Source organism: Athene noctua, chromosome 1 (genome assembly GCF_965140245.1).
Source record: "Athene noctua chromosome 1, bAthNoc1.hap1.1, whole genome shotgun sequence".
Taxonomy (NCBI): domain Eukaryota; kingdom Metazoa; phylum Chordata; class Aves; order Strigiformes; family Strigidae; genus Athene; species Athene noctua.
The window spans coordinates 217,423,451-217,545,346 of record NC_134037.1 but is presented as its reverse complement, the minus strand read 5'-3'; the positions used below and the strand labels follow the sequence as shown (position 1 = coordinate 217,545,346).

Below are 121,896 nucleotides of genomic sequence, written 5' to 3'. Positions count from 1 at the left end.
CTAGTCAAGGAATAGTAACTGTCTTCAGACTGTGGTTTAGAACAGAAACCTATTTTAGGTGCCTGAAGCTATACAAATACTTTTCAATGGGTGCTTTTTCCCTTTAAGAAATATACCTGTATAGACTTAGTTGTAAAGTAAGTCCTGTACCTCTGTGATTCACTAACAAATAACTTGTATTTGTTCTATGGGTTTTCTGATTTGGAATAAGTGGGAATTAAGAGAAAAAAAATACAAATAGCACTGTCTGTAAGTAATGCTTCAAAGAGATATTCTTGTTACTTTACCATTTTGTAGACAAACTGTAAAACGGCCTGAATTACTCCCATTAGTTTGTTTTTTTTTTTTCGTTCAACCAAATGTGGTTTACTAACAATATTGTCACTGAACTACATGCCTGATCACATCTTATCCAAGGCCTTTAGCATCTAGCTGGAAAAGAAAATACTTTTTAAATGTTTACCTTTATTTCCACAGATATTATGAAAAGCTGTCTGGGGAAAACTCAGGTAACCCCACTTTAGGTGTTTCAGACTAGGAAAAATCGATGTGCAGAACTGTTAAAAGAAACAATGATTTAGCTAATCAAACCGGAGACATACTTCGGAATGCATTCAGAAGGATAAACTAAGTGAAGAAGGGAATGAAAGTCAGCGCATAGCTAGACAAGAAATACAAGGACAGAGCAGCCAAAAAGAAATCAAATCAAGAGCCATTTGATAATGATCCAATTATGTACAGAATCCATTTAGACTGCAACCAGGCCACCATTCTCTTACAATGAATGGCATATAATCACAGATTAGTTGTCATTAGCTTGTGTTGATTGACTGCAGTGAAAAGGCAGGTTTGAGCACCAGACAAATCATGCCACACATCCACCTTAAGGCAGCATGCACAATCCGTTCCTATACCTGTTCTGTACGACAACACATAAAAAACTTCTATCTGCTGGACTGTGAGTCTGGCACCTTTCAGACGTACTAAAATATTAAAACAGAAAACTAGAAAAGCTTGTATTTAATTCAGTAAATTAGAATAGCTCATTCAGAGCACTGGATATAAAGGTTCTTAAAATATTTTATTTTGACTAAAATTCAGTGTAAAAGGGAATCAATTTCCCAAATACAATTCCTTATGGCAAGATTTAGAACCTACTGTAACAAGCATGGCAGTCAATTGTGAAATTTCAATGTGAAACTAATACTCTACAAAAATTTCAAGTGCTTATTTTTGCAATAAGATATGCATACACAGAGGGGCATATGAAAAAACCCCAACAAAACCCCCTCAAATAGCTGAAAAGCACAGAACACAAATTCTACAGCCAGAGCTCTTCTCTCTAGGCTACTATAACTTCTACTTTCCTCCATTCCTATTTTGGAAATAAAAAAAAAGGCAGAGACACAATTGATAGCAGTTCTCCCCAGCCTTCCTCTCGAAAAGACAAAAACACAGACTGAAGTACTTGAAAGTACTATCCCCTGCATGTGTTTGATAAATGATAGTGCTGCACTCACTAATGAGCTGATGGGGAGAGAAAAAAAAACGCAAACACACACACAAAAACCCCCTCCACAACTCTAATACTTAACAAATGGATTTTCTTTTGAAAACAGACCAGAAGAATGCCATTAAATCCACTAAATGGAAATAAAACCAAGTATTTCTGGTGATAGAGGTCCTTTACTGCAAAGGACTAGGCAGTTCCCCTTCCTAAGGAGGGGGGAAACTTCAGACCTCACATAACAGAATGCCTCGTTAGAGCCAATGAAGTATTTCTGTGAAGTATACTAACATTTCATGTCTGTATATTTTTAAATTATGAATATACACTGTAGTGTGAACTTAGTATCTGCTGCGTGTTACTTCTGAAATGGAAAAATGTAATCACAGAAACACAGGAATAAAAAAGATGCATTAGTGTATGCAGTACAATTTTTTAGAATAATACCTACCAAATATTCCACAACTGCTATTTTTCTAAAATACATTTCAGTACTGCATGTATTTTTGTAGGAACAAATTTTCTTCTACAGTTCCACAGTGCAGGGATACAGAATAAATTCCTTATTGTTGGAATATTAGTCCATTCACTGTTTGACTTAAATCAGTATAAAATTCAGAAGACACCCAAAAGCTTTTATGCAACAGAGTACACCTGTGTGTTAATGTAAACAAATCATCATTATGTTGAGATTTTTTTAATATTCAATAGTATTCTAGTATAAGTGATAGTGATTAGAGCTCCTTTTGTGAATATGGGGGTGGGGGTTGCCATCTGGAATGGTCTTTTTCCTTTTCTTTTTTTTTTTTTTCTTTTTTTCTTTTTTTTTTTTTTCCATTATGAAGGACCATTGCCTTAGCTTTTTTGGTTATTGCTTTTTTTTCTTTCTTTTTTTTTTTTTTTTTTTAAGACCATTCCATCTCTTTATTTTTTAACATCTTAAAGTCATAAGGACTTATATGCAAAGCAGTCATACACTTTATCATTAAAACCCATAGGTAAAATACGTACACAAATCCAACAAAAGGCTAGTACATAGTAAAGCCTAAGCATACTACTATGCAATATTATGAATACATAACTTTAGAGACTTCGGTTTAGTACTGTTATCTATTCATTTCTGAAAACATTCACAAAGATTTTAAATGCAAATTTTCATTCCGTATCTGGAATAGAACAAAAATTATCTATGTTATAACAACTTTTGGTCATTCGTGTTTGACCAGTTCGGTAAATTACAAAGAACCCAAAGAATTCTGTAACTTTCTGTAGAACTATGTAATAAAAACATTGCATATGTTCCTAGTATGATGTCTTTAGCAATCATTTACTGAAATGTAACTCAAACATCAATCTCTCAAAATGTATAACTGACCAGCTGCTTTTTAGTCTATATCCGAATTCAACTTCATCACAAAACCCCTTTTAATACAAAGATGAAGAAGTACATTAGGTAATACTAATGCAACACAGGTGCAGTTCTAGCATTGTCACTGATCAGCTGAATCATCTTCTCCATGAACGAGATTCATTATCCTCCTCCTCTTCATCATCATCTTGAAGCAGTGAGTCATCCACCAAAGATTCTTCCTGAAACTTCAAGAGAAAAATGTGATACTCTTATGTCAGAAAATGTTAAAAGATCAAAAAGCAAAATACAAATCTCTGATATTTGCAATTTAATAAAAAACATTTTTTTGTAGGTAAACATTGATGCTTTCAAAAAAGTATACTGTATGTATATGTATTATGTACATATATTAATAAAAGGCAAATGACACATTTTTCTTTTTAATTGACTTCAAAATGACCAGGACATATATATCTCAAATTTGAATAGGTCTTCTGATTCTTTAGCATATCATTCATGCCTAAGCTGCAATGTTCCCGTGAAACTTAAGATGCTATTCTGAAAACTAATGTTTTTGCACATTCTCAATAACTATGCCTGTTTTCATCCAAGAGCTTAATGTGCCTGTGTCAGACCATCAAAAAGGTTGAATTTGAGACATTTTGATTTTGACAGTTTAAACAAACTTAAAACCAATATAAAGATTTAAAAGACTGGGGCAGGGAGACAGGTATTTACAGAAATTTAAACAAAATATATTAATGTATTTTCAATTCCTTTCAGTAACAACATCGTAACTTGGTGAGACTCTGCAAAACCCTGAACATTTCAGGTTGACAGTTACAGACAGGCTTCAGAGAGGCAAAGTTAAAAAAAAGAAAGATAAACAGTGAGTCAATTATTATCTAAATATAGACACAGGGATGTATATACAAACTACGCTGTCTCAGAATTTTTTTATGATTGCACCTATCACAGCAATTTCTGTGATAGCTAAAGAAAGGACTGAAACACAAGGACGTCTTTACCTAGCAAGATCTCCCAGCTACTAGGTAACAGTTATGGTCTTCCTTGCTTATTTTTCTTCTCCCAGGAACTGTAGTTTTTTTGTTACAAAATTTCCAAATTCATGTGTGAAGGCTGATTTGTGAAGTCTCTGGAGAGGCGTGAGGCTCTAGGCTGAAGAAAGCCTAGAGCTAAGCCTTCTCTCTTTTCAGCAGGCTCTTTTACAAGAGGGAGAAACTACTATCTTTATTACTTTTGCCTACAGGTAGTGCATTTTAAAAAGCGGCTCTGTCAACATCTGACCTGTCTGTCAATGTTATGCCTGGGTACTCTAAGCCAGACTAAAACACTGAAGCTTCCCAAAGACTTCGCCTCTTCCCCTGGTGTCTAGATGTCCAGCAGACTAAAATACAACAGTGCTGTCAAAATGGAGTAGTCCTGGGCAGCACACAACACAGAACACTAAGGTGTGCAAGGCTGAGTGGCAGTAGCGATGATCAAAAAGCCTGGAACAATTTCCGTATAGGGAACAACTATAGGGACTTGGATTCTCTGGTTTGGGGAGAAAGTAACTGAGGGGAAGTATGACAGGAGTCCATATATCTTAAGTGTCTCAGAGAAAGTGGTCATCTTTTTGATCCAAGAGCAGAAAAACATCAAAATTAAATGTACAGGTGGCAGGTCTAATATAATAGTACTTTTTCTGGGTAGATGCAGTCGAACAGTAGCATTCCCTGTTGCAGGACATTATAGATGCTATTCAAAGAAACCACAGAAATTCATAACATAAACACCTATCAAGGGCTTTCAACTACAAAGACCCCACATCTCTGACTCAACAGGTCCCTGAACTGCAAACCACTGATGGTTAAAAACATATCTCCACTTACACATTTTACACTCTTCCTAGGCATCTGTTGTTGACACAGAGTCAAATCTTTTGTTAGGCATCCAGTTGTAGAACATAAGGCATCTAGGAAGATTAGGTGCTTTCATAATTAAGTGGCTACTCACCAGGGATTTTCTAAAGCATCCAAGTCCAAAACATCTATCTCATGTTTTCATAAATGGACTAGGAGCCCTGTTCATTATTAAGAATGCCACTCTGCTGAATTATCTAGCTATCTAGCTCCTTTGTTTTCTTTTTTGTTTCCTCAACCAAAGCATTTAGTTTCACACAAGTTTTAAGCCTGCTATGACTTTTTAGCATAGTGTAACTTAGTTGAACTAACATGGTAGTTTAGACATGGGAAAATAAAGGAAATCCTTTATATGTGTTTACAACAGATACCATAAAATGAAGTTAAATAAGTAGCATGATGAATTGCAGGCATGCAGAAACTCAAGACATTTTACATGTATAAAGAATGTATGACTGAAACTGTCTATACTGACTATAAGGACACATCCCATCCCCAATCTAATCCTGCATAAGGACCAAACTTTAAACAATAAAACAATGTAAAATTTCTTTTATACAATTGGTTGAACTTCAGTACATGAACAAGAAGTTCTTGAACTCATCCATCCGGGACCTGGGGATCATAACATTATACTGCACATACTAACTTAACCAAATGCTAGGAGCAATACGAAGTTCACAGAAAGAAAGAATGTCACTTAAATGCAAAATTTCCAAAGGATTATTGAACAGAAATCCCTTGTGTAAAGAAATCTGGTGAAGGTTAGGAGGACTAATTCAGTTGTACAAAATTCAAATAAAACCCAATCTCATTACAGAAAGAAGAGAGGAGAGTTACATATATTGTCTTGTTCTGAAAATGGAAAGGGTCAGAACTAAGTACATCAATCATGTTAAAAAAACCCTGTAAATACTGGGCCAGGTAAGAATCCAGCAACACTACTAACAAAAATATAGGTAAACTAGTATTTTTTTATTTCACATTTGCTACTGCAAAGATGTCAGCAAGCATACAAAAGCAATGAACACTAGGGGTTTTGATCCAAGATCAACTCCTATACATTTTCATAAGAATAATTAGCCAATGAATGACTACAGAAACAGTCCAGAGACAAATGAAACCAGTTAAATTAAAGAACAAATTCAGATCTCAAAGTGTTAGAAAAATAAATGGTTGGGAAAAAAAAATCCACAATAAACATGCCAGTAATGAAATTATTTCTTGAAATGTTACTTCCCCTTTTACTTAAATTTTGAAAATCTGGACAGATATCAATTTATGAATTACAGAAAACAGTCCCATGCAATCTTTTCCCTGAGTTTTCTTTCCATACCTGATGACTCCTTTTAAGAACAACCATCACCTAAAACAGATGTATCGCACTACCACAAATATTTCTTAGCTGACGAGTTGTCATCATGCATACAGGCCTGAGGTCTTTCCCTTCTGTCCTTTCCCTTCGCCAGGGCAGCCAGCACTTCTCACTTGTTACTATATTCATTCCCTTTACCCCACTACCTCTATTCTAGAGGTTCCCTCCTACACTCAGTGTCTTCAGGTGGGCTTAAAAATTAATTTCTCTATAGTTCACCTACCAGTGAATCTGTACTTTCCTTCCTTTACACTGCTGAAGCATTTGCATATCCCTGCATGCCCTTCCTTCATTATGCCAAATGGAGACCTCTCAATGAAGTAGTTACTCAGTGAGAACTCTCAATAAGGTAGACTCCTTGCAGCAAAAAAACCCCACTGCTGTTGATTTTCACAGACAATACATCCCTGAAGAAGTGACAAATTATCCAAGATGCTCTGAAGATTCCCCAATGTAGCCTCTCATGCACTCACAGCTCATTACTATCTGAGAATGCAGATAGTTTGCATCTGAGGTTTGCATCTACAAGGAAAGTAGTATTTATTAAGTCGGAATGCACAAATGCCTAATACGAATAGACAGTAGCGGAGGTAGTCTACTTTACCTGTCTTCAGCTGATGTGCTAAAAAGGAATTAGCATTTCTGGAGACAGAAAGCAAACAAACTGGCTTTCTTCAGGAAAAAAACAGGAAGTGAACACTACAAAATGTAAAACACCTAACTGAATTTGGTTAGTGAACTTGATTCTATGGTAGGTCTGCAAAAATGTCAGAGTAAAAAGATACAGACAAGATACTATCACCAAGTAAGTCAAAGTGTTCTACTTCAGCTATTCTACAGCAATTAAGGATAATTAACAATTATGTTAATTGACAGTAAATTAATTAGAAAAAAGATTGCTTGACTTCTTCCCCAAGTGGCATTTATTTTTCAGAATTTCCAAACATCTGTATTTTGAGTGTAATGAGTTAAACGCATCAAGAAATGCAGTGCCACTATTCCTACATTAACCAATTCAGGTTATCTGGACAAGGTTTTAGTATCTTTCACATACCATGATGAAGACCAACACTCAATAGGAGTACTTTAGATGTCTAAATGAAGTTAGTAAATGCTCTAAATTATTCCTTCACCTGTATCCTCCAAGCCAAATCTCTCTATAAAGGAAAATTAGATTCTGCAATTTGATTATCTAAGAAACTAGTGCCTAAAGTAAATGGTACAAAACCATGTTTCAGACAAAATCATCAACCTCTCTCACACAAGTTCAAACCTACTCCTTCCATTTTGTAGATATATCCTCTAGATTTTTTTGCTGTGTAAGAAATGAAACATGTCTGCAAGAAAAAGTAAAGTATCTGGCCTTTCAACAGCTTAGAGAACAAGAAATGTCTTTATAGATAAATCCACTTTCTGATATCAAAACATGAGTTAGATTAAAAAATACAAGTGTGAATCAACATTTTCTTTTGAAAAATCTACATTATTTCATCTAAAAAGAAAAAAAAAAAAGAAAAACCAAGCTTACTTCTTCTTCATCAGGTTCAGCTTCTTCTGTTTCAACAGCTGACATACTAGCAACAGGCTTGTTCCATGCCAACTTTAACTCTTGTCCTTTAAAACGAGATCCATGAATTGCAGCCTAAAACAAGTTTAAACATTTTAGTTATATATGTCTTTGTCAGGGGAAAAATTAACTTCAGTAATACTTAAATGCCAGAAATAAACCAAGAGTCTGCTTTTTCCAAAGAAAATCCAAGTTGCAATATGTTCATACTGAATTAATGTTAATAGGCTAAATCAAAGCAACTTCATGCACTGCACGTGGATTTCACATATCCTTTCAGGAAAATGATCAAAATATATTCAGAAGAAAATAATCTGGAAAACCGTAAATCATTTGGTGATGTGGATAATATATTGAACCAACACCTTCCTGTTTTTTTTCATATTATCTTGATGGGTTCTTCACCTTTCAAAGATGGACACAAAACTGTTAAAAGTACAGCTTACTGGAAGAAGGAAGACATCCAAGAAATAAAAATGATTTAATATTTAAAAAAACCAAACCCAAACAACTAAAAAAAGCCCCTTTGTGATTACAACTTAATCTACTGGAAAATGTTCCACTTCCTGTAAAGCCCTTGTAATTGAAATGTAAAAATTTTTAACTTATGGGATATTCATGCCTTTCTAAGTACCAGCTGCATTAAGTGGCTGCTTTGGAAATAGTATGTTCAAATTAAAGTAACATGAATGAGCATAAATCAGCGTTAGCAACATTCCGAAATAACCGTCATGGTCACAAAAGATTTATAGTACAATCTGAAAGCACAGCATAATGTGAAATGTAGAAACAATTACATGTTCAATGACATCTGAACATGAATTGTGTGATATTAAAGTCCCCAGGTATAAATTTTAAATCTGTACATATAAATTTATGATAAATTTAAAAGATTCTATGCTTATTAAAATGCAGCTCAGGAGCTTTTTGTCCATAGTCTCATCACAAAGTCACACACCTAGAATTTTTAAAAGTACTCATACGTGACATTTAGATCCAGAAACAACTTGTAATCTTTGGAAGAAATTACTACTACATAAAAATGCAACATTTTACAACAGGGAATCCTCCCCTTCCTGCCAGGCTAGAACATATATGGTCACAAATCCTAGGCCTATTTTCATTTAAGAAGGTAAAATACTAGATGCATTTAGTTCACAATTGGCCTCAACAGGGGTTTTTAATGATTACCTTCTGCAACTTCTCCGATTGCCAGTCTTAAAGTGTGCTTTAGTAGTAAATACAGAAATTCCAGTGGAAATATATTTAATATCTAAGAATATCTCAAGGAAAATACAGATTTTACTATATTTGATCAAACACAGTTTTCATCAAATTTTAATTTAAAAATGAGGTTGCAATTAGACACAAAGTATTTGACAACTAAAAGCTTTAAGACTAACTAGAATGTGGATGTCTCAAACATCGATCATTAATTCTGACCCAGATAAAATAATCAGACTTTCCAGAGCATATTCTGAACTTCACCCTGAACACAGCTTGAAAACTCCACCTATTCTATTTGTGAGTGATTAAGGAAAAACATACTGCTTTTTAAATGCAGTGAAATGCATCATAAAAATATAAATATATAAAAGCAGTAAACATATGAAAGTAAAAATATATAAAAGCAATATATAACGTTGACTTTAACCTTTCCACCAAACATATCTCCCTTCTCCTCCTGCACACATCTCTCTCTGTTCTCTGAAACACCTTCTTTTTCAGATGCTTCCTATCTCTACACTTCTATGTTTCCTTACATAAATACTACCATTCCCGGCTTTACGGTACAGAAACTTAGCTAAGCCTAAGATGATTTTCCATGCCAATTTTTAGGCAAAACAAGTTATAACAGTAAAACCTGTATTTTGTGTGTAGTAAGACACTGTCAAGATTCTTGTCGTGAATCATACTCCACCTGGGAGAAGTAAAGACATTATTTGAATAGTTCAATTGTTGTTCTAGGTGACCCATTTTTCTTTTCAGGGAAGCAAAGTTCCTCTCAACACCAACGTCAAAGAATATGAAGTTGCAAAACAAAGTACCCAATGTCAAGAAACACCAAAACTAGAATGCCAACCTTAATTCAAGCCACTTGTGAGCATAGTAATTATGAGAGCTTTTATTTGCAAGCAGGTATTTCTTATTCTCCACAGAACTTTTATTCACTCTTGAACTGTGTTGCTTCAATACAGTTGTCTGGTACTAGTTTTCCTCCATCAGTCATTAATTACACTTCCTTTTTTACAGAGTAATTACAATCTCTGTACTGTTAGTGCTCATCATCACTGTATCTAAGAGTTTCAAAACCAAAACCTGTACTTTCATAAAAACTTTCATGCCATTTCTGGCACATGCATCAAATAGTTTCTCAAAATATGTAATAATGATACTGTTAGTGTTCAAAACTATTGTCCCCATTGGCTTAATCTGCACTGCAAATACCAGCATTTCTGTCAGTCAGGTCACTGGTGTCTCAAGATAAAGTATACAAGAAGAGTCTTATCAGGTGTGAAAAGGTTCAAGTAAACTCCACAAGATGAACTCTGTGCAAAAGTAGAAACTGCATGAAATATAAACATAAAATGAAATATTTCCATACAACCATATTGTAAATATTAATTCATTCTTTCTGGAGTCCCTACTATTTTCAGGATACTCTTTCTCAACAGTGATGCAAGGATTTTAAAGAAAACATCATTTGCAGAACAACTATGTTTGTTATTTTGCACAGGTTCACATACTGCCTACACCATGGACTGACTAAGGCAGGAGTCCCACTGAGCCAGATGTATGAAGTCCTTATCATCCATGTGTAAGGATGCTAAATCAACATACATCAACTCTGGATTTTAGACTCTAAAAGTTACTTCTATAATTCTATAATACTGTAATTCCCTAAATTTCTAAAAAACTATGTTAAAGAAAAAAAAATAAAATCCCATCACATCAAATCACATTGACACTATCACAGGTTTTCAGGCAAAGGTAAATCCAGCTGATCACAAACAAAACATACAGGCTCACTGCAGGATGTCAATGAGACTTCACAAAGACTGTAAAGGTACCAAGTCTTCAGGTGAAAAAACCTGGCAATTAAATAAACGAAGACACCCAGCTATCAGTTCCCAAGTGTTTCTCTTAATCTTTCTCTTATATCCTGTACCTGAGTTTGCTATAAAATCCCCATTTCCTAAGTTTTTCAGCAATAGGCTGTTCTGACGATATGTTTAATCTAGATTTAAACTTTTGTGTCAGATTTCTTTTAAAAGGTTTTTAAAAAATCAGCAGTATTACATTTTTAAAATATAGAAGTATAAGGGAACTAGAAAGTAGTCGAATGTTGCAGAGTACTTTCATCAAAGATTATACTCACAGCTTCAGCTTCTGCTCTTGTTTTAAAGGTAATCACCGCATGGAGAGAGGAGTCATCTATTTGGCAATCTTCAATTTCACCATATTGCTTTTAATAAATAAAAAAAAAAAGTTTAGTGAAATAGTAGTCCACCTCTAAAAACGTTCTCCTAAATCAAATGCCCTCAAAAATACTTCAATTAAAACAGCATACTTTTCACAGCCGTAATACCTATCAGAGTACTTGTCTTTACAAGGAATATAGTTACTTTTACTTGCATTTCTAAATCACAAAATTCAATCAGAAAGAGTGGTCTTGAGATGATTCCATTAGTCTATTACAAAACTCTTCCACAAAAAGATTTATTAGATGCAGGGACTGTAGAAAAAGTTTCAAAACTTAACTTGATTTCAGCATTTTAAGAACCTGACCCATCTATTCCTGTAATGGTCTCTACGGTATTGCTACCTTTAATGCTGTCATCACTGTAAGCTGCAATGTCCAACATATCTGTACAGGTGGAGTGCACTGCTAATGTGCAGTTATGATACCATATGACAGAAACAGAGATACAGCTCAGTGCATTTCCATGGAATTTGGACCAAGTTTAAACCAGCAAATGCTGTTTTAATGAAATATGCAAAATGAAATAATTAACATTTTTCTTACTGTTATACTGCTAATACTGTGAATAAAGTTGTATTTGTTGATGTTACCAAGGTTTTTTTGGTTAATATATTTGCTTGTTAAAGACAGTAAGTATAATATTCCCTGCAGTAAAACCAGAGTATAAGAAAATGCTAAGTCCTGAGCAAATTTATGACTATAAACTGAGACCACACAGCAATGCTTTGACTTTGGTAGATTGTCTTCATTTTTATATTCTTTGCAGTAAAGAAGTACATAATAAAATGAAAAATATGAAAGGTGACCAGCAAAATTTACTTTAGCAGTATTCATAAGGCAGACTAAATCACAATATAATGCTGTGGAGTAAAAGTAAGTTTTTTCTTATAGTCATCATTGAAACTGTACTCAGAAATGTCCTATGGTTGAAGTGGATTGCATCACTTCATCTTAAAGTTACATGTTCTTATTTTGACACCAAAAATTTGTAAAGTAATTGCTCAAATGTTCAGTCCATCATACATCTCTACAGAAAGTACTTCCACTCTCCTTAAACACACACACATACATATAGATATGTATAAACGTTTGGTCTGTCATTCCTGTCTATAGAAAATAACATTGTTCCTCTTATGGGTATGATAGTTCCTTTTTTGTTCCCCTACAGAGCTAATGAAGTACCATATTTAAGGGGAACAAAATATGTATACACATTTATGTATTATAATATATATTGTGTGCCCAGGCGGCCAAGAAGGCCAATGGCATCCTGGCTTGTGTCAGACCCCTGTCCTCGGCACTGGTGAGGCCGCACCTTGATTCCTGTGTTCAGTTTTGGGCCCCTCACTACAAAAAGGACATTGAATGACTCGAGCATGTCCAGAGAAGGGCAACGAAGCTGGTGCAGGGTCTGGAGCACAGGTCGTACGAGGAGCGGCTGAGGGAACTGGGGGTGTTTAGTCTGGAGAAGAGGAGGCTGAGGGGAGACCTCATCGCCCTCTACAGCTGCCTGAAAGGAGGTTGCAGAGAGCTGGGGATGAGCCTCTTTAACCAAGTAATAAGCGATAGGACAAGAGGTAATGGCCTCAAGTTGCACCAGGGAATGTTTAGACTAGATATTAGGAAGCATTTCTTTACAGAACAGATTGTTAGGTGTTGGAATGGGCTGCCCAGGGAGGTGGTGGAGTCCCCATCCCTGGAGGTGTTTAAGAGTCGGGTTGACATAGCGCTGAGGGATATGGTGTAGTTGGGAACTGTCAGTGTTAGGTTAAGGGTTGGACTGGATGATCTTCAAGGTCTTTTTCAACCTAGATGATTCTGTGATATATAGTGTTCCTGAAAACACTAAAAAACCCCAGCATAATAGTGGCAGATTTTTTTTGTTGTGGCTTTTTGCGTATTTGCTTTCTTTTTGTTGTTGTTTGGGGTTTTAGAGGGGTTTTTTTGGTTTGGTTTTGTTTGGTTGTTTTTTTGGTTTTTTTTTTTTAATTTTAAAAAGGAGAGACAGGTGCTTGGCTCATTCTTTTGTAAAGCTGCTTGCATAGCCACCAGACAGAAAATATAAGTACACTGACTGGAGTAGAATTTACTGGACTTACTGGCTGTTAAGACTTCTACCTTCAAAGAGGACTACTGCTATTAAATATTGGAAAAAAAAACCCCTCAACAAAACCACAAACCAAAGGGGACATACATAGACACAAAGACTCTCACAATTTATGCCACTAGATATTCTTAGCATTCATTCCACAGAATAAACAATTTTCCTTCTATTATAAACTTTTTTAATGTTGATTTTTCACTATATTATATTTGCAAATAAAAATTTGCTAAAGATTATGTATGTCAGTTTTTAATTTTTTTAGACTAAAACCAGAAAAAAAAAAAGTAGAAAAAGCTCTGACTTCTTAAGTTTATAGATATGAACAGAGAGAAACCTTTGGCTGCCCTGCCAAGATATGCACATAATTGCACAATTCTCATCTTGATTCTTAAATTTATAAATTTAGGCAAAAGCTCTTAGTTTTCAGTGAAAATTTTCCTTAAGCACTTGTTAAGATATTTCAATAACGATAAACAGACTTCAGGTATTGAAAGTTTGGCACAGAATCAGTCTGACCATCCCCTCAGTTATTTTATCTTTCTATACCTAAAAAATCTGTAACAATTTGATATATAACCTGAACAAATAAATACTGTAATTCATTATTTTATATTCCCAAGTTATTTTCTTTTTAAGAAAAAAAAACGCAAGCCCTGCAAATACTATGTGGTTACTGTTATAACTAGTTGAACTGGTGGTGTAATTTCTCTTTGTTTCACCTTTTTCTGATGCATCCCCTTTTTCCATGAACATATGTATAACATTAAAGATTCACTGCTAAATAATATTTCCAGATTAATTGAATCAAGAGAAAACAAGGCAAGAATGTCGTTCAAAGAACGGAAAAAATAAAATTGCCACATACCGCAAAATGAGGAAGTAGATCTTCTCTATCGCTTTCTGTAAATGCAGAGATTTCTAATGCCCTAGGTCGATGATCCACAACTGCATGCACAGGAACTCCTCTGCCTCTACCCCGGCCTCGTATTCCTCTACCTCTGCTACGTGATGCACCCCGACCTCTTGCATGAACCCCTCTACCACGAACTGAAGAAAGAATCCCTCGTTTGGCAGCCTAAGATGTTTATACATAACATATTGATGTATTAAAATGCATAATCTAAATATTTAGACAAAATTAACATGTTTCCTAAAAACACATCCCCAAACAAACCTCAGAGCGAGCAGCTTACAAGTCTCAGAATAACAAAAGGTGAACATGTTAATAACATTTAAAAGCTAATACTGTTAATTACTAACAAATCAAAAATAGGACGGAAATAGGAAAAGAAAACCAGGTATTAAAAACAGGTATCAAAAGAGCTCTTATCTGTGAGGTTAACTCCTCATAGTACTGAAGTTCCTTTCTCCTAAGTTTGAAATTTCATTAATAAATTTGCTTGATGTTGCAACTAACTACTTAATTTGTCTCCTTCTCCTTGTCTCAATTTGTCTCTGAAAGTCCAGCCAAGGCTGACCAGAATTAATGCAGCATAATAGCTTTTGTCCACAGAACTGTAAGGTATGAACAGAGGCTCTAATGAGCACCTCCAAGAATAAAGTATTTGCTAAAAATCTACATGCTCACTAATTTCCATTCCCAGAATACCTGCATATGCCTTCTAAAGAACTGGCATGCATTCTCCAAGAAAAGTCAAAAGGCCAATGACAGCATCTCTAACAGGCATTTAAAAAATAATCTGCAAAAGTTATCGTAAATTTCAAAATAGCACTTTCAAGGATATAATTCCAATATTTTAACAAGAAAAAAAAATTTCAAACCCAAACAGATCTGATGTGGGAATCAAATGTTAAATGAAATCACCATAACAATGTTTTTAACATATCCTACAGTATTTACAACTTAAGCACTGATAGGCACTATTTTAATGCACAGCAGTGATATCATCCATGACAGGACCAATCTGTTATGGCTTTATTCATGAAATTATTCAGATAATTTTATAGTGGTACATAGTTTACTTTTTATATTTTCTAAAGAGAGTCCTGTGGATTTTGCTTTTCATGGTGCTTTTTATTTTTAAACATTTTTAAATGGTTAAATGAATAATCCAGAAAATTAAAGATTATTCTGACTCAACTATCAAGTTGTACACTGTTTGGATTTTCTCAAAGTAAAATTGGGGCCACCTGGAACAGAACAGCAGCTTATGGGCCACAGAAGAACACATGAATGTTGTGGGAGTTCAACTAACAAAGACAATGTGTGAATAAAAGTTTTTCTGAAGAATCTCTAAGAACACTGAACAATCAAACCAACATCAAGGTGAAAAAAACCTATAACCCTCTTGTAAATTATACAAGGGATACATTTCATGGTGTTCCTTGAAACATACTGGTGTGTTTTATTAATAACCCTGTTTTTCTCGATCTACTTTGATCAGTACTTGCTAAAAGCTTCAGAATATTAATTTTACTAGCAAAACTTATTTTCCTGAAAGAGCTACAATTTTTTTTCCAACTCAAAATACAAACTCCATAAGAGATGGAGTAGGATTAGCACGCTCAACTACAGTGTAACTTGATCTCGAACAAGCATCTACTTCTCTGCTGCTATTTTACATAACATTCAATTCACATTTTCTAAAATGTGCAATAAGCTTTCAGTATGAAATATTATTCACCATCAGAATATATATTGTTAACATCAGCTTTTATGTCATGTCTATTCAATTGGCTTGGCTTATTAACAAACCTGCTTTCACAATTACCAAAGCTGCATAACCACTTGGTTTTAAAGAAGGACTTTAATGCAATTTAGCCATACGTATGTGCACTGTATTCATATGCAGTTATACTTAAGACATGACCAAACTTCATTAAGATAAGAGGGATTTAAGTGACACAGCAGCCTGCTTAACAGTAAAAATAGGTAAGATTATCATGCAATTAAGTATTACACAGTCATACAGGCAAGACAGTGCAATATAACACAGAGTAACACCCAGAACATTCAAAATTTCTCAAAATAAGACACAGATATGAAGATTTTTGCACAGCCTTCTGAATTTTTTATAAGCACATACTTAAAGAAAAAGTGTGTTTCTATACATTGAACACTTCCTCAAACAGTGTTTGCTTTCGCTAAGTCCTCCTCTTGAAATCAATGCTGTAGTTAAACCAAAAAGGCTGAAGTGGTACATCTCATTAAGAGGATACCAATGCTTGTGAATAAAAGGTCAAGCATTGTTTTTTAACTTTTCTGTATCAAACACAACACTATAAAACAATATAAAAGGCAACAATATAAAAACTCTCCATGTTCTCGAGAAAGTATTACTACCACAAATCTATAAGATACATCTTCTAAACAGTTACAGAATATTTAAATAGATGAGCAATCAAAATTGAAGACAAACTATTTCTCTACCTTAGTGGAATTCAGAAACTGATTTTTAAAAATATTATTATTGTTAAATGCCTCAATCTATTGCCCTCTGGAAAAAAACAGTTTATTATACAATGCACAAGCTAATAAACATTTATGCAAATATTTGCTTAAAAGTTAGTTGCTACAAAAGTAGAGACAAACATACTTCCAGCTGTAGCTCTGTATATTTTCGTCTTAATTCAGTAACTTCCTCCCCAGCTTGCATCTTCTTGTATAAATCCAGTTCAGTATCTAGTAACTCTTTCTGCATCTAAGAAATTGTTAAGGTAAATTATTAGTTCCACAGTTCACATTCTCTACCAAGGAAACGATTTTGCGATAAAACCCAAGGATCTATTGCTGCACTACTATCAGCAAACTATTTCAGAAATAAACAGCCATTTAAAGATTGGTCATCACTAGCCTCCAGGTAAGGTATAAGTCTGCCACCGTATCTCTATCTGGAAAACAGATTCCTAGAAACTCTAAGGAAAGGGAATTTGAAAACTAAAAGCTGTAGTGGAATTTTAAACTTAACCAAGTTGTAGCTTTTAATTCAGATCACATGGGTAACTTTGGAGGTATACTGCTTACTCCACTACGTTTCTACCTTCAAAAAGCAAATCAAGGACAAGTTTAGGAGTCTTCTTGGCAAGATAAAACTTCAATGTGTAGTAGTATGTTTCTGAGCTTGGTGATGAATACTTTTAAGACTACCACAAAAAGCCAAAGCACATGGAATTTTTTCTAAACTAGAGATACACAAAATAGAAAATGAAAAATTATATGGTGGTGATGATGAGATAAAGAGAGATTCTACAAAAAAAAATGCAGTACAATTATGAATGAACACGAAACCTATAATCAGTATTGAGAAAAAGCATCTTAAATTTATCCCAATTTCATAATGTAAAAAAGCCCAAATGGTATTTCTGGTCAGACCACAGTAGAAAAAACAAGATCTCTGATTAACAAAATGTTGGTCTCTGATGCACCCAAAGTTGTCTTCCAGCAAACAGTACCTTAATAAAATGATTAGAAAGTTTAAAAATATATATGAAACTGAAAGTTGTCTCTGAACCCAAATTTAGACATGCTCATTGCAACCACTGAGGTACAGATGCTGGTACAGGTGCAGGAAAGGGCTTTATACAACCATTAAAATTTTATGTGAAGTTCTGTTCCAAATGGAAAGCTGGCTTTTTTTTTTTTTTTCCCTTAAAATGGAAAAAGTAGCAGCCAAATGTTCCAGTGACATCACAAATGAAGGATAAAATTATAGATGATTGTGAAAGTTTTACATTTACACCCGTTGATTCAAAACCACAGCATGTAACATATTCAAAGGCTGGTTGTCAAGAGATGAAGGTTTCTCAGTTGTGACAGCTGGAAACCAAGTATCACCACTGAATGTTAAAGAAGGGAGTTTTTTGTTTCTTTGTTTTTCCTGGAAGCTTTAAAAGAAAAAAAGCTGGATTATTCAACTGGCAACTTCAACCTGAACCCCTTTCAGCCCCATTTTCTGATTATCTACAGCAACCACAGGAAAAATCTATTATCTCCTGTATAATGGTTTTCAAAGTTTACAAAATTGAAACAGTGTTTCTCTCAAATCCCACTGTGTTGCAGCACATCAATAACATGGCAAAACAACCATTTCTGGAGTTTAATAATGACCAGCAGTTAGAACTCACAAAGCAGACAGTGACACCGGGGTCAAAGACTTTTGAGGTTTATTTCTAGTGCTCTTAATGAAGACTTCTCTTTTATAGAGCTGTGCCAGGTCTCAAGAAGAAAATACCTTCTTCAAGACACACCGAGAGGCAGCAAAGGTTTCTACACTCGGGGGGGGAGATTACTTTGTAATCTGCATCAACTAGAACAAGACAAAAATAGGTAAAGATAATGGCACAATCCCATTGGCCTCATCTTCAAGTTTGCAGGGTCTTCTGAGCTGTCCAGGTTTTAAATGCTAACAAAATGCAAGAGAGCCTTGAGTAAAGTCTTTTAGAAAATTGTCAAAGTTGTAAATTTTAACAGAAGGCTCTGTTAATTCCTCACTTTCACAAAAAAGTCAGATGGAACTGATTGTCTTCTCTCTTTCAAATGTTAACAAAACAATGCTCACAGATAATGCACAATCTCCCTGAGAGGAAAGCTATCAATAAAATCCACTTTTTGACAGCTTGGATATTTTGTCCAGTATGAAATTGGTTTGGTTAAAATGTCTCTTCATCTTCCGTATTACAAAGGGAATGGAAAACCAGCTCAAGAACTTAATTAAAACTGTAATTCAAATTAGCATATAACCTCACTTTACTAGTAAAAACAACAATCACACAAGGAAGTGGTGGACCAAGTTGCCAAGCAAAGGGTGATGTGGGCAGAAGAGATCTCAAGATGAACAAAATCAGGTTGACAGGGGACAACCTCAAGCATACACATACCAATCCATATAAATAAAGGATAGCCTACAGAACAGCATCAAGGGAGGAAGATCTTATTTCTTTTCTGGGAAATCAGTGGTCTCTGAAGAGCCTGTACACTAATACACACACATGAAACAAAGAGCAGGTATTAAATGTCTGTGTGCAGCTACAGGGCTGCAATGTCACTGGGTCTACAGAAACATCGTAGGAAAACTCACAGAACTGGAGTGGTATAGACTATGGATACAGTCTCTTAAGGAAAGACAAGCCAGGACAGCAGGGAGCAGGACTTGCCCTTCATGTGAGAGCCCAGTATAAACACAGAGAGCCAGTCAAAGCTTGTGAGTCAGGATTAGGGTGGTAGCAGACCCATGCGGGTGATGTTGCTGTCAGTGTGTACTACACACTGCCTGATCAGGTAAAGGAAGTAGATGAGGTCTTCCTCATCCAACTGGAAGAAGCCTCCTGTTCAAAGACCCTGGGTCTGGGTATCTGCTGGATAGGCAGGATGATTTTTAAAAGTCCCATTCTCCAAGTTCCAGAGAGTGCAGGAAATAAAGCAAACATGACAGGACATCTGTCTGGATGAACAAGGAGATCCTAACAAAACTTTAATCCAAAACCAAGGTGTACAACAGGTGGAAGCAGGATCAGATCACAGAAGGAATACAGAGAACTGTCTGAGCATGCAGGCTGGTTTGGAAAGTCAAAGCTCACCCACCTAGAATTAAATCTGGTAAAGGGGTGAGAAACAAGAAGAAAAGCTTCTGCATATCCATCCAGCAGCAAGAGGAACACTATGCTGTGAAAAACGTGGGATGACTGCTGAATGTGAAAGGGGACCTGGCAACAAAGGACACAGAACAGTCAAGGTACTCGATACCCCCTACTACTCAGTCTTTACTGGAAAGACTTGCCTTCGGCAATCCCAGATGCTTAGACTAGTGGAAAAGCCTGGAGCAAGACTTACCTTTGTTGGAAGAAAATCAAGTTTGGAAACACTTAAACTGGACACACACACAAAACCTGGGACCCACAGGATGCAACCATTATGTACTGAAGGAGCTCGCTGATGTCATTGCAAAGCCAATCTCAATTACCTTTGAAAGGTCATGGTATATGGGGGAGGTTCCTTGGGATTGAGAAAATGCAACTATCACTCCAATCTTCAAGGTCAAGGAGATCTGGGTAACTACGTGCTGGTCAGCCTCACCCCTCACCACAATCCCTGGGAGGATGAAGAACCAAATCATGCTGCAAACCATTTCCAAGCATATTAAGAACAAGAAGGTGATTGGGCAAAAACAAGGAGAAAACATGCTTGACCTTAACATATGTCTACAACGAGATGGACTGGCTTGGTGGACTTGGTGGACATGAGCATAGTGAAGTTGTTTATCTTGACTTCAGTACAGCTTTCAGTACTGTTGCCCACAGCCAAAAGGATGAAGTGCTGACTAGATAGGTAGATAGTGAGATGAACTGAAAACTGGCTGAACTGCTGGGTTCAAAGGGTTCTGATCAGTGGCAGAAAGTCCAGCTGGAGACCAGTGACTGGTGGTGTACCCCAGCAGTCGCTGTTTAACAACTTCATTAGTGACCTGGATGGTAAGACAGAGTGTTCCCTCAGCAAGTTTTTGGACCATACAAAACCCGAAGGAGTGGTTGGTACACCAGCTGGCTGTGTTTCTGTTCAGAAGGATCTTGACATGTTGGAGAAATAAGGCAGGAGGAACTTCCTTAATTTCAACAAAGGAAAATGCCAAGTTGTGCAACTAGGGAGGAATAACCCCAGCCATCAGTACAGGTTGGGGGCTGCCCAGATGAAGAAGACCTGAGGGGTCCTGGCAGCAGAAGAGAAGATGAACATGAGACAGCAATGTGTCCTTGTGGCAAATGTGGCCGACAGCCTCCTGGGCTGCATTAGTAAGAGCACCACTGTCAGGTCAAGGGAAGTGATCCTTCTCCTGTACTCTGCAGTGGTGAGGCCACATATGGAGTGCTGTGTTGAGTTCCAGGCTCCCCAGTACAAGAGGGACATAATGGAAAGAAAGGTGAAAGGCCACAAAGATGATTAAGGGACTGGAGCATCTACTACATAAGCAGAGGCTGACAAAGCTGGGATTGTTTAATTTCAGGAAGAGATGGCGGCAGGTGGGGTGGATCTAATCCATGTGTATAAATACTCAGTATGGATGAGTAAAGAAGACATCCAGACTCTTCTTAGTGATACCTGGTGATGGAACAAGGCAAACCCCAGAGATCCCTTCCAATCTCAACCATTTTGAGCAATTTTGTATTATCAGGCTAATTTTTTTGTCCACTCCATGAATTTACTGGACCACTCTCAGGGTACAATTACTGTCATGTGTTAAAATGCTGCATTTAAGTTTCCTAGTCAAGAATTTAGCAAGCTTTCATGATGCAACTTGCTCCCTCATTTCCATGGGTCTGGATTCATTTCCTTGCATGTGACAAAATACACAACCAACTGGTATTCTTGGATCAAAACTGATATAAACTACATTTTCCTGTTCAAATTTAGGAAGCACTACACCACACCAGCAGAAGAGTATTTCTCAAAACCATGAGGCTTTAACAATCAAATGCAGCTTTAAAAATAGTGCCAATTTCTAGGACTTTTATAGTTTAAATTCACTCTTCAGGCAGGTAACTTCCTTCAGACCTCTCAAAAACATTCTCTCACTGGAAAATGTCCACTCTCTCTCAAAAACATAAAAATGTCAAAAAAATTATCTTATCTCCAAAAAAAAGGAGAGTTTAATATTATTCTAGTAGTGCCTGAATTCTGAGATTATTATACTTAGATCTCCCTCTAAAACACAGTAGAGTATTCCACTGCAACTGAAGTTGTTTTAAGAGGTAAAAACTGAGTTCCAGAAATTATAATATACACCCATTTTCAGGATAAAAATAAGCTGCTTCAACTTTTTCCTGACTGACAAATGATGTAAGAAACTCCAGTCAATACATACAAGTCATTTCAGTATTTCTTTTTGATTATTTCTGTTCAAAACTGTACATCACTGTAATTTACACTGCAGTTACTTTTAATGCCTATATTTCTATGCAAAATAAAGCAGTAGAAATGCTGCTTCAAACTGAAAACTAATGATACATTTAAATTAAATCTGGTAATGTTATACCAGCTTTTTAAAACAGAATCCCAAACATTAGAAGAGAAGACTAAGCATTCTGAAGATTTAAGAACTAAATGAAAACAGCAATAATAAAAGATCGAGGCTTTTTGTCTTTACTGGAAAATACACTGCACAAAAATCCGCTCTTTTACTAGTGTGCACTTCCTCACTTGATAAAGAAAGAAAAGCTTGTAATATATTTAATGCTTACTGATTTCTTAAAATGTTATTTCTCGAAAGTCTCCCTCAATCACCTTGTGATCTGTTTAAGAACATATACATAAAAAAAACCCAAAATACTGCATTTCAGAAAGGTAATTTAATTAGATCTTTAAGCAGTTGGGAAACTGCTTGTAACCATGTAATAGCAGAGGAGAGAAATTCCTCTCACAGGTACAAGCCAAACACAGGTAGCTGTCTAAGTGGGACATTACACTAGGTCAAAGGAAAACTGACCAGTATGATCTTCAATCTAAGACTCTTAGCATACCGAAATATTTCAGTGACATACACAGTCCCAGAAAATTATGTACCAGTACAAGTCAACTAGTTACGTGAAACACTTTATTTTGTGTATCAAACCTGACCAGAAGTTATCTGTGTTGCATAATGGTAATCCTTTTGCTTAAGAAACCGTATTTTCATGATTACTCAAAATTTAAGACAGCTATAGACTACACCAGAAGATCAGATAAGGAGAAAGAAATAATCATAAGATTTTTGTTTTGTTTTTTTGATTTTCCAGATGCGTAACAGTGGGGAAACATTTCAGATGACAGTGTGGTTTTAAAATTAGCTATGCTCCTTTAAAAAGGAGGCAAAACCAATCTCACTTCAAAGATGACTTCAAAATTAAACTAGTATGGCTCTAAACACTGCTGATGTGGCTGCACATTTTTATTCTGCTCACAGAAGCATGTGAATTCATCTTATTAAAAAGTTGACCAAAACTTGAGTACCTGAGTCTTAGTTTTCATGCTTTTTAAAGGAGTTCCTCCTCCTGGTGATACACCTTTTAATTCATCCTTTAACTTGGTAATGCTATTAGTCAAAATTTCCAGTGTTTTCATGATTTCTGCTTTGTCTTCTGACTTCATGGCTTTATTTTTCTCCAGCTTTGAAATCAGCATCTGCCCAATTTAAAAAAAAGAATAAAATCTTTTTACTTAGCAACCAACTACTGTTACAGGTCTGTCTTCCAGTACTCATTACAACTAATGGAAAAACAGAATATTACATTTATTTTGCTTTGATATTCAAACTCTGCATGTAAGGTTTTTAACAGCTTATATTAACTAAATTATTTGTCTGAATCTCTGATTAATTTGCTAACAAACATATTATTATCTCCATTTCATTTGGCCAGATTTGCTCAACATACTTAAGTTATTCCAAATTTTATTCAACTTAAATGATATTTTGGCCTTTCTCTGCTCCTAAGCCTAAGTGTAGTCATGCATACATCAGTCCTCCTGGTCTTGTCAAGTAGAACTCTCAGGATTTCACTTCTCCCAAGAAACATGCATGTGGCACCCAAATTCAGCAATTTCAATTGAAATTGCACATAAATTACATAAGCTTGCAGTTTAACTGAACTAACAAGACAAGTTAGATTAAAACTCTAAACTTAAAATAATGTGATAATACAATTCTAAGAGAATGCTTATTTCATAGGCCAGTTTTGTAGCCCATGCTTACAAATTCTGAAATATTTTACAGTGAACTGAGACTTTATAACTGAATTGCTGCCTTTCTTTAATGCTAACATTTACCTTTTGTGTTTCGATGTGCTTCTCTAAGATTTCTTGCTTCTTTTTTCTCACATCTTGTTGAAGTCGTAACGCTTCCTAGAAGCATAAAAAAAATTACAGAAAGTTTCTAGATTTTGAAAAATAATGCCAGAAGAATAATATACTCTGCCTGACAACTATACAGTAGTAACTTACAATAACAGGGAAAAAACTAGTAACAGAAACCCAAGGTACTAATGGACATTTCAATTTCTGTTTTGGAAAACAATGCATCATCAAATTAGTGAAGGATCTAATAATCTTTCCTAGTTAGATCTGTGTTAAGAACACTTTATTATTACTTACGTACAAAGTAGCCCCTTACACAATTCCACTGAAAGCTGAAAGGCATCATAATACACTACCGCAAGAGGTACAACATACAAGAGCTTAAATGTGCAAGGACAGTATCTTGAAAGCAACTATAAATCAAGTCCATCAATTAAAACACATTCTCTAGTACAGTTACAAGCAAAAAGAAAATACCTTCTATTTTCTAAAATTAAAGTGTTACCCAAAGAAAACCATCTCTTTCGCATCATTCTGCTTTAACTTGGAAGTGACAAATACTACAAAACTCAATCTGCTAAAACCAAAATGTTGACACTGCAATGGGCAAATCAAAATGAGCTGAAACTGATAAATTCGTCACATAGAGCACTCAGAAGAAGCAGGAGGAGATGCCACAACTCCTGTGCTCAACTTCTACTAGTGCTGCTTGAAAGAAAGCAATTGCTTCTTGTTCTCAGATACAGAATGCAGAAGTCTTAGATGGATACTTGTGGAAAACAATTAAGAGCTTTAACATCAACATATTTAATGGGATAAAAGAGGAGAGGCAGACAATTTTGCTGTTCTAGACCACCCATCAACTGGGATCAGACTGCAAGTGAATTATCATATACAAAGAGTGTAAATGCACAACAGCCGTAAAAAAATAATATTAATAAGGTTTCTGTATGTCTTCCCAAATACTGACAAATTCTGTTGCATAAAATGTTAGTTTTCCAATACAGTGTGCCATCATTTTTTTGAAGGGAAAGGGAAGATAAGACAAGGGGATGAATGCTTAGAAAAACTAGGGAGACAGGAAGAAAGAAGGGAGTGAGTCCCACAAAATCATGTTTTTCCACAAGTACTAGTACTTTGTAATCGAAATCTCTGAAGAGAAGAAGGAGAAGAGCACATGAAAAAGGAGCCAATCACTTAGCAAATCTTCAGTGTCTTCTCTCAGAAAAAACCCTACAGCTGTTATGATGAGTCAATAATTTTATTACAAGCTTTTTGCCATTTCACAGGCACTTAGCATCTTAAATGCTCCGATTCAGGAAAACATGTTTTAGGGGACAAATATGAAACGAAATCCCAAAATTAGAAGTGATTTCTTTGAAATCTGGACCAATGCCACAACTGACATGCAGCTACAAACTGCTATTTCAAATTATATTAGACAATAGTTACAGAAGTTTACCAATAAGTTAAATATCTTTAACAGTTGTATGTCTTTCAACACTTATGTCTGAATCTAACTTACAACTGAACTCTTAATTTGAGGTTTGAAACCAGTAAGATAAACATTGTCCTCATATTTAGTTTTTCTAAATTTTAAGAATAAAAATAAGAAAAAGAATAAAAGTGAAGAATAAAAGGAGCTTTACTGAGCTCTTTTGAAAATTCTAAGCAAGCTACACTATAAATGAGTCACCTATTCATGGTCAAATGTATTTTTGTTGCACTTTCTCTCTAACAAAAAAAAAAAGAAAAAAAAAGAAAAAAAAGAAAAAGTGAAAACCTAATAGTATGCAAAAAACCCAAAAATGGATGCAGGAGAACTATAGTTTGGAAACTATAAATAAAATGCAGAGTCATACAGTTGTCAATTGTTTCAATGATATAATTCTGGACACAAGTACAAAAATACACTGAGAATAAAGCCCAATTTGATGATAATAAGAGCCAGCTCCAGGAAGGCTTAAGAAAGAAGAACAGTGCCTATACTATACTCCCTTCTCACTCACAATAGACAATTCATGCCTCAACATGATGATTCTGCCTCCAGGAAAAAGTGTTTCATTCTAGAAGTTTGAACTTCTAGAGAGTTTAAAATCTGCTTACACTGCCTGAACATAGACTGAAAAAAGTAACAAAACAATGCTGAATTCTCTTGTCCTTTGAAAAGAAACAATTATAGTGAATTTAATCTTATAACTAGTTTCATCTATGCTCTTGAGATGAATATACATAGTGCACTATCTCTAGTGGTCACAAGTTCCCAATCTAGGTCCATTTTACAAAGAAGCATGTTTAATTTACCTGTTTTTTCTTCTGTGCTTCATTAGAGTCTAGCACGGAAGTGGAAACAACAGGCAAAGATTTCTGTGCTGCCTTCAAAGCAGCAGGGTTGTACACAGTTTTTGTCAAGCCAGTAGAAGTGGATAAAACCTATAGGAGGAAATCATTTTATTCTTTTGCCAGTGAATTTCAATTTTTTTTCAAAAAAACCCCATGAGTGCTTAAAAAAATATATAAGCGTCTTTTCTTTTGTCTGTTTTGATGATATGGAATATAAAAATTTGGTGTAACAATTATATTTGGAGTTGCTGAAGCTGAACCATTTTTAAAGAGGCAGCACCACATCAGATATGTAAAAATTATAAACATCAGATTATAAAATCCTTTCCATTGAGATTTCACGTGTACTTCCAAGTTTCAAATATATAAAATATTATGTATTTGAGCAGCATAATTAAGGAAATAGAAGAATGAGGTTTTCCCAAGTATAACTGAAGTTTTTGGGGTTTTTTTAAGTTTAAAATACAATTTTTCATGGCTGCATGAATTTTCCAAGCAAAAATTAAATTTGGACTAAGATCCAAAGTAGGTACTTTAGATACGCAGTTTGTGGAAAGTTAAGCTTGCATAATCAGCAAGAAGTAACAAGTAAAGTGAAGTCTTCAACATCATACAGCAAAGGAAGAGACTCCTATGTCTGTCTGTTCTCTTTCCTACATTTGTAATGAGGTATGAAATTTCTCCATGACTTACTAAGAACACAGTTGTCTGCTTTACAAACTCTCTAAAGTATGTATCCAAAATACATGAAGATTTGGACTATTCTGTTTTTTTATCATGTTAAAGGACATTTTGGCCATGTTAGTATTAAAAATCCCATGGCTAAGTGCTGGAGATAACATAGGCATGATTTTGCCTGCCTTGTTGGCAAACCACAGCAATTAGGCAACTGATATAATTTCCAGGAGTTTAAAAATACTTTATATGTATGTGGAAAACTAAAAGATGCATGCAGGGGCTGTTGGTTACCATGCACTCCATAAAATAGACACAATGCCCATCAACAGAAGAAAAAAAAAAAGACAGCCAAGAAACATTAGAAAGACAGAAAAGATCAAGAGATCAGAAGAATTTACAACAGAAATGCTTCATATAAAAGATTTTCACTTTGTTGTGCTCTTTATACAATTTTTTCTCACAGTAGAGTATTTTCCAGAGTAGGTAGTGCAGAGAAGAGGGGAAAAAAAAAATAATAATCAAAGCATGTTATGGGCTATTATAAAAGGTGATATAAAACGCTCTAAGCAGGCCGTTAAAAAGGAGATAAAGGATTTTTTTTTAAACTTAATGCACATTAATGTATGCATATTCTGAACATATAGTTCCTATTACAAAGTAGCTTTAGGATAGGCTACACGACAAACAGACGGGACCAAGTAAAGACAAAAATATTGACACACTCCTTTTGCCCTCAACTGTCTTCATAGCAGAGTGAACCATGCTTCCTCATCTCTTTTAATAAAAGGAGAGATGCCACAGGAGATGTACCTGCATCATCTAATACAGAAGAGCAAGAAGCAACACATTAATGTCTTCTAAATCTCTTACTGCTATGCAAGAGAAGGAACAATGTCAATCTCTTCACAAGTTCATAAATTGCAAGTCCCTATACAAATCTCAGAAGGCCTCATGATGACTGATCCATCTCCTTTTCCTCCAGCTCTCTGCGAAGCATAGCTACCTATTTTCTTACTGGAAAATTCTTGTCATACCCTGTACTCAGTCAGAAGCAAAAAACCACCTAGGATGTGACATCTATGTTTTTTGATAGCTGTCAATCATTTAATTTCTAATGGTTATAGAGCATTATCACTGCAAACTAAGCAAGATATTTCCTTGTAAAGGTAGTAGGTAAAACCAGGTCAAACCAAGTTTCAGAACCCTATCAAAAATGCCAAAGGAATCTGCTACATATGCTTCATGACCACCCCACTGAACAGCCCAGCAGTTAATCAAAATCAGTCCGTACTATAAGACAACACAGTGGAAAAGCATTTTAGCATGACTTTACTTTTTGTAGAGAAGTGTTTCAGAATAACTCAGCTCTTAGAGAATGAGGAAAAAAAAGTATTTCCACTTAAACTGAAGCACACTTCCTATTTCTAAAGTAAGTATATAGTAAGTATATAAAATGTAGTTCATGAATACAGAGTAAGATATTTATCTGCAACTGATTTAGGGCAACTAATCAAACCCAACAACAAAATGTAAGCAAGAAGCCACAATCAGTGCATTTAGGTGAACTGCTCAGCTTGCAATGAGTCAAAGACATACTCTACAATTACTTGTATTTGTATATGTAACTAGTATTGTTACCTTTGCATGCTAAGCACAGCATAGTGTCTTTGGAGTGAATTTGACTGAGATTCCACTAAATGCATTAACTGCCATACTGTAAGGGGGTGGGAGTGGGTGAAATGCAGTGGATGCTTCATTCATGTCAGTCAAGTCAATTTCCAATAGAAAAAATATATACCTAGGCAGAGGAATCTTGTTACTGGGGAAAGCTTGCTGTCTCTCTAACAAAAGCCTTCTCAAATGGATGTTATAAACACTGGGGAAGCTTGTCTACTAAGGGGCTAAGACCTGGAAACATGCATCTCAAACTTTGCTACTAAAGTAAACACAAGACCATATTCTGAAAATCACAACCACTGGACAAAATACATAACTCATAACCACAATTCAGATACAAATTTCCCATCCTACCTCTCTTTGTCTTTTCTATACTGATTAATTTCCACTTATCTTTTCACAAGTACTGAAAATTTTAAGACCAAATAAGGTAAATGTTTACAGCATCACCTTTTAAAGGACACAAAAGCCCAAACACGTTTTTATAGAAAGGCTTTCTACAGATTCATATGTAGTGTCAAAATTTATTTATTTCTGTATTCTTCTCACAACTCAGAATCCTGGAACGTAACTAGGTATTTTCATGACTGAATAAATATAGATCCTACTATATTAAAACAAAAGCCACAGAACAGCATCTTCTGTCCTACCATGTTTTATTCTTCATATAACCTTTTAGCCATCTGCTAAGCCAAGTTCTGATATATTGTATTTCATAAACCTAAACTTTAACAAATAACTTGATTCATAGTTATGAAAGAAACATAATATTTTATTTATAATAATATTAGTTCCACTAAAGTTAAACATAAGAGGAAGAGAATGAGAGACATTCTCTTACCTTTTCAGTTGTTGGAGTAACTGGCTTTGACACAAAACCCAGTCTATCCTTCACAGATAATTTAGTCACATTCTAAGAAAACAAAACAAAATTATAGTTCAAATATACTTTATGAATATTTAACTGTTTCCTGTGTAATTCCAAATGTTAGGAATTTAAAAAATATATATTTAACTAATGAAACCATAGACTTCTGAGCAACAATACAAGAAAAATAATATTAAAGCAGTTGATAAAATGAAGTTTAGATATTTGATCATACAATTATTATACATCTATAAGTAGACTGGATAAGACAAGGATAAAAGCCAAATTTGGAATTCAAAATTATACTATTTTTTCAAGAAGTCCATGACATGCCAGCTGGCAAAGGTCCTTTTAAATACACTTCAGTTTTTGTGTTTTATAATCTGCTATTCACAGACATCAGCTGAAGAAAGTTGATTGAATTTTAACTACAAATATTTTCTGAAGTGTGGTGGTCTTCCTTTTCAGAAGTAAAACTGAAGTAGTGGCACAATGTTAATAATGAAATACTTCCAATGTAATAAAAATGTAAAGGCTATTTCTAATGGGAGTAACATGCCAGATTCTGTCATTATTGATAGTGGTACTGCGGTTACATTCTTCCTCGTATTAAGGGTGATGCACAAATACTGAAAACACTTTTAGATTGCTTTTAGTTGTTTAACAGATGCAATATTAAAAAAAGGATAGCTTTTAGTTCTTTAGATAGAAACCAACTTTATTTTGAAATCATAAAATTGTTGTTTAACACATTACTGAAATATTTTCAGAGTGCTTTTTTTTAAAACTAAGTTAAAAGCTACAATACTAAAAATTAAGCACTATGCTTGGGTAATAAAGCCAAGTATCATAGCACTGAGGAAAACATATTAGGTGCACTTATAAGTAGTAAATGTGTAATTGTACTATATGAGTAACTAACGGATACATTCATACTCTGTGGAACCTATTACAGAAAGAAAAACATGCAACTGATTTTTTGATTACATACATACCTGAGTGACTTCTGTATTGGCACTCTGTGCTTCTGCAGGTTCAATATTACTCACAGGTACCGGACCTAATCGCTCCTTGACCGACTGTTTCACTACCGGTAAACTAGGTTGCTGAACTAAGGGTTGTATTACCTGTAACACCACCCCACCCCCAAAAAAAGACATCATAATATTAATAACAAAAGGCTGATAGATATGTAGTTCAATAAACGCACAATGAAACTGCTGCAATGGCATTTAGATTTATACTTCTATCATCCAGCTTTATCACTTTGTGGCAAAAAATAAACACTTCATGAGATTTAGGATGTTATACTGGCTATTTGTATAGTGCATACAGCAGTAACCTCTGTTTTGCACTTGCAGCTCACAAAATTGATCAAACAACTCTGGTCTATTTCTATTAAGCATGTCTACTTAAGACTACCCTAATTTTCACCTGTTAGAACTGAATAAAAAGTAATATGCAGTCTTCTCATTCCCTTCACAATTCTTTCATCATCAACCATTTAGTTAGGAAAAGGTAGAATACAAACTTCTATCATAAGGACTCTCACTTTTTACAGTGGTATGTTACTCTTCATCTGCTATTTGTTTAACTTGGACAAAATAGAGAAAGAAAGGATACAGAAACATGCAGTCATGGGACTGAGGAAAGAGAAATAGAGCAGCTAATCTTTGAATCTACGATGAATATGCCCTGACAGTGAACACCTTGCCTTATTGTCTTTGACAAAAACATTAAACACTTAAGACCAAAAAAATATGCTTCCAAGCAAGCTTCCTGTCATATTTATGACCCTCAGGAGGTCACGTAATCCATTCCTCCACTTCAGGGCAAAGTCAGCTATACCCAAGCCATTACTGACAGTATCTATCTATATAGTTCTTGCAGATTTCCAGTGAAAAACATCACTTCTCTAAGCAGAAAAGTTTCAGTATCCTTTAGCATTAGAAAATGTTTTTTAATATCTAACCTACATCTCCTATGCTGCCTTTTAAGCCCAGTACTTCTTGTTTTATCTACCACAGATGTGGAGAGCACATTATTTCCTAGCAGAAGTCTTTTATTTAATGATTTACTACAATTGACTCATACCAACTTTATGAAGTACTTCCATTCTTTTCAGAATTTTCACAGTGAGAATTTTCCAAAGTAATCCTGCTGAGGAAACAGCAATGCTCAAGAAACTGTAGAGGACTACTGAAGGGACAACTTAAAAGCCAACTGATTTTACATTGAAAAAAATTCAAAAGCCTGTCTTTAGTGCCTGACAGAAAAAATCTGGCCAGAAACCATTATAAATACAGTCTTGACAAAAATTCAAGCAGAGTATGTGAAAATACTATAAGAAAAGAGTTTCCATACTATTTGTAGATATGATACCAAATATTAATTTCAGTGAAAAAGGAAGTAAATATTCATGGCTCCTGAAAGGCTTATGAATTAAAAACACCTGTTTATAGACTCAACAATTTGGTAATTGTTATATTTTGGGGTAGGAGATAAAAACATTGCACTTAAAATTTTAATTTCCTGTTTAAATTTTTCTTGTCACTGTACACCCTCTTTCACCCATAACAGACTTCAAATTGTAGTCTCCTGACATGTGCTGAAAGGCTGTTCTTTGTGAAGTGAGAAACCTTAATAATGTCACCCGGTACCAAGGGGAATTCATTCTCAAATCATCAAGGCTAACTTGCCAAAGGTGGTATGCTGGAAAGCTAGTAACATCATTAAAAACTGTAAGGCTATTTAAAATTGATGTTTTGCAAAATAACAAATACACCGATCAAATACTTCTTTGGAAATACATGGTTAATACTCCCAGCTGGATAGCATAATCAGCAAAGGAACTGATGGCAATAATTATTCAAGCTATCCTTCTCAAAAGAGGTAATGTTTGTATGAATGCAAAGGACATACTCCACTGCCCTCTCCTGGTGGAGATGTAAATCAAGCTTCAAAAGTAAACATCATTCTGAGTAGCAGTAGTTCAAATCAAGCATGAAGAATATTTATAAATTTGATTCCGAACTCAAATTTAAATGATGATAACTGGGAAGACAGTGAGATAGGTGTCATTAAAACTGCACTTTTGTAGCTAAAAAGCAGGGCATTTGTTACAAAAGGAGAAAAAGGAAACTGTTAAAATGACCTACAGCAGGATTGCTATGGAAAACTGGGTCCTTGACTCTGAATGATGACATACACCATCCAGAGAAAGAAGGAATTCAAATCTTAAGAATCCTCTAACAACTCGTTTGTATATTATATCAGTGTATATAAATAAATGTTTCTTCTACAGATCCTGCCTCATATTTTCTAACTGTAGAAATCCAATAAAGCAGGGTACACATATATTTAGAAAGACTTGCTACACTGGGACCTAACTGACATGACTCTATCCAATATCCTACACAGCCTGGGAGAATTCAAGCTTCCTCTTATGTCTGAGTGGAACCACTATGCCTGCTAACAAATCTGATTTGGCTTACCACAGGTTACAAATCTCAGCTCCACAACAGTGACTGCTGTTTCATATTCTTAAAAAGCTGACAATGCTGCTATGCACATGACAACTACCAATAGGGGCTCCACTGTGCAATTCAATCCAAAAATGTTGAATAAAATAGTTCAGTTGGAAGGGATCTACAATGATCATCTAAGTAATAAAATAGTTCAGTTGGAAGGGATCTACAATGATCATCTAAGTGCAACTGCCAGATCACTTTAGGGCTAACCAGAAGTCAAAGCTTATTACTAAGGGTATTATCCAAATGTCTCTTTAAACACTGACAGGCCTGGGGCACTGGCAACCTCTCTACAAAGCCTGTTCCAGTGTCTGACCACCCTTGTCTGTGAAGAAATGCTTCCTGATATCAAGTTTAAACCTCCCCTTACGTCATTCCCACACAACCTGTCACTGAATAGCAGGGAGATCAGCACCTCCCTCTCCAATTAAAACTAAAATGTCCCTGATCCATTCCCACAGAAATAGTCTCTCTAATGCAGCTGTCCTCTTACACTGCTGTTTGCAGATCCCCTGTCTCTATGTATATATTTGTGTGTATCTGTATATATATACAGGTACCTTTGCGTAAAACAAATCATACTGCTACTGTCTGTAACAGTATGCATGCTCAACAGGAAAGGAAAAATGAAAAACAGTGGAAACAGCATGTTTTGGAAGAAAATGGAAATTATCTTCCAAGAAAAGCAATATAACTCTGTTATCTTTCCTATGATCACCAGAAAAAAAAAAAAAAAAAGCCTATACTAATTAAAGCAAAATAGATGTTATTCATCAGACAGAAGCATCAAATCTTGCTTCACATAAGATGACAACAGAGTGGAAAACTCCTTAAATCACAGAAGGGCCTTCTTTAAATACCTTCATCTTATCTTGCTAATCAACTCCTGAATCTTGTATCTGGTCAAAGAATCTACAATTAAAGAATAACTTTTGGAAAATAAATAGATGAATTATTATTTCAGAAGTACTTAGTTTACTTTTTATGAATGTTTTTTAAAATGTTTTAAAGATTATATTTTACGTAACATTCTAGACAGAATAGACTTAGATCCTGTACCTTCTGTGTGGTAGTTTGGATTTGCGGTGCACTGCCTTCTCGATGCCAATAAACTTTAATAAAACGATTATTTAATACTGCTTCTGTACTCGATATAGCTTTCTTTGCTTCCTCATGTGTGGCAAACTGAATAAGGGCACCTTCTGGATCACCTTGATATGCAACCTAAGATTTAAAACAGAAGAAAATCTTACTGCATTGTAGGTTTTTTCATTTGTGTCTTGATTATCTTAAGATCACTAGTTTCAAGGGTCATCAGAAGCTTACAATTTAAACCCAATATGGGTCATTAAATAAATACTTCCAACTCATTATTCCATCTCAAAAGCTTGGTGTCAAGGAGCAACCTTGAGATTAAGCTAATGAACTTCAAGAACAGTTAAAAAACCCCGAAGCAAACTGAAGTAAAATACGTAAGCAATTAAACGGTATTTCTAATTGGAAATATGAGTAGTTGCTTGAAAGACAAGCCGAATTATCACTGAAGAAAATTGCTACAAAAAATACAGGGGTCAGTTAATAAATGTCCTATCTAGTACCACAGATAGACAACAAAATTAATTTTGGTTTTCCTCCTTTGAACAGTAACATTTTAGACACCTTCAAAGGGCAGAATTATACCTTTTGGAAGAGCATAGCTTGCAGTATCTATCTCAGTATCTGTCTGTCTCTATACGCATCCACACACAATTTTACCTGCCTTATTGAATCATATTGTCTGCTAATACACCCATATTCTTAGGTAAACTATGGAAAGGCTTAAGAAATGCTTAAGAGCAATTAAGAGAGATTTAACTCCCTCAGTGTTCAGACAGACACAGGAGGTTTATTCTGTACTCTGTCAGTATGTACTAAAATATTCTATTACACCTCTTCAATCAGCCTCTCAATGCAAACAAGAAAGTGTATGTAAAAAAAAAAAAGCTAGCCTCTTAAACTTTTTAATAATGAAGCATGATGAAAGATCAGACTGAGTAGTTTAGAACTGGATATGAAATACTGACATTACACATGCAGCCTGCAATATATAACATCCAACCTAAGTTAGGCCCTCATTCTTTGCATCTCTTTCTTATCTTTCTCTGTTTGCTTATTTCTGTTTCTAAATGTGGGTTACTCAGATACACCAAGGAGTAATTATAAGGGAGAAACCACCACTATTATGGTACTAGAAAGCAATTATGTCACAGGGACTGCTTTCTGGATGAGAAATACAGGTGTTCTGTATTTAAAATTTATCTCAAAAAATAGAGGGTTTATGGTATCAGATCCAAACTTCAGAAAGGGGGTGAAGAAAGACACTTGTGATCAATTTTCAGTGTTTTAAACAATGTATCTTAAAAGTCTTATCTGCGAGGAAAACATTTGTTTAAAATCTAAAGATGACTAGAACATTTCATTTCTGCTTCTTCAATGACAATTTCATTAAAAACAATGAGATCATGTTTAAGAAACAGGTTAGGAAAGTAATGAGGACAGATTCAGGAAACCACTTAAAAAACAACGGCATTCTCATTTTAGCAACATCTCTATCGTTAACTCAAAGCACACTGCCTTCTCTTTCTTGACTCTTACCTGCAAGTTGACTAAGTTTCCAAACTTACTGAAGTGCTCGTTAAGTTTGCTGATATTGTTAAGTTCTGGGGGAACTTTTCTCAATTCAAGTTTTGTATTTTCATTTCCAAACTGCACCTTCTTCTGGAAACCTGGACTATTTGTTCTGTTAAAATTTTGCCTGCAACAAATTAAAATCAAGCCAGAAATCCATAGCAAGCTAGAAAACACAACGTTAAATTGTATATGCTTACGTAGGAGCATGTGTGTATGAGACACAGAGAAAAAGATCTTCAGACTTAAAAGAGAATACGATTTTAGAAAGTGTGGAATAGTACAGCACACAGGTCCATACACCTGCAGTTTTCCCCACCGATAACCTCAGCATATCTCGGTGCATAAATCTGCAAGACAATTCACAGTAACTTGTTTGTGTCAGTAAACCCTGTCTTCCACACTGTTTCTCTCCAAAAACTATTTCTCAGCTATTGCACAGAGTCTCCACACTAATGTTTCAAATAACAACTACTTCAAGGCTCTCCACAGTCCCAGTAATACCTTAAAATCCCTTCCAACCTTTTGTCATCCCAGATGTATCTGGACACTAAGGACTTCACCCTATATCTTCTGTCAGTAACATACCTGGCAACTCAAACCAAAATAGCAATAATAAAATTCATGTTTCAAAACTAAATTCAGTCATCTCTAACAACCACCACACTGCAGCTTCTCTTGTTTCTTAGATCATTCCAGCTTTCAGGGAGTAGATCTTGGTATCGTCCAAAGCAACTTCAGCTATCTCTACACTGCCTTTGAGAGAAGACAGTCAAATACAAATTACTCTACAGTGTGATTTTAGTACAGTCAGCTTATTCACAGATCATCTTGCTTACAATTTATGTAGATTTATAGTATGGTTCAGACTACAGAAAAGAGCTCCATTGAATTCCAGCTATTAAGTCAACCTTGTGTTAATGATCACTCACTTGTCAAACCAAGTCTTCTTTGTAGGAACTCCACCATCCCCTGCACCAATTGTTCTTTTCCTGGATTCAGCATCTACCACTATTCTCATACTACTTTTATTAGGAGGTTTTTCTGTAAACAGATGAAAAGATTTTACAATATTGTTTGTATTTTCAGTATATTTGATTGTAAAAAGGTGTTCTGCTCACAGTGAATTTGCATTGAAAAGTGCAATTGTTTGTTTTGAAATTACTATGATCCTTGTTCATACTGAATCAAATCTTGGTCACAGACTATTCTTCTTAACTATCAACAGATGCTGTGACAAATTAAAATAGCTAATAGTCATTTTGTCATAGTAACATCACACATAAGGAAAACAAAAGAGGTGTGTCAGAAAGCATCTGCCTCCAGATGATTGCACTCACTGATTGACAATGTTCTATACAATACTCTGAGGCTCACACCATTTCTGCTAACACCTCCATTCTACTTATTAGATGGCACACACAAAAATGTTCATGATAGGAGATGTACAGTACTCCAGAGCACTGACACCTAGGAGCAAGATTTAGGGATTGGGGGAGGCAGGGGGGGGGAAGAAGTGGCTCTTGCTGAAGAACAAGAATCACACTGGGGGACTCTTCACTGAAAAGATACCAACAGAGACATAACAATATTAAATACAATTACATACAGATGTAAACAAAACCAGATTTAAAAAAACCTGGTTTTATCCCTCTTCCGTTCTCATTTTGCAGGCTGCTGCTTCTTCTCAGGGCCATGGGAACTATGAGGTTAAGATTACTCATGCGTAACTGTCTGCTACCAGATAAAAATGACTCTCTCCTCTCCACAGCATCATCCTAAGATTCTGCTACAGAAACATTAACATTTTCTGTATAAAAGATATACAAAGTGATGTTATTACAGCCAAGTGTACACTGTGCAATACTCTAGCAAGAGATTTCATTTCATCCTATGAGCATAAATCCCTATTCTAATAAACTTCTCTTAATTCCAGAAGATTTTAAAAAGGCAATGTTTTCCAGTATGACATTTTCTGAAAACTGCCTGTATTTGCATTCATGTAAGAAAACAAGCTAAACTAGGTAAGTAAAAGTTTAAGAGCATACCTCTGGGTGGTAGATCCATATCACCCGATGTGAGTCCTATCAAATTTGGTCTTTGGGCATGTACTCTATGTCTATACATAGGTCTTGAAGTATTTGTTATACTTGGAGCTTCTGGATTATAGCCATCTGTGTCATACGTTTCTGGTAACAAAGAAATTGTCTAATTAAAATAAATTGCAGTTAAAACACCTAAGGTTTTAAATACAGTATTTAATTACAATATACAGTTACAATGGTAAAGTTGTATAACAACTATCCTAAAAACCTGCCATGCCAAGTTTTCTGCTTAAACACAATGAAAATAATATTCCATAGTCAAGACTCACACTTTACATGCAAATTTTACTTCTGCCCTGAACTAAGTTAGGAAAAAACTGTGTTAAATTACTGTCTAAATGATACAAACTTATTCTCCCAAACTATGAAATTATAATATCTAAATAATATCTAAAAAGTACAGTATAATATGAATCAATGTTATTCTATTTAGCAAACCTTGTGGGCAAAGCCTCAGTACTACACCTGCTGTAAAAAGAGAGGGTGGAGCAGGAGGCGGCTGGTGATGAATACCCGTTGTAACAACAGTAGGAACTGAGCTAGTTGCTGAGTTTGGGGGGGCATCCATGCCAGCAGGCTGCAGAGGGGGAAGTGGAGGGGGTGGTCCTGTCAAAAACAAAGGAAAACACTGCATTAATTTATTATCCACTAGACTTACATTACACCCAACTCATAAAGAAATTGATCTCAAATGTTTTTAAGCCTACTTAAAAAAAAGGGTGTGAGAAGGCATGTATACAGACATGATCTTGTACCATTCATTCATATGAAACCATTCCTAATAGCAAAGGACTCAGAACTAAGATTACAGAGAAAAACATTTGAAGAGTTTAACATTTCTCCAAACATCATCTTTCTATAAACAAAATTTAATTGCTAACCCAATATTTATCTTCACCAACAGAACTTTAAAGGTCTGTAAAACTCCCTCAAAGAAACAAATTCTATTTCTTAATAGTGTATAACAAAAATATTCTATGATGACAATAACTAGCTTGACTGAAATTATACTTCCAAACACCCAAGAAGAAACCTACAACTCTGGTGGAAAGTCAAAGGGATCCTTCTTAAAATGGAGGGTCTTTTTGGGTGGTTGGTCAGCTGGTCCTTTTTTACAACAGGTAACGTGACGCTTTCAAAGCTGAGCAGTCAAGACTTACCTTCAATTTAATTGTTGGCAAAACCGTGTTTTGGAAAAAGATATAAAGTCACATATTTGGACTTCCCGTACAGATCAGGAAATAGCAAGTGAGGCATAACTCATCACCCCAGCAATATAGTTACTCTCTATACAAAGCGAAATAAATACATTCAGATCTTACTTAAACATACTATCAACTGGAAATTAAAACAGTTTAAGAAACTTCCAGGCAATAACAAATATCAATTATTCTTGAATAATTTTACAAAATGGGATATCTAAGTTAATAAAAAAAGAGAGAAAGGAATAATCACATAAAACTAACATCACAGTTTTTAAACCACACAAGGGAACTGAATACTAAACTGCTGTTTTATAAATGAGAGTCAGGCACATTAGTCTTCATGTAATTTGTAGTGCTTGAGCCAAAATACTTCCCAATGAAAGAGTAAACAAGATGGAGAATTTTTCTTAGCTATTTTACAAGTTTAGTTCAAAATTCACTGCAAATGACATTTTTATGTATAAATTTGATGTGGTCATGAATTTTCTTTTATTATTACAACAGAAATGCCAAATATCTGTTGTTTCCAGGATTTTTCCTTCTTCTCTAACAGTAGTCAGTTTCAGAAAGCTTCTCCCACACAACTTAAGGAACTGAGTTATGCCATGACATGCTTTTGTGTGAACACAATTAAAATATGAATATTGAATATGGAATAATATTTAACATGCAAATTTTAGAACAATCAACTTTGCAACAATTACTGTAACAGTCATTTTGAGGTAAGCAAGTAACATCCAGACTTTTCTACTAAAAATGAGGTTTAATTTTTTTTCATTACCTGTTACAGGTGGAAGGCTAGGTGGTAAGGGGCCTGGTGGTGGTACTGGAGGTCTAAGGTTAACAGGAGGAGGACTCAGAATTGGTGGAGGGGGAGGAAGTCCAGGAGGAGGTGGTCCTTCGACAACAGGGGGTTGTGCTGGAAAAGGCAGAATGCCAGGAAGATTCACATCTTCCACCACTACTGGATCGCTTCCATGATCAAAAGGGCACATGTCTCCTCTCATACAGAAACCCTTTTCTGAAACATTAAAACCAAAAATAATTGTTGTTAGTATTCAACAGCAGTCATTTGATTCAGAGTAGATACGAGACATACTATGTGTAATGCAGCAATTTGCAAATTAAGAGCTTCACATACCAGCAGAAGTTTATAGTAGAAAATGAAACTGACCATTTAACTTTAACAGTCAGCAGACAGGAAGACTGCAGCAACATTGTGGCAGAATAAATACAGGAGCTAGATTTTCCTGAGGAATTAATTCTGCACTAAATTTTAACAAACTGTGAAAACAAAGACTAAAATCTAGATGTCATCACATTAACAAAACCACAGTGTCTCTAAGTATAAAGTCCAGATACGGGATTGAGAAACCCCTATTAGAAGTTAGAATATTATAAAATTCCAACATGAAGAAACCTTTTTTCTCCTTTTCAATTATTTCAGGAAGAATTTTAATATTTTGCCATTGTTTAATGCAATTATGTAAGAGAAAAAAATTTGATATTTACATATATATGTATTGTACATGTGTATGTATACATGCATATGTAAATATGAAATTAAAGTGGATATACATTCACTTCTCTTCTTTTACATGCAAGTAAAACATTGGAGCAGGTCCAGAGGGACACAATCACAATCAGAGATGGAACAGCTCTCCTATGAAGAAAGGCTGAGGGAGTTGAAGTTCTTCAGCCTCGAGAAGAAAAGGCTCTGGAGAGACCTTACTGCTGCCTTTCAGTACTTAAAGGGGGCTTATGAGAAAGATGGGGACAGACTTTTTAGCAGAGCCTGTTGCTACAGGACATGGGGTAATGGTTTTAAACTTAAGGAGGGTAGATTCAGACTAGATATAAGGAAGACATTTTTTATGATGCAGGTGGTGAAGCACTGAACAGGTTGCCCAGAGAGATGGTAGATGCTCCCTCCCTGGAAGTCAGTGTTCAAGGCCAGGCTGGATGGGGCTCTGAGCAACCTGATCTAGTTGAAGATGTCCCTGTTCATTGCAGGGGAGTTGGAACTAGATGATCTTTAAAGGTCCCTTCCAACCCAAACCATTCTATGATTCTATGACTAGCAACAGCCCCCACACAAAAAAACCCAGTCCAACTCAATGCAGAATGGGAAAGATGTTCAAAACATCTTCCAGTAAAAGAGCAAGAAAGCTGAGTATCCACTTCCTCAAAACATGATCCTGAAAAGCAGGTTGTATTACCTCATCTTCAAGAAGCATTACAGAACATATAAACTGAAACGTTAACAAAAAATCTAAGTTCAGCAATGGTCAAGTAGGAAATGTGAAAGTGTACACAGGAAGAGCATTGTGTTGGAACTGGCTAGCCCCTGAAGAGAGATAAGCTAATAAATTTAGAAGATACAAACAGTCCTGAGAAAAGCAAATGGAAGAGACATCTACTGAGAGATTTTAGTAACAGTCAAAAGAGTAGGGGAAAAAACAGTAAAAATTTGAGGATAACTATACCACAATTTTCTAAACATTACCATTTGCTTCATACTCAGAAACTGGAAATAATAAGCTGCTATAGAAGACAGACTTAAAGGTACAAAGTCCCAGTGCCACGCCTGGAGTTGTTATTTCAAAAGTGTACTAGCCTGCACATTTTATTCCTTTCTAAAAAGCTGGTAGAGCTGGTAGACCATGACACAAGAGTTGGCAGCTCAGCTCACATTAGAAGAAAAACGTCAAAACAAAACTACACTTTCACAGTTCTCCTTGCTCCACAGTATTGCTGCGATGTGAAGAAGACCTTTGGCAGTATACAACTCTGCCAACACCTGAGAGCTCAGACTCCTATTTTCTTTATTTAAAATTCTATTCTAAATCAAGAGTTCTGAATGTAAACTGGCCTAGATCTTAAACTCATCATTGTCATATACAACAAAAAAACCCAAAACCCTCAGAATAAACTTTTTGGGGAAATTTAAACTCTTCTGACCTAACAGGTTGGCTGAATTTAGCTAAGATACTGCCAACTGCAGCAGCCTCCTGTGTGGATTTTGGCACAATACATGCAAAATGATAGCTGAAGACAGAGATAAGCACAAAAACTCATCCAATTTTAAGAAACTCCTATATGGAAAAATGGGTTAACATGAGCCTAGGAAGTTGCAGCTCTAGACCATTCCAGTTTAAAATTGTCTCTTAGATAGGATGAAATAAAAACTGACGAGGCCACTGAGGTGCTAATCATGGTCAAAACCGTCAAATGCAGTATTTGGCTTGGACATAACAGAAAACCAGTGTAAAACTGGATTTTTTAGTAACTTTTTATAATAAATATACCATTTTTCATCTATATAAAATAATTCTAGTAACTAAAATAACTATACAAACACCAATAAAGAAAGCTATCTAAAAACTAAGTTAACAAAAAGTGGGATAAAATTTGCATTCAAGAATTGTGCAATAGAAAAAACACAGTATTAGAGAACATTAAGAAAAGAAAGGAAAATTACCTCAATCTTCTCAGAAAGGGGCCAATTGTAGCTGCAGGAAGCAACTAAAAAAAAAATACAGACTTACCATCATAATCTCTACAGCGTTTCTTTGGCAGCGGTGGTCTTCCATAGGAGTTGTGGTCCAGCTGCTCTTCATGGAACTCTGACCAGCTTTCAGTAGTGTTATTTCCATGATGAGCAGGAGCAATAACAGTAATAGTGCTGCTCAGTGTAGGGACAGGGTAGTGGCCAGATGAAATATTTGTCACAGAAGAAACTGGAGTATAATTGTTCTCTAATGGATCTGTTCTATCCATATCATATTTTGGCTTTCCCAAATCCCTTTCTGTAAAAAAAGAAAAAAAAAGTTCTATTGGATGCTTCCTTCTGCACATTTTCACCAGAAGCAGCCACTAACCTGTGTATCTTCAGTCTACATTAATTAATCTCAAAATATAAAAACTATAATTGAAATGTTGTAAAGGTTGCCCAGAGTGCCTGCAGAGATTCCACCCTCGGAGTTACAAATTGTAACTCAACTAGATGGGGTCCTGAGCAACCTGTTCCAGTTTATCTGCTTTGAGAACGGGTGTTGGACTACAAGACCTTCAGACGTCTCTTTCAACCTCACCTATTCCATGATTCTACATTCCAAAGGTTTAATCAGAAGAATAACAATCTTAAAGAACACAGTCAGCCACTGGGGTATTTTAAAAACAGCTATACCCACAGTAAAGCAGAAACCCTATTTAACTTCAAGCAGAGTACATTTTCTGTAGTGATACATACATTTTAAGAACTTCAGGCAGAGAGTTATACTGAATAAAGGGAAGCAGTGGTCAAGAAAAAGGTAACCACCACTTGAAAACACTATAAAAGTTACACATCTTTAACGTTTCAAGATACTGTTATTGTTGTATCTTTATGTTGTTGATATTCACTTTATCTGCATTCAAATGCATACATTTATCACAGGAAAAGAAAGCTTTAACATGACTAAATAACAGTGCTTGACAGGTGTGGAACACTCCTGGACAGACACAGCAGTAAAATGACCTTTTATTCTGAATACATACAAACTATTCTCTTAATTTTCTAATATTATCAGCAAATAAACACTAAGTATCAGACTAAGACAGAAGAGTTCTGTCATGAGGTAAGTTCGTAGACTCAAATAGTCCCACATTAAAAGAACATTAATAAAAATGTCTTAAAGATGGCAGGTAAGTGTGAGTAGAATAGTCGTCTTAACGTGCTTAGAAAAAGAAACTAAAAGCTTTCGCTATAAGGTATTTTCTATATTACCATTGCAGTTTATTTAAAATAATTAAGGTTTAATCTTTCAGTTAAACTGCTGCATGATATTTAACTTGCTCATTCGCAAGTTGTTTGGAAAATATCTGCTCATGTATTTTCAGGAACTCTGCATTTCCACTTTTAAAGCTGAGTTACCATGGCCCATTCTACAAAAAGAAAAATAATACACAGGACACTTAAACCAGACTGTTTTTACCTCTACATTGTCTGAAACAGAATAAACATATAAAATGACTCCCAATGTTTTTTTCCAATTTAACACTAACAAATACTGGGGGAAAAAGCATTCTTTTTGACTGAATAAACAGCTTTGCTTTTAAAGGAGTTCAATTCAAAAATTACAGTACTGAAGTCTTAAGTCCTACAGTTATGTGTGCAAATGTAAATATTTACTCTAATAATTTCAGCCCCTCCCTATGACACCAAGGAAACAAGACAAAAAGAATAGAGCTGTACTGTTCTGCTTGACAAGTCATTTGCTACCAAACAGGTAATTTCTGCCAGTTCTACCTCCAGTAGATGGGTATTAATTTCTGTATCTTCACACACCAGATTCTGAGCTTCCTGGAACTTAATGAAATGCAATTAACTCAGATTTTTCTGCCTCGCTTACAACATTGCCTCACAGTGGCCAACACAGTCAAAGATATTAGAGAATAATGGAAGGAAAGAGGGGAAAACAAGCACTGAAAACATAATCACATAAGCCTTATTCCACAGAAAACCAAGCTAAATTTGAACAAAAAACAAGAATAGAGGAAATTTTGGTACATCTTGAACACAGCGTTTAAGTTTAGTGTCTAAATTTTGTAGGCAACATTCACCGTATTTTAGAGACCAACTGTTGGTACCTCTGCTTCGTGTTCTGCTCCGGCTTCTGCTCCGGTCTCGATCCCGGTCCCGCAATCTCTCTTTGCTCCAACTTCTACTTCGACTCCTGCTGTAGCTCCGACTCCTCCCTCTTCTTCTGTTATACCGATCCCTGTAAGAATCTCTTCTGGGAGGATTTCGGTCATAATCTCTCTTTCGAGAACGTTCATCTTTTTTCCTTTCATCACGGCTTCTAAACATGCAATTTTGTAAATTAATGACAAGAATTATGAGCCATAATTTAAAATCTTTACCATTAAAACCCTCAAGAAATGGCAATGGAAAACTAGAGAAAGCTACAAATTAAATCTAACTACAGGCTTTCCTGTCTTCTCAGAAGACTTAAAATTCTTTTATTTGGTTTTTGCATTTTACTTTTATCATCTGCGATATTTTAAAATGTAAGTAAGATTTCTGTTTATGTTTCTGCACCTTCCCCAAGTTGGAAAGGGCAAAAAGGTAGCAGTTACTGAAGGAAAGGCTTCTAAATTACATTATCACAATTGAACCTCAATACTGAGCAGAGTAAGTGTTGTAATATAAGCTACAAATCTAGCATAAGAATGAATCATAGGTGATAGTTGTGCACAACTCAAGAGTTTACAGTCACCTATATACTCATAATTTAATTACATAAAAGCAATTGCATAAAAGCAATAAAAGCTTTATTTTCAGGCTTATTAGGTGACCATACAGAAAGACAGTATTTAATGTAGTAACAGTATAAAAATCCAAATCCATCTGACTCCTGATATAATACAGGAAGTTAAGCAAAATTTATTACCTGGTATCTCTGTAGCGAGAACTTGACTGAGGAGGACTGTGATTTAATCTTCTAGAAAACTTTTTCTCTCTCTCTTCCTCTTTAACTATCTGAATTTAAAATATATACGTTAGATTAAAACATGAGTACACTATAAAGGAGACTTCTGCACAATCAAATAGAATCAAAAAACTCTAAAATCCTGAGCAAAGCCAACAGTACCACTGAACTGAAACAACATTCTTGCATCTAATGCAATTAGAGAATCTTCCTAACATATTAGACTTCAATTTCTAAGAATATTCAAAGCACAGGTTGGGAGAAAATAAAGCAGAAGAAGCAATCCTTAATGTGCTGTGTTGAACATACATCTGCCTTTGTCACAGGTGGACAAAAATCCATATGAAAGTGCAGTGACAGATCTGGGAAGACATGAATATTCAATGATTGACACAATAAGGTCTTCTCTTCATCAGCAGGTTAGCTGGTTCAGATCACAGTTAAACACTTTCATGCAGCCAAACCTACACTGCTCTTGAAAAGGACAAACCTACTCTTCTGGCTCAAAGAACAACATAAATACTTGTGTCAGAGTAAGGATGTTATTTGGATCAAGCAGCTGAAGGAATGAGGACTGCCATTTGAAATGGCAGCCTGGATTTATGCTGAATTAAATGCAGCATAACTACAACAGCAATCCTGAGCAAAGAACTAATGTAGGTTGTACTGCAACTCCTACACTACTCAGTAACTTTATTTACATTTGCCTAGTCAGAACCACTTTGGTTTACCTTTGAAGCACCCACTTATGTTTAGAAAAATTGTGCAGCAGTACTCAACAAACCAGACACAAATCTTCTGACACATTTTAATGCTGTAGTATAACTTTTGGGCCTATTGTTAATAAACAAATAAACATGATGAAGTCGAACCCCATAAGCAAACTACAGGAATGAGGAAAAACACATACATTTAAAATAAAATCAGTGCCTACCTCTTCTTTTTTTGTTTCTTTTTCTTGGTGCTGAAAAAATTCTACTTTCAGGCTTCCTGACGATGGCTGCTCTGGTGGAGGTAGATAACTTTTTGTATTCACAGCATCAAACAGTTTTTCCACAAATATCTGAGTTTCTAAAAGTAAAGGATGTACAAATATCCATTATTCAAATCTTCAGTTAACATTTGCTTTATATATGAATATATATATATATCTTAAAAAAAAAAAATCAGCATTCACCAAAAAGTTAAAACAATGAGGGTTTTTTTAAATACTGTGCTGCTATTTTATATTTAAAAAGGGCATTTACAGAGACAAGAAACATGTAAGTAATTACAATGTTTCACAAAGCTTTTTAATCCTTGAATTATTTAATGTCTCATAATAAAACACCTGGAAGAATATTTCTGGAATATACACAGAGCTCAAAGGCTTCTGATTCTGGTAATAACTCTTAACATTTCTAACTTTCTTCCAAGGATACCAATAGATATAAAACATACACCTAATATGTGCATAGTGTGTTATACACCTGTTTTCGAAAACAAATTACTTCATGAAAATTGAGTTACATACTTCAAAGTAACAAAGCTAATGAAGAGATAAATGCACAACTCTACAGTAAAAGATCGATTGAATGAATTAAACAAGACAGACTCTTCATTCAAACTTAACTCTTATGAAAAAGACCATACCTTTCTGAAGAAATACATCCAGCTGATCAACACACAACGCCTTCAGTTCCTTTTCACTTTTATCCTTCTTTACCAAAGCCAGAACGTATTTAGCTAGGGCAGATGGATCTGCATCACATCTGCAAATAGATTAATTAAAAAAAAAAAATAGAAGCAATTAACAGGGAAGAGTCAGTCTACTTAATTACAAATGAATACAGTGATGCAACAGAAGTGATCTAGACTATAAAAACCCTCAGACTCAAAGAGACTTTCTCTTAAATATATTTCAAAAGAATCCTATTACTACCTACATATGAACACATAAAAAACAGATTAACTGAAAAAAATCTTAATTTCGAAAGCCTAAGGAAAAAAGTGTCCATATGATATTATCACAGAAATATCCATAAGAGGTACACAGACAATGAAGGGAAATTTAGGGGATCATTATCTATTCTAGACATCTAAATTTAATCAAAAATTAGGTATGGAGCACTTTAGTGTAGAAACTGATGGTCTCGTGCATATCAAAGAACTTAGAACTTCTGAGTAAGTTGTATAACCACATTAAGGAGAACATTATTTAATATAACTGATAGAATTTTATTATGTTTCACAAGCAGTAATCTACAATGAACTCTGTAGTGGCGTTAGAGTAAAACCTGCCAAAGCAAGTGAGAATAGCGCAGAAAATCATTTCACACTTCATAACTCAAAGTCAGCAAGTAATGAAATTGTGAAACACTGGTCTATCAGGCAGAACAGCAGCATTTTCTTAATTGATTTAATCCTATTATTTAGCATAAACCAAAGGATGACCTCAGATTCCACAAAACCAGGCAGGATTTAACACATGCGCACAGGTCATGTGATACAGACAGCTAGCCTGCTTGTAAGGTGATCAAAGTTAATACTTGTCTTTTAAAAAAGAGGAAAAAAATTGCACTAATGCATCCTAACTGTACATTCTGTCTGGCAAAAGTAACTGAGAAATAAGTAAAATTAAACTGTGGTGAGGGAGTTGCACTGAGTATCACACAAACACTATTCTAGCATAGAAGTCCACTAGTCACAATGAAGGAATAAAACAGCAGTTCCCAATCTCTTCCACATTAAAACACATGAAATTTCAATGCTGAAGCTTAATCATAAATCTTAAATCTTGATCATTTAAATGACATATATTTTAGAAAGTGGGCAACCAAATCCATCACCACATCATGCTACCTAACTCCTCTCCCCAAAGAAACTATTTCCTGCACAGCAAGCAATATCCTCCATACAAATATATCCACCAAGCAAAGGAAGCAGATCTGTTGGCATCCATCCTCAGGAGAACTTCTGGATAGCTTGGGCCCAGCACAGAGTGCTCTTAAGTTAAAGGTCAGAGCTTCAAACATAATTCAGCAACCTGTAGTAAACAGGCAATAGCAGAATTTCATGCTGTAAATAAAAGGCAACTTGAGCTGCTAAAGGACGTACCAAAGTATTCTCTATTTGTCTACATTATTTATAAATACAGGAGATGGGAGTTCACAATCAGTCAACATTCCAGAAGAACCTGTACACACTAATCCAACAAAATGCTTAATGTTAATTGAAAAACAGACTGCACACCAACTGAAAACTCTTCAGAAATGTTTTTCTTCAACTATCATATCTGGTTTGATCCAGTTCAAATTTAACAATTCTTTATCCAGAATAAAATGCTGCCCAAGCACCAAGTCATCTTGGAGGCAGGCACATAACCCCCTACAGTGAAAGTGGAAGGACTACACGGTCTTTTTTACACTGCTAGCCAGCTGAGCACATCATCCAAGCAGATTATCTGAAAACCCGATGTTGAACAAAGTGCTCCTCATAGGCTGCAATAAGGAGACCCTAAGGCCAGCATTTCATAGCTTCTCAATGCTTGAATTTGCAAAATTTAGGGTTTTTTACTGTTCCTTAATGCAACTTCAGTGTCACTACAGGAGATTTTTCAGTCCTCTCCCAGTTTCAAGCTAAATCATGCCTCGGAAAATTAGTGTGCTATTTTCATATTCTCTGCCTATAGTCATAACAGAAAAACAAGGGCGGGGGGGAGGACAATTTTCACATAATCCTCAAATTTTTATTCTTCTTTCTATTCACCATGAAAATCAGATAAAGCATTACAAGCTGATTTTTTTTATTTCATTTTCCACAAATTCAGTTCTCATCTAATAATATGAACAGTCAGCTGTCACTGTTCAAAATCTGCTACAACTGATTTAAATGACACATGCACTCAAAATTTAGTAGGGGGAAAAAAGAAAAAAGCAAGTGTCAGTCTAGAAGGTAAAAACCCACTTCCGTTAGCTACTGAAATATACTTTAATTCTTCAGCTCCTACAGTAGTGACTATACAAGAACCTCATATTCAGTTTAAAGTAATCCCTCTCTCATGAGTAGGGTAGGAAAATCTTATTTGGGAAGCCACCTAGACTTCAAAAGGTGTAACAAAAAAACCCCAAGCAAACAACAAAAAAACCCTAAACAAAACCCCAAACAACAACAACAACAAAATGTTTAAAAGTAATGAATCAGTGCTTTCACCCCTCCCCACCATGATTTTCTTCTTAAATCTTAGCAATACTGTCCACCCCAGAGTGACCGGAGTTTGAATATATCCGCCCAACTCCAAGATACTCTCAAGAAAATATACTCAATAAAAATGTACATAAATGTACTTTTAATTTCCAAAACACAGCATCACTTTCTCCTGTGGCATTGTCTTAGCATTTAACACTCTGTGATACAACCACATATGAACAATGCAAAACAACTGTACTGAACTCTATTATTATTATTATTCAATATGTAAGTGTAGAAATTCCCCTGCACACGACAGGAAGAACTTACATACTTTCAAGTTAAATCTCTGTTTTTTCAAAAATACAGATGAATTACTTCAAATTGATGCCAATTAAGCAATACTGAATACAATGCATTTTGTGGTAGAGCAGGATGGAAAAAATGTTTTTATAAACTGACATTATGATTTTATGTTATTTCTTTTCACTTCTTAAAATTAAACTGCAAATGATCTTTACACAGCAAAGACTGATTTCCTTTATTATGTACTGACTTGAAACAGAAATCTCCTCTACTATATGTTGCTCAAAGCCTGAAAAAAAACCCCGAAAAACTGATCTGTTTTCTTCACATGATTGTGAAGCCCATGCTTGTTTCTGTAGCTAGTATTTAAAATAAATTTTAAAAAAGCTTTTACAGCTTTTCAGACTCTTACAAAACGCCATTTTTTTAAGATGATGCTAAAATTTAATTGCTAGCAACCTGAAGTGGTGGAAAAGAAATGAAATTTAAACTTTACAGAGCTGTGAATACAGGAGGTCTGCCTGAAATTTTCTGCTCCTTATAGCTATTAGAGTTCTGGATATTATAATCAATTGCTTTGTTTGAGGGAGAGCTGCTTTTTTAAAAGCAATTCCTTTCTACTTTTCCATTCAAACTCAATTCTGAAATTTTGTGCATAAATTCTCCATCCTTTGGTTTGGTCAAAATCTGCTGGTTTGGATTACAGGGACCTTGGCATTTTCTGATAAATAAATTATTTTATCTAGTCTGACAGTATTTTCTTACAGAGTAGCAGCCTTTGTATAATATGCAATATGCTTGCTGTATCTTTGTTGTGCACACATGGATTTTGCACCCATTTTGAGCTAGCTTTATCAGTTTTTCTTAACCTCTCTGTCTTCTATTTTATGCTCTTATAGTCATATTGTTTTATTAAGTTATGTCACTTTAAAGAAAACAGGAAAGGAACCCATACTGATGGCAGCAAAATATACTGTGTAGCACAAGGACTTATCATACATCTATTTCATGTTATATTCTTTCAGATTACAAGATTATCTGCAGTTAAGGACAGAGAAAGGTCTTTAATTGACAATTGAGAAAAATTAGAAAAATGAGAATAGCACCTACACATTTCAAATAGTTTAGGTTGTATCCAAAATTAAAAATAACTTTCAATTTCAATTCTTGTGTTCACTGAGTGATACACTCTTTCAGTTGTTAGATACAGTTTGAATCCATGGCTTAATTTGAATATAGCATGGTACATCACAGACCTGAGCATAAATGGAATCTGCGCGTTAGAAATGTGACAGAAGTTGACATAACTTTATTCTTATGCTAAAGTTTGGCTCCTAGAATATTCACATGCACTGAAACATGTAAAACATTTCTCAACTTCGAATCCTGTATCTCCATCTCCTCAACTTTTTATAAACATGTTCTGTAAGTAGTAATACACATCAGTAATCACATAAATTTATTGTTTTCTGCTTCATGTTGTCTTTAACAAACAAAACCCACAAATAATCTGAACTCATTTCCATTGCAGCAAGTACATCCCAGTGCCTGTTACAATTAAACACCACAGCATGTTTTCTTACAACCACTTTCTGAATATATGATCCTAACTAGTAATGCTAAATTTTTTTTACTTCTAGTAATGCTTTTCTGCAGTCTGTACTCTATCAGTCAGAGAACATGCAGTGTCTACTGCTCTATATTAAACAAGGGAGACTGCTCTTGCAATCCTGCTTTAATAAACAGTATTTAATATACAGGCATAGACGGAAGAATTCTCTTGCTAGAGCTCTACATATTCTTCAGAGAATGATCTGGATATCTCCAACTGCTAACCACCAGATAAAAGCTCCTAAAAGCAAAGAAACACCCAATCAAATATTTTCTTCAACTGTAGCAAGAGTTCACGACTACAACAAACCTCACATAAAAGTTCAAAATAATTTATTTCTGATCTCAACTAGTTTTGCAGTCATAAAGCAGAAGAGAAAAGCTGAAGTTGTTGGAGTAAATTTAAGCTATATACATATATTTATGTATTAAAAACTAATGAATGTTTGAAAAGGGGAAAGTAATTTGGCTGAAGAGGACTCACTTCTGTGTAGGTTTTTTTTTAATACTTTGCATTTCATTGAACACTGCTCAATCTGTTTCCAATCCTCAGATTTACATATGTTGAAATATAAAATACTAAATACATTCTGAAAACCCACTTTGATTTTTACAATCACCATGCAATTACAGGCATCAGCCTTAACTTACAAATGCAGTAGATGCTGAATACATATTAAAGTTGTTTGCAAAGAAATGTTACTGCTGTTAAGGGACTTTGTATGTACAGCAACAACAGAGCTTATACTGACTTTTTAGAAGGACATTGCCAAAATAGCTAAAAGGAATTAAAATACCTTTGTACATAAATACTGCAGAACCACCATTTAAAAAGATATCAAATAGAGGCATATAGTAAATAGCTCTCAAGCCTTAAGAGAGAATAACCACAAAATCTGAATACAGTATGCTGAGGACATATTTTGCCAGGTTAATGCTGAAGAATGTATTTAAGCATCAGTACAAAAATACGTATTCAAATGAAAGGCAAATCATGCTGGTTTATTTGAGTATTTTTAATGTAAGAGGTAAAAAAGAGAAGGCAGATCTGAAAGTCTCTTGGACTAAATATTCAATTATCAGCTGAGAACTCTGGGTGTGTCTCCTCAACAGAGCCGGGAACTCTCTACCGGGCAAACATCAAATACAAGGCCGCTAGGACTCCTGTTCCACTACTCACACCAACAGCAAAAAAACCCCACAACCAACCATCTGATGATTTCTTAAACCAAGAGGGAGAAGAAAAAGGAATTAGAAAATGGCAAGCAGACTCAAGAAGTTGATAGTAGACCTGAAAAATTCACATATTTAAATAGCTTGTTAACACTGCCTATCCAACTACAGTCTGACTTCCTCGCATAACATTTTCCAGGAAAGCACAGAACAAATCAAGAAACATATTCTAGGCTTCCTACATATGTACTAAGCTGAAGCCTTTTAAAGTATTAACTAATTAGTTTGAAGAAAGTTTTGAAATATCTAAACCCAGATATTCTCCTTTCAGAAAAACCCGCATCTCCAGTGCTATGAAGTTCTTCATGCTACAATTCACCATTGAAGTCAGTTCTTAATAAGCAAGGTAGCCACTTTGAACTGGAGCCTTAAAAGAGTAACTATTTCTGGTCTTTTTTTTTAAAGTAGTATCTACAGTATTTGGTGCAGACCTGGTACTATGGTGCTGTAGTAAGCACTACAGAAATCAGTTTAATCAGAGGATAATCCTCTTTTTGCTAAAAATTTCACTAGCATGGCAAAAAACCCTGCTGCTTAAATTTTACAGTTATTGGACAACAATTCAACCATTATATGGAAAATGAAATTTTTTTTTTTTTTTGGCAATATAACTTAATTCACACTTTTCTACGTGCCTTTTCTATTAAAAAAAAAAAAAAAAGTATTCCAAAGCCTACCCTCTGGTGAAAGTGTTTGGAAAATGTATTCAAATTCCCAAAGGGAGATATAGATAACCTTTAGTGTATATGTACACTTATGTCCAAAGGGAGATATAGATAACCTTTAGTGTATATGTACACTTATGTCCAAAGGGAGATATACATAACCTTTTCACCATCGGGGGGTGGGGGGGGGGAAGAGAAAATCCTCATGATGAAGCTGTCAAACTGTAATCTGATGAACAGGGTTACTTACTTCTGAGAAAAAGTGTGCTTGGGGGAGGGAGAGGAGCAAGGAAAGAAAAGAAGCTTCCATGAAATTTCCTTGTAATGTAACAATACTTGATAACTGCAGTTATATTTCATTGTCTTTATTTGAAGTTAATGCCAAGACCCTCAATCTAGACTTCCATTTTGGACACAGCTAGTGCATACACACACACACGACTTTTTAAGATGATAAAAGAAACTACAAGAGGGTGCTTTTTTCTTCATTTTTTACAATTAATGTACACACCAAAAAGGTGCTGCAAGTCGTGAAACGAGTTCCTTGACAAGTTTAAATTAGCACAATACACTGTAACCGCAAAAGCATGTCTGAAAGCCTCCAGGCAGTGAATGGTCTTTCTGCAGAGGAAATAACATGTAGGTGCATGCTATTTGTCATACTCTGATCCTGAGAATTTACAGCCTAAATTTCAGTCTAGTTTTGTTGATTAACATTTATACTTCTCTAGAATACTGCTCAGTTCTTGACATCAACCAAGGCGGGCATGGCTATGTTTGAAGGTTGAGAGCCACGTGTCTTATTTGGAGGACTAAGTGGCTGTAGAAAAATGTACGTTGCATTTTGGGCAGAGCAGCTAGTCTAATTTAGGCAGTTGTACCCTTCTGTTGCATTGCTACTAAAAAAAAAAAAATCTATAAAAAGCTACAGTGTTCAATTAGTAAAATGAATGACAGGCTCATTCAGCAAGATCCAACTTCTACATTGAGACACTATTGTAGATGAGAAAGACCACTCTTAATGTTCACTTTCACTACCTCTTTAACCATACTTAAAGTAATAGAAAGACATAGAGGAATGCAACAGCCTCAAGTGCTGTTATGTAAGTTACAGATGTCATTACAATAGTTTTAAATTACCATGATACCCAGATATGACATGTTCATACAGCTGCAACCAGTAACCAGCACCTTAAAATGCCACCTCTAGATTCAAGACAGCTCTTACGAGGCAAAATAGCTGTCAGCCTGCTGATTGTCCAACACACATTCAATGCAGAAAACGAAAATCATCACACTGTCTCTATGACTTGCCATGCAGCCAAAGGGTTCCATTTCACTCCTGATGTTCAGTGTAACAACAGGAAAGGTTTCCTGTAACAGAAGTGACCTTCTCTTTATTTTCTGCTTTCAACTATACCTTCTAGATCAATATTTTAATTCTATCACAATATTTTTACACAGAAGCTTAGCAGTATCAGCACACTAAGTTAGGAACCTCAATTTCTCAAACACAGCAGCTCTCTATGAGTGAGATGAACAATCAAGTTTCCTAACAGAAGAGTAGCATAACACTGACATGTGTTATGTTATTTATCTTAGTTATAAATAGCTTAATGAACAGTGTTAACAGAATAAGTGAAATGAAGAGAAACATCTATTGCTTTTGAACTTCTTAGGAATTTTCATGGGAAACAAGAGTGAAACCTTCTGGTGGGTCAATGAGCGTTACTGGGAGGATGGTGTGCCACATGTATGTGGAAAGGAATTCCAGAGTTTTTCATTTTACCTTATTTCTATTCTTTCAGTATCTTGGCTTATTAGCATATTCCTTACACCACTGTCAAACCTTTTTTATTCACTACCTTTTTCAAGTGAAGGGTGAAGTTAACTAATCAGGAATCTATTAACAATTAAGCAAAGATCCAAACAGCCAGAAAATATGGTGAGATTTAACAAAGGTTGAAAAGTACAGCAAATAAAAACAGAACAGCGAAGGCATAACTGAACACCAGAGCATACTGACTGTTGCCATAAAATATTCCAGATAGTCAAATTATTCTTTAAACAATTTGGATTTTATTCCCTTTGACGCAAGTAGTTACAACACCACGATCAGTTACAGAATTAATCAATGCAAAAAACCTTTCTATTTTAATGAGTTATGCCTAAATACTGCATAAACATTGTTTTAGCTATTTTTTCATCTTCCTTGCAAGTCTGATTTAGCACATGAACAAACTTTCATAAAAATGTAAACACAGAAAAGTGGAAAAAATTAGCTACTGGAGCCTTAATCAAGATGTAAGTAAAATTCAGTGGGCCAGAAAAAGATTTTAATTAAATTTATTTTACACAAAGTAATTAAAAAACAAGAAAATTTTCCACTGTAAAGAATTAGGGCAATGGGGAGAACATTACAATGTCTTACAAAGTAAAATGGTGAGTGCAGCATTAGTACAAAAGAGCTATTTATTTTTTTTTTACAGGTAGAGATTCAAACAAATTCAAGGAAAAAAAAAAAACAAAAAACAAACGAAACAAACATCTCTACCTGGAACTCTGCCAAGCCAGATCCTGATATTCCAGCAAGGATTATATACACAGTTTATACAGGATCCAGACTGGACTTGCAGAAAAGAAACCCATCACAACAGATATGGCTCAATGAGGACCTTGTTAGTACAGAAATTAAAAGTGACAGACATACAGTTATATTCCAGTTTTAACACTGTTTTCAAATACTTTACAGGAGCGGTGCCATGGACAAGAAAAAGTGTGTAACACTAGAAACTAAGCATACTGTTGTCTGCAAGCAATGAGGAAGAACTGTTGATAAACACCTTTAGAGAACTGACTGGAGTTGAACATACAAGATCGTTCTAGTCAAATAGAGAACAGCCACAGCACAAAAAATTACTCTCACCACTTTGTTTACACTGGTACTACATTCACATTGCTGTATCTGTAACAGTTCTGTGTGCGTATTTATTAATTCTCCATATGCCAAATTGAGCTGCTCCAAGATTTATTTCCAAAACCACAAAAGCAGCCTGCCTTTGGAAAACCGTAGAAAATTACTAGAGAACTACGACCCCTCAAGCAGAGCTGGACTGTGTTAAGTACTCCAGCATGGTAGCTTTTGCAGTTTCCACCTCACTGCAACAAGACCAAACTCAGACAAGGAGTGTTTGTGTGGAGGATCACCAAGATTTTGCCAAAGGCATTACACCAGTCTGAAACAAACAAAAAACCACAACACACAAGAAAGAAACAAAAAAAATTCCAAAACTTAAATTCTCCATCACCCCTCCTCCAAACACTCATGTCTATGAACAGTGTTTCCCAGAGGCACCACGTGGAAAGCAATTCCAACAGTCAAATGATGTGCAGTCCATACAATTATGTAACACACTTGTTTCCTTACACTAAAAAGCTAACATTTTTGCTAGTGCTTTAACATAGTTTAAAGATAAGACTTAATGAAACAATCTTTACGGATATTGCTATCTTCTAGCTCTGAAACAATGTATTTCCAAACTACATATGTTACAGCCTTTGGAACAAGCTATACATCCTGATTAAAATTGCTAGCTACTTGTAAACAGGCAACTTGGAAAATAAAGCATGTTTTAACTACTCGGCTCTAGATAACTAGCACATAAATACAGACCTATATACACGTGTATAAAATTTATTTATCTTCTTAAATGCACTTCACCCCTTAAAATTCCTGAGACAACACCTCCATAATGATCTAATGCAGTGGTATCTATCTTCCCTAGTCTTATTAGGAAGTTCAGCTGCCTATCTCACAGGTAAAGGTTTCTGAAAGAGCCACGAGATAAAAACAGTTATCTTTTCCTTTTAATGAAACAAAAAAATGTGTCAAGTCAAAAATTATTCTCAGGCTATGGTCTCCAGACTACCAGCGCTTAGGGGCTCATTGTTCTAGTACTGCACCAACAGCAGTTACTTCTTTAGAAGTAACTTCTTTAGAAGTAACTGCACACTCAAATTTTCATACAGCCAGAAGCTATGGCTGTAGGCACACATTTCAGATAGCTGAGATCAGAATCAGCTCCAAGAGTATTTGACTGCTAGGAAATTACAGTACTTTTCCACCAATTTCAACATTTATTGGAATAATGCAGTAACACAGGACACTGCACAAAACTGAGTGACAGTTGAATTTAACAGTCCCTACTGGCTTGTTTCCTCCTATAGCTAAAATTCAGAGAACTGAACAGCCTCTAGCTCAGCAATTCCCTACCCAATGACATAGTCTTCCAGCATGAGAACCACATTTGAATGGCTCACACATCACATTTAACCTAACAGAAACACGCTGATCCTTTTAGTGCTAAAAAGCAGAAAATTACACTGATTCCAAAAGCTGAAAAACACAATTTAATCCTTTAACTGTTGACTATCACTAGTAGGTATCACAGTTCAATATTCAAGCAAGTAGAAAAACACAGAACAACCTGAGTTTGTTACCAGAATAAAAAGTTCCTGCTACACATCACTAATGAACAGAGCTTGAGTGGAAAGACTGAGGAACCACACTGGCCTCTAGCTAAACAGTATCTGGCAAACTTTTGGTATTTGTTATCTTGTTAATAACAAACTTTTATTATTCACTGGTGAAAATTAAACTAAAGCTCCTGATGCGCAATACTCAGAGCAGAAAAACTGTAGAAATTTTTTTTGGATACAAATCTGAAAAATGCAAAAAACCTAATGTATTTACTCAAGGGATTTTGAAGTCAGCTGAAGCCCTCCTGTAAACAAACAGACTTCCAGTTTCAGATTTCACAGGATTTAAAAATGTTCCTTATAAACTATTTGAAGCTAACATATCAATCTCCAGCTGCTGAGCAACTGAGAAGTAAGTGTGTATGATTTATCATTTCAAATTACCAACATGTATTTTGGAAATGAGAAGCTAAATATTGTCTGTTCCAAGCCTCTTGACCAGCACACTACTGATAAACTGCTGATTGTCATTAACAGTATATTCATGCAAGAAAGTAGCCAAAGACTAATGGGGAGCATTCTGCACCAGAAGATTAGCTGCATTTATTACCACAGAACACAATGTGCTCTGTTATTCTAATATTACTTTGTCAGTGTGCTGTATTATTCTACTATTACCTTACACTGACCCAAGAGGAATATTAATTCATCTTCCCAAAACTACACCTTTACAATAAAATGCCTTTTTAAAAAAAAAAAAAAAAAAACACAAAAAAACCCACAAAAAAAAAACCAACAACAAAAAAAACCAAACCCACCCAGAACTATCACGGTCTTAAGGATCAAACATTTTCTATAAATTACAATATCAAACATATTATATAAATTACACTTGGTGTAATTTGCTGCAGGCCTAATTCAAAGTTCACTGAAATTAAGTTCAAGACTCAACTATTTCAGTGTGGTTTGGATTAGGTTCTATGATAAAAGAGAACACCACACCCACCCCCCCAAAACACAAATGAATCTCTCCTAAAAACGTACCAGCATCTTGTAACTTTTTCAAGTTATTTCAGCATAAGCCATATAAGTATACATGTACATACATATACTTAGCTAATGACTATGGAAGCCATAAAGCAAACATTTTTTTCCCCATTTAACAGCATCAGAGTAAAACCAACCGTGTCCAAACATTTCAGAAGAAAAGTTAACACCAGAAGTAATTTATAAGTGCTAGTTCTATCGACTAAAATCAAGCTCCAGCAATTTAGCTCAGACATGTTAAAAAGGTATTTCAGAATGACAAGTGCATGCTTTGATCTAAAACGTCTATAGACACCATACTTACAGAAGTCAAAACCTTTAAAACCAAGTTCACGTCTCAGTTCCACTAAAATATCATTCAGAGGAGGAAAAGACGGACTATTTGCAGAAGAGCCGAAATTACTCACACGAATGTTATGCTTGGAGGCCAAGCAGGTATTCACAAGTAGGCAAATTACTCTCTGGGGCTCCTACTCCCAAACACTCTACTGATGCAATTTATATTCCGGGCAGGTAAACAAGAGAGCGTCAAATATTCAAAACTGAGAACGACAGGCGACGAGTCTATGGAAAATGCTACTGGGAAGATCCCAGGATCCTGGAAGACGTCCCAGCGGCACCTGAGCTCTCTCAGAGAAGGTCACTGGGCAGGGCGGCTGGCCATGGTTATTAACCTGGCCTCTACAGGGGCTGAGAGCAGGGAACAGCGAGCTGCACACGCAGACACATTATCTCCCGCTCACCCTGGGCTACAAAGGGAAAGACGAACGCGGTCGCTAGGGGGGGAAGCTGCATCCTCCGGAGAAAGACGGTCCTACCTCCCAATCGAGGACGGCGCCGGGAGAGCGGGGGAACGACGTACCCCCATAGAAAGCGGCCAGGGGAGACGGGCGCCAGGAGGGCATCTCCCGGGACGCCCTGACGGGCCCCTCCGGCACAGCGTTTCCCGCCCCCGAGGATCCTCGTCTTTTCCAAGGAAAGGTTTATTTTGGAGGGGCGGGGGAAAGAGAAGAAGGGTCGCGGCTACTCACATGGGCTCCAAGGTTTTGCTGAGCCAGGATTTCAGCGCCTCGAAGTTTTCTATGATCATTTTAACCACCATCCAGAGCGGCCCGGCCCCCCCCGCCTCCCCGGCAGCAGCAGCAACAACGGCGGCGGGGTCCGCGCCGCCCCGCCGGACGGGACCCCGGCTCCCGCCGCGCCTACTCTCTCCCGCCGAGGCCGCGGCCGCCTCCCGGTTCGGCAGAGGCCGCCTGGCAAGGGCCGGAGGCCCAGCGCCACGAAGGGGGCGGAACCAGCCGAGCAGCGGCTGCTCCCTACGGGCCCCGCTCTCGCTGCTCCTTGGCCGGGGAGCGCGGTCCGGCCGCTCCGCAGTTCCCCCCCCTCCCCCGCCTCAGCGGCGAGCGGAGGGCAGCGCGGCCGACGGGCCCTACGAGCGACGGGCCCCGAGCGCGGCTCCGAAATGCACCGACCCCCCTCTCCCCTCAGCCGCAGAGCCAGACGGAGCGAGCGACTGAGCAGGTAAGATGGCGGCGCCCCGACGTCGCGAGAATAAGGAGTCTCGCGAGGAGAGGCAGCGCGCAGGGGCTGCCGGGACGCCGGGCCGGGCCGAGCCGGGCCGAGCCGAGCCGAGCCGGGCCGAGCCGAGCCGAGCCGGGCCGGCGCGGGTGGGAGCGGTCTGTTGTCGCCCTCCCGTGAGGAGAGAGTGGTCTCTCGGGTAGTGGGGAGAGCGCTTTGCTGAGGATGTGAGCCCTGGAGACGCAGAAAGGCACAACGAGTACTCCCTCTCCCGTGGCATTAACTCCTATAAACGTTTGCAGCTGACAGAAAAAATAAAAACTTTTTTTTTTTTTTTTTAAAAAAAAAGTAGAAGTAAAAAAAATTCTCTGAAAACATGAGAGTTGGCAGCAAAGCCCCGTGTCTTCCCGCTGTCAGCCCGGCGTGGGGTGAGATGGGTTAGTGCTGCGGGCCAGCAGGTACCGACACTGACCTGCACGTGGGGTTCCCTGGCCAGTTCAGGCCCTGCAGCGTGGACCTGATGGAGGAGCTGAGCCCACGCGGCTGCTCGGTCACTGCCAGAGGCAGCGGTGCTGGGAGTGCATGGACTGGTCCCCCAAAAACCAGTGCCCACCAGTTACAGGGCCTTCACATGAAAACATATGCCACTGCTTTCACTGGTACCCTGGGTTAACTGAGTGCTGAAAAAAAATGTCCATGGTGAATGTACCTCAGTCAGTCTGGGCTTCCGAAGACTTGCATCTCACCTGAGCTCCTGAGTGAGGCGTTTTGCATGGTTGATGAACAAAGACAAGTATTTCAAGGAAACATCTTTCTTGGGGCAGAGTGAATGACTCTCAAGCTGTCTGCCTGGTTTTCTCAGATACAGAGGAACTTCAGGGAATTGACTGAGATTAGACAGCAATCATGATCTTGGCTGACCTGTCAATTTATGAGCATCCTGAAGTCCTACCTTTGTAACACAGAGTTGGGATAACAGCAGAGGGAGCCCTAGAGAGCAGGGGTGAAGGCAAGAAGACCTGTTTGGATGTAAGGTGGGATGCCTGCCTGTTCTCCTGGCATGGGAACTCCTTCAGGGTCTGTCCCCAGCTTCATCGTGCCCTTGGGAACCCACCAGAGACCACTGGTACTTCTGTTTGAAAATGCTCAACTTTACTTTGCTATATCTGTAACAGAGCAAGGGTCACTGGCAATTATGACCCTTATTTACAATTTTTCATGCCACTGAGAAACACTTGACCTCAGCAGAGAGACTGCCAAGAAATCCAGCATCTGAGACACCGAAATAAAAACTGGATGAGGCTAAGGATGCCTCGGTTATTTGAGGCTTGATTATTATCCTTTACATTTTGTTGGAAACTGGAAAGTGCAGCAAGCCAGCCACATAAACTGCTGACTTAGTAGGTACTTACTTCAGTGAGGACTTCCCAATTACAAGATATACTTTGGTTTCCTTGCATAGTGGAGAGTGAACAAACAGCACATCCTCTCATTAGCTAGAAAATCACCAGAGCCTGGAATTATCTGGAGACTATTCTGTAGACACCTAAAAAGTCCTTGGCTCACAGCCACAAACTTGTAAGTTAACTCCCCCTGAACATGTAAAAAGAGTCACAAAACTTGGGATTCTGATGGGTCTTTGAAGGGACAGGCACACAGAAATTAGGCATTGTGATAAGAATCTAAATTTGGGGTTGGATCTGGCCCGTAATCCTTTGCAAAAGCCAGTGTGTTGTGGAAGTAATTCAGGCAAGCACTGTGTCAGCCCACTGCACTTTCAGTTTTGTAACTACCTTTGATCCTTGAATATACAACAGCCACCAAGAAAACACAGCCTCTAAGGCTTCCCCACATAAAATGTATGGATATAACCATGGTAGCAACTGCTCTGTGTTTGATATTCCGTTTTCAAAAATCCTTTCCAGCCATTCAGAAGCACGGTGCTGTAAGTAAATTAAATTTGTGATCAGCAAAAGGATTTCACAAATCCTTTTTATGTACTGGATAAGACTTGTCTGCATGTGGTAATTTTTGAACATTACTCTGTTGATAGAATTATGCTGTTACAACACTTCTGTGGCAATATTCAGGGTAAGATAGATAGATAGATAGATAGATAGATAGATAGATAGATAGAAAGAAAGAAGCTGCTGACATTCCCAGTTCTAGGGTTTGCAGACTTGAAATTCAAGACCTTATAAAGATTTAAACCCCACATCTTCAGAAGTGACCACAATGTTCTGTGGCATCTTTAAGGCAATTTTCATTTTGTTTCGCAGCAGGAATTAGAGGAGTACAAAGTAAAACTATTTATTAGATCTGAGGAAACCAGTGGCTTCTATGCATAAGGTGGTTTCTATTTAGGTTCTTAATAACAATTTAAAAAACATGAAATAAGCAATAGCATTTACTTAAACTTTAATCACATGTGAAATCAGTACTTTTAACTGAAAAAAATCCTGAAGATCATGTTTCATGTAATGCAACATAACAGAGAATCTGTGCAAAGGGTCAAAGTAATTATTAACTTCTACAATGTCATTTTTCTACAAAAGAAATGTTTCCATTTCTCTTGTAGCTGTTTGTCCTGGTTCAGCTAGGATAGCGTTAAGTTTCCCCAGCACTGGGGAAGGAGCTCTAGCTGGGTTATTCGATACCATGCTGATGTCAGGTCCGGGCACCCAAGCGAGGGAACAGTTTCTATGTGGCTTTTGTCCCTGAGAGTACCCACAACGGGGCTGCTCTACCCTGTTGGTATATCTCTGTATATCTTTTGTCCTGTTTACTGTTATTACTGCTTATTGTTATTGTTTTTTGGTTTATTAACTGTTGCACTGTTGTATTAAATTTTTCCTTATATCAACCCCTGGGTTTGTATCTCACTCCCTGGCCTGTCCGGTCCGAGGGTGGGGGAGGGATAACGGCGGCATGGTCTGGGGTCCCAGCAGGGCCTAAACCACCACACTGTTCAATCTAAAATTCATGAACTGTCCAAAGGAAAACAAAGCATACCCTAAATTTCATCCCTACCTGTACAATTAAAACCCCAAAGAAGATAACAAGGAAAAAATGAATCTCTGAAAAGCTTGGAGAATGGCTAAAGAAGAATCAAACATGCTCTAGGTTTCAACAGTTTAACACCTTCATTTAAATAATCAGTTCCTGTCGCTAAATGATATTCTGTACTATGTATATGGTCTATTGACACCAAATATTTAACAGGATCTAAATAATAGAAATCTCAAAAATACAAAAATAGACATATATATTATGTAGATTAATATAAAAAGTGCATTTTAACATCAATAATCTTAAAATATAAATATATTGTTATATTAATAAAGTAATACAAATCTAATTCCCTTATTTACTCATGCATCAGAATTACAGATTGCTATAAAATCTTTGTTAAGTTCTTCAAAGTAGTCTAGATGTTTTCATGTATAACTCCCACAGTTCATAGGTTTGGTGTGCGCTCAGTTTGCAGTAGTCTTATCTAACTCAATTTAGTGATCTTTGACATTTAAAAATAATGGGTTGTATTTGTTCACATTTTTATTGTTTGACCTACTTACATGAGAGCTGAATGTTGCCAGCCAAGACAGAGATATGAATCCTTCCTGAGATTTCTGAAATTTTATTCCCGCTAATCCCTCTCCAAAGCCATTGGACTTGTGCTCATAAACAATCTTTATCAATGTGTAAACTTGCATTTTTTAAGTGTTAAAGTGTATTTTCTTAAATGTCCATAGATCTCTTTTTAACTCAGATTTGTCCCTTTAAATTTTTAATATAAAATGTAGTTGTAGAAGAGAAAAACTTTTGGGTACGTCCATGTTTTTGCCAAACCTATCCTACCTTCATCAGTCAGCGTTTATGTCATACAGAAAAAAGGTTAATTATTCTTCTCTTTTATTTGTGTTTCTTTTTTCTTTTTGTTTTAAGAGCGTTTAATCTTTTTGAAGCTGCCAGACTGGTCTATGGCATTATGAAATTCTTCAATCTTTTTGTTTAGGAAATCACAGTTGCATTTGCAATGGGATTTAAACATTCATCTCCGACTGTAGATTTTCTACTAGTGTTAAATGTAATTCTGGTTTTGTGTAGCAGACGTAATCCACCAGTTCCAGATTTGGGGCCCTTAGTGTCTGCCAGAAAAAGTTTTTAAGCATTACAGGACTCAGATGTATCTGAGTGGATGATCTGTAGATCAAGGATTCCATGTCCTTGCAGCGTACCATGGCCCTGAGCATCAACACGTGGGATAAAACGGCAGAGTATGAAACTGGATGGCATCGGGATGGCCTGATGGAACAAAAATATTTGTGTATGTTGTTCAGATTTTTAGTTTCTACTTTCACTGAGTTCTGGGTTTTCCTGTGAGTTGCTGTTTAGATACGTATAGATGTACATCTGTAAATCTGTAGATGTACTGAGTTTGCTCTCTGTAGAAGGGTCAAATGATATTCCTCCTGATACTTCTTGTCTACTCTACAGTGAGTTTCATCTCAGGAGTCATCAGTATGAGTTTTGATGACGATGTCACAGAACAGATCAAGTCTTCCCCTTCTCTCCTTCACAAATAGCAAATGTCTATAAATTCCTGAGCATCTGAAAGCTGAGGTACTTCTGCCTTTTCCTGTCAATAGACCTATAAGTGCTTCAACAGAGCAACAGATCAGCTTCATATTACTCTCACTTGACCGTGCCTCAAAAAGATAAATGCTTACATGAATGTTTAGTCCTTTGCTTTTTTATTGTTAATTCCCACATAGTGAATTGAATCAAACTGAGCCGTTGCTACTTAAAAACTGGGGCCTGTAAAAGCTCTTAGAGCAGATGGTCTTTAAGATCTGGATGTCTGCCTCTAATCTTGAAACCACAAAACATCAGTCATGAAATACAATCTGGACACTAGATGACTTTCCGTGACCATGGTCTTTCTGTACAACAGACCTTAAGCTGTGGGATTGTGTGTCTCTCCTGCTTTCTGTTGCTGCTGGAAGAAGATAGGTGATGCAGCTGGAGAAAAGGGCTCTACATGGTCCTGCCTGAGCAGGGGGGTTGGACCAGATGACCTCCACAGGTCCCTTCCAACCTCAACCATCCCATAGTTCTATGAAAAGCTTTTGACAGTGTCCCAAAGCCACAGGTGTTTGAAGTATTTCTAGATGGGGCATGTAGCACTTAGCCTGAGATTGCAAGTTACAGAATTGAGCATTGCATTTCTGAACTGACGTAACAGTTGTTTAACGGGTTTTCTTGAAAGCCAAGTTCAGAACCAGTTGTTAGTCAAAAGTCAAATATACAGACTCCATGGTTTTTATTATTGTTTAAATAGAGACATTACCAGTAGTGGATATTTAACAAGATACATCACACTTTTGAAGTCACATTATGCTAAGTCTATTTTGTGTGGATGCGTATGCCGGGTCTCGAACCTTCTGCGTCACTGACAATGTAGAAGTATCATCAGCATTTGGGTTAGAAGATTAAGGACGTCTAAATTAATGACGCACTTGTGTTAGAAGACTAACGGTGTCTAGGTTAACGACGGCTAAAAGCAAAAGAATGTGTGCTTGTTAGAGAAGAAACAGATGAGAAGGGATTCTTTAAAAATAACAAAGCAGAAACTTATCTACCGGCTGCGTGTGGTTAGTAGTCCTTACCGAAAGTGCTGAGAGGAACTAGTTTTTGAAATGAGCATGCGCAAGAGCAACGCACGGATTTGCTGTAATTTTTAGAATGTACAAGAATATATAAGGACTTTTGTTTCTAATAAACTCTGGAGCTTGACTGTTAACCATATTGGTGTGTGTCTTGTCTCACAACCTCGTCCTGCAAAAAGGGTTTCCTGCTACAATGCTGTGTATCTCTAGATGGTCTTGTGTTGTAAAAAATAAGATAGGTCAGTTTTGTAATACAAGATGCTCACGTTGTGGAACCTCATTAGCTCGTACTAACGCAGGGACAACTCGTGTCCTTACTCATTAGCTCGTACTAACGCATGGACAACCTGTTGTGTACTTGCTCATTAGCTTGTACTAATGCAGGGACAGGATTGCTCCACTTTGCCAATGGCAGCAAAATTAAACTGGGCCTCTGCTTGTGCCTGTGGGAAGGATGACAGGGAAAGGGCTCAGGGTGTAATTAACACCTCCTCTTCTTCCCAAAATGCAGTGGAGCAGGAAAGGCGTAGCTCATAATTCTGCCTCCATGACACCAACCAGCAGAGCTTCATCTTCTCGAAATCTTGTAAGCAGCTGCCCACGTTCCCCAATTCCCTCGGGCAAACTGCTGTGGCGGAGACGGCCACAAGGCCCTAGTTCCTTGCCGGAACACAGTGGCTCCATGAGCCTGGGCCAGGCTGGAGGCAGCTGTGACACTGATGATGGTGCTGCAATCTCATCTTTTGTGCCGTGAAGAACATGCTTTGTGTGGGGGACTTACTTCTAGGGAAGAGAGGCTGGCTTCCTAGTAGTTAAGTAGGTCCATCCCAAATGTTATTTCCATGATCTGGTCTACTGTGCGTCTTAGACAGCAGCTAACGCTCTGACCCGTTTTTGGCCATAAGCCTACAGTTTTGGGCCCCATTGCACAGCATGTGGACTATTGACTCCTGAAGTGGCAGATTTTGGGTGGGCACTCTCTAGTGTATTTTGCTATGCAAATCCTGTGCAAAAATAGAGGACACTGTATCCTTTCTATTTGAGATGTTAGTCATACAGAAACCATAGAAGGATGCAAGCAGGATCTTGATTTTGCCCCTTGTGCGACCCCTTATGCCCACCTTCCCATTAAATTGAACAAGTGTAGAGAAAAATTCTTTTTCTGAGCCAGCCTTTGTTCAGGGTAGACCATGCTAGACATTCCTGAGCCACAGTATGAACCTCCTTTGCCTCTGAGATGGCTCAGCTAAGATCATAATCAAACGTGTAATAAATTAAAAGAATAATCACAACTGGCAGAATGTACTTTATCCATTTATCTTGAAACTACTAGTTTTAATAGTTTTAATTATAAAAAGCCTTCTCAGTTAAAACTGAATGCCAGCTGTCATTAAAAACTGCTCTGGCCAGCCACGTGACTAACTCAGCAAGGATGGCTTCGTACTAGAGATGTAAGACCTCCATGTTGAATATATTAGAAACACTGTCAAAGAATTTTAAAGGATACCTTCTCTCATATTTGAGGTGAAAGTTGTACTGTTTACGCTATCTATTCTTCCCAATAGACTCCTGTATACACAATCATGTATGGTGAAGCTGTTCAGTCTTGGTTGTATGAGTTCTTCCTACAGAAATACGCAAATAAATTGCTCCTGAGAGGAAAGGCTATCTATTTTTTATTTCTATTACTGTTTGTTTTGGGAGCGTTATTTGCTTCACAATTAGTCGATTTAAAAGGATTTAATTTTAGCATTAAAAAGGTTATTTAAATCTTCTTTGTGAACAATTTATTACATAAACTATTATTTTAAAGTTTTCAGATTGGCCACCGGATTCTTATAACTCATTGGATTATTAAAAATTACTGCAGTATAACAAATACTGGAAAAGTGCTGTTGTCCATTGTGCAAGGCATTTTTATATTTTTCAGCTGTCAGATCTTGGAAAAAACTTTCAGGAAGTTTGGAAAGGGAATAATTTTTTAACCATTTTAATTTCCATTTGGAACAACTTTTAATTTTTCTCTTTAAGGAAGCTGAAACAGTACAGCGCTTTACGTTTTTGTTCTTTCTGTTGTGCACAGGCCTCAGCCCTGATGTCAGCAAGGTTAGAATTTGCTTAGGTCAATGCCGATACAAAACCAGAAGAGGGAGCACAGACATTGTTTCTTCTTGGTAATGCTGTAGAGACAACTTTGATTATTTCGCAAATGAAAATCTCTAAATCTATTTTTAGAGAAAGTGTTGTAGAATACTGTTTTGCTTCTTTTTTTAAAAGATTTTTTTTTCATAAGATTTAATTAAGGGAAAATTAAGAATGGATATTTACATCAATTCTTATCAAGCAAAAAATCCGTTCATAACTTTGTAAATGTGTGGTATAGTATTTTAACATATTTAACACCTTTTACAGAGTATTTTTACATTTTATTCTGCAGCTACTGAGGAGGGTGAGGCTTATCAGAATCCAAATAGAATAGTAAAGCTTGATTCACTTCAGTCTAATATTAGAAAGTGTCTTTAAGCGTATTTGTATTCTAACTTCAGATCATGTATCTACTCAGTAGTTTTCAGATGTATTTGTATTAAAAACGTTATTTTAAGGACACAAAGGATACATAAATTCTCTCCCAGCTTTTTAACAGTAATCATTAGAGCTTCTTATATCTCGCTTTAATTTCTTGTATTTCTCAGCTGTTAAAATTGCTCATACCACTTAGATTTTACTGACTTTGTAGAAAAAGTCAACGGAAGTGCCTTGTTGCACTTTCTACTGATAATAATCTCCACAAGTTTATACCTTAGCATAGTTCTGTTGCAGCCAATGGAACTGCAGCCTACAAGAGTCTTTAAATTTACTGTATTCATCCCTAGGATAGTCCTACTGCCATAGTGGTGGAACTTGGTTGAAAATTCCCAAATTTTACAGTTAAACAACTACCAAAAAAAAAGAAACAGGGAAAAAAAAAAAAAAAAAAAAGAAAACTAAACAAAAACAAAGCCCATAGAACTCCACAGTACGAGAAAGGATTTGTAAATGCTTAGTAAGAATTGTAAGAGTGAAGGTATGCTTTATAACCAAAGTTTGTGTTTGCTACTATGTAGATGAAGAATAACTTATTAAATCTCTGTAAGATGGAGGGGTTTCTTGTGGGCATTTTGAGACTCCTGTGCTCACAATACAGTTCTTCGGTAGAAGACCCCCACCAGTAGCAATCCCCATTTGAGAGGTACTGGATACTCTGCGGAACTCCCAGAAAGTAATTCTCCTGTAATTTGTCAATGGAGAGAAGACATACCAGAGAGAAAGCCACAAACCCTACCAAACTCAAAATGTAACAGAACATGGCAGTGCATATTGTGGCAGTCAGCACAGAAGTCACTGTCATCAAAGACAACATCCCGGAAGAACAGTGGTTTGCAACAGACCAAGCCCTGGTTCTTCCCTCTTTGTACAGCATCAGCCAGTGGCATAGACTAAGGACATCAAATCCAGCAGTCTGTGGTTACTTGTAGACAAAGATCCTATTCTACAGGCCATGTTTCTCTACAGATGGTCAGTGGCCCACCTCCAGGCAGCACAGAGTCTCATAGGGATGGCCATGACTAACAGTCCAGCTTCTTACATAGAAAGGACTGCAGTGAATGCAACTGTATCTTGCTGGCAGCCACTCACCAGCAGTGCTCCTCAGGGCTCAGTTCTAGGGCCAGTTATGTTTAATAATTTTATTGATGGTTTGGATGCAGGAGTTGAAAGCATCCCTAGTAAATTTACTGGTGATATGAAACTGGGAGGGGATGTTGACTTTCAAGGAACAAGAAGCCTTTCAGAGAATCTAGATAGATTGGAGCATTTGGCAATCATCAGTGGGATGAAATTTAAGAAGAACAAATGCCGAATTCTGCACCTGGGATGGAGTAATGCTGGACATAAGTATAATCTGGGATAGATGTGGCTGGAGAGCAGCCCTGCAGAAAGGGATCGGGAGGTGCTGGCCGACAGCAGGCTCAATATGAGTCAACAGCGTGCCCTGGCAGCCAAGAGGGAAAACATCATCCTGGGGTGCATCAAACACAGCATAACCAGGCAGTTGGAAGAGGCGATTACCCCGCTGTATTCAGCGTTGGTGCGGCCTCACCTTGAGTACTCTGTGCAGCTGTGGGCCCCACAATTTAAAAAGGACGTTGAGGTGCTTAAATGAGTCCAGAAGAGGGCATGAAAGCTGGTGAAGGGACTGGAGAGCATGCCTTGTGAGGAGCTGCTAAGGACTCTGAGTTTGACTAGGTTGGAGAAAAGGAGGCTGAGGGGCAAACTCATTGCTCTCTATAGACTTGCTCTTGCAGCACCAAGCGCTGATGCTTTGCTTTGAAGCACCGTCCATGCCAAGGGACTGAGGGGAGGGAGGAGGAGACAAAAAAGCCAGGTTAAATGGTGCCCAGAAACCCCTGTAGAATGCCTGTAGCAGATGCCGAGATAAAGCATGTGTGTGCTCCCTTCCCTCCCCTCTGCTCAGCGCTGGTGAGGCCATGCCTGCAGTGCTGTGCCCAGGCCTGGCCTCCCTGGACGAGAGAGACACGGGCACCCTGGGGAAAGCCCCTCAGTGCCCCACACCCCCAGCACCCCCAGCACGACCGATGAGGTCACAATGCCCCGCTCTGCGTTGACCCGGTGCTGGCCTGGCAACGGCCCCAGTACCTGCCGGGACGGTGCTGTGCCAGCACAGAGTCGCAGTGGGGTCTCGCCCAGCAGCACTGCAGAGCATCAGGACCCCTCGGAAGACTCTCTCGGGCCGTCAGAGCACGGCCCTGAGCCCCACCGGAGTGTGCAAAGCGAGGCCTCTCGTGTCCTCGGCGGGATGGGCCAGTTGAACTGCTGCCGTGGCTCCAGGTGAGCTCCCCCCGCGATCTGGGGACACGCCGGCACAGCCGGGCCCCGCAGCAGCCACCTTGCTCACGCCCGATGCCGTCTGCCCTGCAGGGTCTACCCTTACCCCGAGCAGCACTGCGAGCCTGTCCCGGGGTCACCCGAGCTGCTGCTCCGCCAGCGCGTGTGGGTGACCCAGGGCCGCACGAAGAAGAAGAGGGACCTCCTCCTCTCCAGGGACACCCTGGTCATCGCCAAGTCCGAGTAAGACTCGCAGAGCCCCGCTGCCTTTCCTCCCAAGCCCCGGCCCCGGCACCAGGGCAGGGACAGCCAAGGAGCAGCCCCAGGCCCCCGGCACCCTGGTGCTGGAGGCACCCATGGCCCTGCCCGTGGCAGGTGGACGGTAGAGGGGAGCCACTGGGCTCGGCCAGCTCCAGGTCACTCCCTGCCACCCCTCTCCGCAGACGTGGCAGCGCCCCGCGCCCGCAGCACTGCCTGGCCCTGGGCCAGCTGCAGGTGCTGAGCAGCAGGATAGGGGAGGCCGGTGATGGCCCCAAGGAGCAGGAAGACAAGACCACCAACTCCCTTGTCCTCGTCTGGCCCTTCGGCTCGTGCGTCGTGACCTTCCAGTGAGTCTCGGTGCCACATCCCACAGCAGGACTGGGCAGCGCCTCTGTCCTGCCCCACGGGGCTTCGTCCTGCCTCTGTGGCCGTCCCCACGGGGCAGGGCTGTGCCAGCGCCCACCTCTGCCCCCAGGCTGGGGAGCAGCGGGCACTCAGGCTGCTTTTCCTCTCTTTCTGCAGCTCCCGGGCGGAGAAGGAGCTCTGGGTCAGCGCACTCCAAGGGTAAGCCCAGCCTGGCGGTTCAGCCTGGAGGCCCGTGCTCACCTCACGGGGGATGCTCCAGGCTGGGGACAGGTGCCCCCACAGCTGCAGGCAGCTCTTGAGCAGGCAGAGCTGGCAGAGCTGCTTTGCCCAGCTGTGTCCAGGCAACACCTGCCCAGCCCCAGCCCCACCTGGGGCTGCCGCTGCTCTCCACTCCACTACCAGGCGGTACCCGGCTGCTTTGAGGCAGCTCGGAAGTGCTCCCTGGGCTGGAAGGAGAGGGAAAAGGCAGCTTGGGTCTCACACAGCTCTTTCTCTGCCCCTTCCCCATACACAGGCCACCAGAAGGAGTGGAGGGAGCCCGGGTCACCCAGCTGCCCTCCATCAAGGCCCCGATGAAGGAGCTCAGCCGCCGCAAGGCAGTGAGTGTCCCTCCTGTCCGTGCTCTGCCCCCAGATGCTGCTCCAGCCCAGCATCGGGTGCATCCCTTCTCACCTTCTGGTCTTTTCCCCTTGCCCAGGTGACACCACTACGTGCCAGCAGCCTGGAGAGGCTGGTCGAGGGCCAGGCAAAGGTCAGCTTCATTCAGGGGGCGATCTTGGCCATCCCCACCTCTCTCTCACATGTGGCCAGGGGCCGCTGCAGCTCACCAGGGGCCCTTGCTGCTGCGAGGCTGCTCACTGAGCACGGTGCTTTTCTTGCAGGAGGGTGCAGAGCAGCGGCCACCACCCGTCGTTGCTGGCAGCAAAGGTGGACACGGCCCCTCGGCTGGTGAGTTTGGAGAAGAAGGGGGCAGGATGGCCTTTCTCTCCTCCTCTGGCAGGCGGGCACTCGTGCTGCAGTGGGGCTGCTGCCCTCCCCTCGGGGCACCTCCGTCCCCATCGCTCCGTGCAGGAGATAGCTGAGCCCCCAGGACCCCTCATTGCCAAACAATGCCTCTGCCTTGCACTCGGTGCGGGGGGGACAGCGCTGAGAGGGTCCAGGGGCGCTGGCCTGGTGGTTCTCATGCAGGGATTTTGCCTCCCTTTCCCTTGACAGCAGGTGGGACCGGCGGCAGGAGGAGGGGGCCGTCCTGGCCCTTCTCCCGGCGAGGGACCTTGGCCGCTGCAGAGGCGCCCGCGCTGTCGGGCTCTGCCGGCAGCGGGGCTCTCTTTGGCCGGCCCCTGGCAGCTCTCTGCAGCCAGGACGGCACGCTGCCCCAGCCCATTCAGGTAAGCGAGCCTGGCCAGGGGTTCCCCACCCTGTTGGCTCCTTCGGAGAGGCAGCATCCCAAGCAGAGGGACCCTGTCTGGGACGCTGGGACAAAGCCGGCTCCTCCCCACGTCCCCAACCTGCAGCCACCCCCCCATCCCGCCCCGCCCCAGGGAGAGAGGCGGAGCCATCCACACTCGCTCCTGGCCCTGAGGAAGGGTCACCTGCCCCAGGGCCTCTCTCCAGCCAAGCAACTCTCCTCCTCTGTCCCCCGCAGGACCTGCTGGCTCTCCTGCACCAGCACGGGCCAGCCACGGAGGGGATCTTCCGGCTGGCAGCCAACGAGCGCGCCATGCAGGAGCTCTGTAAGGCCCTCGACAGCGGAGCGCAGGTCCCCCTTGAAAGCCAGCCTGCGTGCCTGCTGGCCGTCATCTTGAAGGTAAACCCTGCTGACCTGGAGCCCGGCAGCTCCCAGCTTCATCGGTGCTGGCGGGCACCTGCGAGAACAGGAGCCAAAACCCGGCCGCCTGCTCCACAGCCAGAGCGCCAGGGATGCTGCCTGTGCTCCTGGCAGTGGTGGGCAGGTCCTCACCCGCATCCCCTGGCATTGCAGAACTTCCTCCGCAAGATCCCCTCCAAGCTCCTCGAGGTAGAGCTCTACGAGGAGTGGATGAGCGCCCTGCAGAAGACCAGCAGGCAGGAGAAGCTGGCAGGACTGAAAGAGTAAGCGTGGCGAGCAGCCTGCCTGCTCCGCAGGGACTGGCAGAGGCCAACACTTGTCTGCAGTGTGACGGCCTCCTTGGAAACGCCCTTTTTTTCTGCCAGCCACCTCTTGCTGCCGCGGGGTGGGGTTTTGGGGGCAAGTGGCACAGCAGAGCACGTCTCTCCTTGGAGCACTGCCGGCAGGCATTGCGGGTTGCTCCACGAAGGGTGTCTTGCCAGAAGGGGAGGCAGGGAGGAGGGAGGTGGCCGGCCGTCTCTCAGCAAAGGCAGCCCCTCTGCCGGACAGCAGGCGTGGCCAGGGCGCCTTCCCTCGGGCGGGCTTGGGTGAGATCAGGCCGGGAGGCCTGTGCTGACAGCACTGACCGTGCTAACGTTGTGGTCCTGTTCCCTCAGGGTGGCCAGCAAGTTGCCCAAGGCCAACCTGGTCCTGCTCAAACGGTTGCTGTCCCTGCTGCAAAACATCAGCAGCAACGCAGCCACCAGCAAGATGACTGCCCGCAACCTGGCCATCTGCGTGGGGCCAAACCTCCTGAGCCCAGCTGAGGAGCACACCCTTCCCCTGGACGTCCTGGCGCAGGCGACGGGGCAGGTACGCTCTGTTTACCAGCCGACTACAGCCCTCTGGGCCCGCCCGAGCTTTGCTGTTCAGAGGTACCTGGCTGCCTCCTCTCTTCAGCAAACACTTGTGGGGGAGCTGCCGGCAAGAGCAGCCCCACAGCTGCGCAGAAGCCAGGCTCAGCAGTGGGAAAGGCCGTCGCACCTAGGTGGACACCAGTGTTTTGCTGTGTGCAGGTGACGCAGCTGGTGGAGTTCCTCATCGAGCACCGCGAGGAACTCTTCGGGGAGGAGGTGGCTGGGCTTGCCGGCACATCGGACGAGGAGTCACCGGCACCGGAGCTGGGAGCAGCAGCAGCAGAGGTATGTCACGGCCACAAACAGCGTGACGACCAAAGCCTCCCCCCTCAGAAGGGGGACCGCTGCCGCCACGGGGACAAGCAAGATCATCCACCAACCTGCAGCTCTGCAAGAGGGCAGAGTAAGGCTGACGCAGGTTGGCCCTTGCACTTCGGCGGCGATGCCACCAGAACTGGCTCAGCTGGGCTGCGCAAACCCATCCGAGGGATTTGCCTTTCAGAGCTCAGGTAGCAACTGAGCAGGTAGGTCCTTGCCACCTGTGACCTTCCTCCTTTCCACTGCAGGTGCCTCCAGTCGCCCCAGAAAGCCAACACCTGAAGAGCTCGTCTGGGCAGAGCAGGTAACATGAGCTAGCCTTGGTGAAGAGTAGAATTGTTTCGTGTTTATCATGGCTTTACCTGTCTAACCATCCTCTTGCATGGAAAGGTTGCCAGGCTCTTCTCAAGGGAATAGAAAGAGAAAAGCGACCTGTGAAGAGGGGAGCGATGGGCAACCAGTCAGGAAGATGAGGAAGCTGGAGCCGGAGCTCTCAGGGACGGGCAACTGAGGGAATCTGAGCAGGTAAGATGAACGAGGAGCCCAGGGGTGTAGCAGACCCTCTCGTCCATCTTCCAAAGGCTCTGAACACTGCTCTGAATACAGGAGGACTTCCCGAGGTGCACAGAGATGGCCCCAGACAGGAAACACGCACGTGCCCTTGGGAGAACGTGTAGGTCTGGAGAAACATTCCGCTCCAGCGTTGGCAGTGTTCCTTTTGCACTTGCTGAAGCTTGTTTGTGCAAGGCTGAGCAGACACCCCGGCAAGGTCACAAGACTCACCATTTTGAGCTCTTTGACCCGCTCCCTACAGAAAAGTCCCTCTTCTCTGTTCATGCCAGCTGGCAATCCTAACACTGGCTGGTGCTGCCTGAATCCTAAAGACACAGTAAGGGGTTGTTCCAAAGAGCTATAGACAGAGAGATATTGGCACTTCTGAAAAACTCGTGTCTCACCTGAGGAAACTGGGGGAAGAAAAAAAGAACCCAAACAATAAAAAATCAAAACAGAGCATGGTTTGCCTGCCAACCTGCCATTTTAGCATGGGACGGTGAGGGCTGCTGCTGCTGCTCAGGTTTTGGGAAAGGACCCCATCCCAGCTCCCCAGGGGCTCCCTGCTGAGCCCTACTGCCTGGCATGGGGGCACTGTACATCTCTGCCAACCTGCCGTACCCTGAGGGCATTGCAGGCATTGAGAAGGGGCCGAAGCAACGCTGGAGTCACTGCCAGTAAGGGTTCTCTCTCTGGAGCCAGGAACGACCCTTTTTTCCTCAGAATCCCCAAAGAACAGGCAACAAAGTCACACCTGTTCCTGCCCTCATGGTTTCACCAGCGCTTTCTGACTCTGCCCTTGTAGGTGCCCATCTATTTTTGCTGCTTGGATTCCCCGATGAGTTCTGATGCCACGGCTTCCAGGGGCACGACACGGGCCCAGCACCACCTCAGCAGAGGCGAGGAGAGAGGCGCCGTGCCCTTCTGCTCTGGCCAGCAGATTGCAGTCACGCACCGCTGAGCCGCAGCGGCCCCGCACCGCCCTCAGAGCCATCGCGGCCCTCGCAGGGGGCCTTGCTGGCTGGAGGGGAGCTGGCATGGGAACTTCAGATTACAGGGAGCATTTTACGCGTGGCGGCGCATGTCTAACTACTAACCGGAGTCGATGGTGCTATTGTACAAGCAGCCGTCTGTTTGCTAGTGCTTGATACAGACTCAGAGCCTCCGCTACCACATGGCAATACAGCGTCGTGCCCCATTCGCTTTTCTGTAGCGCAAACGTCCCAAGGTATGGTGCAACCAAAGCACTTAATAAATAGAGGATTATTTAAATGCCGTTTGGAGACGACTGCAGGCATCCCAACCGTCTGCAAACAAAGATGCCTCAAATCTGCCTCAAAACTGAGTACTGAGAGAGTGATTTGTTTGTAATTGCACTGAATGACCGGTATGGGCCTATTGCCCTTGCCTTTGCTGGAATACATTGTGCGGCCTGTCTGCAGCCCTTATCGTTTCTTCATATGTCCTTCTTTCTAAAATGTCTTACTGTTTGTAGAACTAAAGTGTCAAAAGTCTATGTCAGTCCCAGTGTCAGTCTCAGTATTCGGAGGAGTCCCCTTGCCTTGCCTTGCCTCGCCTCGCCTCTCCTTCCCTCCCATTCCTTTCCCTCTGATGGGAATTGGGATCATTACCCCCTCGTCTGAAATTAACAATCCAAGCAGAAATGTACTGATCATAGGTAGCAATAGGTAAGTCATCACACTTTAAGTTTTGGGAATCTCAACAACTTCAAAAAATTGTCCTGTACAGGACTGGAAAATGAGCTGTATGTGATGCCCCACATGTCTGGTGAACACACTGTAATGAGGCCTTTGCAACCCAGGGGAACCGTCACACACCGCTTTGTCTTCTTCGCCTGGCCGTCTCCCAACACTTCATGCCCAGCAGCTGCTGGGCACACAAAGCATTGACTGATGGGCCCCAGAGCGGACACAGCACTCCAGGTGGGGTCTCACGAGAGTGGAGTAGAGGGAGAGAATCGCCTCCCTTGACCTGCTGGCCACACTTCTCTTGGTGCAGCCCAGGATACAGTTGGCTTGATGGGCTGGGAGCACACATTGCGGGCTCACAGTCAGTTTTCCATCTGCCAATACCCCAAGTCCTTCTCCACAGGGCTGCTCTCAATCCACTCATCGCCCGGCCTGTGTTTGTGCATGGGGTTGCCTCGACCCATGTGCAGGACCTTGCACTTGGCCTTGTTGAACTTCATCACGTTTGCACAGGCTCACCTCTCCAGCCCGTCCAGGTCCCTCTGGATGGCACATCCCTTCCCTCCAGCGTGCCATCACATTCCCACACAGCTTGGTGTCATCAGCAGACTGGCTGAGGGTGCGCTCGATCTCTCTGCCCACAATGACATTCAACAGCACTGGTCCCAACAGCGACCCCCGAGGAATGCCACTCGTCACTGCTCTCCCCAAGCCAAGCGTGGTTTATCCCTAATGGTAACGAGTAAGCAATCTCCCTGGCTTTATCTCAACCCTAAATCTATTTCGTCTTATTTTCTCCCTCTTGTCCTGTTGAGGAAGGTGAGTGAGAGAGCAGCTGGGTGGGTGTCTGCAGCCAGCTAAGGTCAACCCACCACAAGATCTGTTCAAGATTTTGTGCTCCTCACCACCTAAGGAACTAGATAGAACAGACATGTAAAGAGCATGTAGACACACACTAACACCGAGTTTGGTGTGATATACAGCAGTCATAAACATACTCATAGACTGTTAATGAATTTTTGCACAAACCTGATAGCTGGCTGACTTAAAGGGGGAAAAAGACAGAAGAAGGAAGGGAAAGAGGGGAAAGACAAGTGGTGTAGCTCTGTAAGGAATGCCAGGTTTCTTCTCCCTGCAGTTTCCCTGCGTTTTGTCCAAAGGTTATTGAAAGAAAATACATAAGGAAGGAGTAAAGCCCCTAAGTGTTTAGTGAAAGAGGCAATCAACTTTCACTTACGTTTGTCTTTTCCTCTGTTGCATGTGATGAAAGATATCCTGCTCTTGAGAGCCTTAAGAACTTGAGAGCCAATGCAAGATCCCAAGATTGCAAGAGTGCATCTCCCAGACTTGTATAGTGTTTATTTGGAGTGCATTTCTTTTCTTTTGTAACGATAAGATTTACTTCCTTATGGTCTCAGCATATGTTGCATCACAAGGAGAACCTTCTCCCTGCAATGTAAGCTGCTGCTGTTCCAAATGGATCTTGCAGTTTGTATTCACACGCTAAATCATGTTGATTGTATCTTTCAGTCAAACACCAGATCTAAGGTCTCATCTCCCACCGTTGTGCTAGAGATGTTTGTTCTGACAGCAACAACAGGCTTCAGCGTGTTTTACAGAAAGACATTGTCTTGCCTTAGAGATTTTTCAAACTCATATGGACAAAAGCAGGCTTGATCTGAGCAGGAAGCTGTGCAACTCTACCCCTTAGCTCAGGCTTTCACAATGTGTTGACTCATGGTAACAGCTGAAAGAACTAGCCAAAACCTCTAAGAAACTTACATCTAAAATAAGATACAAGGTGTGGAAGAAGGAGTAAGCTGCCTGAGCGGAACTATCTGGAGTAAGTTTATGCACTACGCGATAGCCTTCTGGACTTCTAGTTGCTGGTCAGAAAGATAGGAGCCTCCTCTCAGTATTCTCTCATACCTGTGAGCCCTGTGTGAACATCTTATATACCTAAGGGTTCTCAGATGGCATTAGGTGCCCATTTTAAGCAAGTCAGTAGTGCCCAAAACCAGGATCAATGGTAACAGAATTATAGAAGAACGAGGAAGTTGAGTATGTAGCTTTGCAAAGTTCTGCAATTCTCACTTGAGATTTTTCAGTATCTTCCTTGTCCTTATGGGAGATTTCAACTTCCCAGACACCATACAGCTGTGACAAGCAGGTCTTGGAAATTCTTTGTAGGAGGTAACTTCTTATCACAAGTAGTTGTCACAACGAAGAAGGAAGCCCTCCTAGACTTGCTCTTTGCCAACAGAGAAGGACTCGTGGGGGTTGTGCTGGTAGGTGGCTGTCTTGACCACAGAGGTTATAAAACAGATCTCTTTTTAACTCAGATTTGTCCCTTTAAATTTTTAATACAAAATGTAGTTGTAGGAGAGAAAAACTTTTGGGTACGTCCATCTTTTTGCCAAACCTATCCTACCTTCATCAGTCAGCGTTTATGTCATACAGAAAAAAGGTTAATTATTCTTCTCTTTTATCTGTGTTTCTTTTTTCTTTTTGTTTTAAGTGCGTTTAATCTTTTTGAAGCTGCCAGACTGGTCTATGGCATTATGAAATTCTTCAGTCTTTTTGTTTAGGAAATCACAGTTGCATTTGCAATTGGATTTAAACATTCATCTCCGACTGAATTGAATCAAACTGAGCTGTTGCTACTTAAAAACTGGGGCCTGTAAAAGCTCTTAGAGCAGATGGTCTTTAAGATCTGGATGTCTGCCTCTAATCTTGAAACCACAAAACATCAATCATGAAATATAATGTGGACACTAGATGACTTTCCGTGACCATGGTCTTTCTGTACAACAGACCTTAAGCTGTGGGATTGTGTGTCTCTCCTGCTTTCTGTTGCTGCTGGAAGAAGATAGGTGATGCAGCTGGAGAAAAGGGCTCTACATGGTCCTGCCTGAGCAGGGGGGTTGGACCAGATGACCTCCACAGGTCCCTTCCAACCTCAACCATCCCATAGTTCTATGAAAAGCTTTTGACAGTGTCCCAAAGCCACAGGTGTTTGAAGTATTTCTAGATGGGGCATGTAGCATTTAGCCTGAGATTGCAAGTTACAGAATTGAGCGTTGCATTTCTGAACTGACGTAACAGTTGTTTAACGGGTTTTCTTGAAAGCCAAGTTCAGAACCAGTTGTTAGTCAAAAGTCAGATATACAGACTCCATGGTTTTTATTATTGTTTAAATAGAGACATTACCAGTAGTGGATATTTAACAAGATACATCACACTTTTGAAGTCACATTATGCTAAGTCTATTTTGTGTGGATGCGTATGCCGGGTCTCGAACCTTCTGCGTCACTGACAATGTAGAAGTATCATCAGCATTTGGGTTAGAAGGTTAAGGACGTCTAAATTAATGACGCACTTGTGTTAGAAGACTAACGGTGTCTAGGTTAACGACGGCTAAAAGCAAAAGAATTTGTGCTTGTTAGAGAAGAAACAGATGAGAAGGGATTCTTTAAAAATAACAAAGCAGAAACTTATCTACCGGCTGCGTGTGGTTAGTAGTCCTTACCGAAAGTGCTGAGAGGAACTAGTTTTTGAAATGAGCATGCGCAAGAGCAACGCACGGATTTGCTGTAATTTTTAGAATGTACAAGAATATATAAGGACTTTTGTTTCTAATAAACTCTGGAGCTTGACTGTTAACCATATTGGTGTGTGTCTTGTCTCACAACCTCGTCCTGCAAAAAGGGTTTCCTGCTACAATGCTGTGTATCTCTAGATGGTCTTGTGTTGTAAAAAATAAGATAGGTCAGTTTTGTAATACAAGATGCTCACGTTGTGGAACCTCATTAGCTCGTACTAACGCAGGGACAACTCGTGTCCTTACTCATTAGCTCGTACTAACGCATGGACAACCTGTTGTGTACTTGCTCATTAGCTTGTACTAATGCAGGGACAGGATTGCTCCACTTTGCCAATGGCAGCAAAATTAAACTGGGCCTCTGCTTGTGCCTGTGGGAAGGATGACAGGGAAAGGGCTCAGGGTGTAATTAACACCTCCTCTTCTTCCCAAAATGCAGTGGAGCAGGAAAGGCGTAGCTCATAATTCTGCCTCCATGACACCAACCAGCAGAGCTTCATCTTCTCGAAATCTTGTAAGCAGCTGCCCACGTTCCCCAATTCCCTCGGGCAAACTGCTGTGGCGGAGACGGCCACAAGGCCCTAGTTCCTTGCCGGAACACAGTGGCTCCATGAGCCTGGGCCAGGCTGGAGGCAGCTGTGACACTGATGATGGTGCTGCAATCTCATCTTTTGTGCCGTGAAGAACATGCTTTGTGTGGGGGACTTACTTCTAGGGAAGAGAGGCTGGCTTCCTAGTAGTTAAGTAGGTCCATCCCAAATGTTATTTCCATGATCTGGTCTACTGTGCGTCTTAGACAGCAGCTAACGCTCTGACCCGTTTTTGGCCATAAGCCTACAGTTTTGGGCCCCATTGCACAGCATGTGGACTATTGACTCCTGAAGTGGCAGATTTTGGGTGGGCACTCTCTAGTGTATTTTGCTATGCAAATCCTGTGCAAAAATAGAGGACACTGTATCCTTTCTATTTGAGATGTTAGTCATACAGAAACCATAGAAGGATGCAAGCAGGATCTTGATTTTGCCCCTTGTGCGACCCCTTATGCCCACCTTCCCATTAAATTGAACAAGTGTAGAGAAAAATTCTTTTTCTGAGCCAGCCTTTGTTCAGGGTAGACCATGCTAGACATTCCTGAGCCACAGTATGAACCTCCTTTGCCTCTGAGATGGCTCAGCTAAGATCATAATCAAACGTGTAATAAATTAAAAGAATAATCACAACTGGCAGAATGTACTTTATCCATTTATCTTGAAACTACTAGTTTTAATAGTTTTAATTATAAAAAGCCTTCTCAGTTAAAACTGAATGCCAGCTGTCATTAAAAACTGCTCTGGCCAGCCACGTGACTAACTCAGCAAGGATGGCTTCGTACTAGAGATGTAAGACCTCCATGTTGAATATATTAGAAACACTGTCAAAGAATTTTAAAGGATACCTTCTCTCATATTTGAGGTGAAAGTTGTACTGTTTACGCTATCTATTCTTCCCAATAGACTCCTGTATACACAATCATGTATGGTGAAGCTGTTCAGTCTTGGTTGTATGAGTTCTTCCTACAGAAATACGCAAATAAATTGCTCCTGAGAGGAAAGGCTATCTATTTTTTATTTCTATTACTGTTTGTTTTGGGAGCGTTATTTGCTTCACAATTAGTCGATTTAAAAGGATTTAATTTTAGCATTAAAAAGGTTATTTAAATCTTCTTTGTGAACAATTTATTACATAAACTATTATTTTAAAGTTTTCAGATTGGCCACCGGATTCTTATAACTCATTGGATTATTAAAAATTACTGCGGTATAACAAATACTGGAAAAGTGCTGTTGTCCATTGTGCAAGGCATTTTTATATTTTTCAGCTGTCAGATCTTGGAAAAAACTTTCAGGAAGTTTGGAAAGGGAATAATTTTTTAACCATTTTAATTTCCATTTGGAACAACTTTTAATTTTCCTCTTTAAGGAAGCTGAAACAGTACAGCGCTTTACGTTTTTGTTCTTTCTGTTGTGCACAGGCCTCAGCCCTGATGTCAGCAAGGTTAGAATTTGCTTAGGTCAATGCCGATACAAAGCCAGAAGAGGGAGCACAGACATTGTTTCTTCTTGGTAATGCTGTAGAGACAACTTTGATTATTTCGCAAATGAAAATCTCTAAATCTATTTTTAGAGAAAGTGTTGTAGAATACTTTTTTGCTTCTTTTTTTAAAAGATTTTTTTTTCATAAGATTTAATTAAGGGAAAATTAAGAATGGATATTTACATCAATCCTTATCAAGCAAAAAATCCGTTCATAACTTTGTAAATGTGTGGTATAGTATTTTAACATATTTAACACCTTTTACAGAGTATTTTTACATTTTATTCTGCAGCTACTGAGGAGGGTGAGGCTTATCAGAATCCAAATAGAATAGTAAAGCTTGATTCACTTCAGCCTAATATTAGAAAGTGTCTTTAAGCGTATTTGTATTCTAACTTCAGATCATGTATCTACTCAGTAGTTTTCAGATGTATTTGTATTAAAAACGTTATTTTAAGGACACAAAGGGTACATAAATTCTCTCCCAGCTTTTTAACAGTAATCATTAGAGCTTCTTATGTCTCGCTTTAATTTCTTGTATTTCTCAGCTGTTAAAATTGCTCATACCACTTAGATTTTACTGACTTTGTAGAAAAAGTCAACGGAAGTGCCTTGTTGCACTTTCTACTGATAATAATCTCCACAAGTTTATACCTTAGCATAGTTCTGTTGCAGCCAATGGAACTGCAGCCTACAAGAGTCTTTAAATTTACTGTATTCATCCCTAGGATAGTCCTACTGCCATAGTGGTGGAACTTGGTTGAAAATTCCCAAATTTTACAGTTAAACAACTACCAAAAAAAAAGAAACAGGGAAAAAAAAAAAAAAAAAAAAAGAAAACTAAACAAAAACAAAGCCCATAGAACTCCACAGTACGAGAAAGGATTTGTAAATGCTTAGTAAGAATTGTAAGAGTGAAGGTATGCTTTATAACCAAAGTTTGTGTTTGCTACTATGTAGATGAAGAATAACTTATTAAATCTCTGTAAGATGGAGGGGTTTCTTGTGGGCATTTTGAGACTCCTGTGCTCACAATACAGTTCTTCGGTAGAAGACCCCCACCAGTAGCAATCCCCATTTGAGAGGTACTGGATACTCTGCGGAACTCCCAGAAAGTAATTCTCCTGTAATTTGTCAATGGAGAGAAGACATACCAGAGAGAAAGCCACAAACCCTACCAAACTCAAAATGTAACAGAACATGGCAGTGCATATTGTGGCAGTCAGCACAGAAGTCACTGTCATCAAAGACAACATCCCGGAAGAACAGTGGTTTGCAACAGACCAAGCCCTGGTTCTTCCCTCTTTGTACAGCATCAGCCAGTGGCATAGACTAAGGACATCAAATCCAGCAGTCTGTGGTTACTTGTAGACAAAGATCCTATTCTACAGGCCATGTTTCTCTACAGATGGTCAGTGGCCCACCTCCAGGCAGCACAGAGTCTCATAGGGATGGCCATGACTAACAGTCCAGCTTCTTACATAGAAAGGACTGCAGTGAATGCAACTGTATCTTGCTGGCAGCCACTCACCAGCAGTGCTCCTCAGGGCTCAGTTCTAGGGCCAGTTATGTTTAATAATTTTATTGATGGTTTGGATGCAGGAGTTGAAAGCATCCCTAGTAAATTTACTGGTGATATGAAACTGGGAGGGGATGTTGACTTTCAAGGAACAAGAAGCCTTTCAGAGAATCTAGATAGATTGGAGCATTTGGCAATCATCAGTGGGATGAAATTTAAGAAGAACAAATGCCGAATTCTGCACCTGGGATGGAGTAATGCTGGACATAAGTATAATCTGGGATAGATGTGGCTGGAGAGCAGCCCTGCAGAAAGGGATCGGGAGGTGCTGGCCGACAGCAGGCTCAATATGAGTCAACAGCGTGCCCTGGCAGCCAAGAGGGAAAACATCATCCTGGGGTGCATCAAACACAGCATAACCAGGCAGTTGGAAGAGGCGATTACCCCGCTGTATTCAGCGTTGGTGCGGCCTCACCTTGAGTACTCTGTGCAGCTGTGGGCCCCACAATTTAAAAAGGACGTTGAGGTGCTTAAATGAGTCCAGAAGAGGGCATGAAAGCTGGTGAAGGGACTGGAGAGCATGCCTTGTGAGGAGCTGCTAAGGACTCTGAGTTTGACTAGGTTGGAGAAAAGGAGGCTGAGGGGCAAACTCATTGCTCTCTATAGACTTGCTCTTGCAGCACCAAGCGCTGATGCTTTGCTTTGAAGCACCGTCCATGCCAAGGGACTGAGGGGAGGGAGGAGGAGACAAAAAAGCCAGGTTAAATGGTGCCCAGAAACCCCTGTAGAATGCCTGTAGCAGATGCCGAGATAAAGCATGTGTGTGCTCCCTTCCCTCCCCTCTGCTCAGCGCTGGTGAGGCCATGCCTGCAGTGCTGTGCCCAGGCCTGGCCTCCCTGGACGAGAGAGACACGGGCACCCTGGGGAAAGCCCCTCAGTGCCCCACACCCCCAGCACCCCCAGCACGACCGATGAGGTCACAATGCCCCGCTCTGCGTTGACCCGGTGCTGGCCTGGCAACGGCCCCAGTACCTGCCGGGACGGTGCTGTGCCAGCACAGAGTCGCAGTGGGGTCTCGCCCAGCAGCACTGCAGAGCATCAGGACCCCTCGGAAGACTCTCTCGGGCCGTCAGAGCACGGCCCTGAGCCCCACCGGAGTGTGCAAAGCGAGGCCTCTCGTGTCCTCGGCGGGATGGGCCAGTTGAACTGCTGCCGTGGCTCCAGGTGAGCTCCCCCCGCGATCTGGGGACACGCCGGCACAGCCGGGCCCCGCAGCAGCCACCTTGCTCACGCCCGATGCCGTCTGCCCTGCAGGGTCTACCCTTACCCCGAGCAGCACTGCGAGCCTGTCCCGGGGTCACCCGAGCTGCTGCTCCGCCAGCGCGTGTGGGTGACCCAGGGCCGCACGAAGAAGAAGAGGGACCTCCTCCTCTCCAGGGACACCCTGGTCATCGCCAAGTCCGAGTAAGACTCGCAGAGCCCCGCTGCCTTTCCTCCCAAGCCCCGGCCCCGGCACCAGGGCAGGGACAGCCAAGGAGCAGCCCCAGGCCCCCGGCACCCTGGTGCTGGAGGCACCCATGGCCCTGCCCGTGGCAGGTGGACGGTAGAGGGGAGCCACTGGGCTCGGCCAGCTCCAGGTCACTCCCTGCCACCCCTCTCCGCAGACGTGGCAGCGCCCCGCGCCCGCAGCACTGCCTGGCCCTGGGCCAGCTGCAGGTGCTGAGCAGCAGGATAGGGGAGGCCGGTGATGGCCCCAAGGAGCAGGAAGACAAGACCACCAACTCCCTTGTCCTCGTCTGGCCCTTCGGCTCGTGCGTCGTGACCTTCCAGTGAGTCTCGGTGCCACATCCCACAGCAGGACTGGGCAGCGCCTCTGTCCTGCCCCACGGGGCTTCGTCCTGCCTCTGTGGCCGTCCCCACGGGGCAGGGCTGTGCCAGCGCCCACCTCTGCCCCCAGGCTGGGGAGCAGCGGGCACTCAGGCTGCTTTTCCTCTCTTTCTGCAGCTCCCGGGCGGAGAAGGAGCTCTGGGTCAGCGCACTCCAAGGGTAAGCCCAGCCTGGCGGTTCAGCCTGGAGGCCCGTGCTCACCTCACGGGGGATGCTCCAGGCTGGGGACAGGTGCCCCCACAGCTGCAGGCAGCTCTTGAGCAGGCAGAGCTGGCAGAGCTGCTTTGCCCAGCTGTGTCCAGGCAACACCTGCCCAGCCCCAGCCCCACCTGGGGCTGCCGCTGCTCTCCACTCCACTACCAGGCGGTACCCGGCTGCTTTGAGGCAGCTCGGAAGTGCTCCCTGGGCTGGAAGGAGAGGGAAAAGGCAGCTTGGGTCTCACACAGCTCTTTCTCTGCCCCTTCCCCATACACAGGCCACCAGAAGGAGTGGAGGGAGCCCGGGTCACCCAGCTGCCCTCCATCAAGGCCCCGATGAAGGAGCTCAGCCGCCGCAAGGCAGTGAGTGTCCCTCCTGTCCGTGCTCTGCCCCCAGATGCTGCTCCAGCCCAGCATCGGGTGCATCCCTTCTCACCTTCTGGTCTTTTCCCCTTGCCCAGGTGACACCACTACGTGCCAGCAGCCTGGAGAGGCTGGTCGAGGGCCAGGCAAAGGTCAGCTTCATTCAGGGGGCGATCTTGGCCATCCCCACCTCTCTCTCACATGTGGCCAGGGGCCGCTGCAGCTCACCAGGGGCCCTTGCTGCTGCGAGGCTGCTCACTGAGCACGGTGCTTTTCTTGCAGGAGGGTGCAGAGCAGCGGCCACCACCCGTCGTTGCTGGCAGCAAAGGTGGACACGGCCCCTCGGCTGGTGAGTTTGGAGAAGAAGGGGGCAGGATGGCCTTTCTCTCCTCCTCTGGCAGGCGGGCACTCGTGCTGCAGTGGGGCTGCTGCCCTCCCCTCGGGGCACCTCCGTCCCCATCGCTCCGTGCAGGAGATAGCTGAGCCCCCAGGACCCCTCATTGCCAAACAATGCCTCTGCCTTGCACTCGGTGCGGGGGGGACAGCGCTGAGAGGGTCCAGGGGCGCTGGCCTGGTGGTTCTCATGCAGGGATTTTGCCTCCCTTTCCCTTGACAGCAGGTGGGACCGGCGGCAGGAGGAGGGGGCCGTCCTGGCCCTTCTCCCGGCGAGGGACCTTGGCCGCTGCAGAGGCGCCCGCGCTGTCGGGCTCTGCCGGCAGCGGGGCTCTCTTTGGCCGGCCCCTGGCAGCTCTCTGCAGCCAGGACGGCACGCTGCCCCAGCCCATTCAGGTAAGCGAGCCTGGCCAGGGGTTCCCCACCCTGTTGGCTCCTTCGGAGAGGCAGCATCCCAAGCAGAGGGACCCTGTCTGGGACGCTGGGACAAAGCCGGCTCCTCCCCACGTCCCCAACCTGCAGCCACCCCCCCATCCCGCCCCGCCCCAGGGAGAGAGGCGGAGCCATCCACACTCGCTCCTGGCCCTGAGGAAGGGTCACCTGCCCCAGGGCCTCTCTCCAGCCAAGCAACTCTCCTCCTCTGTCCCCCGCAGGACCTGCTGGCTCTCCTGCACCAGCACGGGCCAGCCACGGAGGGGATCTTCCGGCTGGCAGCCAACGAGCGCGCCATGCAGGAGCTCTGTAAGGCCCTCGACAGCGGAGCGCAGGTCCCCCTTGAAAGCCAGCCTGCGTGCCTGCTGGCCGTCATCTTGAAGGTAAACCCTGCTGACCTGGAGCCCGGCAGCTCCCAGCTTCATCGGTGCTGGCGGGCACCTGCGAGAACAGGAGCCAAAACCCGGCCGCCTGCTCCACAGCCAGAGCGCCAGGGATGCTGCCTGTGCTCCTGGCAGTGGTGGGCAGGTCCTCACCCGCATCCCCTGGCATTGCAGAACTTCCTCCGCAAGATCCCCTCCAAGCTCCTCGAGGTAGAGCTCTACGAGGAGTGGATGAGCGCCCTGCAGAAGACCAGCAGGCAGGAGAAGCTGGCAGGACTGAAAGAGTAAGCGTGGCGAGCAGCCTGCCTGCTCCGCAGGGACTGGCAGAGGCCAACACTTGTCTGCAGTGTGACGGCCTCCTTGGAAACGCCCTTTTTTTCTGCCAGCCACCTCTTGCTGCCGCGGGGTGGGGTTTTGGGGGCAAGTGGCACAGCAGAGCACGTCTCTCCTTGGAGCACTGCCGGCAGGCATTGCGGGTTGCTCCACGAAGGGTGTCTTGCCAGAAGGGGAGGCAGGGAGGAGGGAGGTGGCCGGCCGTCTCTCAGCAAAGGCAGCCCCTCTGCCGGACAGCAGGCGTGGCCAGGGCGCCTTCCCTCGGGCGGGCTTGGGTGAGATCAGGCCGGGAGGCCTGTGCTGACAGCACTGACCGTGCTAACGTTGTGGTCCTGTTCCCTCAGGGTGGCCAGCAAGTTGCCCAAGGCCAACCTGGTCCTGCTCAAACGGTTGCTGTCCCTGCTGCAAAACATCAGCAGCAACGCAGCCACCAGCAAGATGACTGCCCGCAACCTGGCCATCTGCGTGGGGCCAAACCTCCTGAGCCCAGCTGAGGAGCACACCCTTCCCCTGGACGTCCTGGCGCAGGCGACGGGGCAGGTACGCTCTGTTTACCAGCCGACTACAGCCCTCTGGGCCCGCCCGAGCTTTGCTGTTCAGAGGTACCTGGCTGCCTCCTCTCTTCAGCAAACACTTGTGGGGGAGCTGCCGGCAAGAGCAGCCCCACAGCTGCGCAGAAGCCAGGCTCAGCAGTGGGAAAGGCCGTCGCACCTAGGTGGACACCAGTGTTTTGCTGTGTGCAGGTGACGCAGCTGGTGGAGTTCCTCATCGAGCACCGCGAGGAACTCTTCGGGGAGGAGGTGGCTGGGCTTGCCGGCACATCGGACGAGGAGTCACCGGCACCGGAGCTGGGAGCAGCAGCAGCAGAGGTATGTCACGGCCACAAACAGCGTGACGACCAAAGCCTCCCCCCTCAGAAGGGGGACCGCTGCCGCCACGGGGACAAGCAAGATCATCCACCAACCTGCAGCTCTGCAAGAGGGCAGAGTAAGGCTGACGCAGGTTGGCCCTTGCACTTCGGCGGCGATGCCACCAGAACTGGCTCAGCTGGGCTGCGCAAACCCATCCGAGGGATTTGCCTTTCAGAGCTCAGGTAGCAACTGAGCAGGTAGGTCCTTGCCACCTGTGACCTTCCTCCTTTCCACTGCAGGTGCCTCCAGTCGCCCCAGAAAGCCAACACCTGAAGAGCTCGTCTGGGCAGAGCAGGTAACATGAGCTAGCCTTGGTGAAGAGTAGAATTGTTTCGTGTTTATCATGGCTTTACCTGTCTAACCATCCTCTTGCATGGAAAGGTTGCCAGGCTCTTCTCAAGGGAATAGAAAGAGAAAAGCGACCTGTGAAGAGGGGAGCGATGGGCAACCAGTCAGGAAGATGAGGAAGCTGGAGCCGGAGCTCTCAGGGACGGGCAACTGAGGGAATCTGAGCAGGTAAGATGAACGAGGAGCCCAGGGGTGTAGCAGACCCTCTCGTCCATCTTCCAAAGGCTCTGAACACTGCTCTGAATACAGGAGGACTTCCCGAGGTGCACAGAGATGGCCCCAGACAGGAAACACGCACGTGCCCTTGGGAGAACGTGTAGGTCTGGAGAAACATTCCGCTCCAGCGTTGGCAGTGTTCCTTTTGCACTTGCTGAAGCTTGTTTGTGCAAGGCTGAGCAGACACCCCGGCAAGGTCACAAGACTCACCATTTTGAGCTCTTTGACCCGCTCCCTACAGAAAAGTCCCTCTTCTCTGTTCATGCCAGCTGGCAATCCTAACACTGGCTGGTGCTGCCTGAATCCTAAAGACACAGTAAGGGGTTGTTCCAAAGAGCTATAGACAGAGAGATATTGGCACTTCTGAAAAACTCGTGTCTCACCTGAGGAAACTGGGGGAAGAAAAAAAGAACCCAAACAATAAAAAATCAAAACAGAGCATGGTTTGCCTGCCAACCTGCCATTTTAGCATGGGACGGTGAGGGCTGCTGCTGCTGCTCAGGTTTTGGGAAAGGACCCCATCCCAGCTCCCCAGGGGCTCCCTGCTGAGCCCTACTGCCTGGCATGGGGGCACTGTACATCTCTGCCAACCTGCCGTACCCTGAGGGCATTGCAGGCATTGAGAAGGGGCCGAAGCAACGCTGGAGTCACTGCCAGTAAGGGTTCTCTCTCTGGAGCCAGGAACGACCCTTTTTTCCTCAGAATCCCCAAAGAACAGGCAACAAAGTCACACCTGTTCCTGCCCTCATGGTTTCACCAGCGCTTTCTGACTCTGCCCTTGTAGGTGCCCATCTATTTTTGCTGCTTGGATTCCCCGATGAGTTCTGATGCCACGGCTTCCAGGGGCACGACACGGGCCCAGCACCACCTCAGCAGAGGCGAGGAGAGAGGCGCCGTGCCCTTCTGCTCTGGCCAGCAGATTGCAGTCACGCACCGCTGAGCCGCAGCGGCCCCGCACCGCCCTCAGAGCCATCGCGGCCCTCGCAGGGGGCCTTGCTGGCTGGAGGGGAGCTGGCATGGGAACTTCAGATTACAGGGAGCATTTTACGCGTGGCGGCGCATGTCTAACTACTAACCGGAGTCGATGGTGCTATTGTACAAGCAGCCGTCTGTTTGCTAGTGCTTGATACAGACTCAGAGCCTCCGCTACCACATGGCAATACAGCGTCGTGCCCCATTCGCTTTTCTGTAGCGCAAACGTCCCAAGGTATGGTGCAACCAAAGCACTTAATAAATAGAGGATTATTTAAATGCCGTTTGGAGACGACTGCAGGCATCCCAACCGTCTGCAAACAAAGATGCCTCAAATCTGCCTCAAAACTGAGTACTGAGAGAGTGATTTGTTTGTAATTGCACTGAATGACCGGTATGGGCCTATTGCCCTTGCCTTTGCTGGAATACATTGTGCGGCCTGTCTGCAGCCCTTATCGTTTCTTCATATGTCCTTCTTTCTAAAATGTCTTACTGTTTGTAGAACTAAAGTGTCAAAAGTCTATGTCAGTCCCAGTGTCAGTCTCAGTATTCGGAGGAGTCCCCTTGCCTTGCCTTGCCTCGCCTCGCCTCTCCTTCCCTCCCATTCCTTTCCCTCTGATGGGAATTGGGATCATTACCCCCTCGTCTGAAATTAACAATCCAAGCAGAAATGTACTGATCATAGGTAGCAATAGGTAAGTCATCACACTTTAAGTTTTGGGAATCTCAACAACTTCAAAAAATTGTCCTGTACAGGACTGGAAAATGAGCTGTATGTGATGCCCCACATGTCTGGTGAACACACTGTAATGAGGCCTTTGCAACCCAGGGGAACCGTCACACACCGCTTTGTCTTCTTCGCCTGGCCGTCTCCCAACACTTCATGCCCAGCAGCTGCTGGGCACACAAAGCATTGACTGATGGGCCCCAGAGCGGACACAGCACTCCAGGTGGGGTCTCACGAGAGTGGAGTAGAGGGAGAGAATCGCCTCCCTTGACCTGCTGGCCACACTTCTCTTGGTGCAGCCCAGGATACAGTTGGCTTGATGGGCTGGGAGCACACATTGCGGGCTCACAGTCAGTTTTCCATCTGCCAATACCCCAAGTCCTTCTCCACAGGGCTGCTCTCAATCCACTCATCGCCCGGCCTGTGTTTGTGCATGGGGTTGCCTCGACCCATGTGCAGGACCTTGCACTTGGCCTTGTTGAACTTCATCACGTTTGCACAGGCTCACCTCTCCAGCCCGTCCAGGTCCCTCTGGATGGCACATCCCTTCCCTCCAGCGTGCCATCACATTCCCACACAGCTTGGTGTCATCAGCAGACTGGCTGAGGGTGCGCTCGATCTCTCTGCCCACAATGACATTCAACAGCACTGGTCCCAACAGCGACCCCCGAGGAATGCCACTCGTCACTGCTCTCCCCAAGCCAAGCGTGGTTTATCCCTAATGGTAACGAGTAAGCAATCTCCCTGGCTTTATCTCAACCCTAAATCTATTTCGTCTTATTTTCTCCCTCTTGTCCTGTTGAGGAAGGTGAGTGAGAGAGCAGCTGGGTGGGTGTCTGCAGCCAGCTAAGGTCAACCCACCACAAGATCTGTTCAAGATTTTGTGCTCCTCACCACCTAAGGAACTAGATAGAACAGACATGTAAAGAGCATGTAGACACACACTAACACCGAGTTTGGTGTGATATACAGCAGTCATAAACATACTCATAGACTGTTAATGAATTTTTGCACAAACCTGATAGCTGGCTGACTTAAAGGGGGAAAAAGACAGAAGAAGGAAGGGAAAGAGGGGAAAGACAAGTGGTGTAGCTCTGTAAGGAATGCCAGGTTTCTTCTCCCTGCAGTTTCCCTGCGTTTTGTCCAAAGGTTATTGAAAGAAAATACATAAGGAAGGAGTAAAGCCCCTAAGTGTTTAGTGAAAGAGGCAATCAACTTTCACTTACGTTTGTCTTTTCCTCTGTTGCATGTGATGAAAGATATCCTGCTCTTGAGAGCCTTAAGAACTTGAGAGCCAATGCAAGATCCCAAGATTGCAAGAGTGCATCTCCCAGACTTGTATAGTGTTTATTTGGAGTGCATTTCTTTTCTTTTGTAACGATAAGATTTACTTCCTTATGGTCTCAGCATATGTTGCATCACAAGGAGAACCTTCTCCCTGCAATGTAAGCTGCTGCTGTTCCAAATGGATCTTGCAGTTTGTATTCACACGCTAAATCATGTTGATTGTATCTTTCAGTCAAACACCAGATCTAAGGTCTCATCTCCCACCGTTGTGCTAGAGATGTTTGTTCTGACAGCAACAACAGGCTTCAGCGTGTTTTACAGAAAGACATTGTCTTGCCTTAGAGATTTTTCAAACTCATATGGACAAAAGCAGGCTTGATCTGAGCAGGAAGCTGTGCAACTCTACCCCTTAGCTCAGGCTTTCACAATGTGTTGACTCATGGTAACAGCTGAAAGAACTAGCCAAAACCTCTAAGAAACTTACATCTAAAATAAGATACAAGGTGTGGAAGAAGGAGTAAGCTGCCTGAGCGGAACTATCTGGAGTAAGTTTATGCACTACGCGATAGCCTTCTGGACTTCTAGTTGCTGGTCAGAAAGATAGGAGCCTCCTCTCAGTATTCTCTCATACCTGTGAGCCCTGTGTGAACATCTTATATACCTAAGGGTTCTCAGATGGCATTAGGTGCCCATTTTAAGCAAGTCAGTAGTGCCCAAAACCAGGATCAATGGTAACAGAATTATAGAAGAACGAGGAAGTTGAGTATGTAGCTTTGCAAAGTTCTGCAATTCTCACTTGAGATTTTTCAGTATCTTCCTTGTCCTTATGGGAGATTTCAACTTCCCAGACACCATACAGCTGTGACAAGCAGGTCTTGGAAATTCTTTGTAGGAGGTAACTTCTTATCACAAGTAGTTGTCACAACGAAGAAGGAAGCCCTCCTAGACTTGCTCTTTGCCAACAGAGAAGGACTCGTGGGGGTTGTGCTGGTAGGTGGCTGTCTTGACCACAGAGGTTATAAAACAGATCTCTTTTTAACTCAGATTTGTCCCTTTAAATTTTTAATACAAAATGTAGTTGTAGGAGAGAAAAACTTTTGGGTACGTCCATCTTTTTGCCAAACCTATCCTACCTTCATCAGTCAGCGTTTATGTCATACAGAAAAAAGGTTAATTATTCTTCTCTTTTATCTGTGTTTCTTTTTTCTTTTTGTTTTAAGTGCGTTTAATCTTTTTGAAGCTGCCAGACTGGTCTATGGCATTATGAAATTCTTCAGTCTTTTTGTTTAGGAAATCACAGTTGCATTTGCAATTGGATTTAAACATTCATCTCCGACTGAATTGAATCAAACTGAGCTGTTGCTACTTAAAAACTGGGGCCTGTAAAAGCTCTTAGAGCAGATGGTCTTTAAGATCTGGATGTCTGCCTCTAATCTTGAAACCACAAAACATCAATCATGAAATATAATGTGGACACTAGATGACTTTCCGTGACCATGGTCTTTCTGTACAACAGACCTTAAGCTGTGGGATTGTGTGTCTCTCCTGCTTTCTGTTGCTGCTGGAAGAAGATAGGTGATGCAGCTGGAGAAAAGGGCTCTACATGGTCCTGCCTGAGCAGGGGGGTTGGACCAGATGACCTCCACAGGTCCCTTCCAACCTCAACCATCCCATAGTTCTATGAAAAGCTTTTGACAGTGTCCCAAAGCCACAGGTGTTTGAAGTATTTCTAGATGGGGCATGTAGCATTTAGCCTGAGATTGCAAGTTACAGAATTGAGCGTTGCATTTCTGAACTGACGTAACAGTTGTTTAACGGGTTTTCTTGAAAGCCAAGTTCAGAACCAGTTGTTAGTCAAAAGTCAGATATACAGACTCCATGGTTTTTATTATTGTTTAAATAGAGACATTACCAGTAGTGGATATTTAACAAGATACATCACACTTTTGAAGTCACATTATGCTAAGTCTATTTTGTGTGGATGCGTATGCCGGGTCTCGAACCTTCTGCGTCACTGACAATGTAGAAGTATCATCAGCATTTGGGTTAGAAGGTTAAGGACGTCTAAATTAATGACGCACTTGTGTTAGAAGACTAACGGTGTCTAGGTTAACGACGGCTAAAAGCAAAAGAATTTGTGCTTGTTAGAGAAGAAACAGATGAGAAGGGATTCTTTAAAAATAACAAAGCAGAAACTTATCTACCGGCTGCGTGTGGTTAGTAGTCCTTACCGAAAGTGCTGAGAGGAACTAGTTTTTGAAATGAGCATGCGCAAGAGCAACGCACGGATTTGCTGTAATTTTTAGAATGTACAAGAATATATAAGGACTTTTGTTTCTAATAAACTCTGGAGCTTGACTGTTAACCATATTGGTGTGTGTCTTGTCTCACAATCTCGTCCTGCAAAAAGGGTTTCCTGCTACAATGTTGTGTATCTCTAGATGGTCTTGTGTTGTAAAAAATAAGATAGGTCAGTTTTGTAATACAAGATGCTCACGTTGTGGAACCTCATTAGCTCGTACTAACGCAGGGACAACTCGTGTCCTTTCTCATTAGCTCGTACTAACGCAGCGACAACTTGTTGTGTACTTGCTCATTAGCTTGTACTAATGCAGGGACAGGATTGCTCCACTTTGCCAATGGCAGCAAAATTAAACTGGGCCTCTGCTTGTGCCTGTGGGAAGGATGACAGGGAAAGGGCTCAGGGTGTAATTAACACCTCCTCTTCTTCCCAAAATGCAGTGGAGCAGGAAAGGCGTAGCTCATAATTCTGCCTCCATGACACCAACCAGCAGAGCTTCATCTTCTAGAAATCTTGTAAGCAGCTGCCCACGTTCCCCAATTCCCTCGGGCAAACTGCTGTGGCGGAGACGGCCACAAGGCCCTAGTTCCTTGCCGGAACACAGTGGCTCCATGAGCCTGGGCCAGGCTGGAGGCAGCTGTGACACTGATGATGGTGCTGCAATCTCATCTTTTGTGCCGTGAAGAACATGCTTTGTGTGGGGGACTTACTTCTAGGGAAGAGAGGCTGGCTTCCTAGTAGTTAAGTAGGTCCATCCCAAATGTTATTTCCATGATCTGGTCTACTGTGCGTCTTAGACAGCAGCTAACGCTCTGACCCGTTTTTCGCCACAAGCCTACAGTTTTGGGCCCCATTGCACAGCATGTGGACTATTGACTCCTGAAGTGGCAGATTTTGGGTGGGCACTCTCTAGTGTATTTTGCTATGCAAATCCTGTGCAAAAATAGAGGACACTGTATCCTTTCTATTTGAGATGTTAGTCATACAGAAACCATAGAAGGATGCAAGCAGGATCTTGATTTTGCCCCTTGTGCGACCCCTTATGCCCACCTTCCCATTAAATTGAACAAGTGTAGAGAAAAATTCTTTTTCTGAGCCAGCCTTTGTTCAGGGTAGACCATGCTAGACATTCCTGAGCCACAGTATGAACCTCCTTTGCCTCTGAGATGGCTCAGCTAAGATCATAATCAAACGTGTAATAAATTAAAAGAATAATCACAACTGGCAGAATGTACTTTATCCATTTATCTTGAAACTACTAGTTTTAATAGTTTTAATTATAAAAAGTCTTCTCAGTTAAAACTGAATGCCAGCTGTCATTAAAAACTGCTCTGGCCAGCCACGTGACTAACTCAACAAGGATGGCTTCGTACTAGAGATGTAAGACCTCCATGTTGAATATATTAGAAACACTGTCAAAGAATTTTAAAGGATACCTTCTCTCATATTTGAGGTGAAAGTTGTACTGTTTACGCTATCTATTCTTCCCAATAGACTCCTGTATACACAATCATGTATGGTGAAGCTGTTCAGTCTTGGTTGTATGAGTTCTTCCTACAGAAATACGCAAATAAATTGCTCCTGAGAGGAAAGGCTATCTATTTTTTATTTCTATTACTGTTTGTTTTGGGAGCGTTATTTGCTTCACAATTAGTCGATTTAAAAGGATTTAATTTTAGCATTAAAAAGGTTATTTAAATCTTCTTTGTGAACAATTTATTACATAAACTATTATTTTAAAGTTTTCAGATTGGCCACCGGATTCTTATAACTCATTGGATTATTAAAAATTACTGCGGTATAACAAATACTGGAAAAGTGCTGTTGTCCATTGTGCAAGGCATTTTTATATTTTTCAGCTGTCAGATCTTGGAAAAAACTTTCAGGAAGTTTGGAAAGGGAATAATTTTTTAACCATTTTAATTTCCATTTGGAACAACTTTTAATTTTCCTCTTTAAGGAAGCTGAAACAGTACAGCGCTTTACGTTTTTGTTCTTTCTGTTGTGCACAGGCCTCAGCCCTGATGTCAGCAAGGTTAGAATTTGCTTAGGTCAATGCCGATACAAAGCCAGAAGAGGGAGCACAGACATTGTTTCTTCTTGGTAATGCTGTAGAGACAACTTTGATTATTTCGCAAATGAAAATCTCTAAATCTATTTTTAGAGAAAGTGTTGTAGAATACTTTTTTGCTTCTTTTTTTAAAAGATTTTTTTTTCATAAGATTTAATTAAGGGAAAATTAAGAATGGATATTTACATCAATCCTTATCAAGCAAAAAATCCGTTCATAACTTTGTAAATGTGTGGTATAGTATTTTAACATATTTAACACCTTTTACAGAGTATTTTTACATTTTATTCTGCAGCTACTGAGGAGGGTGAGGCTTATCAGAATCCAAATAGAATAGTAAAGCTTGATTCACTTCAGCCTAATATTAGAAAGTGTCTTTAAGCGTATTTGTATTCTAACTTCAGATCATGTATCTACTCAGTAGTTTTCAGATGTATTTGTATTAAAAACGTTATTTTAAGGACACAAAGGGTACATAAATTCTCTCCCAGCTTTTTAACAGTAATCATTAGAGCTTCTTATGTCTCGCTTTAATTTCTTGTATTTCTCAGCTGTTAAAATTGCTCATACCACTTAGATTTTACTGACTTTGTAGAAAAAGTCAACGGAAGTGCCTTGTTGCACTTTCTACTGATAATAATCTCCACAAGTTTATACCTTAGCATAGTTCTGTTGCAGCCAATGGAACTGCAGCCTACAAGAGTCTTTAAATTTACTGTATTCATCCCTAGGATAGTCCTACTGCCATAGTGGTGGAACTTGGTTGAAAATTCCCAAATTTTACAATTAAACAACTACCAAAAAAGAAGAAACAGGGGAAAAAAAAAAAAAAAAACAAAAAACAAAAACTAAACAAAACCGAAGCCCATAGAACTCCACAGTACGAGAAAGGATTTGTAAATGCTTAGTAAGAATTGTAAGAGTGAAGGTATGCTTTATAACCAAAGTTTGTGTTTGCTACTATGTAGATGAAGAATAACTTATTAAATCTCTGTAAGATGGAGGGGTTTCTTGTGGGCATTTTGAGACTCCTGTGCTCACAATACAGTTCTTCGGTAGAAGACCCCCACCAGTAGCAATCCCCATTTGAGAGGTACTGGATACTCTGCGGAACTCCCAGAAAGTAATTCTCCTGTAATTTGTCAATGGAGAGAAGACATACCAGAGAGAAAGCCACAAACCCTACCAAACTCAAAATGTAACAGAACATGGCAGTGCATATTGTGGCAGTCAGCACAGAAGTCACTGTCATCAAAGACAACATCCCGGAAGAACAGTGGTTTGCAACAGACCAAGCCCTGGTTCTTCCCTCTTTGTACAGCATCAGCCAGTGGCATAGACTAAGGACATCAAATCCAGCAGTCTGTGGTTACTTGTAGACAAAGATCCTATTCTACAGGCCATGTTTCTCTACAGATGGTCAGTGGCCCACCTCCAGGCAGCACAGAGTCTCATAGGGATGGCCATGACTAACAGTCCAGCTTCTTACATAGAAAGGACTGCAGTGAATGCAACTGTATCTTGCTGGCAGCCACTCACCAGCAGTGCTCCTCAGGGCTCAGTTCTAGGGCCAGTTATGTTTAATAATTTTATTGATGGTTTGGATGCAGGAGTTGAAAGCATCCCTAGTAAATTTACTGGTGATATGAAACTGGGAGGGGATGTTGACTTTCAAGGAACAAGAAGCCTTTCAGAGAATCTAGATAGATTGGAGCATTTGGCAATCATCAGTGGGATGAAATTTAAGAAGAACAAATGCCGAATTCTGCACCTGGGATGGAGTAATGCTGGACATAAGTATAATCTGGGATAGATGTGGCTGGAGAGCAGCCCTGCAGAAAGGGATCGGGAGGTGCTGGCCGACAGCAGGCTCAATATGAGTCAACAGCGTGCCCTGGCAGCCAAGAGGGAAAACATCATCCTGGGGTGCATCAAACACAGCATAACCAGGCAGTTGGAAGAGGCGATTACCCCGCTGTATTCAGCGTTGGTGCGGCCTCACCTTGAGTACTCTGTGCAGCTGTGGGCCCCACAATTTAAAAAGGACGTTGAGGTGCTTAAATGAGTCCAGAAGAGGGCATGAAAGCTGGTGAAGGGACTAGAAAGCATGCCTTGTGAGGAGCTGCTAAGGACTCTGAGTTTGACTAGATTAAAGGAGGCTGAGGGGCAAACTCATTGCTCTCTATAGACTTGCTCTTGCAGCACCAAGCGCTGATGCTTTGCTTTGAAGCACCGTCCATGCCAAGGGACTGAGGGGAGGGAGGAGGAGACAAAAAAGCCAGGTTAAATGGTGCCCAGAAACCCCTGTAGAATGCCTGTAGCAGATGCCGAGATAAAGCATGTGTGTGCTCCCTTCCCTCCCCTCTGCTCAGCGCTGGTGAGGCCATGCCTGCAGTGCTGTGCCCAGGCCTGGCCTCCCTGGACGAGAGAGACACGGGCACCCTGGGGAAAGCCCCTCAGTGCCCCACACCCCCAGCACCCCCAGCACGACCGATGAGGTCACAATGCCCCGCTCTGCGTTGACCCGGTGCTGGCCTGGCAACGGCCCCAGTACCTGCCGGGACGGTGCTGTGCCAGCACAGAGTCGCAGTGGGGTCTCGCCCAGCAGCACTGCAGAGCATCAGGACCCCTCGGAAGACTCTCTCGGGCCGTCAGAGCACGGCCCTGAGCCCCACCGGAGTGTGCAAAGCGAGGCCTCTCGTGTCCTCGGCGGGATGGGCCAGCTGAACTGCTGCCGTGGCTCCAGGTGAGCTCCCCCCGCGATCTGAGGACACGCCGGCACAGCCGGGCCCCGCAGCAGCCACCTTGCTCACGCCCGATGCCGTCTGCCCTGCAGGGTCTACCCTTACCCCGAGCAGCACTGCGAGCCTGTCCCGGGGTCACCCGAGCTGCTGCTCCGCCAGCGCGTGCGGGTGACCCAGGGCCGCACGAAGAAGAAGAGGGACCTCCTCCTCTCCAGGGACACCCTGGTCATCGCCAAGTCCGAGTAAGACTCGCAGAGCCCCGCTGCCTTTCCTCCCAAGCCCCGGCCCCGGCACCAGGGCAGGGGCAGCCAAGGAGCAGCCCCAGGCCCCCGGCACCCTGGTGCTGGAGGCACCCATGGCCCTGCCCGTGGCAGGTGGACGGTAGAGGGGAGCCACTGGGCTCGGCCAGCTCCAGGTCACTCCCTGCCACCCCTCTCCGCAGACGTGGCAGCGCCCCGCGCCCGCAGCACTGCCTGGCCCTGGGCCAGCTGCAGGTGCTGAGCAGCAGGATAGGGGAGGCCGGTGATGGCCCCAAGGAGCAGGAAGACAAGACCACCAACTCCCTTGTCCTCGTCTGGCCCTTCGGCTCGTGCGTCGTGACCTTCCAGTGAGTCTCGGTGCCACATCCCACAGCAGGACTGGGCAGCGCCTCTGTCCTGCCCCACGGGGCTTCGTCCTGCCTCTGTGGCCGTCCCCACGGGGCAGGGCTGTGCCAGCGCCCACCTCTGCCCCCAGGCTGGGGAGCAGCGGGCACTCAGGCTGCTTTTCCTCTCTTTCTGCAGCTCCCGGGCGGAGAAGGAGCTCTGGGTCAGCGCACTCCAAGGGTAAGCCCAGCCTGGCGGTTCAGCCTGGAGGCCCGTGCTCACCTCACGGGGGATGCTCCAGGCTGGGGACAGGTGCCCCCACAGCTGCAGGCAGCTCTTGAGCAGGCAGAGCTGGCAGAGCTGCTTTGCCCAGCTGTGTCCAGGCAACACCTGCCCAGCCCCAGCCCCACCTGGGGCTGCCGCTGCTCTCCACTCCACTACCAGGCGGTACCCGGCTGCTTTGAGGCAGCTCGGAAGTGCTCCCTGGGCTGGAAGGAGAGGGAAAAGGCAGCTTGGGTCTCACACAGCTCTTTCTCTGCCCCTTCCCCATACACAGGCCACCAGAAGGAGTGGAGGGAGCCCGGGTCACCCAGCTGCCCTCCATCAAGGCCCCGATGAAGGAGCTCAGCCGCCGCAAGGCAGTGAGTGTCCCTCCTGTCCGTGCTCTGCCCCCAGATGCTGCTCCAGCCCAGCATCGGGTGCATCCCTTCTCACCTTCTGGTCTTTTCCCCTTGCCCAGGTGACACCACTACGTGCCAGCAGCCTGGAGAGGCTGGTCGAGGGCCAGGCAAAGGTCAGCTTCATTCAGGGGGCGATCTTGGCCATCCCCACCTCTCTCTCACATGTGGCCAGGGGCCGCTGCAGCTCACCAGGGGCCCTTGCTGCTGCGAGGCTGCTCACTGAGCACGGTGCTTTTCTTGCAGGCGGGTGCAGAGCAGCGGCCACCACCTGTCGTTGCTGGCAGCAAAGGTGGACACGGCCCCTCGGCTGGTGAGTTTGGAGAAGAAGGGGGCAGGATGGCCTTTCTCTCCTCCTCTGGCAGGCGGGCACTCGTGCTGCAGTGGGGCTGCTGCCCTCCCCTCGGGGCACCTCCGTCCCCATCGCTCCGTGCAGGAGATAGCTGAGCCCCCAGGACCCCTCATTGCCAAACAATGCCTCTGCCTTGCACTCGGTGCGGGGGGGACAGCGCTGAGAGGGTCCAGGGGCGCTGGCCTGGTGGTTCTCATGCAGGGATTTTGCCTCCCTTTCCCTTGACAGCAGGTGGGACCGGCGGCAGGAGGAGGGGGCCGTCCTGGCCCTTCTCCCGGCGAGGGACCTTGGCCGCTGCAGAGGCGCCCGCGCTGTCGGGCTCTGCCGGCAGCGGGGCTCTCTTTGGCCGGCCCCTGGCAGCTCTCTGCAGCCAGGACGGCACGCTGCCCCAGCCCATCCAGGTAAGCGAGCCTGGCCAGGGGTTCCCCACCCTGTTGGCTCCTTTGGAGAGGCAGCATCCCAAGCAGAGGGACCCTGTCTGGGACGCTGGGACAAAGCCGGCTCCTCCCCACGTCCCCAACCTGCAGCCACCCCCCCATCCCGCCCCGCCCCAGGGAGAGAGGCGGAGCCATCCACACTCGCTCCTGGCCCTGAGGAAGGGTCACCTGCCCCAGGGCCTCTCTCCAGCCAAGCAACTCTCCTCCTCTGTCCCCCGCAGGACCTGCTGGCTCTCCTGCACCAGCACGGGCCAGCCACGGAGGGGATCTTCCGGCTGGCAGCCAACGAGCGCGCCATGCAGGAGCTCTGTAAGGCCCTCGACAGCGGAGCGCAGGTCCCCCTTGAAAGCCAGCCTGCGTGCCTGCTGGCCGTCATCTTGAAGGTAAACCCTGCTGACCTGGAGCCCGGCAGCTCCCAGCTTCATCGGTGCTGGCGGGCACCTGCGAGAACAGGAGCCAAAACCCGGCCGCCTGCTCCACAGCCAGAGCGCCAGGGATGCTGCCTGTGCTCCTGGCAGTGGTGGGCAGGTCCTCACCCGCATCCCCTGGCATTGCAGAACTTCCTCCGCAAGATCCCCTCCAAGCTCCTCGAGGTAGAGCTCTACGAGGAGTGGATGAGCGCCCTGCAGAAGACCAGCAGGCAGGAGAAGCTGGCAGGACTGAAAGAGTAAGCGTGGCGAGCAGCCTGCCTGCTCCGCAGGGACTGGCAGAGGCCAACACTTGTCTGCAGTGTGACGGCCTCCTTGGAAACGCCCTTTTTTTCTGCCAGCCACCTCTTGCTGCCGCGGGGTGGGGTTTTGGGGGCAAGTGGCACAGCAGAGCACGTCTCTCCTTGGAGCACTGCCGGCAGGCATTGCGGGTTGCTCCACGAAGGGTGTCTTGCCAGAAGGGGAGGCAGGGAGGAGGGAGGTGGCCGGCCGTCTCTCAGCAAAGGCAGCCCCTCTGCCGGACAGCAGGCGTGGCCAGGGCGCCTTCCCTCGGGCGGGCTTGGGTGAGATCAGGCCGGGAGGCCTGTGCTGACAGCACTGACCGTGCTAACGTTGTGGTCCTGTTCCCTCAGGGTGGCCAGCAAGTTGCCCAAGGCCAACCTGGTCCTGCTCAAACGGTTGCTGTCCCTGCTGCAAAACATCAGCAGCAACGCAGCCACCAGCAAGATGACTGCCCGCAACCTGGCCATCTGCGTGGGGCCAAACCTCCTGAGCCCAGCTGAGGAGCACACCCTTCCCCTGGATGTCCTGGCGCAGGCGACGGGGCAGGTACGCTCTGTTTACCAGCCGACTACAGCCCTCTGGGCCCGCCCGAGCTTTGCTGTTCAGAGGTACCTGGCTGCCTCCTCTCTTCAGCAAACACTTGTGGGGGAGCTGCCGGCAAGAGCAGCCCCACAGCTGCGCAGAAGCCAGGCTCAGCAGTGGGAAAGGCCGTCGCACCTAGGTGGACACCAGTGTTTTGCTGTGTGCAGGTGACGCAGCTGGTGGAGTTCCTCATCGAGCACCGCGAGGAACTCTTCGGGGAGGAGGTGGCTGGGCTTGCCGGCACATCGGACGAGGAGTCACCGGCACCGGAGCTGGGAGCAGCAGCAGCAGAGGTATGTCACGGCCACAAACAGCGTGACGACCAAAGCCTCCCCCCTCAGAAGGGGGACCGCTGCCGCCACGGGGACAAGCAAGATCATCCACCAACCTGCAGCTCTGCAAGAGGGCAGAGTAAGGCTGACGCAGGTTGGCCCTTGCACTTCGGCGGCGATGCCACCAGAACTGGCTCAGCTGGGCTGCGCAAACCCATCCGAGGGATCTGCCTTTCAGAGCTCAGGTAGCAACTGAGCAGGTAGGTCCTTGCCACCTGTGACCTTCCTCCTTTCCACTGCAGGTGCCTCCAGTCGCCCCAGAAAGCCAACACCTGAAGAGCTCGTCTGGGCAGAGCAGGTAACATGAGCTAGCCTTGGTGAAGAGTAGAATTGTTTCGTGTTTATCATGGCTTTACCTGTCTAACCATCCTATTGCATGGAAAGGTTGCCAGGCTCTTCTCAAGGGAATAGAAAGAGAAAAGCGAGCTGTGAAGAGGGGAGCGATGGGCAACCAGTCAGGAAGATAAGGAAGCTGGAGCCGGAGCTCTCAGGGATGGGCAACTGAGGGAATCTGAGCAGGTAAGATGAACGAGGAGCCCAGGGGTGTAGCAGACCCTCTCGTCCATCTTCCAAAGGCTCTGAACACTGCTCTGAATACAGGAGGACTTCCCGAGGTGCACAGAGATGGCCCCAGACAGGAAGCACGCACGTGCCCTTGGGAGAACGTGTAGGTCTGGAGAAACATTCCGCTCCAGCGTTGGCAGTGTTCCTTTTGCACTTGCTGAAGCTTGTTTGTGCAAGGCTGAGCAGACACCCCGGCAAGGTCACAAGACTCACCATTTTGAGCTCTTTGACCCGCTCCCTACAGAAAAGTCCCTCTTCTCTGTTCATGCCAGCTGGCAATCCTAACACTGGCTGGTGCTGCCTGAATCCTAAAGACACAGTAAGGGGTTGTTCCAAAGAACTATAGACAGAGAGATATTGGCACTTCTGAAAAACTCGTGTCTCACCTGAGGAAACTGGGGGAAGAAAAAAAGAACCCAAACAATAAAAAATCAAAACAGAGCATGGTTTGCCTGCCAACCTGCCATTTTAGCATGGGACGGTGAGGGCTGCTGCTGCTGCTCAGGTTTTGGGAAAGGACCCCATCCCAGCTCCCCAGGGGCTCCCTGCTGAGCCCTACTGCCTGGCATGGGGGCACTGTACATCTCTGCCAACCTGCCGTACCCTGAGGGCATTGCAGGCATTGAGAAGGGGCCGAAGCAACGCTGGAGTCACTGCCAGTAAGGGTTCTCTCTCTGGAGCCAGGAACGACCCTTTTTTCCTCAGAATCCCCAAAGAACAGGCAACAAAGTCACACCTGTTCCTGCCCTCATGGTTTCACCAGCGCTTTCTGACTCTGCCCTTGTAGGTGCCCATCTATTTTTGCTGCTTGGATTCCCCGATGAGTTCTGATGCCACGGCTTCCAGGGGCACGACACGGGCCCAGCACCACCTCAGCAGAGGCGAGGAGAGAGGCGCCGTGCCCTTCTGCTCTGGCCAGCAGATTGCAGTCACGCACCGCTGAGCCGCAGCGGCCCCGCACCGCCCTCAGAGCCATCGCGGCCCTCGCAGGGGGCCTTGCTGGCTGGAGGGGAGCTGGCATGGGAACTTCAGATTACAGGGAGCATTTTACGCGTGGCGGCGCATGTCTAACTACTAACCGGAGTCGATGGTGCTATTGTACAAGCAGCCGTCTGTTTGCTAGTGCTTGATACAGACTCAGAGCCTCTGCTACCACATGGCAATACAGCGTCGTGCCCCATTCGCTTTTCTGTAGCGCAAACGTCCCGAGGTATGGTGCAACCAAAGCACTTAATAAATAGAGGATTATTTAAATGCCGTTTGGAGACGACTGCAGGCATCCCAACCGTCTGCAAACAAAGATGCCTCAAATCTGCCTCAAAACTGAGTACTGAGAGAGTGATTTGTTTGTAATTGCACTGAATGACCGGTATGGGCCTATTGCCCTTGCCTTTGCTGGAATACATTGTGCGGCCTGTCTGCAGCCCTTATCGTTTCTTCATATGTCCTTCTTTCTAAAATGTCTTACTGTTTGTAGAACTAAAGTGTCAAAAGTCTATGTCAGTCCCAGTGTCAGTCTCAGTATTCGGAGGAGTCCCCTTGCCTTGCCTTGCCTCGCCTCGCCTCTCCTTCCCTCCCATTCCTTTCCCTCTGATGGGAATTGGGATCATTACCCCCTCGTCTGAAATTAACAATCCAAGCAGAAATGTACTGATCATAGGTAGCAATAGGTAAGTCATCACACTTTAAGTTTTGGGAATCTCAACAACTTCAAAAAATTGTCCTGTACAGGACTGGAAAATGAGCTGTATGTGATGCCCCACATGTCTGGTGAACACACTGTAATGAGGCCTTTGCAACCCAGGGGAACCGTCACACACCGCTTTGTCTTCTTCGCCTGGCCGTCTCCCAACACTTCATGCCCAGCAGCTGCTGGGCACACAAAGCATTGACTGATGGGCCCCAGAGCGGACACAGCACTCCAGGTGGGGTCTCACGAGAGTGGAGTAGAGGGAGAGAATCGCCTCCCTTGACCTGCTGGCCACACTTCTCTTGGTGCAGCCCAGGATACAGTTGGCTTGATGGGCTGGGAGCACACATTGCGGGCTCACAGTCAGTTTTCCATCTGCCAATACCCCAAGTCCTTCTCCACAGGGCTGCTCTCAATCCACTCATCGCCCGGCCTGTGTTTGTGCATGGGGTTGCCTCGACCCATGTGCAGGACCTTGCACTTGGCCTTGTTGAACTTCATCACGTTTGCACAGGCTCACCTCTCCAGCCCGTCCAGGTCCCTCTGGATGGCACATCCCTTCCCTCCAGCGTGCCATCACATTCCCACACAGCTTGGTGTCATCAGCAGACTGGCTGAGGGTGCGCTCGATCTCTCTGCCCACAATGACATTCAACAGCACTGGTCCCAACAGCGACCCCCGAGGAATGCCACTCGTCACTGCTCTCCCCAAGCCAAGCGTGGTTTATCCCTAATGGTAACGAGTAAGCAATCTCCCTGGCTTTATCTCAACCCTAAATCTATTTCGTCTTATTTTCTCCCTCTTGTCCTGTTGAGGAAGGTGAGTGAGAGAGCAGCTGGGTGGGTGTCTGCAGCCAGCTAAGGTCAACCCACCACAAGATCTGTTCAAGATTTTGTGCTCCTCACCACCTAAGGAACTAGATAGAACAGACATGTAAAGAGCATGTAGACACACACTAACACCGAGTTTGGTGTGATATACAGCAGTCATAAACATACTCATAGACTGTTAATGAATTTTTGCACAAACCTGATAGCTGGCTGACTTAAAGGGGGAAAAAGACAGAAGAAGGAAGGGAAAGAGGGGAAAGACAAGTGGTGTAGCTCTGTAAGGAATGCCAGGTTTCTTCTCCCTGCAGTTTCCCTGCGTTTTGTCCAAAGGTTATTGAAAGAAAATACATAAGGAAGGAGTAAAGCCCCTAAGTGTTTAGTGAAAGAGGCAATCAACTTTCACTTACGTTTGTCTTTTCCTCTGTTGCATGTGATGAAAGATATCCTGCTCTTGAGAGCCTTAAGAACTTGAGAGCCAATGCAAGATCCCAAGATTGCAAGAGTGCATCTCCCAGACTTGTATAGTGTTTATTTGGAGTGCATTTCTTTTCTTTTGTAACGATAAGATTTACTTCCTTATGGTCTCAGCATATGTTGCATCACAAGGAGAACCTTCTCCCTGCAATGTAAGCTGCTGCTGTTCCAAATGGATCTTGCAGTTTGTATTCACACGCTAAATCATGTTGATTGTATCTTTCAGTCAAACACCAGATCTAAGGTCTCATCTCCCACCGTTGTGCTAGAGATGTTTGTTCTGACAGCAACAACAGGCTTCAGCGTGTTTTACAGAAAGACATTGTCTTGCCTTAGAGATTTTTCAAACTCATATGGACAAAAGCAGGCTTGATCTGAGCAGGAAGCTGTGCAACTCTACCCCTTAGCTCAGGCTTTCACAATGTGTTGACTCATGGTAACAGCTGAAAGAACTAGCCAAAACCTCTAAGAAACTTACATCTAAAATAAGATACAAGGTGTGGAAGAAGGAGTAAGCTGCCTGAGCGGAACTATCTGGAGTAAGTTTATGCACTACGCGATAGCCTTCTGGACTTCTAGTTGCTGGTCAGAAAGATAGGAGCCTCCTCTCAGTATTCTCTCATACCTGTGAGCCCTGTGTGAACATCTTATATACCTAAGGGTTCTCAGATGGCATTAGGTGCCCATTTTAAGCAAGTCAGTAGTGCCCAAAACCAGGATCAATGGTAACAGAATTATAGAAGAACGAGGAAGTTGAGTATGTAGCTTTGCAAAGTTCTGCAATTCTCACTTGAGATTTTTCAGTATCTTCCTTGTCCTTATGGGAGATTTCAACTTCCCAGACACCATACAGCTGTGACAAGCAGGTCTTGGAAATTCTTTGTAGGAGGTAACTTCTTATCACAAGTAGCTGTCACAACGAAGAAGGAAGCCCTCCTAGACTTGCTCTTTGCCAACAGAGAAGGACTCGTGGGGGTTGTGCTGGTAGGTGGCTGTCTTGACCACAGAGGTTATAAAATAGATCTCTTTTTAACTCAGATTTGCCCCTTTAAATTTTTAATACAAAATGTAGTTGTAGAAGAGAAAAACTTTTGGGTACGTCCATCTTTTTGCCAGACCTATCCTACCTTCATCAGTCAGCGTTTATGTCATACAGAAAAAAGGTTATTTATTCTTCTCTTTTATCTGTGTTTCTTTTTTCTTTTTGTTTTAAGTGTGTTTAATCTTTTTGAAGCTGCCAGACTGGTCTATGGCATTATGAAATTCTTCAGTCTTTTTGTTTAGGAAATCACAGTTGCATTTGCAATTGGATTTAAACATTCATCTCCGACTGAATTGAATCAAACTGAGCTGTTGCTACTTAAAAACTGGGGCCTGTAAAAGCTCTTAGAGCAGATGGTCTTTAAGATCTGAATGTCTGCCTCTAATCTTGAAACCACAAAACATCAATCATGAAATATAATGTGGACACTAGATGACTTTCCGTGACCATGGTCTTTCTGTACAACAGACCTTAAGCTGTGGGATTGTGTGTCTCTCCTGCTTTCTGTTGCTGCTGGAAGAAGATAGGTGATGCAGCTGGAGAAAAGGGCTCTACATGGTCCTGCCTGAGCAGGGGGGTTGGACCAGATGACCTCCACAGGTCCCTTCCAACCTCAACCATCCCATAGTTCTATGAAAAGCTTTTGACAGTGTCCCAAAGCCACAGGTGTTTGAAGTATTTCTAGATGGGGCATGTAGCATTTAGCCTGAGATTGCAAGTTACAGAATTGAGCGTTGCATTTCTGAACTGACGTAACAGTTGTTTAACGGGTTTTCTTGAAAGCCAAGTTCAGAACCAGTTGTTAGTCGAAAGTCAGATATACAGACTCCATGGTTTTTATTATTGTTTAAATAGAGACATTACCAGTAGTGGATATTTAACAAGATACATCACACTTTTGAAGTCACATTATGCTAAGTCTATTTTGTGTGGATGCGTATGCCGGGTCTCGAACCTTCTGCGTCACTGACAATGTAAAAGTATCATCAGCATTTGGGTTAGAAGATTAAGGACGTCTAAATTAATGACGCACTTGTGTTAGAAGACTAACGGTGTCTAGGTTAACGACGGCTAAAAGCAAAAGAATGTGTGCTTGTTAGAGAAGAAACAGATGAGAAGGGATTCTTTAAAAATAACAAAGCAGAAACTTATCTACCGGCTGCGTGTGGTTAGTAGTCCTTACCGAAAGTGCTGAGAGGAACTAGTTTTTGAAATGAGCATGCGCAAGAGCAACGCACGGATTTGCTGTAATTTTTAGAATGTACAAGAATATATAAGGACTTTTGTTTCTAATAAACTCTGGAGCTTGACTGTTAACCATATTGGTGTGTGTCTTGTCTCACAACCTCGTCCTGCAAAAAGGGTTTCCTGCTACAATGTTGTGTATCTCTAGATGGTCTTGTGTTGTAAAAAATAAGATAGGTCAGTTTTGTAATACAAGATGCTCACGTTGTGGAACCTCATTAGCTCGTACTAACGCAGGGACAACTCGTGTCCTTGCTCATTAGCTCGTACTAACGCAGCGACAACTTGTTGTGTACTTGCTCATTAGCTTGTACTAATGCAGGGACAGGATTGCTCCACTTTGCCAATGGCAGCAAAATTAAACTGGGCCTCTGCTTGTGCCTGTGGGAAGGATGACAGGGAAAGGGCTCAGGGTGTAATTAACACCTCCTCTTCTTCCCAAAATGCAGTGGAGCAGGAAAGGCGTAGCTCATAATTCTGCCTCCATGACACCAACCAGCAGAGCTTCATCTTCTCGAAATCTTGTAAGCAGCTGCCCACGTTCCCCAATTCCCTCGGGCAAACTGCTGTGGCGGAGACGGCCACAAGGCCCTAGTTCCTTGCCGGAACACAGTGGCTCCATGAGCCTGGGCCAGGCTGGAGGCAGCTGTGACACTGATGATGGTGCTGCAATCTCATCTTTTGTGCCGTGAAGAACATGCTTTGTGTGGGGGACTTACTTCTAGGGAAGAGAGGCTGGCTTCCTAGTAGTTAAGTAGGTCCATCCCAAATGTTATTTCCATGATCTGGTCTACTGTGCGTCTTAGACAGCAGCTAACGCTCTGACCCATTTTTCGCCACAAGCCTACAGTTTTGGGCCCCATTGCACAGCATGTGGACTATTGACTCCTGAAGTGGCAGATTTTGGGTGGGCACTCTCTGGTGTATTTTGCTATGCAAATCCTGTGCAAAAATAGAGGACACTGTATCCTTTCTATTTGAGATGTTAGTCATACAGAAACCATAGAAGGATGCAAGCAGGATCTTGATTTTGCCCCTTGTGCGACCCCTTATGCCCACCTTCCCATTAAATTGAACAAGTGTAGAGAAAAATTCTTTTTCTGAGCCAGCCTTTGTTCAGGGTAGACCATGCTAGACATTCCTGAGCCACAGTATGAACCTCCTTTGCCTCTGAGATGGCTCAGCTAAGATCATAATCAAACGTGTAATAAATTAAAAGAATAATCACAACTGGCAGAATGTACTTTATCCATTTATCTTGAAACTACTAGTTTTAATAGTTTTAATTATAAAAAGCCTTCTCAGTTAAAACTGAATGCCAGCTGTCATTAAAAACTGCTCTGGCCAGCCACGTGACTAACTCAGCAAGGATGGCTTCGTACTAGAGATGTAAGACCTCCATGTTGAATATATTAGAAACACTGTCAAAGAATTTTAAAGGATACCTTCTCTCATATTTGAGGTGAAAGTTGTACTGTTTACGCTATCTATTCTTCCCAATAGACTCCTGTATACACAATCATGTATGGTGAAGCTGTTCAGTCTTGGTTGTATGAGTTCTTCCTACAGAAATACGCAAATAAATTGCTCCTGAGAGGAAAGGCTATCTATTTTTTATTTCTATTACTGTTTGCTTTGGGAGTGTTATTTGCTTCACAATTAGTCGATTTAAAAGGATTTAATTTTAGCATTAAAAAGGTTATTTAAATCTTCTTTGTGAACAATTTATTACATAAACTATTATTTTAAAGTTTTCAGATTGGCCACCGGATTCTTATAACTCATTGGATTATTTAAAATTACTGCAGTATAACAAATACTGGAAAAGTGCTGTTGTCCATTGTGCAAGGCATTTTTATATTTTTCAGCTGTCAGATCTTGGAAAAAACTTTCAGGAAGTTTGGAAAGGGAATAATTTTTTAACCATTTTATTTTCCATTTGGAACAACTTTTAATTTTTCTCTTTAAGGAAGCTGAAACAGTACAGCGCTTTACGTTTTTGTTCTTTCTGTTGTGCACAGGCCTCAGCCCTGATGTCAGCAAGGTTAGAATTTGCTTAGGTCAATGCCGATACAAAGCCAGAAGAGGGAGCACAGACATTGTTTCTTCTTGGTAATGCTGTAGAGACAACTTTGATTATTTCGCAAATGAAAATCTCTAAATCTATTTTTAGAGAAAGTGTTGTAGAATACTTTTTTGCTTCTTTTTTTAAAAGATTTTTTTTTAATAAGATTTAATTAAGGGAAAATTAAGAAAGGATATTTACATCAGTCCTTATCAAGCAAAAAATCCGTTCATAACTTTGTAAATGTGTGGTATAGTATTTTAACATATTTAACACCTTTTACAGAGTATTTTTACATTTTATTCTGCAGCTACTGAGGAGGGTGAGGCTTATCAGAATCCAAATAGAATAGTAAAGCTTGATTCACTTCAGCCTAATATTAGAAAGTGTCTTTAAGCGTATTTGTATTCTAACTTCAGATCATGTATCTACTCAGTAGTTTTCAGATGTATTTGTATTAAAAACGTTATTTTAAGGACACAAAGGATACATAAATTCTCTCCCAGCTTTTTAACAGTAATCATTAGAGCTTCTTATATCTCGCTTTAATTTCTTGTATTTCTCAGCTGTTAAAATTGCTCATACCACTTAGATTTTACTGACTTTGTAGAAAAAGTCAACGGAAGTGCCTTGTTGCACTTTCTACTGATAATAATCTCCACAAGTTTATACCTTAGCATAGTTCTGTTGCAGCCAATGGAACTGCAGCCTACAAGAGTCTTTACTGTATTCATCCCTAGGATAGTCCTACTGCCATAGTGGTGGAACTTGGTTGAAAATTCCCAAATTTTACAATTAAACAACTACCAAAAAAGAAGAAACGGGGGAAAAAAAAAAAAAAAAAAGAAAACTAAACTAAAACAAAGCCCATAGAACTCCACAGTACGAGAAAGGATTTGTAAATGCTTAGTAAGAATTGTAAGAGTGAAGGTATGCTTTATAACCAAAGTTTGTGTTTGCTACTATGTAGATGAAGAATAACTTATTAAATCTCTGTAAGATGGAGGGTTTTCTTGTGGGCATTTTGAGACTCCTGTGCTCACAATACAGTTCTTCGGTAGAAGACCCCCACCAGTAGCAATCCCCATTTGAGAGGTACTGGATACTCTGCGGAACTCCCAGAAAGTAATTCTCCTGTAATTTGTCAATGGAGAGAAGACATACCAGAGAGAAAGCCACAAACCCTACCAAACTCAAAATGTAACAGAACATGGCAGTGCATATTGTGGCAGTCAGCACAGAAGTCACTGTCATCAAAGACAACATCCCGGAAGAACAGTGGTTTGCAACAGACCAAGCCCTGGTTCTTCCCTCTTTGTACAGCATCAGCCAGTGGCATAGACTAAGGACATCAAATCCAGCAGTCTGTGGTTACTTGTAGACAAAGATCCTATTCTACAGGCCATGTTTCTCTACAGATGGTCAGTGGCCCACCTCCAGGCAGCACAGAGTCTCATAGGGATGGCCATGACTAACAGTCCAGCTTCTTACATAGAAAGGACTGCAGTGAATGCAACTGTATCTTGCTGGCAGCCACTCACCAGCAGTGCTCCTCAGGGCTCAGTTCTAGGGCCAGTTATGTTTAATAATTTTATTGATGGTTTGGATGCAGGAGTTGAAAGCATCCCTAGTAAATTTACTGGTGATATGAAACTGGGAGGGGATGTTGACTTTCAAGGAACAAGAAGCCTTTCAGAGAATCTAGATAGATTGGAGCATTTGGCAATCATCAGTGGGATGAAATTTAAGAAGAACAAATGCCGAATTCTGCACCTGGGATGGAGTAATGCTGGACATAAGTATAATCTGGGATAGATGTGGCTGGAGAGCAGCCCTGCAGAAAGGGATCGGGAGGTGCTGGCCGACAGCAGGCTCAATATGAGTCAACAGCGTGCCCTGGCAGCCAAGAGGGAAAACATCATCCTGGGGTGCATCAAACACAGCATAACCAGGCAGTTGGAAGAGGCGATTACCCCGCTGTATTCAGCGTTGGTGCGGCCTCACCTTGAGTACTCTGTGCAGCTGTGGGCCCCACAATTTAAAAAGGACGTTGAGGTGCTTAAATGAGTCCAGAAGAGGGCATGAAAGCTGGTGAAGGGACTGGAAAGCATGCCTTGTGAGGAGCTGCTAAGGACTCTGAGTTTGACTAGGTTGGAGAAAAGGAGGCTGAGGGGCAAACTCATTGCTCTCTATAGACTTGCTCTTGCAGCACCAAGCGCTGATGCTTTGCTTTGAAGCACCGTCCATGCCAAGGGACTGAGGGGAGGGAGGAGGAGACAAAAAAGCCAGGTTAAATGGTGCCCAGAAACCCCTGTAGAATGCCTGTAGCAGATGCCGAGATAAAGCATGTGTGTGCTCCCTTCCCTCCCCTCTGCTCAGCGCTGGTGAGGCCATGCCTGCAGTGCTGTGCCCAGGCCTGGCCTCCCTGGACGAGAGAGACACGGGCACCCTGGGGAAAGCCCCTCAGTGCCCCACACCCCCAGCACCCCCAGCACGACCGATGAGGTCACAATGCCCCGCTCTGCGTTGACCCGGTGCTGGCCTGGCAACGGCCCCAGTACCTGCCGGGACGGTGCTGTGCCAGCACAGAGTCGCAGTGGGGTCTCGCCCAGCAGCACTGCAGAGCATCAGGACCCCTCGGAAGACTCTCTCGGGCCGTCAGAGCACGGCCCTGAGCCCCACCGGAGTGTGCAAAGCGAGGCCTCTCGTGTCCTCGGCGGGATGGGCCAGCTGAACTGCTGCCGTGGCTCCAGGTGAGCTCCCCCCGCGATCTGGGGACACGCCGGCACAGCCGGGCCCCGCAGCAGCCACCTTGCTCACGCCCGATGCCGTCTGCCCTGCAGGGTCTACCCTTACCCCGAGCAGCACTGCGAGCCTGTCCCGGGGTCACCCGAGCTGCTGCTCCGCCAGCGCGTGCGGGTGACCCAGGGCCGCACGAAGAAGAAGAGGGACCTCCTCCTCTCCAGGGACACCCTGGTCATCGCCAAGTCCGAGTAAGACTCGCAGAGCCCCGCTGCCTTTCCTCCCAAGCCCCGGCCCCGGCACCAGGGCAGGGACAGCCAAGGAGCAGCCCCAGGCCCCCGGCACCCTGGTGCTGGAGGCACCCATGGCCCTGCCCGTGGCAGGTGGACGGTAGAGGGGAGCCACTGGGCTCGGCCAGCTCCAGGTCACTCCCTGCCACCCCTCTCCGCAGACGTGGCAGCGCCCCGCGCCCGCAGCACTGCCTGGCCCTGGGCCAGCTGCAGGTGCTGAGCAGCAGGATAGGGGAGGCCGGTGATGGCCCCAAGGAGCAGGAAGACAAGACCACCAACTCCCTTGTCCTCGTCTGGCCCTTCGGCTCGTGCGTCGTGACCTTCCAGTGAGTCTCGGTGCCACATCCCACAGCAGGACTGGGCAGCGCCTCTGTCCTGCCCCACGGGGCTTCGTCCTGCCTCTGTGGCCGTCCCCACGGGGCAGGGCTGTGCCAGCGCCCACCTCTGCCCCCAGGCTGGGGAGCAGCGGGCACTCAGGCTGCTTTTCCTCTCTTTCTGCAGCTCCCGGGCGGAGAAGGAGCTCTGGGTCAGCGCACTCCAAGGGTAAGCCCAGCCTGGCGGTTCAGCCTGGAGGCCCGTGCTCACCTCACGGGGGATGCTCCAGGCTGGGGACAGGTGCCCCCACAGCTGCAGGCAGCTCTTGAGCAGGCAGAGCTGGCAGAGCTGCTTTGCCCAGCTGTGTCCAGGCAACACCTGCCCAGCCCCAGCCCCACCTGGGGCTGCCGCTGCTCTCCACTCCACTACCAGGCGGTACCCGGCTGCTTTGAGGCAGCTCGGAAGTGCTCCCTGGGCTGGAAGGAGAGGGAAAAGGCAGCTTGGGTCTCACACAGCTCTTTCTCTGCCCCTTCCCCATACACAGGCCACCAGAAGGAGTGGAGGGAGCCCGGGTCACCCAGCTGCCCTCCATCAAGGCCCCGATGAAGGAGCTCAGCCGCCGCAAGGCAGTGAGTGTCCCTCCTGTCCGTGCTCTGCCCCCAGATGCTGCTCCAGCCCAGCATCGGGTGCATCCCTTCTCACCTTCTGGTCTTTTCCCCTTGCCCAGGTGACACCACTACGTGCCAGCAGCCTGGAGAGGCTGGTCGAGGGCCAGGCAAAGGTCAGCTTCATTCAGGGGGCGATCTTGGCCATCCCCACCTCTCTCTCACATGTGGCCAGGGGCCGCTGCAGCTCACCAGGGGCCCTTGCTGCTGCGAGGCTGCTCACTGAGCACGGTGCTTTTCTTGCAGGCGGGTGCAGAGCAGCGGCCACCACCTGTCGTTGCTGGCAGCAAAGGTGGACACGGCCCCTCGGCTGGTGAGTTTGGAGAAGAAGGGGGCAGGATGGCCTTTCTCTCCTCCTCTGGCAGGCGGGCACTCGTGCTGCAGTGGGGCTGCTGCCCTCCCCTCGGGGCACCTCCGTCCCCATCGCTCCGTGCAGGAGATAGCTGAGCCCCCAGGACCCCTCATTGCCAAACAATGCCTCTGCCTTGCACTCGGTGCGGGGGGGACAGCGCTGAGAGGGTCCAGGGGCGCTGGCCTGGTGGTTCTCATGCAGGGATTTTGCCTCCCTTTCCCTTGACAGCAGGTGGGACCGGCGGCAGGAGGAGGGGGCCGTCCTGGCCCTTCTCCCGGCGAGGGACCTTGGCCGCTGCAGAGGCGCCCGCGCTGTCGGGCTCTGCCGGCAGCGGGGCTCTCTTTGGCCGGCCCCTGGCAGCTCTCTGCAGCCAGGACGGCACGCTGCCCCAGCCCATCCAGGTAAGCGAGCCTGGCCAGGGGTTCCCCACCCTGTTGGCTCCTTTGGAGAGGCAGCATCCCAAGCAGAGGGACCCTGTCTGGGACGCTGGGACAAAGCCGGCTCCTCCCCACGTCCCCAACCTGCAGCCACCCCCCCATCCCGCCCCGCCCCAGGGAGAGAGGCGGAGCCATCCACACTCGCTCCTGGCCCTGAGGAAGGGTCACCTGCCCCAGGGCCTCTCTCCAGCCAAGCAACTCTCCTCCTCTGTCCCCCGCAGGACCTGCTGGCTCTCCTGCACCAGCACGGGCCAGCCACGGAGGGGATCTTCCGGCTGGCAGCCAACGAGCGCGCCATGCAGGAGCTCTGTAAGGCCCTCGACAGCGGAGCGCAGGTCCCCCTTGAAAGCCAGCCTGCGTGCCTGCTGGCCGTCATCTTGAAGGTAAACCCTGCTGACCTGGAGCCCGGCAGCTCCCAGCTTCATCGGTGCTGGCGGGCACCTGCGAGAACAGGAGCCAAAACCCGGCCGCCTGCTCCACAGCCAGAGCGCCAGGGATGCTGCCTGTGCTCCTGGCAGTGGTGGGCAGGTCCTCACCCGCATCCCCTGGCATTGCAGAACTTCCTCCGCAAGATCCCCTCCAAGCTCCTCGAGGTAGAGCTCTACGAGGAGTGGATGAGCGCCCTGCAGAAGACCAGCAGGCAGGAGAAGCTGGCAGGACTGAAAGAGTAAGCGTGGCGAGCAGCCTGCCTGCTCCGCAGGGACTGGCAGAGGCCAACACTTGTCTGCAGTGTGACGGCCTCCTTGGAAACGCCCTTTTTTTCTGCCAGCCACCTCTTGCTGCCGCGGGGTGGGGTTTTGGGGGCAAGTGGCACAGCAGAGCACGTCTCTCCTTGGAGCGCTGCCGGCAGGCATTGCGGGTTGCTCCACGAAGGGTGTCTTGCCAGAAGGGGAGGCAGGGAGGAGGGAGGTGGCCGGCCGTCTCTCAGCAAAGGCAGCCCCTCTGCCGGACAGCAGGCGTGGCCAGGGCGCCTTCCCTCGGGCGGGCTTGGGTGAGATCAGGCCGGGAGGCCTGTGCTGACAGCACTGACCGTGCTAACGTTGTGGTCCTGTTCCCTCAGGGTGGCCAGCAAGTTGCCCAAGGCCAACCTGGTCCTGCTCAAACGGTTGCTGTCCCTGCTGCAAAACATCAGCAGCAACGCAGCCACCAGCAAGATGACTGCCCGCAACCTGGCCATCTGCGTGGGGCCAAACCTCCTGAGCCCAGCTGAGGAGCACACCCTTCCCCTGGATGTCCTGGCGCAGGCGACGGGGCAGGTACGCTCTGTTTACCAGCCGACTACAGCCCTCTGGGCCCGCCCGAGCTTTGCTGTTCAGAGGTACCTGGCTGCCTCCTCTCTTCAGCAAACACTTGTGGGGGAGCTGCCGGCAAGAGCAGCCCCACAGCTGCGCAGAAGCCAGGCTCAGCAGTGGGAAAGGCCGTCGCACCTAGGTGGACACCAGTGTTTTGCTGTGTGCAGGTGACGCAGCTGGTGGAGTTCCTCATCGAGCACCGCGAGGAACTCTTCGGGGAGGAGGTGGCTGGGCTTGCCGGCACATCGGACGAGGAGTCACCGGCACCGGAGCTGGGAGCAGCAGCAGCAGAGGTATGTCACGGCCACAAACAGCGTGACGACCAAAGCCTCCCCCCTCAGAAGGGGGACCGCTGCCGCCACGGGGACAAGCAAGATCATCCACCAACCTGCAGCTCTGCAAGAGGGCGGAGTAAGGCTGACGCAGGTTGGCCCTTGCACTTCGGCGGCGATGCCACCAGAACTGGCTCAGCTGGGCTGCGCAAACCCATCCGAGGGATCTGCCTTTCAGAGCTCAGGTAGCAACTGAGCAGGTAGGTCCTTGCCACCTGTGACCTTCCTCCTTTCCACTGCAGGTGCCTCCAGTCGCCCCAGAAAGCCAACACCTGAAGAGCTCGTCTGGGCAGAGCAGGTAACATGAGCTAGCCTTGGTGAAGAGTAGAATTGTTTCGTGTTTATCATGGCTTTACCTGTCTAACCATCCTCTTGCATGGAAAGGTTGCCAGGCTCTTCTCAAGGGAATAGAAAGAGAAAAGCGAGCTGTGAAGAGGGGAGCGATGGGCAACCAGTCAGGAAGATAAGGAAGCTGGAGCCGGAGCTCTCAGGGATGGGCAACTGAGGGAATCTGAGCAGGTAAGATGAACGAGGAGCCCAGGGGTGTAGCAGACCCTCTCGTCCATCTTCCAAAGGCTCTGAACACTGCTCTGAATACAGGAGGACTTCCCGAGGTGCACAGAGATGGCCCCAGACAGGAAGCACGCACGTGCCCTTGGGAGAACGTGTAGGTCTGGAGAAACATTCCGCTCCAGCGTTGGCAGTGTTCCTTTTGCACTTGCTGAAGCTTGTTTGTGCAAGGCTGAGCAGACACCCCGGCAAGGTCACAAGACTCACCATTTTGAGCTCTTTGACCCGCTCCCTACAGAAAAGTCCCTCTTCTCTGTTCATGCCAGCTGGCAATCCTAACACTGGCTGGTGCTGCCTGAATCCTAAAGACACAGTAAGGGGTTGTTCCAAAGAGCTATAGACAGAGAGATATTGGCACTTCTGAAAAACTCGTGTCTCACCTGAGGAAACTGGGGGAAGAAAAAAAGAACCCAAACAATAAAAAATCAAAACAGAGCATGGTTTGCCTGCCAACCTGCCATTTTAGCATGGGACGGTGAGGGCTGCTGCTGCTGCTCAGGTTTTGGGAAAGGACCCCATCCCAGCTCCCCAGGGGCTCCCTGCTGAGCCCTACTGCCTGGCATGGGGGCACTGTACATCTCTGCCAACCTGCCGTACCCTGAGGGCATTGCAGGCATTGAGAAGGGGCCGAAGCAACGCTGGAGTCACTGCCAGTAAGGGTTCTCTCTCTGGAGCCAGGAACGACCCTTTTTTCCTCAGAATCCCCAAAGAACAGGCAACAAAGTCACACCTGTTCCTGCCCTCATGGTTTCACCAGCGCTTTCTGACTCTGCCCTTGTAGGTGCCCATCTATTTTTGCTGCTTGGATTCCCCGATGAGTTCTGATGCCACGGCTTCCAGGGGCACGACACGGGCCCAGCACCACCTCAGCAGAGGCGAGGAGAGAGGCGCCGTGCCCTTCTGCTCTGGCCAGCAGATTGCAGTCACGCACCGCTGAGCCGCAGCGGCCCCGCACCGCCCTCAGAGCCATCGCGGCCCTCGCAGGGGGCCTTGCTGGCTGGAGGGGAGCTGGCATGGGAACTTCAGATTACAGGGAGCATTTTACGCGTGGCGGCGCATGTCTAACTACTAACCGGAGTCGATGGTGCTATTGTACAAGCAGCCGTCTGTTTGCTAGTGCTTGATACAGACTCAGAGCCTCTGCTACCACATGGCAATACAGCGTCGTGCCCCATTCGCTTTTCTGTAGCGCAAACGTCCCGAGGTATGGTGCAACCAAAGCACTTAATAAATAGAGGATTATTTAAATGCCGTTTGGAGACGACTGCAGGCATCCCAACCGTCTGCAAACAAAGATGCCTCAAATCTGCCTCAAAACTGAGTACTGAGAGAGTGATTTGTTTGTAATTGCACTGAATGACCGGTATGGGCCTATTGCCCTTGCCTTTGCTGGAATACATTGTGCGGCCTGTCTGCAGCCCTTATCGTTTCTTCATATGTCCTTCTTTCTAAAATGTCTTACTGTTTGTAGAACTAAAGTGTCAAAAGTCTATGTCAGTCCCAGTGTCAGTCTCAGTATTCGGAGGAGTCCCCTTGCCTTGCCTTGCCTCGCCTCGCCTCTCCTTCCCTCCCATTCCTTTCCCTCTGATGGGAATTGGGATCATTACCCCCTCGTCTGAAATTAACAATCCAAGCAGAAATGTACTGATCATAGGTAGCAATAGGTAAGTCATCACACTTTAAGTTTTGGGAATCTCAACAACTTCAAAAAATTGTCCTGTACAGGACTGGAAAATGAGCTGTATGTGATGCCCCACATGTCTGGTGAACACACTGTAATGAGGCCTTTGCAACCCAGGGGAACCGTCACACACCGCTTTGTCTTCTTCGCCTGGCCGTCTCCCAACACTTCATGCCCAGCAGCTGCTGGGCACACAAAGCATTGACTGATGGGCCCCAGAGCGGACACAGCACTCCAGGTGGGGTCTCACGAGAGTGGAGTAGAGGGAGAGAATCGCCTCCCTTGACCTGCTGGCCACACTTCTCTTGGTGCAGCCCAGGATACAGTTGGCTTGATGGGCTGGGAGCACACATTGCGGGCTCACAGTCAGTTTTCCATCTGCCAATACCCCAAGTCCTTCTCCACAGGGCTGCTCTCAATCCACTCATCGCCCGGCCTGTGTTTGTGCATGGGGTTGCCTCGACCCATGTGCAGGACCTTGCACTTGGCCTTGTTGAACTTCATCACGTTTGCACAGGCTCACCTCTCCAGCCCGTCCAGGTCCCTCTGGATGGCACATCCCTTCCCTCCAGCGTGCCATCACATTCCCACACAGCTTGGTGTCATCAGCAGACTGGCTGAGGGTGCGCTCGATCTCTCTGCCCACAATGACATTCAACAGCACTGGTCCCAACAGCGACCCCCGAGGAATGCCACTCGTCACTGCTCTCCCCAAGCCAAGCGTGGTTTATCCCTAATGGTAACGAGTAAGCAATCTCCCTGGCTTTATCTCAACCCTAAATCTATTTCGTCTTATTTTCTCCCTCTTGTCCTGTTGAGGAAGGTGAGTGAGAGAGCAGCTGGGTGGGTGTCTGCAGCCAGCTAAGGTCAACCCACCACAAGATCTGTTCAAGATTTTGTGCTCCTCACCACCTAAGGAACTAGATAGAACAGACATGTAAAGAGCATGTAGACACACACTAACACCGAGTTTGGTGTGATATACAGCAGTCATAAACATACTCATAGACTGTTAATGAATTTTTGCACAAACCTGATAGCTGGCTGACTTAAAGGGGGAAAAAGACAGAAGAAGGAAGGGAAAGAGGGGAAAGACAAGTGGTGTAGCTCTGTAAGGAATGCCAGGTTTCTTCTCCCTGCAGTTTCCCTGCGTTTTGTCCAAAGGTTATTGAAAGAAAATACATAAGGAAGGAGTAAAGCCCCTAAGTGTTTAGTGAAAGAGGCAATCAACTTTCACTTACGTTTGTCTTTTCCTCTGTTGCATGTGATGAAAGATATCCTGCTCTTGAGAGCCTTAAGAACTTGAGAGCCAATGCAAGATCCCAAGATTGCAAGAGTGCATCTCCCAGACTTGTATAGTGTTTATTTGGAGTGCATTTCTTTTCTTTTGTAACGATAAGATTTACTTCCTTATGGTCTCAGCATATGTTGCATCACAAGGAGAACCTTCTCCCTGCAATGTAAGCTGCTGCTGTTCCAAATGGATCTTGCAGTTTGTATTCACACGCTAAATCATGTTGATTGTATCTTTCAGTCAAACACCAGATCTAAGGTCTCATCTCCCACCATTGTGCTAGAGATGTTTGTTCTGACAGCAACAACAGGCTTCAGCGTGTTTTACAGAAAGACATTGTCTTGCCTTAGAGATTTTTCAAACTCATATGGACAAAAGCAGGCTTGATCTGAGCAGGAAGCTGTGCAACTCTACCCCTTAGCTCAGGCTTTCAC

At 43.2% G+C, this 121,896-nt stretch overlaps 1 protein-coding gene across 4 annotated transcripts; it reads right to left on the bottom strand.

The window, feature by feature from the left end:
* Positions 1-1,958: 1,958 nt before the first annotated feature.
* On the bottom strand, positions 1,959-60,658 carry RBM26 (RNA binding motif protein 26). Of its 4 annotated transcripts, none has more exons than XM_074911682.1 (22): positions 60,179-60,658; positions 47,272-47,390; positions 46,574-46,710; positions 45,601-45,689; positions 44,798-45,009; positions 42,715-42,975; positions 39,948-40,187; positions 38,431-38,567; positions 37,905-38,064; positions 36,789-36,900; positions 35,824-35,983; positions 34,249-34,413; positions 30,655-30,786; positions 29,633-29,704; positions 26,398-26,526; positions 24,067-24,141; positions 23,254-23,424; positions 16,871-16,975; positions 14,179-14,388; positions 11,105-11,191; positions 7,687-7,800; positions 1,959-3,103 (listed from the first exon to the last, which is right to left on the bottom strand). In XM_074911682.1, the coding sequence occupies exons 1-22, from the start codon at positions 60,247-60,249 to the stop codon at positions 3,014-3,016; spliced, it is 3,048 nt and encodes a 1,015-aa protein (XP_074767783.1). In that variant the 5' UTR covers positions 60,250-60,658; the 3' UTR covers positions 1,959-3,013. The 4 variants fall into 4 exon arrangements, with proteins under 4 accessions (XP_074767783.1, XP_074767791.1, XP_074767774.1 ...); XM_074911673.1 differs by having other exon boundaries at positions 1,960-3,103; positions 37,905-38,045; positions 38,427-38,567; positions 60,179-60,657; XM_074911690.1 differs by lacking the exon at positions 29,633-29,704 and having other exon boundaries at positions 37,905-38,045; positions 38,427-38,567.
* Between the last annotated feature and the right edge of the window lie 61,238 nt (positions 60,659-121,896).

Excerpts from the sequence above, each read along its gene's own strand:
- RBM26 (XM_074911682.1), bottom strand. The coding sequence starts at position 60,249 with ATGGTGGTTAAAATGATCATAGAAAACTTCGAGGCGCTGAAATCCTGG. Across the intron at positions 11,192-14,178 it reads ATCTACTTCCTCATTTTGCG|CAATATGGTGAAATTGAAGA; the intron begins GTATGTGGCAAT and ends ATTTATTAAAAG. Across the intron at positions 7,801-11,104 it reads CAAGAGCAGAAGCTGAAGCT|GCTGCAATTCATGGATCTCG; the intron begins GTGAGTATAATC and ends AACTTGTTTTAG.